This window comes from Heteronotia binoei, chromosome 18, assembly GCF_032191835.1.
Source record: "Heteronotia binoei isolate CCM8104 ecotype False Entrance Well chromosome 18, APGP_CSIRO_Hbin_v1, whole genome shotgun sequence".
Lineage (NCBI taxonomy): Eukaryota > Metazoa > Chordata > Lepidosauria > Squamata > Gekkonidae > Heteronotia > Heteronotia binoei.
Genome location: NC_083240.1, coordinates 26,343,178 through 26,487,356, shown reverse-complemented (window position 1 = coordinate 26,487,356; position 144,179 = coordinate 26,343,178).

Below are 144,179 nucleotides of genomic sequence, written 5' to 3'. Positions count from 1 at the left end.
GGAAGGTGTTTGTGAATTTCCTGCAGTGTGCAGGGGGTTGGACTAGATGACCCTGGAGGTCCCTTCCAACTCCATGATTCTATGATTCCAAGTCATAGTGGTGCTGCTATCTTGCAGAAGAAGGGGTGATCACAGAAGTGGAAGTGGGAATGCCCAAGGTGGAACCATCACTGTCCTCAGTCAAATACCTGGCAGAACATCTCTCACCTTACAGGCCCTGTGGAACAGTAATAAGTCCCGTGTGGCCTGGATGAGCAAGTGTTCTCTATTTTATTTCTGTTTTATTTGAGTCTAGTTGAGCATCAGAGGCCAACAAGATTTTCCTGGTGTAAGCTTTTGCTTCATCAGACACTACTAGTAGGAGAGTCTTTTCATCCTAACCAGGAGGTGGGAGATTTGGCTCTGGTTGGCCTTTAAGGTATTACTGGACTTGACTCTTCTGGTGCTACTGCAGACCAATTTGACTACCCTCTGAAACGAAGGGGTTTTTTTAATTGGCCGTTTTCCCACTGACCTTACTCTGGAGCGACGTCCCTCTTCACCGCGCAGCGTCTGCGCGGATTTCCCACCAACTGCTGCGCACAACCAGGAAGAGCCGCGTCTTTTGCATCGCAGATGTAAACTGGTTTTTAGCGGTTTACATCTGTGATGCAAAAGCCATGGCACTTCCTGGTTGTGCGCAGCGGTTGGTGGGAAATCTGCGCAGACGCTGCGCGGTGAAGAGGGACGTCGCTCCAAAGTAAGGTCAGTGGGAAAACGGCCATTGTTGTCCATGGCTTTAGATTTCTGGAGGGCTGTGTGTGCTGCTGGTTTAGGAGGTGATGCATGCCCACGTTGGATGTTTTTTATGTGCCATGAGGACCTCTACATACGATGCTTTCTATTTATGTATACACTGCTGAATAATTCATAGACCAACAACGTTAGATAAAGCACATATTTTTACAAGACAAATTAAGTGCTGGGAAACAGAAAACGGTGTGAAAATAAAGAATCACAGGTTTGATTTACACAAAAGGAAGGTGAAATTGAAGTTTTTTTCCCAGCTGGGATGAAATGCTGGATATGATCCCAACGCCAGCTAATTAAAATTTTTAGACACCCCTTTGAGATTTTACCAAGCATTGACCCACATTTTCGAGCGTATCTTTGCACACATAAAGTGTGGAACTGCGGAAGGGTTGGGCAGGGTGGGGTGGGGGAATGATGAGAGCCTTAATAGTGCTGAAAACAATCTTTGCAGTTCCCAGGTGTGAAATAAAATTTGTCGAGTTTGATTTGCTCGGTTGTATTATGAATTGAGCATCGTTTCCAGCAGTTGATCTCCAAACAAAAATATAAAATGGGACTCAACACATTTGTGGGCAGTATTTGGAATGCTGGAGCTTTTTTGGTCCATACACAGAAATTCTTTGATGGTAAGCTCTTGTTCTCATTGGAACTCTAACTGAACACTCTGATCTCGATAATGACACTATTCATCCAACCTAGCATTTTCACCCTTTAGGTCAAATCTCTCACCTTGTTTTCTTGCAATCATTTTTATGTACTGGATCCGATCTAAAAACCTTCTGTTTTTCCAGGAGATATTGGCTTTTTGGTGGTGGTGGGAGTGGAGCTCTTAATTTTAAACCAGTTCCCTCTCTACCATATTGGAAACCTGTCCCCATATGAATCTACCCATCCATCAATATCTTCTGCAATGACAGTATGGCATAGCAGTTAAAGTACCAAACTAGGGTCTGGGAAGCCCAGGTTTGAATTCCCACCCTGCCATAGAAGAAGAAGACTGCAGATTTATACCCCGCCCTTCTCTCTGAATCAGAGACTCGGAGCAGCTTACAATCTCCTATATCTTCCTCCCCCACAACAGACACCCCATGAGGTGGGGGGGGGGCTGAGAGAGCTCTCACAGCAGCTGCTGTCAAGTCTGCTGTATTTTGGTCAAGCTGCATCCTAACATTGGTTCGGAAGTAGAGGGTTCTGGGTAAACCACACTGAACACCGAATGCTGCTAGCTAACTTTCCTCACCCCCTCACCGCCCCTTTGTTGTGTTGCCTGCTTTGAAATGGTGATATGGGAACAAGATAGTGGAGCCTTCTCAGGCCGGGTGTCTGTGGGAGTGTGAAGGCGCCAAGGCCTCAGCTTGGGAAGGAAGTAGTAACATCCTGATGTGAATATACACTGCATAGAATGCCCCTCCCTCAGGAATCCTTTTGATCTATACCTTAAATGCTTGGTTAATGTCTATGTACCCCAGTCCTTCAGTCTCTATCATGGTCTATAGTTCTGTCTTCAATAAACTAGTAACTTTGTTTCAACCGAAGTCTCATTATTGAATTCAGCCAACTTGACAGCTGCCCTTTCAAGGACAACCTCTGCCAGAGCTATGGCTGACCCGAGGCCATTCCAGCAGCTGAAGTGGAGGAGTGGGGAATCAAACCCGGTTCTCTCAGATAAGAGTCCATGCACTTAACCGCTACACCAGACTGGCTCTCTAGAAGTTTGCTGGGTGACACTGGGCCAGTCACACTCCCAAACTAATCTATTTCCCAGGTAGATTCAGGTTCTGAAGCAACAGAACAAAGTTTGAGTCCAGTGGCACCTGTAAGACCAACAAAGCTTAATTCTAAGTATAAGCTTTTGTGTGCATGCCCACTTCTTCAGTCTGTCTTTAGATATCTTACAGCTTGTCCCCAGAATTAAAACTTTGTTCTATTTCAAAGGGGTTATTATGAGGGTAAAATGCTTGGAGTCCCCATTGGAGAAAAAGGTGGGGTATAATTTTTTCAAATTTTATTTGTTATTTATAGTCCTCCTTTCTCACTTGAACTCAAGGCAGGTTACACAGAGCGAGTCAATACAATGGACAGGATGGAATATTCAATAACTAGTACAATAGGATTAGGGTTGTAGAACCCAACAGAGGCCTAAAAACAGAACTGAAGCAAAGCATAAGACTTACTATGGCACATTAGATTATACGATTATACAAAAAGTATGCAATTATACAGAAATGGCACAGTATCAGCCTAATTTTAGTAAGCTAAATAAATGGTATAAAACCATATCCCGTAATAATTTCTGAGTAACTTTGCGAATCAATGACTACAGTGAAATTCTACTGCCTACCTAGAAAAGCACTCTTGAATAATTCAGTTCTGCATAGTTTGCTGAAAGCCAGCAAATAACAATAAAATAATAATAATAAAACAGTAAAACAATAAAATAAAGAGATTATGCTCAGTGTGCCTCCAGCTTTGGAAGGAACATGGGTGGTGCTCAAACAGGGCCTTTTCTGTAATGGCCTCTTTTAAATTCCCTTTCCATGCTGGTTCTCCAGGTGCCCAGCTCATTTATGTGTATGGATGGATAGAGATAGCTACAGATATCCTTTGTTTAGATCCTACTGTATTTCTGATTTTTGATGCTACAGGATTCCACCCCTCCCCCTCCCCGCCTCTTAGTTCTTTCTGCTCTGTTTTTAGGATGTAAGGTTGTATTTTCCTCTCTGCAGCTGTCAACATTTGTTTTATCACCTTATGCTGGACCTTTATCTCTTTTACTGGTATATATTTTAATGATTGACTGTGAACCGCCTGGGGTGTTTTCTTAAGGAAGAGAACAGCAGACAGATGTTTCAAATAAACAAACCGCCTCCCATTCTCCGTGGATAATGAGCCCCCGGCTCCATCAGCATGCAAGTTGGGAACATTATGAACTGGGAGAAAACTGTCACACACACCCAAACACATACACACAAATGCTCACCGAGAACTCATAATTACTGAGCCAATTCCGAATTGAGCCAAGGGGGAATTCACCCATCACCAGTTCCGAAGAAGTGTCTGCCTCTTTTCTCGGCTTGTGTGGAATTGTGGCAAGCAGACAAGCCCGATCATATCAGTACATGGCTTTCCTTTGGCAGTGCTCAGGCTTTGGAAGGCACATAGGTAATTTACGATGCTCTTAGTGGCTTAATTATGCTGTCAGATCCATCTGTCACTTTACTGATATGAGGAACGATGGCAGGCCATTAGCCGGCTAATAGTTGCTGTAAAATGTATTGTTTTACACCATTAAATAGCAAGAGCGTAAACAGATTTTCTTCCTCGATAATGCTGCTTGCTCAGAGAATGACTTTTTCATAGGTTGGGTATGGACATCTGTCCTTGCGTGCGAAAGTTTGCGACAGGCCAGAAAGCAACAAATAAAGCATCAAAACTCCCCACTATTTACTAACAGGCGGACACCCCCTTCCATTGTTGCCCCTTGATGTCTTTGTCTTTTCTTTTTTTATATTTTTGTATTTTGTGTGTGTGTCTGTCTGTCTGGAAGTCATGGATTGACCCCTACTGGGGGCCTGGAGGATATTCAGAGAGATGGCTGAATAAAGCCTGCCCCTGTCCTCCCAACTTGGTATTTCAAGGAGGTCTCCCATCCAAGTACTTGCTGGAGCTGGCCCTGCTTAGCTTCCAAGATCTGATAAGATCAGGCCTGCCTGGGCTATCCAGGTCAGGACAATGACTTTTTCTTGATTAATTAAGTAGGATTTCAAGGTTCACATTTTAATGGACGCCATTGATTGTGTTCAATGTTCTGCAATAAGTAAGTAAATAAGTAGGTAAACAAACATGCATATAATTGACCCTACATCTATAGAGTGAACAACCTCCAGGATGGGCCTGGAGATGTCCTGCTTTTAATCTCCGGATGACAGAGATCAGTTCCCCTGGAGAACTTTAGAGGGTGGCTGCTTTAGAGGGTGGGATCCATGGCATTGTACCATGTTGAAGTCCCACCCTTCCTCAAACCCCACCTTCTCCAGGTATTTCCCATGCTAGACCTGGCAACCCTATCCATATCATCCATTGTCCTGTGACACAATAGTTATCCTGACTCCCCTGGAAGGGATGGAGCCGGTAGGCTGACCAGGAGTGGACTGGGAAGAAATGAAAACAGCTATGGAGCAGGTCAAGTTGAGCCTGCTGTGCTACAAGCCAGAACTGCAGGACCGCTCAGCTCAGTGGGGCCAGCAATGGGCATTAGCTCACCCACTGCATCATCCTCTAAACTAGTTTGGGGTACTGGTTAACTGTGCAGACTCTTATCTGGGAGAACTGGGTTTGATTCCCCACTCCTCCTCCACATACAGCTGCTGGTGTGACTGTCAGTCACAAGTTCTCTCAGAGCTGTTCTCTCACGAGCAGTTTCTGTCAGAGCTCTGTCAGCCCCACCTACCTCACAGAGTGTCTGTTGTGGGGAGATGAAGGGAAGGAGATTGTAAACTGCTCCGCAACTCAGTGAAGGGCGGGGTAGAAATCCAGTCTCTTCTCTTCTTCTAAAATGGAATCAGTGCAGGAGATACTTGGTGAGCTGACACAAACCCTACCGCTGCTGTGGAGTCTGGGGCTTGCAGTGCTGGAGGCTTGAGTAAAGTTGATGGGGCTCGGCTCTGCCTGCTTCTGGCTACTGCTCATCTTCCAGGACAGCAGCCCACCAGGAAATTTTCCTGTAAGTTAAACAGCCAATCCACCTAGGGTTGCCAAGTCCAATTCAAGAAATATCTGGGGACTTTGGGGGTGGAGCCCAGAGACATTTGGGGTGGAGCCAAGATCAAGGCTGTGACAAGCATAATTGAACTCCAAAGAGAGTTCTGGCCCTCACATTGAAAGGGACGGCACACCTTTTCAATGCCTTCCTTCCATAGGAAATAATGAAGGATAGGGGCACCTTCTTTTGGGGATCATAGAATTGGACCCCCTGGTCCAATCTTTTTGAAACTTGGGGGGAATTTTGGGGAGAGGCACTAGATGCTTACTGAAAATTTGGTGCCCCTATCCCAAAAAACAGCCCTCCCAAAGTCCCAGATACCTGCGGATCAATTCTTCATTATTTCCTATAGGAATAAGTCTCTATAGGGAATAATAGAGTTCCCAGCAGACATTTCCCTCCCCTCTCCCTGCTTTTTGACGACCCTGAAGCGGGGGGAGGGTCTCCAAACTGGGGGATCCCCTGCCCCCACCTGGGGATTGGCAACCCTAAATCCACCCTTGAGGCCAAGGCCTGCCCTAGAGTTGATTCCTAAGGAATGGTCACAATTGTAAAACACAGTAAGTTCCCACCATCCCTAGTTCTCACTTTGGAACCAAACCAGGTAATTGGAAACTCCAAAATCCAGGGAAAGAGTTGGATGAGGAGTATTTCAGAACCATTCCTTACATCCATTGCTCCCAAGAGAATCTCTCTCTCTCTAGAGCTTTAAGCATATAAATGCCTGCCTGTTTTGGAAATATATAGTTTAATGGCTGTATATTTTTTTAAAAGAGAGAACTGAGATTTTCTGCCTGCCCCTTGAGCCTCATAGATGGATGAATTGCTCAACATGGATTTATTTTCACATACATTTTTATTTTATGCCACCGAGAGTAAGATTAGCAAACCGAAATGCATCCACAGCAAAGGATGTTTCTTGTTTGGGTACCATACTGTTGGAAAACATTAAGAACATAATAGAATGTTAAAAACATTAAGAACATAATAGAAGTCAGCTCCCCCACCCCGTATAACTCTTGTAAAATGATAAAACCTAAGTTCATTCTGCATCAACAGAGCACTCTAAATTGGTAATCTTAATTCATTGCAGATATTAAGAAAATACAACAATGTACAACATCGTATCTGAGCTGTTTAAAAGAATGCTAATCTAACTTTGCAGTACAATTGTTCTCTCTAATTGTGTTTCTTTCCCCTCAGTGATTGTTTTGGGTCTGAAACAAAACATCTGTGTGATTCTCCTTCAAGAGGGGGTTATAAAGTTTACCTCAAATTGGTTAAAAGATCTCCACGACAGCCAGAAAGCTGGAATTTGGCACATATATAGTGCCCCTCCCCCGAAGACCAGTGAGCACAGAAATCAATTAAAACTGGGATTGTGATGAACTCCCCAATAATTGTCACACTAGGTAGGAGGAGACTGGGATGCCATTCACCTATAGCCCAAGTTGTCTGGATTGCCAGAAAAGTCCCATAGTCTCCTGGTTGGGATGAAGACTTGGGAAATCCAGGTTTGAATTCCCGTTCTGCTTTTGGAAGCTCTCTGGATAATTTTGGGCCAGGCAACCCTTTGCCAGCCTCACATGGTTATTGTTGTGGGGATAAAAAGAAGGAAGGGAGAATGGTTTTGTCGACTACTTAAGGCCCTCATTGGGGGGAGACCCAGGGTTTAAATCAGTAACTAAAATGTCTTCCTTTGCTCTCCTTAGAAAGTATGCACCAGCCAGTACATTGAAGTGGGTCATAGCACTAAAGCTTGGGCTCCTTTGGCTATTTTCATTGCACCCCAACTCTGAACTTTTTGGAACAGTGGAATAAAAATATTTAAAGTCAATTAATGTACGCATACTTTGGTGTAAAGAGACTTCTTTTGTGGGGGAGGGGGCTCCCAGGATTCATGGGCACATCATTAAAACACCACCAAAAAATCTCTATGCGTATTAGGGTTGCCAGCTCCACACTGGGAAATACCTGAAGATTTGGAATGTAGAGTCTGAAGAGGGCAGGGTTTGGGAGGGGGGGAGACTTCAATGGGGTATAGTGCCATAGAGTATACTTTCCAAAGTGGCCATTTTTCTTCAGGTGAACTGACTTTTGTCATCTGGAGATGAGTTGTAATCCCAAGAGATCTCCAGGCACCACCTGGAGACTGGCAAATCTAATGCACATATTGGTATCACATCAAGATCGCTTGTGTATAGTGTTTTGCCAGTGGATCGTGCACTGTTTACAATGACATATATCAATGATGTGTGTGTGTTTGGGGGAGGGATGATGCCAGTGTGTTGAGTGAATGGAAAACCTTGCCAGAATTCACAAGCCCAGAGATGCGCACAAAATTCAGAAATGCAAAATGGAACAGTGGAGGACTCTTGCTGTATGAGTTCTGCTTCTGACACAAGACCACTTGATTTGGACTTCTAAAACCCACGGATAAATGGGGATAGATCCCCAGCTCTTAGTTCTCCATTTTGGAATGTTTTGGGAGACCAGGCCCTCACCTGGATGGCTCAGGCTAGTCTGATCTCATTGGATCTCAGAAGCTAAGCAGGATCGGCCCTGGCTAGTATTTGGATGGGAGACCACCAGGGTTGTGATATAGAGGCAGGCAATGGCAAACCACCTTTGAATATCCCTTATTTTGAAAACCCTTTTGGGATCACCATGTCAGCTGTTAAAAAGGTAAAGGTAGTCCCCTGTGCAAGCACTAAGTCATTACTGACCCATGGGGTGATATCACATCACAGTGTTTTCATGGCAGACTTTTTGTTATGGGGGTGGTTTGCCATTGCCTTCCCCAGTCATCTGCACTTTACCCCCAGCAAGCTGGGTACTCATTTTGCCAATCTCGGAAGGATGGAAGGCTGAGTCAACCAGGAGTCGGCTATCTGGACCCAGCTTTCACTGGGATCGAATTCAGGTCGTGAGCGGAGCTTGGACTGCAGTACTGCAGCTTTACCACTCTGCGCCATGGGGCTCTTGCAAGTCAGCTGTTACTTGAGAGCAAAAAAGGTCAGAACAAGACAGTGAACCTGGGTTGGCTGCAGTTCTTCAGTTTGGGGATTTTCTTCCTTCCTCTCATCTGCTTTTGATTTGACTTGTATCTTCAAGACCACATTCTGTCGCCCTGCAGACAGATATTAGCCACATCATCAAGAGAATATTTCTTTTCCCCCTGAAGACATTAATTGTCTTATGAAATATTTTCGCTTTGCATTCAATCTACTCAACGGAGTGTGCTGATCTTGAATATTCTACATAATAGGAGAAATTAGGAGGACCTCACGACTTTCGTAGGAGAAATTGGTTTCTTCTGAATATATCAACTTAATTTCATTATGGAAATTAACCCATACGCGCTGGTCCTGATCAAGCCAAAGTTAGTTGCATCCCAGTGGGAGCAACAAGACTTGCACAAGTCGCAGCAGCCTTGGCATCTGTGGAACATGCACTTGTCTGGACCATTCTTAGCTATAAATCCATCCAGGCTGTGATCACACACACTACATGATGCACTTTCAATCCACTTTCAATGCGCTTTCCAATTGGATTTTACTGTGTGTGAACTGGCAAAATCCAGCTGGAAAGTGCATTGAAAGTGGACTGAAAGTGCATTATTTAGTGAGTGCAATCGCAGCCCCAGAGATGTTTCCTTATTCAAATTTCTCTCTGGATTACAGGCTTTCAAATTACCAGGTCTTCTGCTGAAATTAGTCCAATGCGCTTGGAACCCCTCATTCTTCCACACTTTTTTTTTTAATTTCACACAGCACATAAGAGCCCTGTTGGATCAGACCAGTGGTCCATCTAGTCCAGAATTCTGTTTCAGACAATGGTCAACCACTTACACGAGTGGGTCAACAAACAGAGCACAGAGGTCAAGGCCTTCCCGATGTTATCTCTGTACACTGGTAGACAGGGCTACTTTTTTTTTTGTAGAAGAAACTCCTTTACATATTGGACCACACACCAATGATGTAGCCAATCCTCCTGGAGCTTACAGTAGGCCCTATATTAAGAGCCCTGTAAGCTGTTGGAGGATTGGCCATATCAGGAATGTGTGGCGTAATATGCAAAGGCGTTCCTGCTACAAAAAAAGCCATGAGCTTACTCATGGTCAGATCTTTTGCCCCACATCCCTTTGAGCATGAGCAATATCTGGACAAGTGGGTGCTCTAGGCATCCCACCCACAGAGTGAAGAAACAGTCATTAAAAATGCCCAAATCTGGGGTGGCTGTTGGTTAGACCAGTGGTCCCCAACCTTTTTGTGCCAGGGACCGGTTTTGTGGAAGACCATTTTTCCACAGACCTGGTGGGGAGGGGGCATGGTTTTGGGATGATACAATTGTGCACTTTATTTTGGTGTGGTGGTTAAGTGTGTGGTTAAATGTGCGGTCTCTTATCTGAGAGAACCGGGTTTGATTCCCCACTCCTCCACTTGCACCTGCTGGAATGGCCTTGGGTCAGCCATAGCTCGCGCAGAGTTGTCCTTGAAAGGGCAGCTTCTGTGAGAGCTCTCTCAGCCCCACCCACCTCACAGGGTGTCTGATGTGCAGGAGGAAGATAAAGGAGATTGTGAGCCACTCAGATTTGGAGTGGAGGGCAGGATATAAATCCAATGTTGTCATCTTCTTCTTATTATTACTACATTATAATATATAATGAAATAATTATACAACTCACGGCCCGGTTGCTAACAGGCCACGGACCGGGACCAGTCCACAGCCCGGAGGTTGGGGCTCCCTGGGTTAGATGGTCCTACGGTCACCATGTGCAGCAGCTGGGAGCTGAGCCTTCATATTTCATAAAATCTCATCTTCAGGCCTTAAACCAATGGGCAATAAAACAGAATGTCAATTTTCTTCTGGAATGTCTTTGGCTGTAATGCGGCGTAGTAGATTGATGGTCTCTGAGAATGCAGCTTCCGCTTATTCCCTGGTGGCTTTGTTAAATCTTAAAGTGGGAGAAGTGGCTGGCATACAGATGGGAAACTCTTTTGTGGACAGGAGAGCTTCTGTGCAAATCGGTTCCCATCTGTCAGTAGCTCCTAAATGTCTCAGCCCTGGCTGTTAGGAACACGGGAAGAGGCCTTATACCGAACTGAGCTGGTCTAAGCTCAGTGACATTGACAGCTGTCTGTGGCATCCATGAAAAAGGCAATCTCTGTGCTCGGGGCTATTAGGACAGGCTGAAAAGAAGGCAGCCCTTGTGCAGTGCTAATACATGGCTACATCTAGAATCTTGTGTACAAGTTGGGTGCTGGAAAATGCCCCCCCCCTCTTCATTTACCATCACAGTACACATATGTGCAATGTGGGTGAAGGGACTGCTGTATTCGGTATGAGTGTATTGTCTCACATTCCCTTGCGTGAGGCTAGGGAGATCAGTAGCCATCTGCGAGGCTCCCTCAGAGTTGTTTTGAGCCACAGGAATAGTTTTGGAATGCACCCACATGACTTTAAAAGGTTAACAGCGATACAGATTCCTTCATATAGGGCATGGGTGATCTTAAATTGGGACCACTGAAAAAGGCCTTTTGGCCAAAACACACTTGGTCCAATTTCTTTAATTTATTGTATCCAATCAGCATCACTAATAGTATACTGCACTCAAATTGTTGTCAGGGTCGGCCTTGCCACTAGGCAAACTAGGTAACTGCCTAGGGTGCCAGTCTTCTGGGGATGATGATTGGGCACCCCTCATGTGGTTATCAGTACGGGGGGGGGCACCAGAAGTTAGCCTTGCCTAGGGTGCCAGATAGTTTAGGGCCGGCTCTGGTTGCTGTGTTGGTCTGAAGCGGCAAAACAAAGTATGACCCGGATAGCCTAGGCCAGTCTGATCTTGTCAGATCTTGGAGGTTAAGCAGGGTTGACTTTGGCTAGTATTTGGAAGGGTGACCTCAAATGAATACCAGGGTCACTCATGATGCAGAGGTAGGCCATGGCAAACCACCTTTGAAATGTTTCTTGCCGTTAAAACAAGTCTAGTTCACTGCCTAGTGGTGCATAATGCTAAAAGAGCTAGAACTTCTGGCTGCCAGACAATCTTAGGATCTCCTGGCTATACTACAAATAATGCATATGATAACAACAATAAAAATACAAAGTGTGAGTCCAGTGGCACCTTTGAGATTTGAAGAAATGTGAGTGCACAAACATCCTATACCCAGAATAAAATTTTGCTGGTGTTAAAAGAACCACTGGGCTCAAACTATGCTCAGTATATGGCATTGTTTGTAATATGTACCACATAGTGCATGACCTGTATTTTGTTTTTAATAAACTATTTAAGTGCACTGTACAATTAAAGATATATTTTGTTCAGTCCTTTTTATATGTGCTGGAAATGGTGCAGAATACAGCAATCAAAACGACAGTGTACAAACCAAGGTTGTATCCTGGTCCCTCTTCTTTGTGTCACGTTCAGGTTTTCAGAACTGAAAACTGACTATGATTTTTCAAAAGGGTTTCATGTTTGATTGGTTGGGTCAATATGTGTTCTGGTTGAGAGAAAGAGATTGAGTTTCTAGACGGTCTCAATGACTGTACTATGGAGCAGATGGTCACAGAACCTACCAGGGGTGGGGCAATCCTGGATTTGGTCCTAAGTAATGCCCAAGACTTGGTGACAGATGTAAAAGTGATTGCACCGCTTGGGAGCAGTGACCATAACGTTATTGAGTTGCCCCAAAAAACCAGCACAACCATGTTTAACTTTAAAAGGGGTAAATTCTCTGAGATGAGGAGGCATGTGAGGAGGAAACTGAAAGGAAAGGTAAATACAGTCAAAACCCTTGGGGAAGCTTGGAGGCTATTTAAAACTACAGTTCTAGAAGCTCAGATAAAATATATACCACAAGTTAGGAAAGGCACAAACAGGTATAAGAAAAGGCCTGCACGGTTAACAAACAAAGTAATGGAAGCTGTAAAAGGTAAGAATGATTCCTTTAAGCGGTGGAAAGCTAGTCCAAGTGAGATTAATAAAAGGGAACACAGGCTGTGGCAAATCAAATGCAAGACTGTGATCAGGCAGGCAAAAAGGGACTATGAGGAACATATTGCAAAAAACATAAAGACCAATAATAAAAATTTCCTCAAATATATTAGAAGCAGGAAACCAGCCAGGGAGGCAGTGGGACCCTTGGATGACCAAGGGGTAAAAGGATTACTGAAGGAAGATAGGGAAATGGCTGAGAAGCTGAATGCATTTTTTGCCTCCACCTTTACTGTGGAAGACAAGAAGTGTTTGCCTGCTCCAGAACCACTAATTTTGGAAGGAGTGTTTAAAGACCTGAGTCAGATTGAGGTCCTACAACTGATTGACGAATTAAAAACTGATAAGTCACCAGGTCCGGATGGCATACATCCAAGCGTTCTGAAAGAATTCAAAGTTGACCTTGTGGATCTCCTGACAAAAATATGTAATCTTTCATTGAAATCTGCCTTACTGGAAGGTAGCAAATGTCACCCCCATCTTTAAAAAGGGTTCCAGAGGAGATCCGGGAAATTACAGGCCAGTCAGTCTGACTTCAATACCGGGAAAGTTGGTAGAAACCATTATCAAGGACAGAATGAGTAGGCACATTGATGAACACAAGTTATTGAGGAAGACTCAGCATGGGTTCCGTAAGGGAAGATCTTGCCTCACTAACCTGTTACATTTCTTTGAGGGGGTGAACAAACATGTGGACAAAGGGGACCCAATAGATGTTGTTTATCTTGACTTCCAGAAAGCTTTTGATAAAGTTCCTCATCAAAGGCTCCTTGGTAAGCTCGAGAGTCATGGAGTAAAAGGACAGGTCCTCTTGTGGATCAAAAACTGGCTGAGTAATAGGAAGCAGAGAGTGAGTATAAATGGGCAGTCTTCACAGTGGATGGTAAGCACTGGGGTGCCGCAGGGTTCAGTACTGGGTCCCATGCTCTTTAACTTGTTCATAAATTATTTGGAGTTGGCTGTAAGCAGTGAAGTGGCCAAGTTTGCAGATGACACTAAATTGTTCAGGGTGGTGAGAACCAGAGAGGATTGTGAGGCACTCCAAAGGGATCTGTTGAGGCTGGGTGAGTGGGCATCAACGTGGCAGATGAGGTTCAATGTGGCCAAGTGCAAAGTAATGCACAATGGGGCCAAAAATCCCAGCTACAAGTACAAATTGATGGGGTGTGAACTGGCAGAGACTGACCAAGAGAGAGATCTTGGGGTCATGGTAGATAACTCCTTGAAAACGTCAAGACAGTGTGGGGTTGCAATAAAAAAGGCCAACACCATGCTGGGAATTATTAGGAAGGGAATTGAAAACAAATCAGCCAGTATCATAATGCCCCTGTATAAATCGATGGTGCGGTCTCGTTTGGAATACTGTGTACAATTTTGGTCACCATATCTCAAAAAGGATATTATGGCACTGGAAAAAGTCCAGAAAAGGGCACTAGAATGATTAAAGGTTTGGAACACTTTTTCTGTGAAGAAAGGTTACAATGCTTGGGGCTCTTTAGCTTGGAGAAACATCGACCGCAGGGTGACATGATAGAAGTTTACAAGATTATGCATGGGATGGAGAAAGTAGAGAAAGAAGTACTTTTCTTCCTTTCTCATAATATAAGAACTCGTGGGCATTCAGTGAAATTGCTGAGCAGTCGGGTTAGAATGGATAAAGGGAAGTACTTCTTTACCCAAAGCGTGATTAACATGTGGAATTCACTGCCACAGGAGGTGGCGGCGGCTACAAGCATAGGCAGCTTCAAGAGGGGATTGGATAATAATATGGAGCAGAGGTCCATCAGTGGCTATTAGCCACAGTATATTATTGGAACTGTTTGGGGCAGTGATGCTTTGTATTCTTGGTGTTTGGGGGGGGGGGCAAAGTGGAAGGACTTCTGATGGCACTTGGGGGGGGGGGGGTTGGCCACTGTGTGACACAGAGTGTTGGACTGGATGGGCCATTGGCCTGATCCAACATGGCTTCTCTTAGGTTCTTATGTTGCCCTTCTTTGCAGAGACACAGATCGCTGGAAGTGAATGCTGTATGAAAAGAAAACCAGTTATCTAGACTGTATCTGCTTGAATGTCAAAAGCAGACTGGGAACCATTCTATTTTGAGTGCTTGCTCCTGTGTGACAAAGTTGAGATCCAAGACAGGCATGCATAAATTATGTATTTTCAAAAGATGCGAGCCTATATGTTCAGTGTTTGAATGTTAGCCTCTCATATGGCTGGTTTAGATGATATCACCATCCTAGGGAGATTTCCATTTTCATGTGACATATTTGGTGAAGAGTTACTATGTGCATTGTTCTGAGGAAGCCAGTTTGGTGCAGTTGTTAAGAGCAGTGGACTCTAATCTGGAGAATCAGATCTGATTCCCCACAATTCCACATGCAGCCAGCTGGGTGACACTGGGTGGTTTTACTCAGGAGATTTGGCCCGACCTAGCCCCGACCACAGGAGCACATCTGCCCTCTGAGCTGCACCTGTTCTCACCCCATCTCCAGACGCCTCCTATCCATATAAAAAAGCTACCTGGATTTTCCTGGTAGCATCCCCCTGAATTAGATGTAGGTTGCATAATCCACTGTTGTCTGAATGCCCTGGGGTGGCTCATAAGTGGAAGAGCTGTGTGATTGAGCCAAGCCGTTTCCGGCAAGGTCAGGTTCCTATCCCTCCCCCAGCCCCTCTCTGAGGTGCATTTGTGTACTTCTCCGATTGAGTGCGCACACAGGAGCCTTTTTAAAAAGACAACCCTTTCTGCAGCGGGTCCATGGTTGAGCTGGGCTAGCAGTGTGAATGCGCAACCACTGACCGCTGCCAGGATCCTGCCACTTCAGCAGCGGCTGTCTGATAGCCCAGAAATGGTTCAAACTGAACCATCTTCCTTATCTTCACACCCCTTCCAACCCTCCCAGCAATTAACAGAGAACAATGGTCACATTCAACAGCCAGTTTCCTTATCACTACCCTTCCAGGAAGCCCCACCAAACAATGGGCACATCCACAAACCAATTGCCCTTTCACCACACCCCCTCCAGCCTAGAAATAGCAGCTCTCCAGCAGCCCTGGCCCCACTCAATGCACAGCAGCCAAGAAGGTCTGAGCGCCTGCTCCGGCTGCAACACCACTGAAGATGTTCTCCGCAGCTGAGAACGAAACGTCTGGAAGGAAAACTTTCTCCAGTAGAACATGGCACTTGAGCCCGAAAGATTCTACAAATCCTAATGATGTTACCAGCTGTGAAAACCTGAAATCTTTGAATGTCCTTCTGTCCTTGATAATGGTTTCTACCAACTTTCCCGGTATTGAAGTCAGACTGACTGGCTTGTAGTTACCCTGATCTCCTCTGGAACCCTTTGTAAAGATGGGGTGACATTTGCTACCTTCCAGTCCTCAGGAATGGAGGCAGATGTCAATGAAACCACTACACCAGACTGGCTCTTAGAGCTCTTGGAGGATTGGCTACATCAGAAGGATGTGGCCTAATATGCAAAGGAGTTCCTGCTATTAAAAAAAGCCCTGCACATGTGTTTTTTTTTTTCCACACAGCCAAAGTGAGTTCTACTACCCCTTCCATCCTTGCTGCATAGCTGCTCTGCTCAGCTGGCTATTGTTTAAATATACAGCTAGATTGCTCAGAAATCATATACACTAGTCATCAATAAATGGCTGTATTTCAATAAAATTGTGGCTTTTGGTGTTTGCCTAAGTAGTCAGTGATGCTGATGGATGGTGATCAGTTTTCCATTGGCAGTATCTGCATATGGACTGTCTTGGGAAAACCTGATGTCAGCAGGTTGGCTGGTGCTCACAGTGGTCTGCTCACGTTCAATGGTCACCTTCAAATACAGGAAGCTCAACACCAGAATGTTTGTGTTGAAAAATCGCAGCATCCCTTCTTGGAGTGTGAAAAATGTATCATCTAGACCAGCCCTCAGCCAGAATGGAGATTGTACGCTCACCCTCTGACTCCTGATCTTCCAATTCCATGGCTCATCTTTTGGACCCCAACACAGCATATAAGAAAAGAGCTTTAATCACTCAACAAGGAAAGAGAACAATCCAGGAGGCTTCCATTTCTCACAAGGCTGAAAGCAAAAGGTCAAAGGTCACCCGATTGCCATGTGCCCATCACAAAAGAGGGTGTCATCGGATGATAGCTCAGTGATGAGACTGGGTACGATAGCTTGGTAAAGCCAAGATTCAATCCCTGCCTCTCTAACTAAGAGGACCAGAGGTTAACAGAGCTGAGAACAGAACTGATTCTATCGCGATGTGTTTTACCTGTTGCAACTGCCCTGGGCCCACTTGTGGGAAGGGTGGGATACCTAGAAATTTAATCCAATAAATAAATAATCTGCTACGTGACACCTTAGAGAGTCATAGCATAGAAAATAAGACTGGGCTAAATGGACCAGGCAGCTGCCTGTGAACGGATGCATAGCTATATTGGGGGAGGAAGCATGAGACTTCAGACAGTACCCTGTAAGAAAGGTGCCAAGGAAACAATAATTGCATACTTATGTGCTGTCAAGTCACAAGTAATTTATGGTAACCCAGCAAGGGGCTTTCAAGGCAAGTGAGAAGCAGAGGTGGCTGGCCATTGCTTTCCTCTGAAAATCCTTTCTCTGTCCCCTCCCATCCTAATACTGACCCTGCTTAGCACCCAAGATCTGAGGAAACTGGGCTGTACCATGCCGTCTTCCTTACAAATAATAAGTACCAAGAATTGGAAATGGCCGCGATAGAATGGCCTTCACGGAGGTGGACTGGATGGCCTCTAAGGCCCCTGCACGACTCTATGACTTTCTGCATGCAAAGTGTGTTCTCTGTCATCGACAGGGCTTTTTTTGTAGAAAAAGCCCAGCAGGAATTCATTTGCATATTAGGCCACACCCCTGGTGTCACTATTGTTTCTAGTGGGGTTTCAGCAGGGACTCATTTGCATATTAGGCCATGCCCCCCCCCACACCAAGTCAGCTGGAACGGTGTCCCTATGCATTCCTGCTCAAAAAAAAGCCCTGGTCATAGAGCTACCCATCACCGGAACCTTTCTTTGTAAGGAACCCCTCTCCTGTTTTGATCGAGTACTGTTGCAGAAGTCATTGTCGCTGTTTACCTTTGCTGAGTAGCCAGAAAGAGACTGAAACATATTCCTGCTGACTTGGTGCTTCTGTCCTTTTATCCAAAGGATCTTCCATCTGATGGCAAAGTGGCATTAGCGGGTGTGTTTGGGCCGGGGGTTGCACAGTCTGTCTCTTGCTGGCAGGAGGGAGATTAGCATAACAAAGCCAATATTTCTCTCTTTATTCTTAGAGAGGAAAGATGCTTAGGAAAGCAGATCTGGTCGGAACAAAAAAAGATGCTCAGCAATCACCAGGACTTCCTTCATTGACCTTTCTCCCCCTCTATCAGTCAACGTCCCTCTTCCCTTGCATTAGCCTCAACGTTCTGATCGAAACAAAAACAAGGACATCTGTGAGAATGACAACTGCGTGACTTCAAGAGATAGAGACAAGTAATGTTTCTTCAGGCGGTGGCATGCTGCCGTACTGAGGGGCATCAGGGAGCCATGCATGCTTGCTAGCCTCCACATGGCACCTGGAGATCGCCCGCTATTACAATGGATCTCCAGACAACCAAGATCAGTTCCTCTGGACAGGGCTGGATTAACAATTAGGCAAAGTAGGCACCAGCCTATGGGCCCCCATGCCTTTAGGGGCCCCAGGCTGGCTTTCCCCTCATTTCCCCCCTGCTTACAGCCCTCCCAGCCTGCAGGCATAGCCAGTAACTGAGCTGCTCGTTGCCTGACTTCTCTGGTGTGCCTGCTGGCATTGTCTCCAAGTTAGCCTCTCTCTGCTTCTCCCCCACAGCTCTGTTAAAGGGGCTTTTGAGAAAGTACCTTCAAGCTGCAGTGGGGGGAGGGGGGCAGCTGGGCACTCGAACTCTGAGATAATTTGCAAGCCCCCCCCCCCCAGATTTTGACTGCCTAGGGGCCTCCACAGGGTTTAATCCAGCACTGCATCTGGAGCAAAAGTCTGCTTTGGAGGGTGGACTCTGTGGCATTATACCTTGCTGAGATCTCCAGGTCCCACCTGGAGGCTGCCAACTCTATCTGGTGATGATGAAGAAGATGATAATATTGGATTTGTATCCCGCCCTTCACTCTGAGTCTCAGAGCAGCTACAATCCCCTATATCTTCCTCCCCCCACAACAGACACCCTGTGAGGTAGGTAGGGCTGAGAGAGCTCTCCCAGAAGCTTCCCTTTCAAGGACAACTCTGGGAGAGCTATGGCTGACCCAAGGCCATTCTAGCAGCTGCAAGTGGAGGAGTGGGGAATCAAACCTGGTTCTCCCAGATAAGAGTCTGCACACTTAACCACTACGTCAAACTGGCTCTCTGGAGAAAATGACCACTTTGGAAGGTGGACTTTAGACTATGGCATTATACCCACTGAAGTCCCTCCCCTCCTCAGGCTCAACCCCCAAAATCTCCAGGTATTTCCCAACCTGAAGTTGGCAACCCTACTACTGACCTAGTAACCCCATGTAGGACTTTTGAGTCAGCCTGGATCCCCTTGAGGAACCCCCAAATCCCATCTTCTATGAAGGTCCTTTCTGTGCCAGGTTCAGCTGAGGACTGAGAGGGATCCAAGGTTTAGAAATGCTTGATTGTCTGTTTAATTCTGCAAGACGAGTTGCTTCATTTTGTCTGCATCATTTGTAGAATATATTGCACTGGTTTATTGCACTGTTTATTGTATATGCCGTACTATTTTTATTGCATTGTGTTCTCATTCTCAACAAGGCAGTCTTTCAATGAGGAAAGTAAACTAGTTAATAAACTATTCCATAACTGACTGGCAGTGTGGTGTGATGGTACCAGTGTTTGATCAGGAACCAGGAGACCTGGGTTCAAATCGTACCTTGCAGGAAGCTTACATGGGTGCCCTTGGGCAAGTCACCTTCCCTCAGCCTGTACAACCTTGCAAGGTTTCTTTTATATGTATGTATGAATTAAAATATTTATGCCCCACCTTTTTCATGGAGCTCAAGGCAACTTAAAATTCCAAATTAAAAGTAGTCTGTGTTAAATGGAGAAACTAGAAGGTGGTAATTAGAGGACTGCTATGGTGTGAAGAGAGAAGAAGACATTGGATTTATACCCTGCCCTTCACTCGGAGTCTCAGAGCAGTTTACAGTCTCCTTTCCTCTCCCCTCCTGTCTCCACAACAGACATCTTGTGAAGTGGATGGGGCTGAGAGAGGTCTTTCAAAAGCTGCTCTTGAGAGAACAGCTCTGAGAGAACGTGCGATGGGCCCAAGGTCACTCTGGCAGCTGCGTGTGGAAGAGGAGCAGAGAATCAAACCCGGTTCTCCAGATTAGAGTCCACTGCTCTTAAGCACAATAACAAATTGGCTAACTAACTTGGGGAGGGGGAGAGATTAAAGTGTATTAGAAAGATAGTGGCTGATCTGGGGTAGGGCACAGTGCAAAGGACAGCAAGAAAATCTGGATGAGACTCACTTTTTGAGAGCTGTTTTGAAAATCATGATACCCAAAGGTTGCCAGCTCCAGGTTGGGAAATTCCTGGATGTTCGGGGGTGGAGTCTGGGGAGGACAGAGACCTCAGTGGAGCACAGTGCCATAGAGTCCACCATTCAAAGCACCCAGGGGACGTGATCTTTGTGGTCTGCAGATGAGCTGTCATGCCAGGGACCTGGATGCTGGCATCCCAATATCCCCATTTCAGTGTTTTTTCTCCCTAAAAAGCAATATGAAATAAGAAGGGGAATTCAAAACCCCAGAACCTAGGGAGAAATGGATAAAAAATAGATAAAGGAAGTCCCCTGTGAAAGCACCAGTTATTTTCAACTCTGGGGTGACGTTGCTTTCACAATGTTTTCATGGCAGACTTTTTGCGGGGTGGTTTGCCATTGCCTTCCCCAGTCATCTATGGTTTCCCCCCAGCAAGCTGGGTACTCATTTTACCAACCTCGGAAGGATGGAAGGCTGAGTCAACCTCGAGCCGGCTACGTAAACCCAGCTTCCGCCGGGATTGAACTCAGGTCGTGAGCAGAGTTTAGGACTGCAGTACTGCAGCTTTACCACTCTGCGCCACGGGATAACTCAATGCAATTTTGCGTATTTGTAAAATGCTTTTTTTGTTTTGGATACCGATTTTTAGGGCTTTTTTTGTATCAGGAATTCCTTTGCATATTAGGCCACACCCCTCTTATGTAGCCAATCCTCCAAGAGCTTACAGGGCTCTTAGTACAGGGCCTACTGTAGGCTCTTGGAGGATTGGCTACATCAGGGGTGTGTGGCCTAATATGCAAAGGAGTTCCTGCTACAAATTCTTATTCGGTCTCTCTTCTCCATTACACAGAGATGAAGTCGAAGCCCTGGGTTCATGCAGGCTCACCTAATGTGGATTCCTGAAATAGGGATTTTTCCCTCTCTCTCTGAGCTTCCCCTGTGGCTCACTAAAAACAAATAAATCACGGGCAAGTGAAAAAGAGAATGACAACATCCATAGTGAGGAAAGAGAATTCCCAAAATACCCTATTCCTGGTTGGGTCTTTAATGGAGTACTTACAACATCCAAGAGAATGAGGTGCCTCCCACAGCCCTTGAAGAGCTATAATTAATTGCTGAGTAACTACAGGCTAATTGCTTTTCTGTCTGCACCCTGGAGAGCAAGGGAGCTACCTTGACAAAGGTGCAGGTACAAGGAGGAAAAAGGTTAATTAGCATTAAGAGAAGAAAGGATTGAATACTGGACAAGGCAGCAAATCTAGATTTGGGAGTGGGTGGGTGAGATTACAACCGTTTTTGCACACAGTTTACCTCACAGTCACAATCCTGTTTCCTCTGCAGCATCTGGTCGGATTTCCCACCATCTGCACTGGAGTTACAGGAAGTTCCGCAGCTTTTGCGTGGCAAACGTAAACTGGGTTTTAGCGGTTTACGTTTACTATGCAAAAGCCGCGGCACTTCCTGTAACTTTGGCACAGATGGTGGGAAATCCTACCAGACGCTGCAGAGGGAACAGAATTGTGACTGCGAGGTAAGCTGTGTGTGAAAACGGTCCGTTACTACCTTTCGGGTTTCTTCCTGGTAGGGTTGGAGCCCCATCTGGTAGCCCTGCTTCCCAGGGCTTTTTTTTTGTAGCGTGAACTTCTTTGCATATTAGACCGCACCCCCTGATGTAGCCAATCCGCCAAGAGCTTACAGAACACCCTGCAAGAAGAGCCCTGTAAGCTCTACAAAAAAGGTGACTGCTTCGTAAACCTGCACAATCTGATCCTAGCCTTGCAGCCACTTGAAACTAGGAAGAGTTGGTTTTTATACCCCATTTTTCTCTTCCCGGAGGCGTTTCAAAGCAGCTTACAATTGCCTTCCCTTCCTCTTAGGTTGCCAAGCTCCAGATGGTGGCTGGAGATCTCCCACTATTACACCAGATCTCCAGGTGACAGAGGAAGGAAGGAAGGAAGGAAGGAAGGAAGGAAGGAAGGAAGGAAGGAAGGAAGGAAGGAAGGAAGGAAGGAAGGAAGGAAGGAAGGAAGGAAGGCATTTTATGGGGATAATGAAGTGCCATGAAAATATAGATGCATGGGTTCAGATTGCACCAGGGGGAAGCAAACTCAAAGCAGGGATTTGGGGGTCATGCCAACAGGGGTAAAAAAATCATCTTTCCTTCCATGGTGCTTGTTGTGTCAAAAGTTCCCTTTGCAGCTGACTCTTGGCTGAGGATTAGGGAATACGACCCCAACTAATGTGCTTGACGAGGCTGTTTGAGGGTGGACTGAGAAGGCTTGTGCAGATCACTTTGCATGAGAATGGGTCCTCCGCTGCTAGACAGGAAGGAGACAAGAGCTTGTGCTCCCTCCACGCATTGTCAATTCTTCCCCAGTTGAACCCTCTTGTCAGAGCTCAAGCACAAGTCACCGGCAAACTTAATTTCGTCATTTCATCTCCCACCCCTTTAGTCTGTGTCTCAGACCTTGCTTTAGACCTCTGCTAGACGGGAGTGCTCTCTAGCCTCCATTGCAAGTTCTTCCATGCTGTAATTCAGTGACCCTTCGGCCTCCTTCTTGACAAAGGAAATGCTGTCCTGCTGTTAAAACTGGCAGGATTTCTCCCATCCCTATTCAAATGTTCAACACCCTTTCAGAAATGCATCCACCAGACCATAATAAGGCCTTGCATTAGGGTTGTGAGCTCTGTGTTGGAAAATACCTGGAGACTTTGGGAGTGGATTCGGGAGAGGGCGGGGAATGGGAGAGGGGAGGGGCTTCAGCAGGGTATACTGCCATAGAATCCACCCTTCAAAGCAGCCATTTTCTTCAGGGGAGCTGATTTCTGCATAAGCTGGAGATTGGTTGTTAAAGTGGGAAATCTCCAGGCCCCTCCTGGAGGCTGGCAGTCCTACCTTGCAGTAATATCTGATTGTTCCCATTATGACTGGAGGGGGGGGGGAGTCTTCTATTCTAGGACAGCTTTCTGTTTCCCTGTTCACCCATCCTGGGCTCAAGCATCCTGGGCTTTTGATCACAGCTTCTCTCTGCAGGCCATGGTTCAATATTTTTTCTGTAAGGGCTGGCAGCTCTGGGTTGGGAAATACCTGAAGATTTGGGGGTGGAGCCTGAAGATGGCAGGGTTTGGGGATGGTATAATGCTATAGAGTTATCTTCCAAAATGGCCATTTTCTCCAGGTGAACTGAGCTCTGTTACCTACAGATCAGTTGTAATTCCAGAAGCTCTCCAGTCACCATCTAGAGGTCGGCTATCTGTACCTGAGCACAGTTTCTAGCTCCGAAGACATCCCCTGATTTAAGGTTGGGGAGGTGCCAATTGATTGACATGAATAATAGCATTAATTGAACTATATTCTACAAAACTGAGAACATGAATGAGAAAGGCAAAATATTGGGGTTTTTTTTAAAAAAATTGGCTATTTTATTGATTAATTAATTTATATCCCACCTTTTTCCCAAATGGGGAAAAAGCTGATATCATTCTTCTCTCCTATGTGTGATCCTCACAACAACCCTAGGAGGTAGGTTAGGCTGAGAGAGTGAATGTGGTCTGATGTCACCTAGCAACCTTCCATGGGCAGAGTGAGGATTTGAACCTGGGTCTCCTTCCATGGGCAGAGTGAGGATTTGAACCTGGGTCTCCCAGATCCTAGGCTAGAGGTGGCCAAACTTACTTAACATAACAGCCACATATAATGAACATAAGATGTTTGAGAGCCACAAGACATGAATGTCAGATGTTTGAGGGAAGGAAGGAAGGAAGGAAGGAAGGAAGGAAGGAAGGAAGGAAGGAAGGAAGGAAGGAAGGAAGGAAGGAAGGAAGGAAGGAAGGGAGGGAGGGAGGAAGGAAGGAAGGGAGGGAGGGAGGGAGGGAGGGAGGGAGGAAAATAGATGAGGTGGGGGGAGGGAGCAGTGGAAATAAGGCAACTTTAACTTCAAATGCATCCTCCAAAACACCAGCTGACTTGGCTTGGAGAAGTGATTTAAAGAGAGAAATACCTTCTCCAAGCCGACTGTTGGGGAAATGGAGGCTTTGAGAGTTATACAATATGTGTGAAAGAGTCACATGTTGCTCCCATTTGGCCACCCCTGTTCTTGTCCAACACTTTAACCACTTTGCCACACGTTTATAGGAAGAAAACATTGGCTTATTATGATGGGAGTAGATGTAACATAGTGGAGAAGCAAATGATCTGGTTCAAATATGGCCTTTGCCACAAACTCTTGAGGTAACCTTAGGGAAATAACTTCCACTATTAGCCTCAGCATTCCCCCCACTCCAATCTGTGGACAATAATATTAGCCTATCTTGCAGGAGTGTTGTTAAGGTGACAGCCATATGGGAAGTGTTTTGACAGTACAGTCTACATGACAAATAGGATGGTATGCGTTTTGAGAAAAGAGGATTTTATTTTTTAAGCTAGGAAATGTGATAAACCAAAAATTTGCAGCGCTGTTGTAAGTGGAGATATCCTTCTAAAACGCCATTAAATTCGGTGAGTTTAGAAGGTTGTAACTCCATTTAGGACAAAGCTGTTTATAATGAGATCATATCAAGAACACTATCCTGGTAGGAAGCCCCATTGAACATAATGGGATTTCCCTCCGAGCTCTCATGGCCCTTTCTTATATGCCCAGGGTAAAGCCAATCACCACTTCAGGCAAGGAGTAATTTCCCCCCAGGTAAGATTGGCTCAGGGATCTTGGAGGTTTTCTACCTTCCTCTGGCCCTAGAGCAGGGGTCACTGGGAGTGGGGTAAGTAGCCGTGAATTTCCTACATTGTGAAGGGGGCTGAGCTAGATGGCCCTTGAGGTCCCTTCCAGTTCTATGTTTCTATATTTCCGAGTAGACATGCAGTGCATTGTGCTGTTAGTGTCGCTGACATTCTAGCATCTATGGAATTCATCGGGGGTATTTTTGTGGGGGAATCCCCCCACCCCTGATATGACACAATGACTGAATAAGAACACTTTAAAGACGTCATCAGAGCTTGTAATTTTTTAATGTAATTGATTTAATATATATGAATTTTTTTTACTGTCGTACATCGCCCTGAGCCTGGCACTGGCTGGGATAGGGCGATTCATTAAATGTAATAAATAATAATACTAACAACAACAATAATAATGGTGTCATGCGAAGCTTCTTCTTGCTCATGATTGGCCAGCTTGCCTTGATCTCTTTCCTGCCTCCTCCCCTCCAGCCATCTACAGGGCATGATTGAAAGCTGGTTTGGGAAGCCTTGAATCAAAACTCCAATTTGCCCTGACATCCAAATACAGGCAGCTGGACAAATTGGAATTGCTTTTCTCCCTATAAACTGGAATTCTAAACCAGGATGTAATTCATTTACGGGGAAGAAACAAACTCCAATTTGCCCAAGCACTTGCATTCGTATGTCACAGCAAATTGGGGCCAGATTGAAGGCTTGCAGAGATTTCAGTTTCTGTGTGCAACAGGAGGAAGGATGGAGCGCACTGGCAGCATGGAGAGTCACATGCATGCCTTTTGCCAACAAATGCAGGTTTGCCACGATGTCTGAATGTGGCCTTAGCTGAAACTTTTCAAAAAGTGTTTGGGCAGGGAGATCGTCCCAGAGACCTGTGCCTGTCGGAGTTAGGAATAGTTTAATATTGAGGTAAAGAAAGATTTGTTGGATTTTGTTTTAGGCATCATTTTATTTTGGGATCCATGATCTAGGGAAATTTTAATTGGTCAACATGATATAGAAAGTTTTTGGAACTCTTCTATTTAGGGAATAAAAAGATTACTGGGGGGGGGGGGATGACAGTGGTTTATAAAATATGCACAGGTTGAAAAAAGTGGATATAGAACACCCTGCCCCATAATACTAGAACAACAGCACTGATGAAATTGATGAGTAATGGATTCAAGGCAGATGAAAGGAAGTACTTCACTGAATGAGTAACTACATTGTGGAATTCACTGCCAATGGATGTAGCGATGGCCACCAGCACAGGTGGATTTTAAAGAGGATTAGATAGATTAATAGAGGAGAGGTTCATTGATGGCTAACAGCCAAGATGACTAAAGTGAACCTCCATCTCTAGAGGCAGTAAATCTCTGAATGCCAGTGCTGGGAGACAACATCAGGGGAAGGCCCTTGGTCTCTGTGCTCTGCTTGTAGGCCTTTTGGGTGATCCAAATGGTCATTGGGTGATGCATAATGCTGGACCAGATAGACCATTGGTGTGATCCAGCAGGGCACTACTTATGTTCTTATATGATCCAGCGTAGTGTTGTGATAGGGCTGTCAAGCTCTAGGTGGTGCGTGGAGATCTCTCAGAATTACCACATGATCTGTTCCCCTGGAGCACATGGGGGTGGACTCTGTGGCATTATAGCCTGCTGAGGTTCCCCCCTTCCCAAACTGTGCCCTCCTCAGGCTCTATCCCAAATCTTCAGGAATTGTTGAGATCAAGTTGGCAAGTCTATTAGAAGGTCAGATTAGGATCTGGGAGGTCCAGGTGAAAATCTCCATATAAATTTATTTGGCGACCTGAGCCACATTCTCAGCTAAACCTACTTGTCAGTAGGATTGCCAAGTCTTACCTTGGCTATGGCAGGTGAGTCTATGGACTACCACAGAGTCTATGGAGTACCATAGAGTTCCCCCCAAATGCTAGAGTGTTCCCTGCATGACATGCCCAGAGTGATGACTTCACTTCCAGGTGACATCATTGCTCTGAGCATGTAGTGTGATGATGGAACTCTTTGGGGCAGGGATACCCCTGGAGGCCTGCTCTGTGCCAGTGGGTTGGAGGCCCCCAAACGAGGGGATATCCCACCCCCCGCGGGAGCTTGGCAGCCCTACTTGTCAGGGTTGTTGTGAGGATAAAATGGGGGGGGGGAGAGGAGAATGATGTAATCTGCTTTGAGCTCCCATTGGAGAGAAAGGCAAGGTATATAACACATGAAGTAAATAAATGCAATGACTGAATTTTATTTGCTGCAACCCATATTTTATGCAATTCCACCCATTTGAAATCAAATTTGTTTGGCTCCTTTCTAGGATAAAAGCCAAGAATGGATCAATCCTTTGCATATCATGTGCAATAATTTTGCATTTGCCTAAAAGGATGAACAATAAATAATGATTGCAAAGAGTTTCTAGCTGAATATCATTTTTCACAGCAGTTAACCTAGGGGACTGTAATGCATTTCAAGGCTGGGGAAGACCTCTGTTTGGGACCCTGGAGAGCCATTTTCAGTTGAAACAGACAGTACTGAGCTAGAAGAAGAAGAAGACTGCGGATTTATATCCTGTGCTTCTCTCTGAATCAGAGACTCAGAGTGGCTTACAATCTCCTATATCTTCTCCCCCTGCAACAGACAGACTGTGAGATGGGTGGGGCTGAGAGGGCTTTCACAGCAGCTGCCCTTTCAAGGACAACTCCTGTGATAGCTTTGCCTAACCCAAGGCCATTCCAGCAGGTGCAAGTGGAGGAGTGGGGAATCAAACCCGGTTCTCCCAGATAAGAGTCCGCACACTTAACCACTACACCAAACTGGCTAGATGGACTGAATGTGTACAGCTATGTATAGAGGGTACAGCTAAAGGATTTCCCAATAGCAAATTCTGGGAATGGCCTTTGTCTGCCTCTGGGAGACATTGCTAGCAGTCAGAAGCAAAGCTTGCCAAATGTGGTTTCACTAGGCAAGAGACCTGTTGATATTTTTCTGCAACACTTGAGATCACTTCTGAGTTATCATCGCACCAAGTAATTTGGGTTATGTCCAAATTGCACTCATACACTGAATTTTTAGCTCATCGGTACATTAAAAAGCTGGCTGAATTTTTTTTTAAAGCATTATTCCCCCCCTCTGAAAAGCTCTAGCAAATTCAGTTTATTGAACTGGACTTTTCCCTGTGGAAGACAGCAGCCATGAAGAAAATGACCAACAGGACACTGTAGAACCCAGTGGTGAGGGTAGGAATGGTGTCAAGCAGGGCTTTTTTTGTAGCAGGAACCCTTACCCTTTGCATATTAGGCCACACTCCTTTTATGTAGCCAATCCTCCAAGAGCTTACAGGGCTCTTCTTACAGGGCCTACTGGAAGCTCCAGGATGATTGGCTCCATCAGGGGTGTGTGGCCTAATATGCAAAGGAGTTCCTGCTACAAAAAAAGAAAGCCCTGGAGTCAAGGGTGGAAAGTCCACCAAGCTGGACCCTGGCATGGGGCTGCCAACCTCAACATGTGTGTGTGTGTGGGGGGGCTAGATATCTCCTGGAATTAGAACTGATCTCCAGACTGCAGACCCTACTGAGTTTCTTCTCCTCCCAAAACCCCATTCTCCCAGGAACCACCCTCAAATTCCCAGGCATTTTCAAACCCAGAGGTAGCAACCCTACCCTTACAGCAAACAGGCAATATCCTCCTCTGGGCAGACTGGGAGAGGTGATGATCTAGAGGCAAGCAGGCAGTGAAGCACCCTATCGGCCCCTTGGGTCACCTGACTTGGGAAATGCAATACCACCATTTGGCCATCAACAGCAGTGGTGCTACAGGACAACAGAGAACAGGCCCAAAGCAAGCTGTGTCAGTGATGCAGAGAGGAGGCGTCTGGGCCCAGCTATTATAGTTTCTGAGCACATATGAACACACATGAAGTTGCTTTATACTGAATCAGGCTATCAGTCCATCAAAGTCAGTATTGACTGCTCAGAATGGCAGAGGCTCTCCAGGGTCTCAGGTGGAGGTTTTCTACATCACCTACTACCTGATCCTTGAATCAGAGATGCCAGGGACTACTGAACCTGCAACCTTCTGTATGCCAAGCAGATTCTGTACCATTGAGCCATAGCCCTTGAGACCCCTAACTCTCAAAGCGGGCAAGGGCCTCAGCTAACTTGTATGCTTGCTACTACAAAAATGAACCAACCCATTTTTGCAAAGATGTAGGCAGTGTTCCCTCTAAGCTAAGTCAGCGTGAGCTAGCTCACATTTTTTTTAGCCTCTGGCCCACACAGAGTTGTCTTAGCTCGGGAAAAACGGCACCGGAGCAAGCTAATTTATGCAGTAGCTCGCAACTTTAATGCCAGCAGCTCACAAAATAGAATTTTTCTCACGGGACTCCACAGCTTAGAGGGAGTATTGGTTGCAGGCGCGGACTCCAATTCAAGTCATAGTTAGAGTTTCTAGACATTTCCACTGCCTGGAGAAGGTTATGCAAACTTGCGAATCTGAGCGACAGGCCTCTGACAACAGGAACACAGCAGTTCCCCTAACTTCCCAGTGAACGTCTCCAGATTTGCCTGCATTGCCTCTGCGATGTAGGCAAACAAGCCAAAGCACTTAATGGGGGTCGCAGCCCTTGTCTCGTCAGCCTCTCGCCTTTTCCTTCAGTGCACAGTGGCTTTATCTCCTTGTACCTAAATGGCCCGATGACAGGCAGGAGAGAGCCACAGCTGACATGTGCCAAGCTGAGTCTCCATTGTCATGTCTGCTCGACAGAGTGCTCGGCTGCCTGCCTTACTTGTCAGGAGTACAAGGTGAGCCATGATCTCCCCGTGTTTGCATTCTGGCCTTGCAGGAGCCTGTCAATACAAGATTCCTTCCCCCTACGAAGAGACCCCCACAACCTTTCATGCACTTAGCATTCTTGGTACAGCTTTGGTGGTGGAAGGAAGTGCCGTCAAGTTGCAGCCAGCTTATAGGGACTGTGAAGGGTTTTCAAGCCAAGAGATGTTCAGTGTTGGTTTTTTTCCCCATTGCCTGCCTCTGCATAGCAACCTTGGACTTCCTTGGTAGTCTCCCATCCAAACACTAGCCAGGGTCAACCCTACTTAGCTTCTGATGTTGTATGTGATTGGGCTAGCTTGGGTCATCCAGGTCACGGCTGTGGTTGCTGTTGCCAACATTGCTGGGTCATTTTCCTCCCATCCTATCAATGCATCAAACATGTAACATGGAGGGCTTGACCTCAACATGTCAGGTATGTATCTGGCCAAGCATCTTGTCATTCAACAACCCTTAACTGCCTCACAGTCTCCCAGCTATATGCAGCCGCTTCTCTGTCTTCCTTCAAATTCCTCTCCATCTTTTCCACGAACCCCTGATAAATTTTGGAACAAGTTTTGGAACAAGTAAAGTGTGTTCATTTGGAAACGAATGAACGAGTAACATGGAAAAGCTTCCCCCGTTACATTTGTCATCATCATAACAAAAAACCTATGAAAATCAATAAACCAATGCCTGGCATTGGGTCCGTTCGTTTCAATGGCTCCTACAAGTTTGGTCCAGAGAATTTGAGGAGAACCTTGGAAAAGGGAGAGGCAGGGGACAGCAGGATATATGAAACTGACAATGAAGCTTTCCAATCAGCCAAGCAAACTGATTCTGTGACAGAAGAATTTAAGCCAGTCAGAAGAAGGCGGGAGGAGTCAGGAGTGATCAGGTGATATGAACCTGACAGGCCTGTGCATCTCTGGATGGGAAGTGTCTTCAAAGGTCTTCAGGGAGGCCCTTGCCCTCTCAAATATCAGACACAGAAACAAGGAGATTCTGTTAGTTTGACTATTGATAACAATTCATCCCTCATTCTAACATGCCAGGCAATGTTGGTTGTTTCCATTAATGCACGAATACCGCATTAGTCAAACTAACAGCCGTTCCAAATTCGAAGCATGTTGCAGATGACAATAATTGGAAACAATTGGATTTAGAAAAAACAACAAAACCTTAAACAGTTACAAATGAATGCATATGAAAGCAATAACTATAACTGTGTTTGTTTTTAATTTGTGAATTGGACGTGTTGTTTGCTCTGTTTACTGGTTCTGATTATGTATTATTGCATTTTTAATAAATAAATTAAAAAAAAGAAAACCAGGGAGATGCTTATAACATTTTTAATCTCCGCGCTTCCCCACCCTAGTCTTGCATGTTTCTGAAGGTTCTGTCTGCTGTTTGATATATTAATTTGCTGTACAGTACCTTCTCCCCCACCAGCTTAGAATGCAGGGGGGCATTTTCTCTTGTTAAAGGTATCCTGAATAATATAGTTGTCCTAAAACATGCCAGCAACTGCTCAAAATATTCATCAGCGGCTGTACGCTATGTGATGTCAGGCTATGTGGCGCCTTAGCATTCATGCACATGCGTCAGCGTGCATGCGTCTGAGGACAAGTGGCGCTTGCCACCTTGCAGAGACTGGGAAGGGATCTGAACCTAGAAGAATTACCAGGGCTTTTTTGTAGCAGGAACTCCTTTGCATATTAGGCCACACACCCCTGATGCAGCCAATCCTCCAAGAGCTTTCAGGGCTCTTAGTACAGGGCCTACTGTAAGCTCCAGGAGGATTGGCTAAATCAGGGGTGTGTGGCCTAATATGCAAAGGAGTTCCTGCTACAAAAAAAGCCCTGAGAATTACAGTTCTAGTAAGGCTTTTCACACAGCTGCCTCCAAAGGCAGAAACCATGGACTGTTGTTTTATCTCTACCCCAAACAAGTGCCACCCTTTAATTCATCCAATTCCACTCCATGGTCCGTAGGGCTGCCAGCTCTGGGTTGGGAAATAACTGGAAGTTTTGGGGTTGGAGCCTGAGGAAAGTGGGGTTTAGGGAGAGGGGGGAGTTCAATGTGGTATATTGCCATAGAGTCCACCTTCCAAAGCAGCCATTTTCTCCAGGTGAACTGATCTCTGTTGCCAGAGATCAATTGTAATAGCGGGAGATCTCCAGCCGCTACCTGGAGGTTGGCAACCCTAATTGATCTTCCAGACGCTGCTCCATAGCTTGCAAATTCTGTCTCCACAGATTCTGAGCCTCTGAAGACCAGTCAGCTGGGTTATCAGACTCAAGGTGGGGCCTGGAATTCTCCTGGGATTACGACTGAACAGACTGTGGAGGTCAGCTGGATAGATTTCATTGTGTCACATACCTTCCCTCTCCAAACTCCACCCTCCTGAGACTCTACTCCACTAATCTCTAGGAATTTCCATAGCTGGAGCTGCCAACCTTATTCTGAATGCTAACAAGAACCAAGAGGCGATGGGTCCATGAAGCTATGCTAGCACTTAGGAGGACATTAGAACGTGGGATTGTTATGGAGAGAGACTGCTGGCTAGCAGCCTCCATTTCTTGTTACCACGCAGTCACATCACCTCTGGGGAAAACCTGGAAGTGGCATTATGCCACTCTAGGAATTGCTGAAACTCTATGATTTTGCCCATAGAATTTCCAGTGATTTCTAAAGCAGCATGACATCACTTTCGAGTTTCTCATGAAAGTTACATAATGCCATCTTGCTGACAGTGCCCTCAGTCTTCTAATATTACCCTGTTCCTCTTGGCTCTGTGCCTTGAATAGTTCACCGTAAATGGAGGGCAGAGCTGGATGACTCCAAGTTGAAGCCCAAGTGGGAAAGACAGCTGAGAAGGGGAAGTGACGAGTCTTTGCCAATCATACCAGGCTGTCACTCAGCAAGCCCCTTCGTGGCATGACAAAGCCGACTTGTCAGCTTGTTTTCCCCTCCAGCTTTCAGTCATCACCGAAAAACATTTTAAGAGTTAAACATTTATTAGGAGTTAAACATTTATTAAGCACATTGGTGAAACCAGATGACACCAAACACGTTAAGGAATTTCATGGGAGCAGATGAAAGCGAGAGATGTGACAGGCGTCATCTCTTTTCTCTCAGATAATGCACTTTTGTCTGACAAGCCACTTAAAGGAATGGAACCTTCTTCTCCCAAGACTGGGATGACAGGAGAAAGATGGCCTCCTGGGTGCCAGGCAATGCTAGAACAGTGGGTCCTCACAAGCCAGAAGCTTTGCTGATACCAATTCAAATTCTCTTCATGGACTGAATTGTGCCATCTGCAACTTTATTTTCTGTTGAGTCCTCTTGATGCTTAATTTTAAATACAAAAAGAGAAGAGACTTAATCTGGCTCAGAAATGGCATACCCTCTCACCCAGAAGTCTCTGGAGTGAAGGCTGACTGTGGTTCTTCAGTGGTGAGAGGAAGGCCCAGATATCTATGGATTGATTCTCCATTATATCCTATGGGGATTGGTTTCCATAGGATATAATGGAATTAGGGTTGCCAAGTCCTATTCAAGAAATATCTGGGGACTTTGGAGGTGGAGCCAGGAAACATTGGGGGTGGAGCCAGGAGCAAGGGTGTGACTAGCATAATTGAACTCCAAAGGGAGTTCTGGTCATCACATTTAAAGGGACTGCATACCTTTTTAAATGCCTTCCTTCCATAGGAAATAATGAAGGACAGGGGCACCTTCTTTTGGAGCTCATAGAATTGAACCCCCTGGTCCAATCTTTTTGAAACTCGGGGGTATTTTGAGGAGAGGTACTGGATGCTATACTGAAAATTTGGTGCCTCTACCTCAACAACAGCGGCCCCCCCCCAAAGCCCCAGATACCCACGGATCAATTCTCCATTATTTCCTATGGGAATAAGTCTCTATAGGGAATAATGGAGTTCCCAACAGACATTTCCTTTCCCTCCACCAGCTTTCTGACTCCCTGAAGGGAGGGGAGGGCCTCCAAACCGGGGGATCCCCTGCCCCCACCTGGGGATTGAGCAACCAAAACAGCAATGTGGAAAAGTAAAGCAGGGGTAAAGCACAAAAGCATCCACGAACAACCAACAACTCTGGAAAACTTGTGCAATAATATATTAAATACAAAACTATTTATAGTCATAAATACAAGGTTACAAAGTAACAAAAAAAACACATTCCGCCAAGACACAGTCTTATCTTTCAGGTGCAAAGTTCATATATAGAGTGAATGTCCGGGGAAACTTTCTGGAGTCGCTGGAATGGAAGGCTGTCTTTGTTCTGCAGAAAATGTACTCAGCGATTGCTTTCTATGAATGTTTAAGGATTAGTGAAGCTTGTTAAAGCCTCTGGTGAAACAGGGTCATATGCGCTTCCCTATTGCTCAAATGCGCTCTGCTGCTTTTGCGAAATAGCGATTTATTGCTTTCTGTTTATATTCTGCCGCTTCAAAAATTACGAAGTTGTGCTGTGTCGCCTTAGCGGAATAATGTTATATATCCATTTTGATGGAAAAGATTACTCCCGGAATTCCTGCTCACGGCTCTTCCAGAAAGTTTCCCCAGACATTCACTCTATATATAAACTTTGCACCTGAAAGATAAGACTGTGTTGGGGAAATGTATTTGTTGTTACTTTGTAACCTTATATTTATGACTATAAATGGTTTTGTATTTAATATATTATTGCACAAGTTTTCCAGAGTTGTTGGTTGTTCATGGATGCTTTTGTGCTTTACCCCTGCCCAACCTGAGGATTGGCAAACCTAAATGGAATGCTCAACAGACATTCTCTTCCCACCTTCAGATAATCCTGAAGTGAGAGAGGGCCTCCAAACCAGGGGATCCTCTGCCCCCAACTGGGGATTGGTAACCCTAGGCCAAGTTGTTGGCATCACATAGGAAGTGGCATCATTACACCAGACTTCTGGGTGACAGTGGAATTTGAGCAAAACCTTTATAGTAGGTTTTATCATAGAGTTTTTGCCCAACTACCAGAGCATAGCCTGGCAGTCACTAGCATGATGACATCACTTCCTGTGCAACACCAATAACTTGATCTAGGCCTCTTTTCTACTGGTTAGTTCCCCCATCCCATCCCCCACTGGTTGCCAGAACAAAGAATGTTATGAGGGAAAACATACCTCATGTGTGTCTGGTGAGGGGAATATGAAGGAGTTTTTAGGCTTGTCTAGTTCTCCACATGGTTGTAATGAGATAGAAGCTTTCTGCTCGATGTGGTCTGTATAAAATACTACATCCCACCTTTCCATCCATCTCAGTGTGGATGAACACAGAGGTTAAAGCAGACAAAGTCTATGCATGATTTTAAAAGTACACAAATTCTCTTGCAGTCATGCCTTTAGAATATTATTTGAACAGCCCCTTCAGTGAACCTGTGAGAGAAACTTTGATATCTACATATCCCCAGTAACATCATGCCAGCATGGGGCAGTGGTCAGTCTAGGATCTGGAAGGCACACGTTTGAATCCCCACTCTGCCATGGAAGCTTGCTGGGCACCTTTGGACCAATCATTCTCTCAGCCTATCCAGAGACTTATTGTTGTTAGGATAAAATGGAGGATAGGGAAATTAGGTTGTAAACTGCTTTGGGTTCCTATTGGGGAGAAAATCAAGAGTATAACAATAAATATATATTACTAATAAAATTCTTTCTTTCTTTCTTTCCCTAAGAAATGATGACGAAGGTTTTCCGAAAGAAGAGCTGAGCTCAGAGGGCAACCAATCTAAAAGGATGGCGATGTGCCCAAACTCATTTCAGCTTCCCCATGCCAGCTTTGCTAATTTCCTCCAAACTATTAAGAGAGATGAAAGATACATCCTTGATACAGATCTTGCATCTCGGTTTCATTTTCCTGAGTTTTGAAGATCAGCAAATGCATGACCTACATAATGCTACGCGTGCCTCAAACCTGTTGGTGACCACTAGACTTGTCATTCAAAATTAGTCCTTTGATGGAAGGTCGAACCACGAGGAGATAAAGGGATATGAAATGGAATAAGCAAATGTGTCCAAAGTCAGCACAATGCCCCCTTCCATCCTTTTCATCACAGGGGAAAAAAAATCACCCCTGAGGGAATAACCATTCTTGATTTGCTATGGAATCCCCTTTGTGTTTTCCCCTTTAAATACTTGTGCATGGAGGTTTGGCAAATATCTTTCAAAGTGCTACCCAGATCTTGTAGAACAATAATGTAATGAGGGAATAGGAAAGTGCAAGAGCCCTGACCTGGATAGTCCAGGCTGGGCCAGTCTCATCAGATCTCAGAAGCTCCATAGGATCAGCTCTAGTCAGTATTTTGATGGGAGACCCCCAGGGAATACCAGGGTTGTGACATAGAGGCAGGCAATGGCCAACCGCTTCTGAACATCTCTTGCCCTTGAAAACCCTATGGGGGTCACCATAAGTCAGCTGTGACTAGACAGCAAAAAAACAAGTACAAGAATTTAACCAAGCTAACTTATGTTAAGAACATAAGAGGCGTCCTGCTGGATCAGACCAGTGGTTCACATAGTCCACCGTCTTGGCTCACACAGTGGCCAACCTTGTAGGGCCAAAACGTAAAGCATAGAGGTCGAGGTCTTCCCTTGATGTTGTCTCCTGGCATTGGTATTCAGAGGTCTATTGCCACGTAAGGTGACCAGATGTCCTCTATCTTATCTCCATCCTGTTTTGGGTTCTTTTTAAAAAAAATGATGAAAATTTCCTCTTTTTCGGTTGAGAGGCTGAGCCTATTTTGCCCCACAGTCCCCAAGTGGAGAGAAGCTTCAGTTTTGCCACCAGCACTACTTCCTAGTATGTGTTTTGAAAGATCCTATTTCATTGTTGTGTGTTGAGATTTTCTTAGGCCTGTGGGCTGCTTTGCTCCACGTCCTTGACTCCTCCCCTCCCCATAGCAATGCGAGGAAGTGCACGGATCCTGGACATTCCTGGTGTTGCTCTTGTTAGCTGTGCAATAGCAGGGTGGATCATGACTGGAAATAGTTAGCATGTTTTTAGTGGCCCAGCAGAAGATGAGTTGTTTGGCAGCCAAGTCTGATACAATGTTTGGTTTTCTCTCCTAAAAGTTTCTGCCTATGTGTGTGAGAAAAGGCCTTGTATTCTGTTTTGAATGCTTGGTGTTTGTGTGCTCTTTAAGATTTAATTATCTTGAATCTCAGATCAAAGTAAAGTAAAAGAGTAAGGGTAGTCCCCTGTGCAAGCACCAAGTCGTTACCAACCCATGAGCTGATGTCACATCATGACATTTTCTTGGTAGACTTTTGTTACGGGGCAGTTTGTCATTCCCTTCCCCAGTCATCCACACTTTCCCCCCCAGCAAGCTGGGTACTCATTTTATCGACTTTGGATGGAAGGCTGAGTCAATGTTGAGCCTGCTACCTGAACCCAGCTTCCACTGGGATTGAACTCAGGTCATGAGCAGAACTTGGACTACAGTACCGCAACTTACCACTCTGTGCCATGGAACTCCTACAAAGTAAAATACCTTCTTTATTATTCTAAGACTTGGTCACTTTGGGACACTTTGGTAAGACCTTTTCCTCTGGAATTTGCACAGGAGGCTTTCCATTGCATTTGCTTCCTTGCTGATAAGGAACCTCATGTGCTGGAGAGAAGCCCTTTGGAATATCCAGACCATCCAGAATATCCAAGACGGGAGGTGAAGTAGCTTGTATTTTTTTTCTTTGTGACCTGAAATATGCCCAAGAGAAAGTATAAATTTAACCATGAACATGAAATAAAATTTCCTTGCTTCAGTACTGGCAGAAATAAAAAAAGAGAGCAGAATGCACTACATGCAAGAGTTCTTGGTGGGGCAAACAAAGGAAGCCACGATTTGGAAGAACATGTCAGAAGCGACAAGCGGCAGAAGAAAAGTCCAGAGCTTTTTTTAATAACTCCAAAAGTCAGTTACTTCTGTATCAAACCAAGTTCAAAAACAGAAGACCAAGTTATAGCAACTGAAGGGGCATTGTCATTTCATGCTGTAAAACATCACCTATCATTTAGGTTTATGGATTGCATGTCAAAATTACATCAAGTGATATACTCTGATTAAGACATAGTGGGAAAGGCTTCCTGTTGGAAGAACAAAAGCAGAGGCTATTGTCAATAGAGTGCTTGCTCCACATTCTGTTGCTGTGGCAATTCAGGATTTAAATGAAAGAGTCTGCTTAGGGGTTTCCACAGATGGCAGCAACCATATGCCACAAAGCATATAGAGCAGAGGTCCATCAGTGGCTATTAGCCACAGCTTATTGTTGGAACTCTCTGTCTGGGGCAAGTGATGCTCTGTATTCTTGGTGCTTGAGGAGGCACAGTGGAAGGGCTTCTAGTGTCCTGGTCCCACTGATGGACCTCCTGATGGCACTTGGGGTTTTTTGGCCACTGTGTAACATGGAGTGTTGAACTGGATGGGCCATTGGCCTGATCCAACATGACATCTCTTATGTTCTTATGTAACCTATTCCCTATTGTGATATCATATTTTCACAGAGTCCCTGCTATTGAATCAAAATGGATACAGCTGAATAGCACGCCAAATAGGATTGTCAAGTCCCCCAATGGGGGACAGTCGTGTGCGCGCCACACGATGAAATGACATCACCCGAAAGTGATGTCATCAAAATAGCAGCACCCGTGTGGGGCTGCTCTAAGCGTTTCCGGGAAAACTCTATTGTTTTCCCGGATGCTCTAGCCATTTGGAAGGGAAAAACTCTATGGCACCTATTGTACCATAGAGTTTTACCTCCCAAAAGACTAGAGCATCCAGGAAAACCATAGAGTTTCCCTAGAAACACCTAGAGCGGCCCCGCATGGGGCCCCCCACCATTTTGATGACATCATTTTCAGGTGACATCATTGCGCCAGCAACTCGAGGGGGGGTTCTCCCCACCGGCCGGGAGATTTCCCGCCCCGATCGGGGGGTTGGCAGCCCTAACGTCAAATGAAAAATCAGAAATGACAGTGACCTGTGTTACACAAGCATTAAAATACCATGGCTTCCTTACAAAGTGTGTTGCATTCTCTGGTGAGAACACAAATACTAATTTTGGAAGAATCAATTGCTCTGGAAGTAAAAATGTCTTCCATGTCTTGAAGCATGAATTAAAAAGAGTTGGTGTTAGTTGTCCAGCACATATCCCTCACAACAGCATGATGGGGCAGACACATTGTCAGTAGACATAGAAGGTATCACAATGAAGATTTGCAATTATTTCTTCATATATGTGGTATGAACACAAACTATCAAGAGTTTCTGTGAATTCATTGATAAAAATTTCAAATTATTGTCACAGAGCAGAACAAGATTGCTATCACTTTTTTCCTGCTGTAGAACAGTTACTGCAGATGTTTCCTGGTGTGAAATCTTATTTTCTGTCACAATCTAAGCCACCATTCATATTGAAGAAATTCATTGAACGTGACTTAGCAGAAGTGTATCTGTAGCACTTACATTCCTTTATGTCAGTGTTCCATACAAAAATCCAGGAAATAGAAAGGGGAGGAATTCAATTTTGAAGCTTTTCACTGTATTGTAGCCAGTTTGTCAAATGTTTCAACATAGAATTGAAACAGCCTTCCTTTGGCAGAAAACAAAAGAGATCCTAAGCAAAGGCAAGAAAGATGGTCCAGACTCCAGAGCAAGGGTGGCCAAACTGTGACTCAGGAACTCTTTCAAACATATTATGTGACTCTTGAAGCCCCCACTGCCCCATTCAGCAGCTTAGAGAAGGCATTTCTCTCTTTAAATCACTTCTCCAACCCAACCCAGCAAGCGGCTTGGAGAATGCATTTAAAGTTGCTTTCTTTCTACCTCTACCTCCCCTCCTCCCCATCTCCTTCCTTCCTTCCTTCCTTCCTTCCTTCCTTCCTTCCTTCCTTCCTTCCTTCCTTCCTTCCTTCCTTCCTTCCTTCCTTCCTTCCATCCATCCATCCATCCATGCAAACTTGCCATTTCAGTAAAAATAAGCAGTTATGTATAGAAATGTATAATAATTTTCCATGAATGTGTGTGTGTAAGCCCATCCCATCCACAATGGCTGACTGATTTCTTCAGCCCTGTTTCATTTGCCAGCAAATAAATTCTTACTTGTGTGGGCAACTGAGAAAAAACAATTCTTGTTGGTGAACCTCTTTTTTTACTCACAAAATATTCCACCCCACTGCCACTAAATGTGGAGGCTCCTGTAGGTCCCAATGAAGAGGCAACAAGACAATCTGGTCCACTTGGGTTCTTATTTTACTATTGGCTCAGCTGGATCAGACCAACATCTTGTTCTTCACTGTTGCCAGCAAGGTGCTTCCAGGATGCTCACAAGTAGGACATGTCCTCTCCCAAGGATTATGCCCAGGTATATGACTTTCAGAGATATACAGCCTGTGAACATGGAGGTTCCATTTATCCACCACAGGTAATAGATACTAGTAGGCCATCAGGACTTTTAGGCCACATATCCAGCTCCTTTACATATTAGGCCACACACCCCTGATGTAGCCAATCCTTCTGGAGCTTACAGTCAGCCCTGTAAGCTCTTAGAAGATTGGCTACATCAGGGGCGTGTGGTCTAATATGCAAAGGAATTCCTGCTACAAAAAAAAGCCCTGCAGGCTATCATCCATCAATTTTTCTAATGCTCCTTTCAAACCAGAGGCCATGAAGTCTACAAATTCACTGTGTTGGGAGGCTCAGTTGGGCTCCAGGAATGATATTTCATAAACAAAGAAACAGAACCCTAAATTCATTTGTCAGACTTGCAGAAAGGAAAGAAATGGAAGCATAGCATTATGGCCAATGCCACACCAGTAGGGCTGCCAAGCCCCCAGTCCGGGCGAAGGTTCCCCTGACCGGGAGGTTCCCAACCCACCAGCCTACATTGGGTCAGTGGGGGGAACCTCCCCCTACGTCGCTAGCATGATGACATCACCTGGAAGTTATGTCATCATGCCAACGATGCCGTGCGGTGGCCACTCTAGCCATTTTGGAGGGAAAACTCTATGGTACAATAGAATGCAGCCCTACATGCCAGAAGTTCTATGGTTTTGATCGACCAGAGCATAGGCATCTTCTGATTTATTCTGTTGAATGGACAGCTGTCTGTGATCCACATATCCAGCTTTTCACAAAGCACTTGACCGATCTACTCTGCTTATAATCCACCATGTCAAATACAACCTGGCAGGCATTTTGCAACCTGCCTGTTTTGACATTGCCCTGAAGCCAAACAGAAAGCATTATTGATCTGTAAAGGGCCACCTGACATGAGTTAGTGGGCTGCAAAGGGGACTAGGGTTGCCAACCCCCAGGTGGGGTCCACTGTCCAAAGAAGCCATTTTCTCCAGGGGAATCAACGAGCAGAATCAAATCAGTGAGGCTGTGGTTCTGCCCATAAGCAATCCAAATTCTTAGGTAGAAAATGAAAAATTCTGCCATTGGCATAGATTGGCACCATTTCTCCAGTGTTGCATAACCTATTCCACGTTATTTAAATAATTTTTCTAGTTTTGCTAGCCATGAAGTCAGGGGAGAACACTTACAATGCAGTCCTAAAGGGAGTTATATCTGACTAAGCCCACTGAAGGCAATGGGATTAGAAGGGTATTACTCTGTTTAGGATTGCAGAGTTAAGCCTCTGAAAATCTCTGCATTCTCTCTGGCGCCTGACATTTTAGCAGAATTGCCTTCTTGCTTTCAAGCATATCTTTGCAGCCACAAGAAACCGGCCTTTTTTTTTTTTAAAGTAAAAGATGGGATTCTCAGAAAATTGACTTCAGCTCATAAAAAGATCCCTGTTGGATCAGAGTAAAGGTCTATCTAGATCAGTTCCAACCATACAAAGAGAAGGGAAATCAAAATTGGGATGTGGGCAGTTGCAATGCCAGGAATGACATTTGAAACTATCCCTGCTCTGAAGCTGTATGGCGACTGATTGCCTTCCATTCCAGCACAGATTGTTGTTGTTGTTGACTGTTAATGAATTTAAATGCTGGGCATTTTCTCTGCCACACTTCATTGTGCATGTACCTCACACATAGCTGCTAATTAAAAGCAACACATCCGTCCAATCCCCAAGCAGCACATGGGTATTGAAGGCAGCCGATTGGGAGTCCATAGTGATTGGGTTGGGCTGGTGGTATTCTCTCCTGACTTTTATCAGGGGTTTGATAAACGATATGCTGAAGGGAGTTAAATAGACTCGTTCCCAGGGTGGCTGAAGACTCATCACAGCAGCTTCATGCTGGAATCTAATTACCTATCTGACTTCTGGACATAAGTTTTAAATTGGTTTTAAGGATTCCTTTTTAAAATCCACTCGAGGACATGGGGCCATTCCGTGTTCTTGCCCTTCCTGTTGGTGTTGATTTTGTACTGACTTCTTGGGGCTTGGTTGGGAAGATGGTTTGTTAGTGTCCAAATTAGGTTGGGAGTGTTATGGACCCCATGAATAGATTCTAGGCCTGAACAGCTTTTGATGTGTGATTTTTCTGGTCAAGCCAGCCATGGCAGTCTGCCAGAATGGACCTGCAGTTCCTGTTTCTTCTTGACCATGCAAGCCACCAAGAGTGGAGTGGAAGAATAAGAAGCTGCTAGAAAGTGGCCATCTAAGTCTGCCAGTTAGGGTTACCCGGGCTTTTTTTTTGTAGCAGGAATTCCTTTGCATATTAGACCACACACCCCTGATGTAGCCAATCCTCCAAGAGCTTACAGGGCTCTTAGTACAGGGCTGACTGTAAGCTCCAGGAGGATTGGCTACATCAGGGGTGTGTGGCCTAATATGCAAAGGAGTTCCTGCTACAAAAGAGTCCTGATGGTTACCAACTCTAGGTTCAGAAATACCTGAAGATTTGAGGGTAGGGCCTGGTAAGGTGGGGTTTAGGGAGGGGAGAGATCTCAGTAGGGTATAATGCCTTGCAGTCCACCTTCCAAAGCAACCATTTTCTCCAGAAGAAGTGGAATAAAGGTCTAAACTAAATAATAACCAAGTACATAAGTGATCTATGTAGTCTGAACATCAGTTGTAATTCCAGGAGATCTCCAGCCCCCACCTGGACATTGGCAACCTTACTGCCAGACTAGGTTTATTTTGGTGAACCAGAAGATCATCTGACCTATATTACCCAAGTGAGGATCTCCCTTCCACAGTATTCAGATGAATGTCTGGGTTTTCATATAATCTGTGACCATAAACATTACCCAGTTTACAGTGGGCACCATCAATCAAGGATGGTCTCACATAACATATTGTACCACCTTCTGCTGCTGGGAGTAAGCTTGGCCTTGCCCAACAGGCAAACTAGAAAGAGACTGATGGATTTTCCAAATCAAATGGGAAACCAAAAGGCATGAGTCACTCTAGTACTCTGATCCCCAACACTGTGCCTATGGGCACCATGGTGCTCCCCAATGCATCCACTTGATTCTGACCCAATGCATCCACTTGATTCTGACCCAAAACACCATTTCCCAAGCACAAAAACCAGTCTGTGCTTTGCTCTACTTCATTGGAGCATGAGGTGCTTCAGGCAACACCAGGAGGTATCTTTTGGTCTGCAACTGTCTGTTGTAGAGAACATTTGGATTGAGACCTCCTCAGTATTTTAAGGTTGACCCCTGTGGCAGCCATTTTGTGATGGTATTGCCCACTTCTCTTTCTCGGAATTTCACTAGTGTCCACTGGTTCAACAGGACTGAGGACCTCTGTATTTAGCTGCAATCACACACACCCCAAATAACGCACTCCCAGTCCACTTTCAGTGCACTTTCCAACTGGATTTTGCAAGTTCACACAGGAAAATCCAGTTGGAAAGTGCATTACTTAGTGTGTGTGATTGCAGCCTCTGTCTCTATATTGATTCCCTCGTTCTAGATACTAACTCTGCCACGAACCTCAAAGCAGTCTCTAACTGGTTGTTTCCCAGTAAGTAGACATGGACACTGCCTGGCTTGGCCTCCTTAACAACTGCACACCCCATTGTTTTGTTTTGCTTTGGATCCACAATGAAGCAGAAAGTTTCCTGCAGTAATGACCAACTGAAACAGTTCCATTACATTGATGTCTGTGGCACAATAGGCCTGCTCTATTTTTTTAATTTTAATTTAATTTTTGGATTTATATCCCACTCTATCCCACAAGCGGGCTCAGGGCGGCTTACAGCAGTAAAATCAAACATATCAAAATTAAAATAATATACTAAAACAGGTACTAGCATGCAGGCCCTATTCTGCCCTGCCCTCCTAGGTTTTTCTCAACACCTGGAGAGGCTTTTCTTCCACTCTCAGGTAGCTCTCTGCCACCACCTGAACTTTGTGTGAATTGCCCATTGAGAGGGTCAGAACTTCCAGCTTCCCTTCCAAGTTCTGAGGGTTTGCCTCTGTGTCTTTCCCTGCCCAGAACCTCGTCATCGGGGGGACAGTTTATTGCTTTGTGTACCTTTGGAGGAATAGCCACTTGCCAGCTGCCTGCCTTCCCGCTGGTGCCTCTTTTTAAAATAGCATGTCCAAGAGGAGGTCTATGTGGTACACAAAACCACTGCCAGCATCTTATGTTATAAAGTATTAAAAAGAAAATGATCATATACTTCTAGCACAGCACCAGATTGAGCAAGGGATTCCAAAAGAAGGCTAAAATGCAAATCTTTCCCCCCTCTCTCTGTACATACCCTATCACATGTTAAAATAGGACAGCCTCCTGAAGCTTAGGAAGTTACATATCTCTATTGAGCGACCATTATCTTAGAGCACAACTCTCCAGGCAAGCACATGGTGAATGGCTGCCTTCCCGGTGGTGAGGTCTGTGTGCTTTTATGGACTCTGCACCCAAGGAAAAAAGTCCTCTTTCCTGCTGAAAGAAGTTTTATCTCTACCCACTGACCAGGTCACACCAGGTCAAAGAGGCTTTTCCTGGAGATCACCAGGAATCTCTTTCCTGAAGACACTCTAGCATTTAACACCTCCAAATCTCTGTTCCCTGCTCAGGGAAGAGTGAGATCTTGACCCATGTATTATCTCTCCTGCCACATCTCTTAACATTTGTATGAAGGTGAGCTGAAGTACATCTGGGAAACAACTGAAATGACTTCTCTTCCCCTCCTGCCTGTTCTCAGCCCTGAGGGAAAAAAACTTTTAAAATGTACAGTGGACAATTTGTTCAAACCTCCCAGAGGCGGAAAATAAGAATTTCTTCACAATGTCTGTTATGGGTAATCACACTCCAACCTGGGTACTGTCTCTCCCTGTTTCTCTTTAGAAGTTGGTTTCTGTGACTTTTTATGCTTGGACTTTGGAGGAGCTTAAGGATGTTCAGGCAAAGTTATAAGAGGGAAACTGCTGACTGCTGGCTGAGAAATAGATGGAATTGATGAAATAGATAATTATGATTTAATGCCATTTTAGCAAGCAAGTAATTCCCTTTAAAAAAACAGAGAGAGAAGCTCTCTAGTAGTCAGGAAAGAAATGGTAACTATAAAGGACCAAGACAAGAAAAGTGTGGGAAAAATTGTTGTGTAGTGTGTCGGAAATTGCAAATGCCTCTGCATTTACAGCAGCTATGAGAACTGCACACACACACACACACACACAAAATCTATCGTCCTGTGGAAGCATTGATACTGTCCACTTAATAGTCTGCTTGATACACATCAAGATGTTTGTAGGCTGGCACCAACAGAGCTGTTATTTGTGGCCTGATCACATTTGCTTTGGGCTGAGCCAGCTGCAATGCTGAACTCTCTGAGGGCTCTGAATGGCACAATCACAGAGATCCTGATCCCTTCCTGCCAGGTTTGTCCCTCTTCCCTCAGAAATGTTGTGATTTTACCCATCATCAGCGAGTGGATTCCCGCCTGCACTGAAGCTGACGGAGAAAATCTTCCCTTCCTAAACCCCTGGCTCGAGCCCAGAAGGCCTTCTGTTACTTCATGATGTCATGGCGTTGGTTTACAAATCACAAAAACCTATTACTCTAATCCTAAAACAAATTTACAAGTTCTCAAAAGGCTTTGTGGAGATGAGTGGGGAGAGCCGGTAAATGGGAAGGGGGGAAATGAAGAATGGATCTGGCCAATTCAGCCAATTATTCCTGACTGAAGAGGCTTTTTTTTTTTGCACCAGCAAAAGAATGAGGACTCTCAGCCAGAAAGATTCCAACGTCAGGATGTGTGTGGCTTCTCATAGTGGCACTGATAGGAAATGCTAATTTGCAGATTGATGTGCCATGCTCTGTTTTTGAAAATGTAATCAGACAGTCCCTAGGGATTCTTTCCCTTTGTGTGCAACCATCCCTTTTGAGTGGACTGTCATTACTTGGGGAGGGATGGTGGCTCAGTGGTAGAGCATGTGCTTGGTAAGCAGAAGGTCCCAGGTTCAATCCCTGGCTTCTCCAACTAAAAAGAGTTCAGGCAAGTAGGTGTGAAAAACCTCAGCTTGAGACCTTGGAGAGCTACTGAGTAGACAATACTGACTTTGATGGACCAAGGGTCTGATTCAGTATAAGGCAGCTTCATATGTTCATACGTACTTTTGGTTATTTTGGCAAGACAGCAGATAAATATGGTTGCCAGCCTTCAGGTGGTGGCATAAATCAAAAACCAAGGTTCTCGTGATAAACCAGCCTCCAATAAATACTAAATACTTGTAATGATTTTACCAATACCTAATACAGAATGAAAATGCTGAAAATTGGACAACTACCCATACATAACTCCATCATACAAATCAATGTGACAGATCTTGGCATGACGAGGTGGTACTCAAATCTCCTTGTTTCACTTTCAAATTATGGTTTGAAATTTGCAAGACTTGTTGCTTCTGCACTTGAGAGAGAGTTGTGTTTGAAAGTGTTCTTGCCAGAGCTTTTTTTGTAGCAGGAACTCCTTTGCATATTAGGTCACACCCACCTGATGCAGCCAATCCTCCAAGAGCTTACAGGGCCTACTGTAAACTCCAGGAGGATTGGCTACGTCAGGAGTGTGTGGCCTAACATGCAAAGGAGTTCCTGCTTCAAAAAGCCCTGTTTCTTGCCATCTCTTAATTGTGAAAATGAAAAGCTGGATAAAGTGAAAGCGATAATTCTTTTGTATTGATTTTGTATTGCTAAGTGATTTTGTAATGTTTAATAAGATGTGGTGAATTCATTACAGGTATTTAGTATTTATTGGAAGTTGGTTTATCACGAGAACCTTGGGTTTCGATTTATGCCACTTACATTTGTGATTCTCTTGTGTGTTGTTTATTCCATTGTTGGAGAACCTTCAGGTGGTGGCTGGAAATCTCTTGCTATTACCACTGGTCTCCAGGCAACAGAAACCAGTTCAACTGGAGAAAATGGCTGCTTTGGAAGGTGGACTCTATGGCATTATATCCCATTGAAGTCCTTCCTTTCCCCCAAACTTCACCCAGAGGCATAGACTTTTCAATTTCATGGGGGGAGGGGGCTGGGGCCCAGCAAGAGTCATTTGATCCAGTGACATCATAGGAAGGGGCCTCCATTATCACTACCTATGAATTTATAGAGAAGCTCCCTCCCCGTAAATTTAGGGAGCACTCCGCCAACAATGCCCATGGACTGGTGCCAAACCCAGGAAAAGGTGGGAGTTTGCCAGTGGTTATAGTGGTATCTCAGAAGTCTCTTGCTGTGTCCTGTTTTTGAAATTCACTTTTAGAATAGTCACTTTAAGATCTGCAAATATACCTACATATCATGTGCATAGGACAAACCAATGGTCACAAATTTGGCAGTAACAGGCATAAGAACATAAGAACATAAGAGAAGCCATGTTAGATCAGGCCAATGGCCCATCCAGTCCAACATTCTGTGTCACACAGCGGCCAAATATATATATATATATATATATATACACACACACACACACACTGTGGCTAATAGCCACTGATGGACCTCTGCTCCATATTTTTATCTAACCCCTTCTTGAAGGTGGCTATGCTTGTGGACGCCACCACCTCCTGTGGCAGTGAATTCCACCTGTTAATCACCCTTTGGGTGAAGAAGTACTTCCTTTTATCCGTTTTAACCTGTCTGCTCAGCAATTTCATCAAATGCCCACGAGTTCTTGTATTGTGAGAAAGGAAGAAAAGTACTTCTTTCTCTACTTTCTCCATCCCATGCATTATCTTGTAAACTTCTATCATGTCACCCCTCAGTCGACGTTTCTCCAAGCTAAAGAGCCCTAAGCGTTTCAACCTTTCTTCATAGGGAAGGTGTTCCAGCCCTTTAATCATTTTAGTTGCCCTTTTCTGAACTTTCTCCAATGCTATAGTATCCTTTTTGAGGTGCGGCGACCAGAACTGCACACAGTACTCCAAATGAGACCGCACCATCGATTTATACAGAGGCATTATGATACTGGCTGATTTGTTTTCAATTCCCTTCCTAATAATTCCCAGCATGGCGTTGGCCTTTTTTATTGCAAACGCACACTGTCTTGACATTTTCAGTGAATTATCTACCATGACCCCAAGATCTATCTCTTGGTCTGTCTCTGCCAGTTCACACCCCATCAACTTGTATTTGTAGCTGGGATTCTTGGCCCCAATGTGCATTACTTTGCACTTGGCCACATTGAACCGCATCTGCCACGTTGACGCCCACTCACCCAGCCTCAACAGATCCCTTTGGAGTTCCTCACAATCCTCTCTGGTTCTCACCACCCTGAACAATTTAGTGTCATCCGCAAATTTGGCCACTTCACTGCTCACTCCCAACTCTAAATCATTTATGAACAAGTTAAAGAGGATGGGACCCAGTACCGAGCCCTGCGGCACCCCACTGCTTACCGTCCTCCACTGCGAAGACTGCCCATTTATACTCACTCTCTGCTTCCTATTACTCAGCCAGTTTTTGATCCACAAGAGGACCTGTCCTTTTACTCCATGACTCTCAAGCTTTCTAAGGAGCCTTTGATGAGGAACTTTATCAAAAGCTTTCTGGAAGTCAAGGTAAACAACATCTATCGGGTCTCCTTTGTCCACATGTTTGTTCATCCCCTCAAAGAAATGTAACAGGTTAGTGAGGCAAGATCTTCCCTTGCAGAACCCATGCTGAGTCTTCCTCAATAACCCGTGTTCATCAATGTGCCTACTCATTCTGTCCTTGATAATGGTTTCTACCAACTTTCCCGGTATTGAAGTCAGACTGACTGGCCTGTAATTTCCCGGATCTCCTCTGGAACCCTTTTTAAAGATGGGGGTGACATTTGCTACCTTCCAGTCCTCAGGAACGGAGGCAGATTTCAATGAAAGATTACAGATTTTTGTTAGAAGATCCACAAGTTCAACTTTGAGTTCTTTCAGAACTCTCGGATGTATGCCATCCGGACCCGGTGACTTATTAGTTTTTAATTTGTCTATTAGTTGTAGGACCTCCTCTTTTGTCACCTCAATCTGACTCAGGTCTTTCAACACCCCTTCCAATATTAGTGGTTTTGGGGCGGGCAAACACTTCTCATCTTCCACGGTGAAGACGGAGGCAAAAAATGCATTCAGCTTCTCAGCCATTTCCCCATCCTCCTTCAGTAATCCTTTTACCCCATGGTCATCCAAGGGCCCCACTGCTTCCCTGGCTGGTTTCCTACTTCTAATATATTTGAAGAAATTTTTATTGTTGGTCTTTATGTTTTTTGCAATATGCTCCTCATAGTCCCTTTTTGCCTGCCTGATCACAGTCTTGCATTTGATTTGCCACTGCCTGTGTTCCCTTTTATTAATCTCACTTGGACTGGTTTTCCACCGCTTAAAGGAGTCCTTCTTACCTTTTACAGCTTCCATTACTTTGTTTGTTAACCATGCTGGCCTCTTCTTATACCTGTTTGTGCCTTTCCTAACTTGTGGTATGTATTTTATCTGAGCTTCTAGGATTATAGTTTTAAATAGTCTCCAAGCTTCCCCAAGGGTTTTGACCGTATTTACCTTTCTTTTCAGTTTCCTCCTCACATGCCTCCTCATCTCAGAGAATTTACCCCTTTTAAAGTTAAATGTGGTTGTGGCGGTACAGGCAATACAGAAAAGCTTTAGGGGAATATTTTATAAGTTTCCCTGGACGTTCACTTACAGGTGTCTTGTTTCTGCCTCATTAATAAAGTACAATTGTACTGAAATTTACAAAACTATGGCATCACAGATACCGTTGATAAATTCATGGGTCTCTGACCCAGGGCAGAATACAAAACAGTTTCTGGGTGCTCAATTTCTGAGCAATGTACAAAGTTCAGAGTTAGTTAATACTATAGCAATATGTATGCAACATAGCAATACAGAGGACATGCAAGTTAGGGCTCCAGAGTGGGATCTGCCAGACCTAGGGTCTTGCTGTGGAAGCCGACTGGGTGATTTTGGACCAGGCATAGACTTCCAGCCTAGCCTGCCTCTCAGGGTTGTTGTTCAGATCACATGGGGGGAGAGGAGAATGATGCAAACTGCTTTGGCTCCCCCACTGTAGTAGCTGCAGGGAGGGGGAAGGCAATGGAAAGCGGAAGTCAGAGGGGTAGATAAAGGAAAGGTTAGGGGTGGGGCCTGAAGACGGTGGGGTTTGAGAAGGGATAGGACCTCAGAAAGGTACAATGCCATTTCCCTCTAGGGATGCACTGGAGATCACTCAGATTTACAACTGTTCTCTAGATGGCAGACATTAGCTTCCCTTGAGGTGGGGGGGGGGGGTCTTCACTTGGGTGGGTGGGAAGACAGCAACGGTGGCAGGCACTCGCCCAGAGCCTCCTTCTACAGCCGGTTGTATTTTTCTTCACAACAGGCCTTACTCCTAGTACAGATAATAAAGCAGTCAACAAATGTGAGAACTGAGTTGGAGCCCAGTAGCACCTTTAACTATTCAAGGTCCTAAAAGATGATGCTGTTAAAGTGATGTACACATTATGTCAACAAATTTGAAAAACAACAGTGGCCACAGGATTGGAAAAGATCAGTTTATATTCCAGTCCCAAAGAAGGGTAATGCCAAGGAATGTTCAAACTATCGCACCATTGCACTCATTTCACATGCCAGCAAGGTCATCTTAAAGATCCTACAAGCTAGGCTTCAGCAGTATGTCGATCGGGAACCACCAGAAGTTCAAGCTGGGTTTCGGAGAGGTAGAGGAATTAGAGATCAAATTGCCAACATTTGCTGGATTTTGAAGAAAGCACGGGAGTATCAGAAAAATGTCTATTTCTGCTTCATTGACTATGCTAAAGCCTTTGATTGTGTGGATCACAACAAACTGTGGCAAGTCCTTAAAGAGATAGGAGTACCAGACCACCTCACATGTCTCCTGAGAAACCCGCATCTAACGTTAAAAAGGAAACCCTACCTTTTTACAAATGTTGTCAGTTGAGCTCACAGTATCCAAAGATATTGTGCACATGCAGGAGGTTTATTTTTAGCCTTAGTCACACGTACTCACTGCAGAGCTCACCCAGAGCTAAGCAAACACCCTCAAAGGGTTTTGGTTTTGAAACTTCTAAATTTCTCCTCATTTCAGTTGTCTCCTGCCTTTTGGAGTTCTGAATTCCCTGTCCTAATTTCTAAAAATGGGTCAAATCAATTGAGAATCCTCCATTGTTCCATTTCTTTTTATTTCTGAATTGTGCACAGAGCATCACTGTGGGCTTGGAACTTATCAAAACTTTCTGTTTCTATGGTGCAATAGCTTTTCTCCAGTATAATATTGATGTGCATATTGATAAAATAATGGGGGGGACACACCCTCAAAACTGATTTTGATGTACCTTGTATGTAAAATGGCATCAAGATTCTTTTTTTATATGGAGATTTACCTATATGCAAGAGCTCATGCACCCATCCAAACAATGTCAAAATACAACATATTGGTATATAGGATCACATAAAGATTGCCTTTTTTGTGATGTTTTATCAATAGATGCGTGTGCTTTGCTGATGTGTAAAGGGGAGAAAGATGGAAATTAACCGATGGGTGTAGTTTGGTGTAGTAGTTAAGTGTGTTATCTGGGAGAACCGGGTTTGATTCCCCACTCCTCCACTTGCAGCTGCCTTGGGTCAGCCATAGCTCTTGTAGGAGTTGTCTTTGAAAGGGCAGCTGCTGTGAGAGCCCTCTCAGCCTCATCTCACAGGGTGTCTGTTGTGGTGGGATGACAATAAAGGAGATTGCAAGCCACTCTTCAACTCTGTCTCAGAGAGAAGGGTGGGGTATAAATCTACGATCTTCTTCTTGATGAAATACACACATGCCACTTCTGGAATGAATTTTAGAACTTCTTATTCATCCAGAATTAAGGAGGAACAAAGTGAAGCAAAGAGCACCATGCAGCATTACATATTCATTCATCAGAACTGGTACAAAACTTTCTGCAATCTTTTGTCTCACCGGAGAGCTGGGATGTCCTGAGGTCCTTTTGTGCCTCATGGGCCCAATCTCCCTACCAGTACTGGTATGTTCTTATTAATAAAGGTTTTTCAGTTACTTCTCTCCTTTCAGGATCTATCCGTGTGTTCCTTACTTGGGCTGGGGAAACACAACGGCCTACAGGTTTCTGTGGAACAGAACTAAAGCAACAAATCTGTTTATCTGTAGTTTTAAGTTTCTATAAACTTCAGGGCAACCTAGGGACGCTCCAAAGTTTGGGAGGCAAGAAGCCGTTTGATGCCTTGTGCTTGTCTGAATGAACTCTGAGAAGCTTCTTCATTCAATTAGCCATGCCATGGTGTTTCACAAATTCCCCGTTAGCTGCTTTTGCTTACCCTTATTTTGTTGTTCTTTTTTCTTTTTAAAGCTATGTTGAGGTTGTGTCTCAAAGCATCAGTGTGAAAGGCAATTGCAAGCACAGTAGTCTGGGAAAAACCAATTGTGTTCAGTTGGTGTCTCCTGACACAATCAAAAGATATGCTTTTTAAGGGGAAAGTATGATAGTCCACCATAATTGCAATTTTCAAACTGCAAATTGAAACTGGAGGCCCCTCTGGAGGAGTGCAAACACATCCATAATAGCAGCAAACCATCAGGGTCTTCTGTTGTCCCAGGGGATGTTAATTCTTCTTCCAGCAGGCTTTGTGCACTTACTAAAGTGGGGAGAAACCTTCACCACTGGTGTTGTGTACAGTGAGTTGTTCCAGTATCTTTCTGGTCAGCTGCTCTTGGCACCTGAAATTCAGTGCTAATGAACTGGCATTGGAGCACTCCCTGGCCCCCAGGCCGGGAGAATTGACACCCTCCTTTGTAATATCGAGCGGAAATTGATCAGCTGTCTCTGTCCATATTAGGGATAATACAGTAATGCAGTTGATGTAAATAGCTGGTTTGGTGGCATGTGCTGCCTCACCATCTATGCTATCATTTCCATATGAGGATTTTAAAAAGGAATCGGATCGGAAGAGCAGATGTTCCTCCAGGCTGTTCCAAGATCCCTTGTAAGAGATTTCTCTACGGAAAATGAATGCTCTATGCTACGTTCTTACAAAGTTTTCTGAAATTGTCCTGTCTCGAATTCCCCCCCAGATTTTAGTGATCTGAATTACCCATTTCTGAATCAATGCCTTGGGAATTCTCCGTAGTTTATTTTTATTCATGCATATTAGGCTATGCCCCCTGACACCAAGCCAGCTGGAACTGCGTTCCTGCTTTAAACCCCCCCCCCCTATTAATGGCTATTTATGAGAGCTGAAATAGAACCTCCAGGTTTAGAGGAAGAAGGAGAAGACTGCAGATTTATACCCTGCCCTTCTCTCTGAATCAGAGACTCAGAGCAGCTTACAATCTCCTATGTCTTCTCCCCCCACAACAGACACCCTGTGAGGTAGGTGGGGCTGAGAGGGCACTCACAGCAACTGCCCTTTCAAGAACAACCTCTGTGAGAGCTATGGCTAACCCAAAGCCATTCCAGCAGGTGCATGTGGAGGAGTGGGGAATCAAATCCGGTTCTCCCACATAAGAGTCCCAGATAAGCTTACCTCCAAATTTCTGTTGCTGAGAGACAAGGCTGTGGCTTTCATGTTCTTCTGGGTGGTCACTCATGATAGATGCAGGATACTGGGGCTAGGCTAAGTGAATCATCTCTTTCTGTCTGACTTAGCATAAACATGGATGACCTACCGTCAGTTGGTATGGTCACGACAGTTCACGAGCTGTGATCAACACAGCCCAACACATTACAATGTTTGCTTGTGTTTTCCTATGCTCAATCATAGGATAGGAAAGGCAGAGAATAATCTGTGCATGCACAATCATCTATCCAGGGGTGGAATTCTAGCAGGAACTCGTTCGCATATTAGGCCAAACCACCCTGATGTAGCCAATCCTCTAAGAGGTTACAAGGCTCTTTTTTGTAAGCTCTTGGAGGATTGGCTATGGCTACATCAGGGGTGTGTGGCCTATTATGCAAAGGAGCTCCTGCTAGAATTCCACCCCTGCATATATCACTGTTTTCCCACAACTTTTGCCATCTATTCACATCAGCCGTGGCTGCTGCCTCCCAATCTGCTGTTTGCCATGTTCTTTAAAAGGAAAAAAAACCCCACTAACACTTCACGCTTAATTACTTACATCTGTGAGATGTCTCCCTGTGTCCCTTAGTGCTGCCAGTCACAATGATCATTAATGGTAAAGGCAGGCGAATGGCCCAATCCATCTGCACATGTACATTCTCACCTGGCCTTATGGGAATTATAGTTTTCTTCTGGCCTCACACCAGCCATACCCTTGATACTGAAATTTGTTTGACTAACAAAAAAAGATGCATTCAAAATGGGTAGTTCACATTTTCACTACAGTCTTGGTCCAACCTGCCTTCATGATTTATGTTTGTGGGTAGGAAAGGCAGAGAATAATCTGTGCATTTGCACCCTGATACCATGTCAAAGGACTCGGTTATTCTCTGGAGGGAACACAAGTCTATAAGAACATAAGAGAAGCCATGTTGGATCAGGCCAATGGCCCATCCAGTCCATCACTCTGTGGCACAGAGTGTCCAAAAAACCCAAATGCCATCAAGAGGACCATCAGTGGGGCTAGAAGCCCTTCCACTGTGCCCCCCCCCCCCGCAAGCACAAGAATACAGAGCATCAGTGCCCCAGACAGAGAGTTCCTACAATAAGCTCTGGCTAATAGCCACTGATGGACCTCTGCTCTGTATGCTTATCCATTCCCCTCTTGAAGCTGTTTATGCTTGTAGCCGCCACCACCTCCTGTGGCAGTGAATTCCACATGTTAATCACCCTTTGGGTGAAGAAGTACTTCCTTTTACCATTCTAACCTGACTGCTCAGCAATTTCATTGAATGCCCACGAGTTCTTGTATTGTGAGAAAGGGAGAAAAGGACTTCGTTCTCTACCTTCTCTATCTTCCTCCCCATCCAAATGGAATTCAGTTCAAACAAATGGCTATACTGAGAATAAACTCTGCCTGCATATATTAGGGAGACCTACCATCCCCTAGGCGACCTCACTGCTCCCTTCCTGCATCAGCACAAAGAGCTCCTCTGATTGGCTGCCTTTATGAGCTCATGATCCTGTGGCAGGTGAAGGCGCTTAAGCTGGACAGGAGCAAAGCTGTTCGACACGGTATCTGATTTGAAGCAAAATATTCAGGCAACCAGGTAACTCGCTTGTTAATGAACAATTCAATCATGACGAGTCCGAAGGTCAATCCTGTTAGCTGTGAAGTTCACTGCCTCTCTGAGTGAGCATGAGGCAGGCAGCTCTCTCTCTCTCTCTTTCTCTACTGCAACTACTCAGCCTGTTTTGGGTTTCTACACTGTGCTAAGCAGGGCTGGCATTCAGTATGATGATCCTCAGCTCAAAAGGCATCTGGCTGTCCAGGAAGTATATTGTATACTAGGGGTGGCCAAACTGAGGCTCAGGAGCCACCTGTGGCTCTGTCACACATATTGGGTGGCTCTCATCCTGTCAGTTGGCTAGGAGAAGGAATTTCTCTCTTTAAATCACTTATCCGAGCCAGGCCAGCCAGCAGCTTAGTGAATGTATTTAAAGTTAAAGTTGCTTTCTTTCAATCTCTCCCTCCCTTTTCCCTCCCCATCTTTCTCCCTCCCCTCCTTCCTTCCTTCTTGCCTGCCTGCCTGCCTTCCCTCAAACACCTAATGTTCATGTCTTGTGGCTGTCAAACATCTGACATTTATCCTGTGTGGCTCTTACGTTAAGCATGTTTGGCCACCCCTGTTGTATACCATCAATGGAGAAAAATGCTTACAAAGACTATATGGTGCCCATGAGTAAGACTGCTTTTTGATCCAAGTGGGATTGAGTTCAAATAAATTGCTGTACTTAGAATGAACTCTGCCTGTGTATATTAAGATACATTTTAAGCAGACTCACTGAAGAAGGTGACTGAAACGAGAACAGTCATTGCCCGGGACGTCTCATGTGATTGATTACTCTGGTTGATTCTTCTTGATGATTTTTGATATCATTTTACACTAATTAGGTCTGTGTGGACCTGTAAAGATTTTTTGTATTTACCTGTATGATGAAGATTGTATAGATTCAGATATTTTTGTGTGGTTGAATTCTTTACTCATTGCCACTTTTATTTGTATTTATAATACTGAATAACTGCACACAAAATTGCTTGCATACTTGGATCTTTATTAACTTGAAAGTGTCTTATTACAGTATGTATATTTATTTGTGTTGCCTTTTGAATACTGTAATCCTTCTTATAGTGTCCATGCCCTGCAGGGCCTGATGCAGATCCGCAGGGCAGTAAGGCAGAATTGTTCCACCAGGCATTTGGTTGAGGACAATGAGGGGAACCATCTTGTCTGACATCCCCCACCGCCACCACTTGGCATGCTTTTTCCCTACCTCCCCCTTGAGGTGATGATGACGCAGTCTGCTATCCAATGTAGTCATGTCATTTGTAAAATGGTTTTACAAATGCTTTTTATGGCATGTATATGACATGTATTACAAGTTCTCTCAAAGCTGCTGCGCTCAAGAGCAGTTCTGAGAGAGCTATCTCAGCCCCACCTGCCTCACAGGCAGTGTTCCCTCTAAGCTGAGTTAGTGTGAGCTAACTTCACAGATTTTTAGCCTCCAGCTCACACGTTTTTGTCTTCGCTCAGGAAGGATGACCCCAGAGCACAATAATTTATGCGGTAGCTCACAACTTTAATGCCAGTAGCTCACAACTTTAATGCCAGTAGGTCACAAAGTAGAATTTTTGCTCACAAGACTCTGTAGCTTAGAAGGAACGTTGCTCACAGGGTGTCTGTTGTGGGGAGCGGAAGAGAAAGGAGATTGTAAGCCGCTTGAAGACTCCTTTCAGTAGTGAAGGGTGGGAAATCAAGCTCCTCCTCCTCTTCTTCCTTCTTCTTCAGTAGTGGGGGAAGAAGATAAAGGAGATTGTAGGCTGCTCTGAGACTCTGATTCAGAAAGCAGGATGGGTATCAATCTACAGTCTTCTCCTCCTCCTCCTCCTCTCAGAGCCCTCTCAGGGACTGGGCAATTTATAAATCCAAATGATAAATGAATAATAAATGCATATACCCTGAGGTGCCAAGGTAGGTGCCAGGGTCCAGTATTTCTAGTGAGTCCCACTGCTGCTGACCCCACCCATGTACCTCTGCTGCCACCCATCTGTACCCATGCTCCCAAATGCTCAGAGGCATCGAGGATGAACATGTGAGTGATGTCCAGTGGTGGCACCCTGTGACAACGGCAGCAGCACTGCCAGCTGCATTATGGCCTGTACTGTTGGGAAAGGGGCATGCAGGTGGTGGTGAGGTCAACTGAGCCTGGGTGGTGGTAGGGCTTGTGAGCAGAAGGATGCATGAGGACATGGGGAGGGTCTGGTGTAGGGCAGATGGGGGCACTGTGTGCCCAGGGTTCCCCAAAAACCAGAACCACTCCGGTGCCAATTTTTAGCTTCTCTGCACTGGTTGATCTTGGCTTCCATGGGAAACCCTTGCTTGGCAGCCACTGGGTGTCACTAGCAACCCACAGCCTGGCTGAAGACCTGACAGCTCTCCGTTGCAAGACTGAGAGTCTGAATGTCGAGAAATGGCAAGCCGGAGCCCTTTTAGCGCTCAGCTGTGATTGCGGAGTGGCCGTCCTCGACCCAGCAGGCTGCCTTGCTGCAAGCGCGGAGAAGAACAATACTTGGGAGGGGGGAAAGCAGATTCCACACAGCCTCCCCGAGCAACATGTGAGAATGCTGTTTCCACCGGCTGTGTGTAGCAGCTCAGCCTAGAGAGAAGGAGTAATGAGAAAGGGTGTGTGATTACAGCGCTCTGCTGTGAAGGTCCCCGGGGCTCTCTCTTTGACAATGCGTTTCTGGATTAAGAGGAAAATGGCTGGTGCCTCTGAATGCAGAAACCACAGAGCTTTTCAGCAGGGGAGCTGCCAGAGGTGGTCCTCCCCCAGTTTGAAGGAGGAGCTTCCACAGAGTGAAGAACTCTCACAGCAAAGCAATACATTGATGAGAAGTGCTGTCAAGTCCCAGCTGATTTATGGTGACCCTGTAGGGTTTTCAAGGCAGGAGATGTTCAGAGGTGGTTTGCCATCGCCTGCCTCTGCGTATCAACCCTGGGCTTCTTTGGTAGTCTCCCATTCAAGGATTAACTCGGGCCGACCCTGCTTAGTTTCCAAGATCTGATGAGAACGGCCTAGCCTGGGCCATCCAGGTCAAGGCAGGCAAACGTTGTTGTTCAGTCGCACAGTTGAGTCCAACTCTTTGCGACCCCATGGACAAAGCCACGCCAGACCCTCCTGTCTTCCATCATCCTCCGAAGTCTGCTCAAATTTATGTCAGTTACATCAGTAATACTGTCCAGCCATCTCATCTTTTACCATCCCTCCATCTGGGCCAGTGCAGGGAAAGAATGAATTGGGATGATTTTTGTGCTGGTGGGTGGGGTGAGATCTGGGTTAAAATTCTGTTCCTCCTCCGTTGTTGGTACTTAAAAGAAGAAGAATTGCAGATTTATACCCCGCCCTTCTCTCTGAATCAGAGACTCAGTGGCTTACAATCTCCTATATCTTCTCCCCCCACAACAGACACCCTGTGAGATGGGTGAGGCTGAGAAGGCTCTCACAGCAGCTGTCCTTTCAAGGACAACTCCTGTGAGAGCTATGGTTAACCCAAGGCCATTCAAACCGGTTGTCCCAGATAAGAGTCCATGCACTCAACCACTACACCAAAGTGGCTCTCTAGGGGCATCAAGTTTTACCATGAGCTGGATAGCCCAGACTCATGGGGCAGAACCAGGTTTTTAAAAAGAAGACTGAGAAACCACCAGGACAAAAGATAGTTTTAAACTAACCCCTTCCTTCTCATTGCACCCCTTTTCAATGTCATTGTTTTCTGAGGGCGTTTTCGCACTGACCTTAATCAGCAGCGATGCCCCTCTTCAGTGCGCAGGATCTGCCCAGATTTCGCACCAATTGCTGCGGAGCACCTGGAAGAGCTGGAAAGTCCCGCGGCTTTTGCGGCGCAAAGATCCGGCCCCTTCCCAGCCGAGCCAGCTCGCTGGCAATAGGCTGGGGGCCGCTTTTGCCTCCCCGGAAGGAGGGAGTGGCAGCAGGATCACCCGACATACGGGTGTTTCCCAGGGCGCGGAGTTGGGGCTATATAAGCCCCGGCTCCCGCCTTGCCTACGCAGTTGGTTTTCGGCTCTCTGTGGAGAGCCACGTGCGTCGGAGCTGCGGCAGGGTCTGGGCCTGGCAGCTCGAGGGCGTGTGGGCGCCTGCGGCTGAGACGCGGGCGCGGCTGTAGTCTCTTCGGATCAGCTGATCGGCGGCCTGGGATTCGGCGCTGCGAGGCGCGCTTGCGGCGGCTGAGACGGGCGGCGAGGCTGTTGTTTACAGGATCAGCTGTTCGGCGGCGTGGTGTTCGCGCGGCGAGACGCGCTTGCGGCGGCAGCGAGGCTCAGGCTGTATTGTTGAGGGCTCGGGGGGCGGCAGGGACGGAAGGGAGGCGTGGACGCTTCCTCTGTGGGCCCCCCCCCTTGATCCCAGGCGGCAACTGGTGGGCATTCCCACTTCTCTTGAGTTGGCCCGATTCAGGGCTGCGCGAAGCAGCCCCTGTGTTCTCAGAGCGCAAGCGGCTGGCCATTGACAGGGGTTGCCTTTCCCTGTGGGGCTCCAGGCCATCTCAATATCCAGTTTTCTTTCTGGTGGGGTGAGTCGGGCTCCGGTTTTGCTGGGGTGGGGTGGTGAACTTCCCCCCCCCTCCCTGAGTTCTACCTCCTGGAGGATAGTTTCTGGCCCCCTGCTTCAACTCCCTGGTGCTGGGGCTCGTTCTTTAGCCCCCCCTCCCCCCCCCACCCTCTCTTCATCCCCCTTTCTCTCTTTGGGGGTTGGAGTTTGAGGTGTGGCGCCTGCCCTGGGGTTTGCTGCTTGGGGCTTGTGCCTTTAGCAACCCCCCCCCATCATCATTATCTGGTGGCAGTTTGGGGGACACCCCTTTAACAAAGGAGCATACATCTCCTCTTATCTTCCTTGCCCGTGGGTGGGAATTCCAGGTGTACGCCCGTCCTGGGTGGCTACTGGTTGCCTGGTTTACCCCGCTAACAAGGGAGTATATTTTTCCCAAGTTTAGGTGGGTGAGGACGAGGCGGTGCCGTTGGGTTATTTTAAGTACCTTGCCGGTTTTGTCACTAGTAAGGATGGCACCTACAAAGGGGCAAGGCAAGTCTAAGGGCAAGCAGCCCGCTCGCCCACCCCGGGGGCGGGGTCAGCAAGGAGCCCCGGCTGAGGAACAGGGCCAGAGTGAGCGGGTTCGTCTCGCCATTATTAGTCATTTAGAGGCCCTTGAACAGGAACGGGTGGCCAGGGGTGCACCCATTTGGGAGGGCCGTCGCCGTGCCACCGGTCGGTCGGCACGGCTGACTTTCGAATCAGAATTGCTTGCTAGGCTGTCTGCTTTACAGGGTGGGCAGCTGGAGCCCGAAGCGCCGCTGGAACCTGACCAAGAGGAGGATCCAGGTGAAGGCCCATCGGGCGCGCCATCGGGTGACGGGGCGTCTGGAAGTGGGGGGACGCAGCCCCCTGGAGGTTCGGGCGTCTTTCCGGGTGTCGGTGGTAAGCCCCTTACTCTGCCTGTTGAAGGTTGGCCTTGGGGTCCTGCTCAGCCCCATCTGCTGGGGCCAAGCGGGGTTGGATGGGGGCCCGGGTGGTTTGGTGCCAGTGAACAGTTGGGCCCCGCTCAGCCATGGGCTTGGGGTTTGCATGCACCCAGTTGGCTGTCCAGTGTAGTTCCCACCCCTATTGGTCAGCAGGTGGGCGCTGGGGCGCCCCCTGCGGCCCCTCCCTCACTGCCCACACCGGGCATTTTGCCATGGGGAGGTCAACAGGGGGCACAGCCGCAGGGGGCATGGCCTGCAGCTCAAGTGGGTGGGTGGTTCTATCCACCAAACCCCTATGCAAGTATCCCCTTTCATGCTCTCCCTTATGGCGACACTTCTTTGCCTTTGGGGGAGCATCTGACGGCGGCCACGCGCGAAAAAATCCTCCGTGGGGAGTACGTCGATGTGTTTGGTCTCTTGTTTAGGGAGCTCGAGAAGAAAAGTAAGGAGGAGCTCGACGATAGGGACAAGGAAAAGATAAAGCGGAGGAAGGTTGACAGGGCCTGGTCAAATTGGTTGCCCGGCTTCCTGATCTATGCTGGGGTCATCGCAAGGGCACAGCCGGCTAGGGCGGCCGCCCTCTTTCAATATATAGATATAGTCTATAGAGCTTACACGGACTTCGTCGGGGCAGCGTGGCTGCAATACGACGAAGCCTTCCGGATGCAGGCCGCCGTCAATCCCGGAATGCCGTGGGACCAAATAAATCAGCAGCTGTGGCTGCAGCTGATGGCCCCGGCAAAACCGAACCCCGGGGATAGGTCCGATAGTGGCCATCTGGTGCAGAGAGCACAGCAACAGGAGCCTACCCCAGGTGCCCGGGGTTCCGCGGGCCAGCCGGACCAGTCCCGGTTGTTGTGCTGGGAGTTTGCCTCCAAGGGGGTCTGTCCCAGGGAGCCTTGTAAATTCCGCCATGAATGTCCGCTGTGCAGTGGGCCCCACGCGCTGTCGGCCTGCAGTAGATCAAAGCCTGGAGCGGGCGGTAAGCGCCCCGGAGGCGGCGGCGGCGGTTCGCAGCCACCTGGAAAAGGGGCCCCGCCCCATCCGCCTGCCGGCTCTCAGTAGGTTATGGGCTTCATGCTCGTTAGGGCCGACGCTAGCTATGTATGGATCCACAGCTGTGCTGGGGGCTACGCGCCCTCTGCCATCCAGCATATCAGCCGAGGGCGGTCGGCGGCTTATAAGCTTATTGGGCCCCTTGGTCACCTAGCGGGCTGTTGGGCGGTTGGTTAAGTTTGTGCATGTTGCTGACTATGTTTGTTTTTCAGGTGCTGTGGCTCGGGGTGAGAGAAGGCGGGTTCTCATCTGCGGGCACAGCACGGTTTTGTGGGCTGCCCATTACGCCAGACGGTCTCCTGGGGGTACCCAGCTCGGGCTCAGTGATAGGGCCATTCTGAAGGCCATGGAGGGCGGACTAGGAATTTTCCTCCCTCATCCGGCCATACGGGTCAACCAAGTTGGCCTGTATCGGCCGGATGGCGTTCAATTATCCATTTGGGCAACCGGGCCTTTTTAGTTGAAGTTCGTCAGGGGGTGCGGCTGGCTCTGGGCCACCCGTTGGGGCGCTAATGCCTAAGCAGAGGCTTGGCATTGGCGGTGGCTGGATGAGGTTTGGCCACTGGGTTTTCCAGGGGAGCACCTATGGCCTTGCACCTTGGTGCGGTGGTCTGCAGGAACCGTAGATGGGCTAAACGGCTCAGTACGGTGATGCAGATCACAGGAAGCCTCACCTGGTCGGATCTTTCCATGGGGATTGATGCCAGCCCGGTTGGTGATGGCTGGAGGCCTGGCCGCTCAGTTACAACCCGATTACGGCGGGTTTGTGCTGGGGGCAGGGTGGCTCGCCCTTTGGACAAGGCGGGGTCCAGGTGTTGACCCCAGGGCTTGTCTGGTCTGGTTTCCCCCCCCCCTGGCAGTTATATTTGTTAATCCTAATAAAGCGGCCCGGTTTTAAACCCAACAATTGTGTCTGCCTCTTCATTCCGACTGGGGGGGCAATGGAAACCGCCAAAACCCAGTTTCCATTTGCGCCGCAAAAGCCGCGGGACTTTCCGGCTCTTCCGGGTGCTCCGCGGCAATTGGTGCAAAATCTGGGCAGATCCTGCGTGCTGAAGAGGGGCGTCGCTGCCGATTAAGGTCAGTGCGAAAACGCCCTGAGTATTTGGGTCTCATATCATGGGATTGTGATTTGAGTGAAAGAGTCTAGGACCTGGGTTTGAATCCTTACTCTGTCCTGGAAGCTTGCTGGGCAACCTTGGCCCTGTCACTCTTTCTCAACCTAACCTACTTCACAGGGTGGTTATTATGGGAATCAAATGGGAGAGGGGAGAGCTTTGTTGTAAGCTGTTTTGGGTTCCAGATTTCCCTCCAATAAAACCCATCGGTATTGGTCACCAGAATTTAACAGGGGAAAAATAATATTGACTTTACTTGCAAATTGCACCGCTCCTTCAACATATGGCAATTTCCCATTGTTTAGTGGTTTGGGGTCCAATTCTATAAGCCCCCAAAGAAGGTACCCTCATCTACCCATCATTTCCAATGAAGAGAAGGCATTTAAAAGAAGTGCGCTCTCTTTAAATGTGACGGCCAGAACTCCCTTAGTTCAATGGTGCTTGTCATGACCTTGCTCCTGGCTCCACCCCCAAAAGCCCCAGATATTCCCTGAGTTGGACCTGGCAACCCTATCCTGTTGGGGGGAGGGTGGAGACCCAGAACCAGCAGGGAGGGGAGGAAACCAAGTCAGTGCAAGAGGGGGGCTGGTGCAGAAATACCCATGCCACTATACGCATTCTGCGTGTCAATTCATTTTTTGTGCTAGATTAACCTGTCATTCATGATACCCATATTTATTTGAAACCAACTACAGAATGGTAACCAGAGGTCCTTATTTCTTTGGCTATCACCTCCACGCAATACGGTTGAAAGAACGTCCATTTCTGCTACTTCAAAGATTTCCTCAAATAATTCTTCTTTTGGGGGTATTTCAGCATTTCCCCATAATTTCGCCATTTTCTTACCCTTCCTTGATGTTGTCATCAGTGCTAGCTGGAAGCTAGAAGCAGGGGTGGGGGGGAGGCTCCCCTCTGAGCTGGGTCCAGACGTGATGGAGAGAGGCCCGTCTGCTATCTCTTCCTCTCATGGCTTCATCTTTCTATGAAATTAAACCGTTCAAACCCATTAGCACGGTGATGCTAAGCCCCACAACAACTAAAGCGGTAGCAGCAGCAGGTAGTCAGAATCACCAAGGAGGAGCAGAAAAGCCTCGCAAACAAGAGGTGTTCTTCAACAGAGGAGAAAATATTTGCAAAAAAAAACCCACTGAGAAGTTTCAGATCGATGTTAGTAATTGTAATTAAAAATGGAGTGCATTAGACTCGTTGATCTCCGCAGAGTGTTCAGATGTCAGAAGCTTTTAGCTCTAGCACTGTTGCATGCTGCGAATCAATAGGGTTGCCATCTCTGCTTTGGGAAATACCTGGAGATTTGGCAGGTGGGGCCTGGGGAGGGTGAGGTTTGGGGAGAGGAGCTCAGTGGGGTACAATGCCATAGGCCACCCTCTAAAGTAGCCATTTTCTCCAGGAGAACTGATCTCTATTGTCTGAAGATCAGTTGCAGTAGTGGGAGATCTCCAGCCCCCCCCCGCCCCCGGAAGCTGGCAACCCTGCAATATCAAATCAAGTCAAATGGATGTGGTGACACATAAGCCCTAATAGGTGCCAGTGTTCAAATGCATCACATGATTACATGGCTACTATTTAAAACAGTGGCAAGTATCAGTGGTCAGATATCAAACTGCACAAGGCTGGGTTCAAATCTCTGCTCGGCCATGAAACCTGCTGGCTGACTCGGGTCATTAAATCTGTCTCAGCCTAGTCTAACACACAAGGTGGCTGTGAGGATGAAAGAGACAAAAGAAACCCCTTGAACGGGATCCAGCCACACACTCATCCAATTTCCCTCCTTGCGATCGCTCTTGTTCCTCATGACTGTTGTTCACGTATAGCCCCCGCGGTGCTAAAAGGGAACGATGTCTTCCCTTTTTTAGAGGGGGGAGGATGAACTGGGTGAAAAGTGTGGAAGGCAAGTATGTTGATTTTGCCCTGGATGGCCCAGGCTAGTCTGATCTCATCGGATCTGAAGCTAAGCAGCGTTGGGAACTGGTTGGGAGACCACTAAGGAAGTCCAGGGCTCTTATGCAGAGGCAGGCGTGGCAAACCACGTGTGAAGATCTCTTACCTTGAAAACCCCATGAGGAGGTCCCTGTAAAGTCCCGCTGCAACTTGATAGCACTTTCCACCACCACCAAGTAGGTTGCATTATATTTGGTTATCTATCTACTTCTGTCAGCTACAGATATCTGAGGGATTTTCAAAATTAACAGTAGGAGGTGATGTTAAGGCCTGGTCTCATTGGTGGATCTGTATAATATGGGATGTAAAAGGAAGATACAAATGATCCTAAGGGACCCTTCACATCTGGGCCATTTGCTATTTGAGATCTTACCGTCAGGTAGACGATATAGAGTGTTGAAGGCTAGGACAAACAGATTTAAGGACAGTTTCTATCCAAGTGCTGTGGTTAGGTTAAATGCAGGGTTATGAATGACTATTTGTTTTAGATGTATTTAAATGGTTTATATGGTTTTAAAGGTTTTATGAATGATTATCTGTTTTAGATGGATTTAAATGGTTTAAATGGTTTTAGATGTATTTAAATAGTTTATGAATATGTGTGTTTGATGTGTTGGTATGTTTGTGGAAGAGCACCTCATTTCGTTGCTCTCTTTTGTTGAGAACAATGACAATAAATCTATCTATCTATCTATCTATCTATCTATCTATCTATCTATCTATCTATCTATCTATCTATCTATCTATCTATCTATCTATCTATCTATCATCATCTATCTATCTCTTCACAGACAAAGAATTCATCTCATGTGTTTTGCCCACAGATGTGGGAGTTGCCTGTCCCAAAAGGGGAAGCACCCCAAATCCTTCCAAATTTAAATTTCTCTCTGAATTTTGGAGCTCCCAGTTACTGGAACTTGTTTCCAGCATGGAACTGGCACATTAGAAATCCCCCAGTGTTCCATTATATGGGTTGAAGTAATTTTTGATGATAGTGGACCAAGACTTTCCAGCTTTCCCCCATCCCATTGGAAGTCTGAAATGCTTCCCAAAATGCTACTCCTGGGGGAAAAGACTCTCAGGAACAGCAGGAGGCAAAAGAACTGGTAGTTTGTAACATGAAGAATTTTCCCCTCCATAGCAGCCATTTTCTCTAGGTGACAAGAAGACAAAGAAGAAGAAGACAACGACGACAACTGTGGATTTATATCTCACCCTTCTCTCTGAATCAGAGACTCAGAGCAGCTTACAATCTGCTATATCCCCCAACAACAGACACCCTGTGAGGTAGGTGGGGCTGAGAGGGCTCTCCCAGAAGCTGCCCTTTCAAGGACAACTCTTGCGATAGCTATGGCTGACCCAAGGCCGTCCAGCGGCTGCAAGTGGAGGAGTGGGGAATGAAACCCGGTTCTCCCAGATAAGAGTCCACTATACCAAATTAGTGTGAGAGAGCGCCAGGTGTCACCTAGGTATGGTTGCCAACCTCCAGGTGACACCGGGAGATCTCCCACTATTACAATTGATCTCCAGATGACCAAGATCAGTTCCCCTGAAAAGAAACGACTGCTTTAATGGGATGGTGGTGAGGGGTGGATTCTATGATATTATACCCTGCTGAGATCATTCTCCTCCCCACCCTCCCCAGGCGCCAATCCTCAAATCTCCAGGTATTTCTTAACCCAGACCTGGCAACCATACCTAGAGGCTGGCAGGGGTGAAATTCTAGAAGGAGCTCCTTTGCATATTAGGCCACGCACCCCTGATGTAGCCAATCCTCCAAGAGCTTACAAGGCCTTTTCTTTTTTTGTAAGCTCTTGGAGGATAGGCTACGTCAAAGGTGTGTGGCCTAATATGCAAACGAGCTCCTGTTAGAATTCCACCCCTGGAGGCTGGCAGCTCTACTATTCGACGGTGAATGAATTTCTCCCCTCCAGTCGAGACATATGTCTTTTCCCCGCTTCCACCGACCTGTGGCTCTTTGCCGCATACCCTACTAGGCATCATTGATGAACAAGAAGGACAACAGGAGGGAGGGAAGCCAGAAATCTCACATCATTGAATAGTTCCTGCTCCCCGTTGACCTGTTTGATTTTGCCTTTCAGTGCTCATTTGTTCCTGGGCATCTTAGTGACTCACATACCATTTTGGAGCCAAAGGGCAAGCTACTCGATGGAAGCACCATGCGCAAAGCAAGACAACACAGCCACACAACACCCACCTCCATTTCTAGCCTCCCCGCCATGGCGCAGTGAATGGAAGAAAGTTAACCCCACAACCTTTAATCAAAGGCTTGTGTTCCCTGAATTGGATTGATGGTGCTTGTCTCCCACATGGCCTTATGCTGCCATGGACAATTACACCATTAACTCCCCACACAAGAATCACGGCTGCTGGATAATGGAGGCAAAAAATAGAACAAAAGGTGTGCACATCTGGAAGTGTTGTTGGGCACCTTCCCTTCCCCCATGTCTAGGAGGAAACCAGTTTGTAGAATCGTTCACGCCTGTGGTTGGATTGTTTTGCCTTTGTTTGATATCTTTTTTATTTTTTTTGTTTATGTGTGTGTGTCTGCACCTGGAAGTCACATTGACCTGTGGATGACTGACTTTTACTGGGGGACTGGAGGATATTCAGCGAGGTGGCTGAATAACCCTGCCCCTGTCTCCCGACTGGGTATTTCAAGGACAGTATTGATATCTTTTGTTGCATGATTTTCAGTCCCCCCACATGCCAAGGATCACACCGGGCCCATTTTCCCAGAGCTAAGAGAAAAACGTGTGAGCCGGAGGCTAAAAAACTGTGAGCTAGCTCACACTAGCTCAGCATAGAGGGAACACTGCACGTGAGTGCTTTGCCACACTTTTATGTCGCTTCTGTTCATATGCAAATCTTCTCCTCTCTACATTAATGAGACATACAGATGCTTTGGCATTATGCATCCAAGTGCCCTCAAGTTGCAACTGACCTCTTAGCCAAGGAGTTTTCAAGGCAAGTGAAAAGTAGAGGGGATTTGCCATTGCCTTCCTTGGTGGTCTCCCACCCATGAACCAACCCTACTTAGCTCCTGAGCAGGGCTGGCCCTAGACTGTCTGGCACCCTAGGCAAGGCTAACTTCTGGCCCCCGCCCCCGCACTGATGATGTCACTGATTCACATGGGGAGGCACCCAATTTGGCACCAATTTGGATATTGTTAGCCGCCCTGAGCCTGCTTTGGCGGAGGAGGGCGGGATATAAATAAAATTTTACTTACTTACTTACTTACCCCTAGAAGGCCGGCGCCCTAGGCAATCACCTACTTTGCCTAGTGGGAGGGCCAGCACTGCTCCTGAGATTTTATGAGATCAAACTATACTGTGCCACCATCTGTCTTGACAGAACACACATACACACACATCTCAGTTCAATAGCAGGCATGCTTGCATCAAGATGTTTTTGGTATTTCACTGATGTGTACATGCAGGTGTCATTTTGTAGAAAAACAGACGGTGGAGCTCATTAGCATAACTCATTCGCATATGCCCCCCCACCAACCTAAAGCAACCTGATGCGAGAAAGGAGAGCCCTAGGTGAGCGAGGCCTGCTTGGGCTGGCTAGAGATCCAGTCAGTCCAAGCAGGCCACGCTTGCCTGGGGCTCTCCTGGGCTGCCCCCCCCCAGTCAAAAGACCAGCAAGCCACCCACTTCCCAGATCACATAAGAAGTGGAGAAAGGGTGGCATGGGCTTCTCCAGGGATTAATGAAGGCTGCTGGGGGCATGGCAAAGCTCCTGGTGGCTGGCTGGCTGGCTGGCTGCTCTCCTAAGCCAGGGATTGTTATGGAGCCGCACCTCCTATTCAATGGACAAGGTAGGTGGGGCAGAGGAGGAGGAGGCATCAGAAAGGTTCCGGAGCTGCGCTTCTATGAGCTCCTGCTGAATTCAAGGCCTGTGTACTTGTATTTCTGTACACTGGTAATGCATAGCTAAAAAAAAAACAACGTGTATCAGCAGCGTGAGTGTGCGAAAGAGAGGGAGAGAGAGGAAAGGCACATATAAACAGAAGGGACTTAAAACAATGGAAAACTGTCCACGAATTAGATTATTCATAATTCATTGGTTCCACTTCAGAAACTAGAGCAGGTAATTTGGAAAATTAGGGAAGAAAATTGGATGAGGAGAATTTCAAAAGCCTCTCTAATAAATCCCGATAGAAACCCCCAATCCATTAATCCATTTCATACTTATTCATCGGAATTAGAGAGGCAGGAAACACGTTTCGACGTGTGGCCTCTCGGTTTATAAATCAATGACAGCTGCCCTGGCATTATGGTTATTCTTTTTTTTAAAAAAAAAATGGCGTCCTCCCTGTTATTAAAGGGGCTATCGGTTCCAACAACAATAACAAAGCATCAACGAATGGACTGGACTGCCTCCTTTCTAGATGACACATGAGCCCCTAGAGAGAATGCTCAGCCTCTACTCCTGGGACAGCCAGAACGAATGAGCGCTTCATTGTGCAGATAGCAGAGTGATTTACCGTGACTGGACCCTGATTTGTAACTGCCTGGCGCATTTATCAATGATGAGGCCTGCTGCTCTTAGCCGGAAGGAGGGGGAGGGTTATAGCTGAAAAGTCTGCTCATGGTCATAAGCTTTTGATTTATGGTGGGGGGTGCTTCTGGGCCATGCAATGACAACACACTAGCCAAACAGGTTGGTGAGGGCTAGGAAGAAGAAAAAGAAGAAATTGGATTTGTACCCCACCCTTCACTTTGAATCTCAGAGCAGCTTGCAATCTCCTTTACCTTCCTCCCCCACAACAGCCACCCTATGAGGTGGGTGGGGCTGGAGAGGGCTGTCACAGCAGCTGCCCTTTCAAGGACAACCTCTGCCAGAGCTATGGCTGATCCAAGGCCATTCCAGCAGCTGCAAGTGGAGGAGTGGGGAATCAAACCCGGTTCTCCCAGATAAGAGTCTGCACAATTAACCACTACACCAAACTGGCTCTCTTCCAGGAGAGCTGGGCTTGGAAGGAACTGATGTGCCAAATGTGTGGGAGGGCTAGAGAAGAGAACGTGTCCCTGTGTTGGTCTTTTGGCTGCAGAAAGTGCTTTCAAGTCGCAGCTGACTTATGGCAACCCCATGGGGTTTTCAAGGCAAGCAGTGGCGGTTTGTCATTGCCTGCCTCCTGTTACAGACAGGGTTTCCAAGTTTGTCTGGACAGCCAACAACAGGGCATACAGGCAAGGCCTTCCCCTGATGTTGCTTGCTGCCTCTGGGTTTCAGAGGTTCAGTGGCTAGTAGCCATGATAGACCTATCCTCAGGTGGTTAATCAACTAAAGCTGTCCAAGTAATTTATACAGGGCTTTCTTTGAGCAGGAACACACAGGAATGCAGTTCTGGCTGGCCTGGCATCATGAAGTGTGACCTCGCTTGCCCAGGGCTCTCCTTTCTTGCATCAGATTGCTTTTGGCTGGTGGGGGTGGCATATACTAATGAGTTACGCTAATGAGCTCCACCACCTATTTTTCTAGTAAACAACCCCTGTGCCTACCACAGCTAGAGAATGCGAATGTTGCCCTGTTCACACAAAATGCTGGCCACTCTCAGGGCTTTTCTTGTAACAGGAACTCCTTCGCATATTGGGCCACACACCCCTGATGTGGCCAATCCTCCAAGAGCTTACAGTAGGCCCTGCAAGAAGAGCCCTGTAAGCTCTTGGAGGATCGGCTACATCAGGGGGTGTGGCCCAATATGCAAAGGAGTTCCTGCTATGAAAAAAAGCCCTGGCCACTCTTATCAAGAAGATCACACGTGCAATCTCTGACATTCCACTGGAGCGCCGGCATCCTAATCACTGAACAGGGCTACACTGAAAAAGACACATCCTCTGGTCTATCTATATATTTTTAAAACATAACTTAAGTCAACAGTCTCTCGCCTTCACAAATGACCGAACGGCAAATAGTTTAATCCGGCAATAATACTCTCTCTGGTGGTACTTTGAGCACAGCGGTTTTGTTGTTTCAACATGATTGCCGCCACCTCTGAAATCAAACAATCATGCCGAGAAGGGCTGCTAGGCAAAGGATTTTGTTTTCTCACTATAGGGTTTAGAAGAGGCAAAAGACTCCAGGTGGAAGGGAAAGGGTCTTGTTTATACCACAAAAGCAAAAAAAAGGGGGGGAAAAAGACAAGGGGATGATCAGTTGTGAACGTTGAGGAGATGGACAGAGGAGGTTTGTGGGGGAAGGAGGAAATATGGGGACCTCCAGGGAAAGGAGGCTTGCGGAAAGGGAAATGCAAGTGAGAAGGGAAAACAGCAGGTGAGCTGAGTGAGAATAAAAAGCATGTTCGAGCTGAAGGCACTGAATGAATGAAGCTGGCCCAGGAAGTCCCCTGTTCAAATCACTAGGTGGTCTCGAGAATATCAGAATAATGCAATATTTCTGGGCTTAATTTAAAAGCGAGAGATTATCCTTTGTGCAATTACTGAATGCCTAGTAGATTCCTTAAACTGGATTTATCGAATGCAAATAGGTTTTGGAGATGGAAGCAGCCAAGGGTGAGTCTGACGCGTATGTTATGGGTACGTTTGATTATCACGTCAGTTTGGTTCGAAATTAATAGACAAATTGATTTTACACTTGGAATGCTCACTGGTTCTTAATCCACTTGCCTCGATACTGGGGCAGAGTCCTTCTTCTGGGACCCTCTCTAAAGGACAAAGACTCTGTATCTTAACCAGCCTTGGTTAATAGTTAAATGGATCATTCTTTGGAAGCGGAAAGCAGCGGTTGTGTCACACATTGAAATATGGATGGGAAGAAGATTAGACCTGGTGGGCAAAGGAAGAGTCACCTTTAATAGGAAAGAAATAAATGTGGTTTCAGGACATATGGCCTGAATACAATTTATTAAAAATAGAATATCAGCCTTGCCATGTCAGACCCAGGATCCACCAAGTCTAGCATTCTGTTCCTTGCAGTGGACACACGAAGAGAGCCAATTTGGTGTAGTGGTTAAGTGCACAAACTCTTATCTGGAAGAACTGGGTTCAATTCCCCGCTCCTCCACTTGCAGTTGCTGGAATTGAGAGTTGTCCTTGAAAGGGCAGCTTCTGGGAGAGCTCTCTCAGACCCACCTACCTCACAGGGTGTCTGTTGTGGGTGAGGAAGATAAATATTGTGAGCCACTCTGAGATTCAGAGTGAAGGGCAGGATATAAATCCAATATCCTCTTATTGTTATACTGAATCAGACCCAGGGTGTGGTCACACACACTAAATAATGCACTTTTACGCCATGGGAAGCCCCCTTAGCCCTGTCATCGCTAACTTTTACATGGAAACCTTCGAAGATACAGCACTAAGATCTGCCCTCCTAAAACCATGTTGCTGGCTCCGATATGTGGATGATGTTTTTGCCATCTGGAGTCATGGAGAGGCTGCTTTGAATAACTTTCTCCTTCATCTGAATTCAGTCCATCCTCGTATCCAGTTCACCGTGGAGAAAGAAAACAATGGTCAACTTGCCTTTCTTGACGTTCTCATTACCAGGAAAGATGACGGAAAACTCGGCCGCACTGTATTCAGGAAACCCACACACACCGATCGCTATCTAAATAAGAATTCCAATCATCATCCTCGCCATAAACGTACAGTTGTTAAAACCCTCATTCACCGTGCATCACGCATCTGTGAACCAAGCCAACTCCAACAGGAACTACACCACCTCAAACAGTCACTGCAGGCCAATGGATACTCCCAACAAGAAATTAGAAGAGCCCTCCATCCCAGGAGACCATCCACACCGAATCCTGAGCCACACACAAATGTGGGTACAGCCTTCCTGCCCTACATAAAATCTGTCACCGACCGCATTGGCAAAATTCTCAAACGCCATAATGTTGACACAGTCTTCAAGCCCACACAACAGATCCGCCACATGCTGCGCTCGGCCAAAGATATGAGAGATCCACTTTCCGCCCCTGGAGTCTACAAAATACCCTGCTCCTGTGGTGCAGTCTACATTGGCACTACCCAACGCAGTATCAACACCCTACTCACCGAACACAAGAGACACTGTCGCTTGTTTCAGCCAGAAAAATCAGCTGTAGCTGAACATGCACTTCAAGAAGGAGACCACGTCATCCACTTTGAAAGAACTGAAGTCCTTTCTATGGTCTCACATTATCATACCCGCCTGAACAGAGAAGCTATTGAGATTTACAAACACCAGCACAATTTTAACAGAAAGGAAGAAGGCATTTTCATCCACCAATCTTGGTACCCAGCTCTGCAAAACACCCTGCAGACTATAAATTGCAGAAAGTCTCAGAACAACCAGCAAATTCCACAGAACAATCAGCACAGTCAACAACCATCTTCCTTATCTTCAAACCCCTTCCAACCCTCCCAGCAATTAACACGGAACAATGGTCACATTCAACAGCCAGTTTCCTTATCACTACCCTTCCAGGAAGCCCCACCAAACAATGGGCACATCCACAAACCAATTGCCCTTTCATCACACCCCCTCCATCCTAGAAATAGCAGCTCTCCAGCAGCCCTGGCCCCACTCGATGCACAGCAGCCAAGAAGGTCTGAGCGCCTGCTCCGGCTGCAACGCCACTGAGGATGTTCTCTGCAGCTGAGAACGAAACGTCTGGAAGGAAAACTTTCTCCAGTAGAACACGACACTTGATCCCAAAAGACTCTACAAACCCTAATGATGTTAGCAGCTGTGAAAACCTGAAATCTTTGATAACACTTTTACTCTACTTTCAAGGCACTTTCCAACTGGATTTTGCTTTGTGAAATGGCAAAATCCACTTTCAAATAGTTTCTGAAGTGGATTGAAATGGCATTATTTAGAATTGGCTGCAAACACACACGTTAAAAAATGCTCTATCAATCTACTTTCCAACTGGATTTTGCCAGTTCACACAGTAAAATCCAATAGAAAAGAGCATTGAATGTGGATTGAAACAGTATGATCGCAGCCTGGCAGAGCTCTCTGGGGTCTCAGGCAGAGGTCTTACACTGGTTGCCAGGGCTACTGAGCATTAGTAGAAGACCACACTGGATTTCATTTAACTGGAGATGCTGGGAACTGAACCTGGGACCTTCTGCATGCCAAGCAGATGTTCCTCCACTAAGCCACAGTCCCTTCAGTGGCCATCCAGATGCTTCTAGAAAGCACACAAACGGGGCATTTCCACAAGGCGTCTTCCATTGTTTTCTCCACAACAATTATTGTTCTGAGGCATACTGCCTCTGGATCTGGAGGTTCTGAGTGGAAGTCCAAGCTAATAAAGACATCTCGTGAACTGTCCAGCATGAATGTCTTTTCAACCATTTGAGAAACCAATTAATTTATTTTATTTCATGCCTGTTTTCATATCTGCAATGGAACGAAGACTATCACGCGCAATTAAGCACAGCAAAGCCTTAGGCCTTACGATATTAAAATAAAAATGTGGGAGGGACAACGGTGCTCGTGGGGAGGGCTTTTAGCACCATCCCCCCATGCGATCAGCTGTTTCCCACCCTAAGAAGCAACAGCCTTGAACAAGTGTTGCCCTTTTAACTGCCCAGGTGAGGGAAACTTGGTCCCATTCTGTTGCATGTCTGAGCTGTTGCTTGGCAACACTAAGGGAGAATTATTTCCTCTGTGACTTCTGTAGACCTCCTGGAGCTCTGAACAGCAGGCACACCAGAAGAGCTGGGAGGGCAGGCTTTATACCACCAACCGTTCTCTCTGTTAGCTTTGCCACCAAGCACCGGAACAGGCTGCTGCAATCCCAGCTGTGTGTGGTCCAGCAGATGAAGGGAATTAGGAGATGGTTTTGATGCTGTGGGTTTCTCTCAAACAACAAGAAGTGCAGCTACCAGGCTCATCAGTCTTGTTCACAAATTAAACTGGATGTATGTACAATCAAGGGTGCCCAACCTTTTTTCAGCTCAGAGGCACCTTTGGAATTCTGACACGTGATGGTAGGGGCAGCAACAAAATGGATACCACAAAATGGCTGCCACAGGAGGCAGAGCCAGCCACAATATGGCCGCAGCAGCTTCCTTTCACTCACACAGTGAAGATCCTTGTGTTGTAGCAGCAGCTGCTGCCAAAACAACATTTTAAAAAATCTGCAGAGGCAATCGAATCTCCAGGGGATGATTAGAAGCCCTGCTTGGCAAAAGCCCACATAACTATGCCCGCTTTCTAAAAACCTTTGTTGGCTGCCATGAATGGTATCGGTAGGTGACCTGGTGTTCAGGGCGGGGGGGGGGGTGTTGAAAAAGCCCAGCAGGAACACATTTGTATATTAAGCAACACCCCCTGATGTCACCATTGTTTAACATAGGGCTTTTTTGTAGAAATAGCCCAGTAGGAATTCATTTGTATATTAGGCCATACCTCCTGGTGCCAAGCCAGCCAGAACTGCGTCCCTGTGCGTTCCTGCTCAAAAAAAAAAAAGCTCTGGTTCAGGGTAATGACATTGGGGACTTATGAGAAGAAGAAGAAGAAGAAGAAGAAGAAGAAGAAGAAGAAGAAGAAGAAGAAGAAGAAGAAGAAGAAGAAGTTATTGGATTTATATCCCGCCCTCCACTCCGAATAGTCTCAGAGCGGCTCACAATCTCCTTTACCTTCCTCCCCCACAACAGACACCCTGTGAGGTGGGTGGGGCTGGAGAGGGCTCTCACAACCTCTGCCAGAGCTATGGCTGACCCAAGGCCACTCCAGCAGGTGCAAGTGGAGGAGTGGGGAATCAAACCCGGTTCTCCCAGATAAGAGTCCGCACACTTAACCACTACACCAAACTTGCTCTCCAGATATGCAGAGTAGCAGAGACAAAGAATACAGAGTGACAAACATGTATTAGCTTTAAAAAGAAACTTTGCTTACTAATGAGGAAGGCATTTACTGGGAGATTCAGGAAAGGAAACGGAGAATAAACTACAGCTTTACACTAACATTTCTAACACTTGTATGAGGATGAAACTAGTGGAGAAGAACAAAGGGCTATAAACTGAAATTCAGCCCTTACTCTCCTGTCCATCCTCAATGGATTGATGACCCAATTAGAGAACCCTGGCACTAATTATACATTTTGTCACTTTGCTCTGGTGACAAATACATGCAGCCCTAAACTGATTCAAATTGCCCAAACTGTCCAATTAAACTGTTGGCTCAAACCGTTCATGGAGCAGGGTGTTTGTAGAAAAAGCCCAGCAGGAGCCAGTTTGGTGTAGTGGTTAAGTGTGCAGACTCTTATCTGGGAGAACTGGGTTTGATTCCCCACTCCTCCACTTGCAGCTGCTGGAATGGTCTTGGGTCAGCCATAGCTATTGCAGAGCTGTCCTTGAAAGGGCAGCTGCTGTGAGACCCCTCCAGCCCTACCCATCTCACAGGGTGTCTGTTGTTGGGGAGGAAGATAAAGGAGATTGTGAGCCGCTCTGAGACTCTGAAATTCGGAGTGGAGGGTGGGATATAAATCCAATATCATCATCATCATCATCATCATCATCATCATCATCATCATATTAGGCCACACTGCCTGGCCTGGGAGCATGTGGCTGCCACTGGTGGGTCAGTCCAGGCAAAGCTCTGCTCCTGTGTGCTCCGGCAGAATAAGAGCCCTGGGTATGAGACACCTGATCAAACCCCAGAATCAATGCCTGCCAACTTTGTTATTTTAAAATAGATGTGATTTTAGATCGTTAATGATCTTATTATATTGTCGACTATTGTATGGTTCTATGTTGTAACCCGCTCTCAGCCCTCTTCGGCAGGAAGAGTAGGATAGAAATCCCAACCATAAAACAAATGAACAAACCACTGGGCCCTTAGACTTTAACTAGCTAAGACCTCAGCATGCCTAAACAAACAGTTAATTCTTTCATGCCTTCAGGCAGGAAAATTGCAAATCCTAACAGGATCCCCACTGTACAGTGTACACTTGATTGTTCTTTCTACATGCATTGAGGAGTTCTCATGCTATATTCAAAGCATGTGCAGCTGAACATGTATTTGAGACTACACATTGATCCAGGTATTGGTTCCTGGAGTCATTTGTGAAGTGAACACACATTGGCTGTTTCTTACAAGCAGATGTGCATATGTAGAAGCAGGATTTCTATGCATTTGCTTGTCAGCGAAGGTTCATTGAAGTTCCCCCAAATGGGCAGACTTAGTTATTTGAAACAAAGTTGCATTTATTGTATTCTCCAAAGTTACTTCAGCATGAAAGACATTGGAACTGATGGCTAGCAGTTTGAGTCATTGGTATTTAACATTATACATCAAAGCATTCACATCTACCCCTAATTCCCAAAACAAAGGCTGTCTTTGCATGTGATACATTTCACACAGCTCCCCCTTATCTCCTACAGTTTGTGGTTACATTTCCCGTAAGCAATGTCCTTGCTGCCTCTAGGGGGGACGGTGGGAATCGGCCCATGAACTTTCTACTTCAAAGACCAGCTAACAAGCTTTGATATTCCTGGGAAGCTACTCTTGGGCTAGCCTCTACTTGGCCCCCCTCCTACTACTAATGCGAGTTAGTAAGCATATATCTTTTATTAATCAGTATGGTTAGTGATTAGTATTCAAGAAGAGTATCAATGAACAGAGTCTGACATTGCTGAACATGTGAACATGGCTAAAGAAGGAAGAGTCACACGGAAAGGCTATCCAAAGAGGATACACTAGACTGGTTCCAATCTAAGAGCAAACACGTGGAAAATGTGCAGGTACCTGCATACGCCTATTTATAAGAAAATGCCAAGATGAGTTCACTTCACAAATGAGACTGGGGACCAGTTGTGGATGAATGTGTGGTTTGAGTCATCTGTTCAGCAGCACACACATTAAATGCAACATCAGAATGACTCCACAGATGTGGAAAAGAAAAATTCAACTGTACACTGTACACAGATTGTATCCATATTGACAGTAAGTTGGGAACAGGGTGACTGAGCATTAGTAGAAGACAATGGATTTCTGTTCATTTGCCACAGAAGTCGTTTCTTGGTATAATTTATAGTAGGCTGCATGAAGGCTTTTGAGGAATGCAGGGTTATCAAAAGGGGTCCAAGTGAAAAAAAAAGGAAGTCTAACCATGCATGCAAAGTGATTCTTTGTTATCATGTACACCTAATTTTTCTCCCCAGTCTGGAATCCAAAGCTACCACACTATTGTCCTTTCCTCCAATTTATCCTCACAACAACCCTGAGAGGGTTGAGGCTGAGAGAAAGCCACTAGCATGCTGCATAAATTGCAATTAATAAGACACCAGCAATGCTCCAAGCCAGGGGTGACCGAACTTGCTTAATGTAAGAGCCACATAGGATAAATGTCAGATGTTTGAGAGCCGCAACACATAAAAATAAGATGTTTGAGAGAAGGCAGGCAGGAAGGAAGGAAAAGAGATGGGAGATGGGGAAGGAGGGAGAGGGGGAAAGAAAGCAATTTTAAATGCATTCTCCAAGGCACCAATTGGCTTGGCTTAGAGAAGTGATTTAAAGAGACAAATGCCTTCTCCAAGCTGGCCAACGGGGCAGCGGGGGCTTTTGAGAGCGGCACAATATGTGTGAAAGAACCAAAGTTTGGCCACCCTGCTCCAAGCGATGATCTGGACCCTGTCATTTGCAAAAATGCCCAGCTGCATTAGTGGCCTATCTCAAACAGGAGACACCAGCAGCCTGCGATGGCAAGGAGGGGGAAAAAACCCCTCACAAATCCAGGCTCTGCTTTCACCGTTGCTGTCTTTTCTCTCCGCTTCAGCCTCCTGCTGTTGTATTTTCAGGCCTCGGCTTCATGCCATAATTAACCTTGCCGGGAGGGAGGGCAGGGGGGGATGTTTGGTGGGCACCAATAAGGTGCTCACTTCATTAAGAGATAAGGAGGGGGGGGGGGTTGTCAGAGCTCTGACAGATGTGCTGGCCATGGCAGGGAAGGGGGGGCAGGTGGGGTTGTAAGCTGTGGCAAGAGGAAGGAAAGGAACGGCTGTATCCTCTGGAAAGTTAACATTTTCATGTAAATTGTTGAAAGATTTAAATGGTTTCCATTAGGAAAGGTCACCAGGTCCATTTGGAGGCCGATATTAGCCCTCTTTGCACCAAAGCATAATATTGTCAGTAAAAAAAGGAAATGGATCAAGAGCCTCCGTAATTGCTTTTCATCTTTCTCCTCTCGCGCTTCCCCCTCCCCTTCTCTTCCAGAGCCCCTGGACCCACCTTGGCTGCGACCCAACTCGCATTGCGTAAGAACTGGAGCTGATTCTTGCCGACCAGCCGGGTTGCATTTATGATATCAGACGCTGCTCTTGATGCAGGCCCTTCAGGGCACAGGGAAATATGGAGAAGGCAACTGCAGTTAATTAGTTAATGAGGAGCAGGCCCTGAGGTTCCAGAGGCAACATGGCTTTGAATTTTAAAAAATTTGCTTAGAGGGTGAGCTGTGAGTGGATTGAAGTGGGTTGTCATCTTTGAGGGTTCTCGGGTAATCTCCCGGTGCTGTCCTGGGCTTGCCCCAAGATCAGACCCACACCCGTTGTGACCTACACTCAGGCCAGCAGCTATAGAAGCTGGCAAACCAGGAGCACAATCAAACGCCGGGTTTGTGTATGCAAATGGCGCAATCAGGCACTAACTGTGCAGCACCAGAGGGGGAGGGTGGCGTAGCAAAAGAACATTAGTGCAGGTCGAAAAGTCTTCTGCATTAGCGTCATTGAATTCACAGCTCTGAGGATTTTCGCCCACTTGGTCAAGGCTTTAAAATGTCATGAAAGGAGATTCTAAGCAACAATGTATGTGCGGGTATGCAAGGAGAAGGTGTGGGCAAGGGAAAGCTAGTTTTGCCATAGAGGTTTTGCCCAAATACCAGAATGTCACAGCAACATCCCAGTGTGATGGCATCACTTCCTGAGCAACGTTGGCAATGAGGCCTGGGCCTTTCTCTGTTTCCTGGTGGTCCCCCCATCTGCTGCTGGTTGCTAGGAAGGACCTGGCAACCCTAACCCATGGCCTGGGCATCCCCACCTTCTGGGCCTCATCCTCTGTTTCTCACAAGATGACACATCCCCAAACACCACCTCAACCCCACTCCCATTCAGGGCAGGAAGCAGTATTATATACAATGTAGATGATAATTATATGCACAATGTACGTTATACGTATAAGTAGGGCTGCCAGGAAAGGTCTGTGGCAAATCTTGGAACGTTTAGGATGTCCCCCAAGGTTCCTCAGCATGATCATCCAGCTACATGAAGACCAGCGAGGCTAGGGTGACCATAATGTCTGAAGGCCAGCCAGGGACACTGGTGGGTGGGTGGGCGGGCGGGTAGGGGTGCGCGCGCGCGAAGCGCGCGAGCCGCCGGAAACAGGAAGTGACGTCACTTCCGGTGACGTCACTTCCGGTAACATCATGCCACCACCGGAAACAGGAAGTGGCATCACTTCCTGTGACATCATTTCCCCCGCGTCACCTGCCGGAAACGGGAAGTGACATCACTTCCTGTGACATCATTTCCCCCAAATGACATCATTTCCCCCAAATGCCACTGCCGGAAACAGGAAGTGACTTCACAGCACTTCCTGTGACGTCCCCAAAAATCCCCCAAATATCACCGCCGGAAACAATTTTGTTCTCAAATCCTGTATATACTTCATCAGTATATGGGATAAGGCACTTTCTCAACTGTGCTGCATAATGCAGCCTATTTATTTTGTCCTGTTGGCTCTGTTGGCTCTATCTGCGCCACCTTCATCACTTTCGGGGTGTGGATCCCCCAGTGGGGTGGTCTCCCGACTCCCTCCGCCGACTGTTTCTGATAGCCCTGCGCCCCCTCTTTCATTTGATATGTGTCCCGTGCGGGTGCCACCCTCCCGCCGGGAGATGCCGCAAAATGAGCCCCCTTGAGGCTTATGGCGGCAGGGCTCGGGGGAAGCGAGCTAGACTGCTGTTCTTTTGAGGGGTTATAGAGTGTTTCGAGCCCGTCCCTGTGGCATCGGTCCCATCGTTGTGGGACCCAGGGGGCCGGCGCAGCGGCACGCCGAAGCAGCCTGTCACTAATAACACCGGTCGAGATGCAGGACAGGAACCTGGAAGTGACCGACAGGCTGCTTCAGCGTGCCGCTGCGCCGGCCCCCTGGGCCCCACAATGATGGGACCGATGCCACAGGGACGGGCTCGAAACACTCTATAACCCCTCAAAAGAACAGCAGTCTAGCTCGCTTCCCCCGAGCCCTGCCGCCATAAGCCTCAAGGGGGCTCATTTTGCGGCATCTCCTGGCGGGAGGGTGGCACCCGCACGGGACACATATCAAATGAAAGAGGGGGCGCAGGGCTATCAGAAACAGCTGGCGGAGGGAGTCGGGAGACCACTCCACTGGGGGATCCACACCCCGAAAGTGATGAAGGTGGCACAGATAGAGCCAACAGGACAAAATAAATAGGCTGCATTATGCAGCACAGTTGAGAAAGTGCCTTATCCCATATACTGATGAAGTAAATACAGGATCTGAGAACAAAATTGCACTAGAAGACACAAACACAAAGCTCCCTTACACTGAATCAGTGCTTGGGTCCACCAAAGTCAGTATTGTCTACTCCAGTCACAAACACAAAGCTCCCTTACACTGAATCAGTGCTTGGGTCCACCAAAGTCAGTATTGTCACATAAGAGAAGCCCTGTTGGATCAGGCCAGTGGCCCATCCAGTCCAACACTCTGCGTCACATAAGAACATAAGAGAAGCCCTGTTGGATCAGGCCAGTGGCCCATCCAGTCCAACACTCTGGGTCACATAAGAACATAAGAGAAGCCCTGTTGGATCAGGCCAGTGGCCCATCCAGTCCAACACTCTGGGTCACATAAGAACATAAGAGAAGCCCTGTTGGATCAGGACAGTGGCCCATCCAGTCCAACACTCTGCGTCACATAAGAACATAAGAGAAGCCCTGTTGGATCAGGCCAGTGGCCCATCCAGTCCAACACTCTGGGTCACATAAGAACATAAGAGAAGCCCTGTTGGATCAGGCCAGTGGCCCATCCAGTCCAACACTCTGGGTCACATAAGAACATAAGAGAAGCCCTGTTGGATCAGGCCAGTGGCCCATCCAGTCCAACACTCTGCGTCACATAAGAACATAAGAGAAGCCCTGTTGGATCAGGCCAGTGGCCCATCCAGTCCAACACTCTGGGTCACATAAGAACATAAGAGAAGCCCTGTTGGATCAGGCCAGTGGCCCATCCAGTCCAACACTCTGGGTCACATAAGAACATAAGAGAAGCCCTGTTGGATCAGGCCAGTGGCCCATCCAGTCCAACACTCTGGGTCACATAAGAACATAAGAGAAGCCCTGTTGGATCAGGCCAGTGGCCCCTCCAGTCCAACACTCTGCGTCACATAAGAACATAAGGAGGGAGGGAGAGAGGGAGGGAGGGAAGGAAGGAAGGAAGGAAGGAAGGAAGGAAGGAAGGAAGGAAGGAAGGAAGGAAGGAAGGAAGGAAGGAAGGAAGGAAGGAAGGAAGGAAGGGAGGGAGGGAGGGAGGGAGGGAGGGAGGAAGGAAGGAGGGAAGGAAGGAAGAAAGGAAGAAAGGAGGGAAGGAAGGAAGGAAGAAAGGAAGAAAGGAAGGAGGGAAGGAAGAAAGGAGGGAGGGAAGGAAGGAAGGAAGGAAGGAAGGAAGGAAGGAAGGAAGGAAGGAAGGAAGGAAGGAAGGAAGGAAGGAAGGAAGAAGGAAGAAAGGAGGGAGGGAAGGAAGGAAGGCCACCCCCTTCCGCCAGCCCCCCCCCCGGCCCCCTTACCTGCGGCTAGTCCGGCGGCGGCGGCGAGTCCGGCAGCGGCGGCGGCGGAGAGGCCTTTCCGACGCCCCCCCCCCCCGGGCGGAGGAGAACGGGGGGGGGGGGAATGCTAGAGGCCCGGGAGGGCATCGGGAAGGCCCGCGGTGGTCGCTGGAGGGCCTCCAGCGACCACCGCGGGCCTTTCCGACGCCCCCCCGGGCGGAGGAGAAGGGGGGGGAATGCTAGAGGTCCGGGAGGGCATCAGAAAGGCCCGCGGGGGTCGCTGGAGGGCCTCCAGCGACCCCCGCGGGCCTTTCCGACGCCCTCCCGGGCGGGGAAGGACGGGGGGTGGGGGTTGCGAGGCCTGGGAAGCCTCGGAAAGGCCCGCGGGGGTCGCTGGAGGGCCTCCAGCGACCCCCGCGTGCCTTTCCGACGCCCTCCCGGGCGGGGAAGGACGGGGGGTGGGCGTTCCAAGGCCCGGGAAGCCTCGGAAAGGCCCGCGGGGGTCGCTGGAGGGCCTCCAGCGACCCCCGCGGGCCTTTCCGATGCCCTCCCGGGCGGGGAAGAACGGGGGGTGGGGGTTGCGAGGCCGGGGAAGCCTCGGGAAGGCCCGCGGGGGTCGCTGGAGGGCCTCCAGCGACCCCCGCGGGCCTTTCCGACGTCCTCCCGGGCGGGGAAGGACGGGGGGTGGGCGTTCCAAGGCCCGGGAAGCCTCGGAAAGGCCCGCGGGGGTCGCTGGAGGGCCTCCAGCGACCCCCGCGGGCCTTTCCGATGCCCTCCCGGGCGGGGAAGGACGGGGGGTGGGGGTTGCGAGGCCGGGGAAGCCTCGGGAAGGCCCGCGGGGGTCGCTGGAGGGCCTCCAGCGACCCCCGCGGGCCTTTCCGAAGCCCTCCCGGGCGGGGAAGGACGGGGGGTGGGGGTTACGAGGCCGGGGAAGCCTCGGAAAGGCCCGCGGGGGTCGCTGGAGGCCCTCCAGCGACCCCCGCGGGCCTTTCCGACGCCCTCCCGGGCGGGGAAGGACGGGGGGTGGGCGTTCCAAGGCCCGGGAAGCCTCGGAAAGGCCCGCGGGGGTCGCTGGAGGGCCTCCAGCGACCCCCGCGGGCCTTTCCGATGCCCTCCCGGGCGGGGAAGGACGGGGGTGGGGGTTGCGAGGCCGGGGAAGCCTCGGAAAGGCCCGCGGGGGTCGCTGGAGGGCCTCCAGCGACCCCCGCGGGCCTTTCCGATGCCCTCCCGGGCCTTTCCGACGCCCTCCCGGGCGGGGAAGGACGGCGGTGGGCGTTCCAAGGCCCGGGAAGCCTCGGGAAGGCCCGCGGGGGTCGCTGGAGGGCCTCCAGCGACCCCCGCGGGCCTTTCCGACGCCCTCCCGGGCGGGGAAGGACGGGGGGTGGGCGTTCCAAGGCCCGGGAAGCCTCGGAAAGGCCCGCGGGGGCCTCCAGCGACCCCCGCGGGCCTTTCCGACGCCCTCCCGGGCGGGGAAGGACGGGGGGTGGGCGTTCCAAGGCCCGGGAAGCCTCGGAAAGGCCCGCGGGGGTCGCTGGAGGGCCTCCAGCGACCCCCGCGGGCCTTTCCGACGCCCTCCCGGGCGGGGAAGGACGGGGGGTGGGCGTTCCAAGGCCCGGGAAGCCTCGGGAAGGCCCGCGGGGGTCGCTGGAGGGCCTCCAGCGACCCCCGCGGGCCTTTCCGACGCCCTCCCGGGCGGGGAAGGACGGGGGTGGGCGTTCCAAGGCCCGGGAAGCCTCGGGAAGGCCCGCGGGGGTCGCTGGAGGGCCTCCAGCGACCCCCGCGGGCCTTTCCGACGCCCTCCCGGGCGGGGAAGGACGGGGGGTGGGCGTTCCAAGGCCCGGGAAGCCTCGGAAAGGCCCGCGGGGGTCGCTGGAGGGCCTCCAGCGACCCCCGCGGGCCTTTCCGACGCCCTCCCGGGCGGGGAAGGACGGGGGGTGGGCGTTCCAAGGCCCGGGAAGCCTCGGGAAGGCCCGCGGGGGTCGCTGGAGGGCCTCCAGCGACCCCCGCGGGCCTTTCCGACGCCCTCCCGGGCGGGGAAGGACAGGGGGTGGGCGTTCCAAGGCCCGGGAAGCCTCGGAAAGGCCCGCGGGGGTCGCTGGAGGGCCTCCAGCGACCCCCGCGGGCCTTTCCGACGCCCTCCCGGGCGGGGAAGGACGGGGGGTGGGCGTTCCAAGGCCCGGGAAGCCTCGGGAAGGCCCGCGGGGGTCGCTGGAGGGCCTCCAGCGACCCCCGCGGGCCTTTCCGACGCCCTCCCGGGCGGGGAAGGACGGGGGGGTGGGGGTTGCGAGGCCCGGAAAGCCTCGGAAAGGCCCGCGGGGGTTGCTGGAGGCCCTCCAGCGACCCCCGCGGGCCTTTCCGACGCCCTCCCGGGCCTCTGCCGCCACCGCCGGGCCCCGTGCGCGGGCGGGGAAAGCGGCGAGGGAGGGAGGGAGCGTCCCTGCGCGTGCGCAGAGCGATCTGCGCACGCGCAGGGTCGCTCCCTCCCTCACTCGCCGCCTTCCCCGCCCGGGCGCGCGGCCCCCGGCTCTCTGGCTGGCTAAACCGGGACCTCTTAATGGTCCCGGTATACCCAGCCCGGGAGCCGGGAATTGGGGGCCAGAACCGGGAAAGTCCCGGGAGACCGGGACGGTCTGGCCACCCTAAGCGAGGCCAAGTCAGACACTGCAACGACCTCTCGGAGCCCTTCCCAATAGGCACCGGTGTAAAGCAAGGCTGCGTTCTCGTGCCAACTCTCTTTACGACCTTCTTTAGCATGATGCTTCAAAGAGCCGCAGTAGATCTAGATGATGACGATGGTGTCTACATCCGCTATCGCACTGATGGCAGCCTGTTCAACCTGAGACGACTAAAGGCTCACTCCAAGACAATGGAAAAACTCATCCGAGAGCTACTATTTGCTGATGATGCTGCACTCGTCTCCCACTCGGTATCAGCTCTGCAGCATATGACATCCTGCTTTGCAGAGGCTGCCAAGCTATTCGGCCTAGAAGTTAGTCTGAAGAAGACAGAAGTTCTCCACCAGCCTGCACCCCAGGAAGATTATCACCCTCCCTGCATCACTGTGGGTGAATCAGTTCTGAAGACAGTCCAGCAGTTCAGCTACCTGGGGTGCATCATCTCCTCAGATGCCAAGATCGACAAGGAGATTGACAACAGGCTGGCAAAGACAAACCGTGCATTTGGCCGACTGCACAAAAGAGTGTGGAGCAACAAGCATCTGAAAGAAGGCACAAAGATCAATGTTTACAAAGCTGTTGTGATGACAACCCTCATCTACGGCTCCGAATCGTGGGTTTTATACCGTCATCACCTGCGACTCCTTGAGCGCTTTCATCAGCGCTGCCTTCGCACCATCCTCAACATCCACTAGAGTGACTTTGTGACCAACACTGAAGTCCTCAAGAGGGCGGAGGTTACAAGCATTGAAGCACTGCTGTTGAAGACGCAGCTGCGCTGGGCAGGGCATATTTCTAGGATGGAAAACCACCGCCTTCCCAAGATTGCTCTGTATGGCGAACTTTCCACCGGCCATCGAAATAGAGGGGCACCAAAGAAGAGGTACAAGGACTCATTGAAGAAATCCCTTGGCAACTGTCGCATCAACCATCACCAGTGGTCTGACCTAGCCTCAGATCGCAAAGCATGGAGGCACACCATCCACCAGGCTGTCTCTTCCTTTGAGAACGCACGCATAGCTGGTCTTGAGGACAAAAGGAGATTGAGGAAGAATCGCACTGCTACAGCACCAACCCCAAATCAGACTTTTCCCTGCAGCCACTGTGGCCAGATCTGCCTGTCCCGCATTGGTCTTGTTAGCCACCAGCGAGCCTGCAGCAGACGTGGACTACTGCACCCTTCTTAAATCTTCGTTCGCGAAGTCAAGCCGAGAGAGAGAGAGAGAGGGCTGCCAGGTCCAAATCACAAAATATCTGGGGACTTTGGAGGTGGAGCCAGAAGCAAAGTTATTACAATCACAAATGAAGTCCAAAGGGAGTTCTGGCCATCACATTTAAAGGAATCACATTCCTTTTAAATGCCTTCCTTCAATTGGAGGTACTGGGTGATGGGGCACCTTCTTTTAGGGCTTGTAAAATTGGACTCCCTGGTCCAATATTTTTGAAACTTGGGGAGGGTTTTGAGAAGAGGCATCAGATGATATGCTGGAAATTTGGTGCCTCTACCTCAACAAACAGCCCCCTCAAGAGCCCCAGATACCCATGGATTGATTCTCCATTATACCCTATGGATAACCCTGAAGTGGGAGGAGGGCCTCCAAACTGGGGCGGGGGGACCCCCTGGCTACAGCTGAGGATTGGCAACCTGTGTATAAGTTATGTGTATGACTGATTTATTGATCCACAGAAAATGTATATATTTTATGGGGAAGAACTTCTGCTTAAGGAAATGGAAAATGGCACAAAATAATTTTAGGTATGTATGCATTTTTTAAAACATTTCTGAGCCGCCTTTCTTCCTTATGGAGCACAAGATGACTTACGACATTGATGAAGTACATAAAAGAAAATACATGAATTACATAAAACTCAAAAATATAAAATCACAGGACTGCTAGCAAATTTAACCAAAGGCAGTCCTAAATAAAACCATCTTCCTGTGACTTCCAAAGATTGAAAGTGAGGGGGCTAGGTGCACCTCCTTAGGGAAAATTGTGGGGCTGCTACTGAAAAGGCCCTGTCTTGGGTACCCATCAAATGGGCTTCTTTAATCGATGAGACAGTAAGGAAGGTCGGTTCCTGTGATCTTAATTTCCTGATAAGAATGTACTGGAGAAGACAGTCCCTCAGATACCCTGATCCCAAACCACGTAGGGCTTTAAAGGTCAGAACCAACACCATGAATAGACTGGCAGTCAGTGTGATTGTCGTAATATCAGAGTCACATACTCCCAATAGCTGGCTCCAACCAGCACTCTAGCCACAGCATTCTGCACTAGCTGCAGCCTCCAAACACTCTTCAAGGGTAGCCCCAAGTACAGCACATTGCAGTAGTCCAGTCTGGATGCAATTAAGGCACAGATCAATGTTCTCTCTAAGCTGCAGAGTCTTGTGAACAAAAATTCTACTTTGTGAGCTACTGGTATTAAAGTTGTGAGCTACTGCATAAATTATTGTACTCTGGGTCGAGGTCATCCTTCCTGAGCTAAGACAAAAATGTGAGAGCTGGAGGCTGGGTTCAGGTAGCCAACTTGAGGTTGACTCAGCCTTCCATCCTTTCAAAGTCGGTAAAATGAGTACCCATCTTGCTGTGGGGGGAGTGTAGATGACTGGGGAAGGCAATGGCAAACCACCCTGTAAAAAGTCTGCCGTGAAAACGTTGTGAAAGCAACCTCACCCCAGAGTCGGAAACGACTGGTGCTTGCACAGGGGACTACCTTTACCTTTAACTCACGCTAACTCAGCTTAGAGGGAACACCGGCAGAGATCACTGTGGCTTGATCTGACTCACCTAGGAATAGATGCAACCAATGAACCAGCCAAAGTTGTGTGAAAACAGCTACAAATAGCAACAGAGAGAAATGTGGAAAACATCCTTACAATGAAGGCATGTGCTGTGGTGGTTTTCAAAACAGGTGGGGAAGCCTCACTGCTAGCTTTCTGAACCATGAAGGACACTATTGCACACCACTTCCATTTGAGGGAAAGAAGCAAGGACTTTTGGCATCACACATTTTATTGTGAATGTGGAAAAAGCGCCCCTAGGGCTTCACTTCCCTTTCCCTGAGAGTAATCGGAGGCTCACAGCTGCTAACCTCCTCTTCACCATCCGCTTCCTCCTTCACCTCTCTCTCCATCTGTTTGTCTAGTCCCTGCTCATTGTCCTTTCCTAGTTCACCATCTAGGATTCTGGGACTTTCCACATCCTCGGAACCCCGGGGGTATGACATCGCCACTTCGCCACACAATTGCCGGAAAACAGGCAGCCGATCCTGGGAGACAAGGGGCTGCCCCCAGCCACCGTTGGCTTTCTCCTGGCTCTTGGAGAGGGTGACAAAGATGGGGAGGCGCTCAGGGTCAGGGGTCCAGAAGGAGCCGGCCAAGCTGTGATCAGGAATGACCATGGGGTAGTAGTAACCCTTGGAAGGCTCCAGGTAGCCACCGTGGGACTCAAAACCAGCAGAAGCGTGTGACGGAACAATGTTCTGGCTCCCATCCAAGAAGACGTACTTGATTATCCGCGTGGTGTGGAAGAGGGTGTACTCAGACTTGTACCCAGATGGGCAATAGAAACCTTCCTGCCTTTGTCTCTGGGGGATAGACACTGGTGCGGATGCTGTTTTCCCCTGCAGAAGAGACAGCACGATTTAATGTAGCTCTAAAGTCACGCAGGCTGCGTTTCGTAGGGCTGCCGGCCCTGTGCCTGGGCATGTATTGCAGGACTGTCTAAACCAGGGGTTCTCGACCTTTTCGAGTCTGCTAGAGTTGCCAGTCTCCAGTGGAGCCTGGAGATCTCCCACTTTTACAACTGATCTCCAGTCAGCAGAGATCAGCTCCCCTGGAGAAAATGGCTGCTTTGAAGGGTGCATTTTATGGCACTGTACCATTCTGAGGCCCCTTCCATCCCCCAAACCCACACTCTTCTGTATCCACCCCCAAAGTCTCCAGGTATTTTCCAACACACACCTGGCAAACCTAGCAGGCACCTTTGCAATCCAGGCACTGAGTTCCATAAGTTAACTGAGCTTTGATTGTGGAAGTCTTGCCATAGCACTATTCTTGCCTTCCATGCTTTTGCACCGGTAGGAGAACTGAAGCGGTGCTAATTTTGAATGCCCACAATCTCTGCCCACTTAAAAGGCATCCCTTTTAGAAAGCCTGAATTGGCCAGAACAGAGAATTGGCTGCTTATCTTCCCCGGCAGATCTTAAAAAGAGCTATTCACCCGCATCAAAAATTTAAGTGAGATGTTTGAAGGCTGCATTTTTAAAGACACTCTCCATCCAATTCCCCCTGCGAGGTAATGAACATTCTCCATTCTGGGCTCATTTTGTCTCTGTGGGGTACTGGCAGCACTCACCCACTCCCCCACCTCTCTGCCCCCACATAATCATCTCCCAACTATCAGCGCAATTCCAGCTGCCAAGGAAACTGAGACTATTTACTGCTTCCCTTCAAACCAGATAGACAAAAAGGAGGTGGGGGGAGAAAGAATCCCAAGAGCCTCCCTGGTTCCTGAAGAGAACACCGTGACAAAAGTAGCAGTCTAAGCCACACCAGCTGTGATAAGATGAAATGGCGGGAGAGGAGAGGTCAAGCACAGCTCCTTCGTGGCTTGACATATGGACGTAGGGACATGGGGGCATATGGGCTGACCCCAGCAAAAGGCTTTCAAGGCAAGTGAGATGCAGCCGTGGTTTGCCATGGCTGTCCTCTGCCCAGCTGTCCTTGGTGGTCTCCCATTCAAATGCTGACTTTGCTTAGCTTCTGAGATCTGACAAGGGGGGGGGGGCGCTATCCTGTGCTGCCTTCCCTTCCCTTGGAGAAACAAAGATGGAATAAACAAATTAACTTTTTCATGAGGAGAAAAGAAGAAGAAGAGGAGGAGGGTTGAATTTATACCCTGCCCTCCACTCAGTGTCTCAGAGTGGCTTACAATCTCCTTCCCTTCCTCTCCCCACAACAGATATCCTGTGAGGTAAGTCAGGCTGAGAGAGCTCTGAGACAACTGTTCTTGAGGGAACAGCTCTGAGAGAATTAGGACAGACCCAGCATGCTATCCCATGCTGCCATCCCTCCCATTGGAGAAACAAAGATATGGAATAAACAAATTAACTTTTTCATGAGGAGGAGAGAAGAAGAAGAGGAGGAGGAGGAGAACTGGTACCTCAGCTTGTTTTCTTGTTTTTACTGTCAAGTCCCAGCTGACATGGCAACCCTGTAGGGTTTTCAAGGCAGGAGATGTCTGCCTCTGCGTCATGATGACCCTGATATTTGCAGTCTCCCATCCAAATACTAGCCAGGGCTGACCCTTCATAGCTTGTGAGATCTGATAAGATTGGGCTAGCCTGGGCCATTCAAGTCAGGGTTTACTTCAGATCACCTCAGATTTTTTTCCAGGAATTCACTTGGCGCATCAAATCATGTCATGGTGTGTGTATGTGTGTGTGAGTGAAGTTTTCCCCATTGCTTGCAGAGCACATCTCATCCCAAAGCCAGGTTCCCTCCTTTGACAGGCTTTTACTGAAAAGATGTGCTACAAATTGCCTTTATTTTTAGGGGACACAGCAGGGCTATACAGGAAACAATCAATGTGTGGCCTGTATGGAAGTAGGGGAGGTCTTACCTCAGCATGGTGTAATGGTTAAGAGCAGTGGACTCCAATCTGAAGAATGGGGTTGATACCCCACTCCTCCAAATGCAGTGAGCTGCGTGACCTTGGGTCAATCTCAGAACTTTCTTGGCCCTACCTACCTCACAACATGCCATTTATGGGGAAAAGAAGGGAAGGCGATGATGAGCTGCTTTGGCACTCCTTAAGGCAGAAAAAAGTGGGTATAAAAACCAACTCTTCTCTTCATTTAGGGGTTAGCTGGGGCAATTGCCCAGGGTCTCATGTCGGGTGGGTCTCTGTGACCCATGGGAGCGATAGAAAATGGTCGTGGAAAACAGAGTGATATCAAAATGTCAACCACAGCATACTATCGACAAGATGTGTGGTGTGACAACTGGGCAGTTTGTTCATGCTCAGAATACTCTGGGTGGGAATAAAGGGGGCATGTGAGAGGCAGTTGCCCTGATGTTTCCCCAGGCCCCTAAAATCCCTAAGACCGACCATATCTTGGAAGCACTCAATGTCTACAGCACAGCAGCCTTTTGTGCAGATTTCAAATCTGAAAGGCCTCTTCCTAATCAGCACAAAAACTTCCAAGGCAAATCCATTGGTGGTTGCATCATTGTAAGAATCTGAACAGTGGGGAGAAACTTTTGGTAAAAAGGTCTCCTGCCTTTTTTTTAAAAAGCTGATTTTATTTCTCCTTTTTAATGCTGAGCAGCAGCCTGGAGTCCAGCACATAATCTTCATTCATCTTTTATGGATTTTGCTCTGCATGTTAAACAAGATTGTGGTGATAATGTACGTCACTGTGGTTGTACTACTGTTTATAAGAGCGGCCTGTCTTTGATATAAATAAGCAAAGAGGTCGGGGGAACTGCCGTGCAGTCCTAGGAAGTTGCTTTCTGCAGAGTCAGACCTTGGTCCATCTAGTTAGTTTTAGTTGGTACATAAGTGGGCTTTGCTTTGAGTGTCCATGCTTGCAGGTTTTGTGTGACAAACAGCATCAGGCTGGGATGGGGGAGTCAGGTCTAAGGCTGCAATGATGGTTTGGTATAAGACAGGGTGGCCTTGAAGCCACCATCCACCCCATCAGCTGGTTTGGAGAAGGCATTTCCCTCTTCAAATCACTTCTCCAAGCGAAGCCCGCTTGTGGCTTGTAAAATGCATTTAAAGTTGCTTTCTTTCCACCTCCCTCCCCCCTTCCTTCCCTTGAGACTCCAAGTGAAGGGCAGGGTATATATAATATCTCCCCCTCCCTCCCTCCCTCCCTCCCTCCCTCCCTTCCTTCCTTCCTTCCTTCCTTCCTTCCTTCCTTCCTTCCTTCCTTCCTTCCTTCCTTCCTTCCTTCCTTCCTTCTTACCTACCTACATCTGATGTTCATGTCTTACAGCTCTCAAACATCTGATGTTTATTCTATATAGCTCTTACATTAAGGTAGTTTGGCCACCCTTGATTTAGAAGGTATTTGAATTACACATATGGCTTCAATTGATGGTTTTAATGCTCTTATAGATGCTGACCCGGATAGCCCAGACTAGCTGGATCTCATCAGATTGCAGAAGCTCTGATATTGTCCTTTTTTTTATGAGACAAGGTGACCAGAACTGTTCAAGCCGTTCCAAAAGTGGCTGCACCTTCGATCTCAATAACAGCACAGATGCTGGCAATTTTCATCTCAATCACATCCCTAATCATTCATTCCCAATGCCAAATATTCCTCTTTTTTTTCCCGTGGCCCTAGCAAACGTCTCTGTTCCCATGAGCCCAAATAGCTTTGCTTGATTATTACGGCCAATTTAGAACTCATGAGCGTATATATGAAGCTAGGATGATGATGATGATGATTTCTTTTTGGTCCAAATGTGCCTAACTTTGCATTTTCTTATGTTAGGTTCCATTTGTTGTTCTATTGAATCATCCCCAAGTTGGAACTGGGAAGGCATGAAGATAGAGATTTCCCTCCCCCACCCCCTATTTCTTTTCATTCTCATGCATGATCAGGGAAACTATTTTTAGTCTTACCTATTTTCTGTTGGCATCTGTGCTGCACGGGCCCAGCAAGCTGCAGACTTCAGTTATTTCCATCCCTTTGCCTCTCCTCCCCACACCCGCATCCCACTACTGATGGACACAAGACAAAGTTGTTGCTTTGCATGCAGAAGGTTCCAAGCAAAGCTTTTTTTGTAGCAGGAACTCCTTTGCATATTAGGCCGCACCCCCCGATGTAGCCAATCCCCCTGGAGCTTACAGTAGACCCTGTACTAAGACCCCTGTAAGCTCTTGGAGGATTGGCTACATAAGAGGGGTGTGGCCTAATATGCAAAGGAGTTCCTGCTACCAAAAAAGCCCTAGTTCCAACTTCAATTCCTGCCACCTCTAGCTGAAAGAATCCAGTAGCAGGTGATGCGAAAAACATCCATATGAGACCCCAGAAAACTGTTGCCAGACAAAGCAGACTCTAGTGGCCAGGATAGGCTCAGAGTATAGCCTGGATAGGTCTGGCTTAATGTTAAGGCTGGTTTATGTGCTAGCATGAATACAAGTACAACATTAAGATCGTGTTGTGGCAGTATTTTTTTTTTTTTAAAAGCACTGTTCTATTTGTTTGTTTTTGTAACTTTCTTAGAACACCAAAGGTGAGTATGCTTAAAAAAACATCACCCTATCCATCTGCCCCTGTGGAGTACTGATAGTATATAAGTCTGCTTGTGACTCCTATTACCATCTGTTCCAGCTTATGGGGTTATATAGTAACGCTATTCATGTTTCGCCATCTTTAAATTCTTTCAGTTGTTTTTAAGAGCTTACTCTGCTAACTGGGTTTTAGTGCTTATTAATGTCTATTAATGAGCTCGCTTGCAGGAAAGGCTGAATACACTTCTAACAAATAAAAAGGAAAAAAAAGAGATAAAGGCAATAAAAAGGATTTGAAAACCAAATCCTAAGAGCAGCAGTTATGCTGTCAAGTCACAATCAGCTCATGGTGCAGCAAGGGGCTTTCAAGACAGTTTGGTGTAGTAGTTAAGTGTGCAGACTCTTATCTATCATAGCTATCACAGGAGTTGTCCTTGAAAGGGCAGCTGCTGTGAGAGCCCTCTCGGCCCCACCCACCTCACAGGGTGTCTGTTGTGGGGGGAGAAGATATAGGAGATTGTAAACCGCTCTGAGTCTCTGATTCAGAGAGAGGGATGGGTTATAAATCTGTGATCTTCTTCTTCAAAGCAAATGAGAAGCAGAGGGGGTGGGGTGACATTGCTTTCCTCTGCAGAGCCTTCCCTGGTGGTCTCCCATCCGATCACCAACCCTACTCAGCTTTCAAGATCTGATGTGATCAGGCTATACCAGGCTGCCTTCTCTTTTTTGCCTGAGCTGTGGGTGACTTACTGCCAGCCAGAGAAGATAGGGCTGAGGTAGATGAGCCAAGAGTCTCTTACAATAAGACAGCTTTGGATGTAATGAGTTCAAATCAATTTTGGCTTATTGGGGAATTTGGCTCAAGACTTATCTAACAATGGTCTATACTCTATGGGATGATACAGTTTTTCTGACACCTGCCTGATATAGCCCCTCTCTGCTCCTAGCATGGGAGGCAGATGAGTGAAGGGACCAGTAGAGATAATCCTCTCCTATTGGCATTTAGAATAGGAGATAATCCTTTCCTATTGGCATTTAGCAATGTTCTCCTATTGGCATTTCCTGGTTAGAGCTTGGTGGGGAAAGTGGCGTCAAGTCTCAGCTCACTTATGGCTTCCCCACAGGGTGAGATGTTCAGAGATGATTGCCATTTGCTGCCTCTGTGTAGTGCCCCTGGACTTCCTTGGTGGTCTCCCAACCAAATACTAACCAGAGACAACCCTGCTTAGCTTCTTAGATTTGACAAAATTGGGCTAGCCTGAGCTATCCAGGTCAGGGCAGTAAGGATCAATAGCCTGTATATTATTATGTTATTTAAAAATTATATTTTTAGGTCACCTCTTCCTCCAAACAGCTCTTGGAACTGTACATGAACCCAATTTTATCTTCCCTATGAATAGGTTACACTGAGTGGGGATTCAAACCCAGATCTCTGCAGCCTACCTACTAAACCCAGATCGTGTGGTAAGCTCCATGGCTGAGTAGGGATTTCCACACAAATCCCCTGGCCTGAGTATCTCCCAAACCAAACTTCTGCCATCCCCAGCATCTTCTGATAACCCCAAGTGTTACAGAGTACCTTAGGTAAACATATGGAGCAGAGGTCCACCAGTGGCCATAAGGTACAGATGGAACACTATGTCTGAGGCAGTCATGGTGCTTGAGGTGCAACAGTGGGAGTTCTGTCCCTGTTGGTGAACCTCCTGATAGCGCCTGGGTTTTGGCTACTGTGTGACACAGAGTGTTGGACTGGATGGGCCATTGGCCTGATCCAACATGGCTTCTCTTATGTTCTTTTGGTACCTTAGCATTATGAACTACCCTGACCTTAAAGCTACCTGAGCAGAAGCAACAGGGAGAGTAATATAGTGGTTGGTATGTGAGACTAGGACCTGAGGGACCCAGGTTGACATCTCCAGCCTGCCATGGAAGCTCACTGGATGATCTTGCTGTGGCCACTCATTGCCAGCCTAACCTACTTTACAGGGTTATTGTGAGGATAAAACAAGAGGGAGGATAAAACAAGAGAGACGATAGTTAAATGCATGCTGCCCTGGGCTCCTCAGAGGAAGGTCAGGATAGAAACTGTAGCAGATTAGAAACTGAAGATGGTTCTTTGAGATGACCCAACAACTAGAGACTAAGAGATTGGGAAAGGAAGGAAGCCCCCTAAGGAGTCCAGAGTAGGTGGGTCAGTTTGGGAACCTTACCAACATCGTGGCTCGCTTTTTGCTCGGTCCAGTGCAGGAGATGCTTCTTTGAAGGCCAGTGTGCCAACTGCTCTGGGCTGCAGAGGGGTGGGGTCTTTGGCAGAGGCTAGCTGAGGGCTCTATTGTGAAGTCAGTGCTACTAGGCTGGGCACTGTTCTGGTGTACCAATCACAGAGGGCCAGCCCGAGTGCAAGGAAACAGAGGGTAACCGGGTAGGAGAAGAGACATTAGCATCTCCATGGCTTAGAAACTGGAATTGACCAAATTGGCAGGAGATACAGGGCAGGCAAAACTGAGTGCTAATTCATAGGGTGCAGAGGGCTTTGCCAAATGATCAAAAAGAGACTTGCTCCTGCCCTGTGGAGCTTACAGTTTGCAGTGGGAAAGGAGAGGTGTGATGTGAATGTCAAGGAGAGCTTGGGATGGCTAGAACTCCATTTAATTAGGTCTACATTAGATTCCCATCTGTGTAAAGAGTCACTCCCTTTCTCTAGCGGAGCCTGGGAACCTTCATTCTTTGAAGGAGTTTCACATGAGCACATGAAACTTTTTGACCCGTCATGCAGCCAATCATAGCATCAGATCAACATGGTAGTGGAGACTGCTATGTTTTATCAATGTGTGTGTATGTGCATCTGTAATGGGGGAGAGGCCAGATAAAGAGGAACTGAGAACTATGGGAAACTATGCTTCTATACAATACCTTCTATACAATATCCAGATTAAAAAAAAACAATAATAGAGGCTCACGGGGGTGGAATTCTAGCAGGAGCTCCTTTGCATATTAGGCCATACCCCCTGATGTAGCCAATCCTCCAAGAGCTTATAAAAAAAGAGCCTTGTAAGCTCTTGGAGGATTGGCTATATCAGGGGGTGTGGTCTAATATTCAAAGGAGCTCCTGCTAGAATTCCACCCCTGGAGGCTCAGCTTTGGAAAGAAGCCCTGGTAATTAGTTCAGAAGCACCCCTGGGACTCAGAGGGTGCATTCACACTACTCTAAATAATGTGTTTTGCAACTCTAAATAATGTGTTTTGCAATGGATGCTTACTGGGCAAGAACAGCAAAAATCCAGTTGCAGAATTTAGTATTAGAACGTGCCCAGAGATCCGCAGGTTAAAGGGAGGGCCATGGCTCAGTGGCAGAGCATGTGCTTTGCATGCAGAAGGTCCCAGGTTCAATCCCTGGCATCTCCATTTGAAAGGATCAGGTAGTAAGTGATGGGAAAGACCTCATAAACCTGGAGAGCTGCTGCCAATCTGAGTAGACAATGCTGCTCTTGATGGACTAATGATCTACCTCAGTATAAGGCAGGTTCATGTGTTCCTCCAGAGCAGGGGTGGCCAAACTGTGGCTCAGGAGCCACATGTGGCTTTTTCTAACATATTGTGGGGCTCTTGAAGCCCCCACTGCCTCATTGGCTGGCTTGGTGAGGCATTTCTCTGTTTAAATTTGTTTTCTAAGCCAAGCCTGATGGGGGTTTGGAGAATATCTTTAAAGTTTGCTTTCTTTCTACCTCTCTCTCCCATCTATTTTCCTTCCTTCCTTCCTTCCTTCCTTCCTTCCTTCCTTCCTTCCTTCCTTCCTTCCTTCCTTCCTTCCTTCCTTCCTTCCTTCCTTCCTTCCTTCCTTATCTTGTGGCTCTCAAACATCTGCCATTTATTCTATATAGCCCCTACATTAAACCAGTTTGGCCACCCCTGCTCCAGAGGATATACTAATCAGCTCCTTCACCATATTGTGGTTCTTCCTGGGAAGAGATGATAGTTAAATTTGGTATAAAACAGATGTCAATATTGTAGTGCTGGAAAGCCCTCAGACTTGTTGACTGTTACATATTTAAGGGTTATTGTACCACAATGTGCTTCCTTCACCACATCTCTTTTGTTTCATGGTTGTCTGTGTTACCCTATTGTTTTATACAATAAAATGTTAATTTGCAAAAGAAAAAAGAAAAGCCCTCAGAGATCTTTGCAGCCGAGGGATGAGTAAATCTATGCAAGTGGGCCAATGGTTTGTGGTAGGGATTTGCAAGGGAAAGAGAGTGCTGGTATCACTAGAGTGTTTGGGGAGGGGAAGTCTGCATTTCAGGATCGAGGGGGCGCCAAGGGAGAACAGGCAGAGCCGCTTAATGCAGGCAAAATCAACACAGTCCATGCAAATCAGACCTTTTTGCCTTCATTTGCCAAATTTTCCTGCTTTATTCTGAAGTCTGCTGTCACTAAAGCTTTGCATTTGCTTGGATTTTTATTTTATTTTATTGGCACAGGATAGCACAGAGGGGAAAGTGGAGGTTTTGAAGATACCGTCCCGATCCATGCAGCCTTGGCCTCCAGAAAGGACTGTTTCTTTTGCTTTGAGTCTCATCCTTATCAGATATATGCCGAGGGATTTTTTTTAAAACAACCTTTTCTCTTCAAGGCTGATGGCAGAGAGATTCCCCCCCCCCTCCTTCTTTTTGCAATGTTACATTTTCTGGCTGACCAACTCTCTGATTGTGTTCTGGAGAAGGTTAGGCTGGGTTTAGAGCTTATTGGGGGACATGCAGTGAGACTAGCTGTCATGGCAGTTGAATTGCCCCCAGAGATGCTCTCCAACCACTAGGTGTCGCTGCAGGGAAGAGACTGGGGGAGCAAACTGACCAGATGAAAACTTATCCTGACTGCTCTTTTAAGCCTCAAGGCTGGTCGCAAAGTTTTATTGATGTGCGAAACCCAGAATTTTAGGCTGATTTGCCAGTGTATTTGGAATGGAGAAAGTGGGATTTGGTGAGGGAAACTCAGCAGTAGGAATGAGCACGTTTCTAGAACTCAGAGGATCTTAGGGGCCACATAAGTCATCTAGTCCAACCCTTTGCTCAATGCAGGATCAGCCTAGAGCATCCCTGACAAGTGTTTGACCAGGTGCTGCTTGAAGACTGCCAGTGAGGGGGAGCTCACCACCTCCCTAGTAGGCAGCTGAGTCCACTGCTGAACTACTCTTGCTATTAAAAGAAAGTTTTCCTAATATCCAGCCAATACCTTTCCACCCATTATTGCGTGCCCTCTCCTCTGCTGCTGACAGGAAGAGTTCCCTGCCCTCCTCTAAGTGACAGCCCTTCAAAGACTTCAAGAGAGCAGTCATGTCCCCCTCCCCTTCCTTTTCTCCAGACTTTTCTCCAAGTCCCTCAGCCTTTTCTCGCAGGGCTTGGTCTCCAGGCCCCTAATCATCCTCGTTGCTCTCCTCTGCACCCGCTCCATAAGAATGTAAGAGAAGCCATGTTGGATCAAGCCAATGGCCCATCCAGTCCAATACACACACTGTGGCTAATAGCCACTGATGGACCTCTGCTCCATATGCTTATCCAATCCCCTTTTGAAGCTGGCTATGCTTGTAGCTGCGCCACCTCCTGTGGCAGTGAATTCCACATGTTAATCATCCTCGTTGCTCTCCTCTGCACCCGCTCCATAAGAATGTAAGAGAAGCCATGTTGGATCAAGCCAATGGCCCATCCAGTCCAATACACACACTGTGGCTAATAGCCATTGATGGACCTCTGCTCCATATGCTTATCCAATCCCCTCTTGAAGCTGGCTATGCTTGTAGCCGCCGCCACCTCCTGTGGCAGTGAATTCCACATGTTAATCACCCTTTGGGTGAAGAAGTACTTCCTTTTATCCGTTTTAACCTGACTGCTCAGCAATTTCATTGAATGCCCATGAGTTCTTGCATTGTATTCTGCTCACATCCTTTGTGGACTGAGGCCTCCAAAAGTGCACACAGTACTCTTTTGCCCCCCCCAGTTGGAATAAAGAGGCAAACGCATTGTTTGGGGAAACAAACAGGGCCACTTTATTGAACATAGTTAACCGGCAAGGGGCCTAAACTAACCCAGACAAGCCTAAGGATTAAGATACCCTACCTTGCCTGGTATGTGGGCGAGCCACCCCGCCCCAGGTGTGAGCCATCAAATACGGCTCACACCTGGCCAGCTGGTTCATAAACGCCCTCCCCACGAGGTCTCGCTTACCGAGAAGGAGCCATTTCAAGGGAGGGCTACCAGTGGACAGGACCTCCCAGCAGAGCGCCATAAAGCACAGCTGCCAGCCAAGCCCGCCCCCAACCCCCCAAAATGGGGGTGGACCCTGGATGCTCACCAATATTCAGAATATCCCCAATAACTCCTTCCAACACCAGTGCCAAGCCTCCGCTTAGGCACTAGCGCCCACCGGGTAGCCTAGAGCCGCCCAGAGCCCCAGCCGGAGTTCTTCTAGAAAGGCCCCAACCCCCCACAGACAGGTGGACACCATCGGCTCTGTACAGCTCTGCCTGCCCGACCCGTATCTCAGGATGCAGCAGGTAGGTGCCCAACCCATCCTCCGTGGCCTTTTGCATGGCCCTGTTGGCCTTCCACCTGGCCCTCTCAATTCCCGCCGGGTCCCAGGTGGCCCGCCAGACCCGGCATGGCAGAATGGCAAACCATATAATCCACACTCCTGGCCACCTGTCGTGAACCACCCTCAGGAGATGAACAGCCTGCAGCGAGAGGGCCTTGCCGTATTAGGCCCAGGTCATTCCCCCTGAGGTGTATCAACACAACTTGCGGCAGAGGGCCATCCCTCCCCTGAAAAAGGAGTGGTAGCAGTCCGGCCCAACGCAGGCCCCGCCGACCCTGCCACTCCACCACAGCCCATTTGCTGAGCCTGAGCTGTGACCCGACCGGCATCCGCCATACCTGATGGGCCACCCAAAAAATCATGCTGTGCCCGGTGATGAGGATGTGTCATCTCTCCCGCCGAGTCACAGTGTCTGAAAAGGAGAAAACAGTCAGAACAGGTAAAACAAACAAGCCCAACGGGGCAACTATGCTGAAAGACAACTAAGAGTCGTGGTCACCCAAAGGCCGCACACAGGACCAGTAGACTGAGGAGCGCTAACACCCAACCCGTTGAATAGCTGGGCCTAGGTCTCCCAATGCTGTCGCCGTGGAAGCGGTGCCAATACGGAAAGAGTGAGTGCCAAATTTGACACCACCCAGTCCCAGCCTCAGGAGAGCCCTTGTAGTGACAGCCCAAAATTGGTATTTGGTCAGGGGGCAGCCATCATTATGACAGAATAACGCCCCAGGCGCTTCCCCGCTAACTACCACATACTGCCTAAGGGCCCAAATAGGACATAACTCCTCTTGGACACATGGGCCCAAGGCAACCATGGCGCCCGAGCCCATTTGGTCAATCTTGGAACAGCATAGCCTCAATGTGACCTGCCTCCCTGTAAACTTAATGTCTTTCTGCACTGTGCTCCACACGGCCTTCTTCTTGGAGGGGTGGATCACCTGCTCCAGTATAATTAGGAAGAATTTCTACAATTATTTCCAGAACATGATCTTACATGGTTTGTTACAGTTTTCATTTTCTTCCAGTCTTTTCTGTCACTTAGCATTAGTGATGTGTTTATGCACATTGCTAAAACAGGACAATAAAGCAAGCAGTCGTCAGGTGATGGTTCATATGAACGCCTCAAGATCTTTTCTGTGTGGTACCTTCACAATGAGCGCGTGCACACTTGCGCATTTTTAAAATACCACACAAAAATGGTATAATCATGAGATTCACAGCTTTTTGGGGGGAGCGTTTTGCCAGTGCAGTACCGGAAAAAAAAATCAGTAGCAAATGATGTATGCACATCACTCTGTTGAAAATTCAGGGGGGAAATAGAGAATCACTAATATATTAGTTCCAGTTCATAAAGGGGAATTTGGAACTTCCTAATGTGGAGTGAACAGAGCCCCGTGGTGCAGAGTGGTAAGCTGTAGTACTGAAGTCCAAGCTCTGCTCATGACCTGAGTTTGAGCCCGGCGGAAGCTGGGTTCAGATAGCCGACTCAAGGTTGTCTCAGCCTTCTATCCTTTTGAGGTCGGTAAAATGAGGCCCCTGATACTAAACAGACTGCTGAATTTTTGCACCAGTGAACGTTCTCCAAAATGTCTTCAAGGGCTCCCCCATGTAAATCATAGTGCAGAAATCTAGCCCCAAGGTTACTGTAGCGTGGATCAGAGTAGCCAGATGAGATGACTCCAAAGATGTGGGAAACAGCTGGCAAAAATGAACTTGGAAAGTGAGGAGACTAATCTTTTGTGGACTCCGAGGAAGCATTCGGCTACCACAACTTTGTCATTTCTCTCCCATTTCATTTTTGTGGTTTCCTCCAGCCTTCTCGCTTCCCTCCTGACGCCATTATCAGCTGGCTTTTCTTACTGATGATCTTGTTGCTATGACAAGATGTATATTATCAGGACTACATTCTTGCGGAAGCATGATTTGGTATATGTCAGGAAATAAACGAGATGGATGTGGGGAAGGAAAGGTGGGGGTGGGGGGTTGCCAGCCAATTGAAAATAACCTGAATAGCAAGTTTCCATTCCAAGGATGGTTATTTGACTTAAAAAAAAAAATTGCACTCAGTGGCTATGGTCCCTTCCTGGAAGTAAGATCCAATGAATACAATTTGACTTGCTTCCGAGTAGACCTACTTAGGGTGGCTTTTAGTTTTTGGAGCTGCATTACAAGTATATCATCAGCTGATTCCAGTTTTATTAACTGGAATTATTTTGTTCTCTTTCCCAGAGGTTAACAAGAAGGGCTATTGTTTTTTAGCAGAAAATGCACAGGAATGCAGTTTTGGCTGGCTTGGTGTCAGGGGGTGTGACCTAATATGCAAATGAGTCCCTGCTGGCCTTCTTCTACAAAAAAAGCCCTGCTAACAATAATAATCATTTTAAAAAATCAAGCAATACTATTCCATTAAGGGAACACAAGGAACAGAGAAATCGGAGCAGATCAAAGTTAAACAAACATAGGGCATAATGAGAAACCAAAAACACATCATTGAAATAAAGAAGTATTTGCCTGGCCTCGCAATACCCCTAAGCAGGTCCACAGGTGACTATTTGTGGGGAAGCATATTCCAGAGATGTGGCACCACAACGGAGAAGGCCCTGTCCCTGGGCATGACCAAGAATAATGCAAATTATCTCCTATAGTTGACTGCACTCAGTTAAATAACTATTCTCCATGCATGGAATGATCGCAATATTGGGGCTAAGGAAGGAATAGAAATTGTCACAGGCTTGGCTTTCTGCCCTTTTGTTCCCATTGACCCGCCAGAGTTTGCCTAAAGCTTTTCTGCAGCAGATCACCTGTCTCTCGCCAACCTGAACTGTTCTGGTGTGCACTGGACTGATGAAGAAACTCTCTGTGCAGGGGGCAGTGACCCAAGCTGGGCTGGACCTGCCATGACATTTAATCGAAAGCAAGATAAGCCATGTCATACTAAATTGGAGAGGATCACCAGCAGCATAGAGAATGCCAAGGAAACAGCAGGGAAAGGAGAAGGCTAAGTGCATGGTCCCTGATATTGTCAAGCCTGTGTAGGGCTGCTCTTAAAGGCTCTCCAGAAAGCATAGGCAGTCCAGAATGCAGCAGCAAGACTGCTGATGGCTTCTCCTCGGCAGGGCTTTTTTTGTAGCAGGAACTCCTTTGCATATTAGGCCACACACCTGTGATGTAGCCAATCCTCCTGGAGCTTACAGTAGGCCCTTTAAGAAGAGCCCTGTGAGCTCTTGGAGGATTGGCTATATCAGGGGTGTGTGGCCTAATATGCAAAGGAGTTCCTGCTACAAAAAAAGCCCTGCTCCTAGGAGAGATTATATCTCCCCTGTCTTGCAATGGCTGTACTGGCTGCCAGTTGAGTTCTATATCTAAATTTAGATATAGAACTCAATTGGCAGCCAGTACAGCCATTGCAAGACAGGGGAGATATATCACGTTCAAGGTGCTGGTGATTACTTTTAAGGTCCTAAATGGTCTGGGACCTCTGTACCTTAAAGACTGCCTCTTCTGACATGTTCACCTCTGAAACTTGTGTTCTTCAACTCCCAACCTGCTTGTAGTGTCTGGCCCCAGAACATATGCCTGGCATCCACCAGGACAAGGGCCTTCTTTGTGGTGGCCCCGTCCTGGTAGAACCAGCTGTCAGATAATATACAGGTCCTGCAGGACTTATCTAAGTTCCACATGGCCTGCAAAGCAGAGCTCTTCCACTTGACTTTTAATTACTTTGGTTTGGTTTATGTGGGCTGCTTTGTAGTTTTCTTTGGATCATGGTTTTAACCTGAGACTTGTTAATGTTTTGACTGTTGCTAGCTGCCTTGAGACTAGGATTGCCAATCCCCAGGTGGGGGCAGGGATCCCCCGGTTTGGAGGCCCTCCCCCCCACTTCAGGGTCATCAGAAAGCATGGGGAGGGGAAGGAAATGTCTGCTGTGCACTCCATTATACCCTATGGAGACTGATTCCCATAGTGTATAATGGAGGACTGATCTGCAGGTATCTGGGACTCTGGAGGGACTGTTTTTGAGGTAGAGGTACCAAATTTGTAGCATAGCATCCAGTGCCTCTCTCCAAAATACCTTCCACGTTTCAAAAGGATTGGACCAGGGAGTCCAATTCTATGAGCCCCAAAAGAAGGTGCCCCTATCCTTCATTATTTCCAAAGAGGGGGGAAGGCATTTGAAAGGTGTGTGGTTCCTTTACATGTGAAGGCCAGAACTGCCTTTGGAGTTAATTTATGCTTCTCACAACCTTGCTTCTGGCTCCACCCCAATGTCTCCTGGCTCCACCCCCAAAGTCTTCTAGCTCCATCCCCAAAGTCCCCAGATATTTATTGAATTGGATTTGAGACCACCTGGTGGAGAGAGGCGGCATATAAATTTAAATAAATAAATAAAACTCATCTGATTTTGGATTTTGTTTCTGATGTTCTTCTAGCTCTCCTTAGTGCCCAGCAAATGCCTCATGCTCTGTCTCTCCCTCCCTCCCACCTTCTCTCCTGCACTGTGCATTCTGGAACATCTGGTTCCATGTACCTTTATCCAATATTAATGTTCTGGCTGAATCTAGGACTTTCTAGTTCATTAAGTGGAGCAAGAGGGAGAGGAAGGCAGCCAAAATCAAAGACCTCAAATGATCAGAGTTTGTCTATAAGCTGTTGAGGCTGGTCTTACAACTGAGCTTGGAGGGGGATACCAGTGGGGTGAGGATAGAGATGGTGTCTCCAGCTGGGGTGCCCCAGATACCACCACATTTCACTGAGTGGTCTCTAACGCCACCCTCTGCTTTGAGACTGGAACCTTCTCTGCCTTTTAGAAAGGCATGTGAAAGAGGCTTGAAATAAACAAACATGTTCTGTCATTGAACAAAGCTGGCGTCCAGTAGCACCTTCAAGACCAACAAAGTTTTATTCACAATGTAAGCCTTTGTGTGCTATAAATCATGGGAATAAAATCTCCCACCCCTCTGCTGCTCTTGCCTTCCTGGGTTGCAGACTGGGAAATTGAGAGCAGCGGGACTGCATGCCAGTGTGCGTTCTCCTCCGAACCTGACTTCCTCTGCAAGGGGAAACAGCCTCTGAGTGAGGCACAGCCGCCCCGCAGCCCCTTTCATCTGCCTAGCACCCGGGCAGATGAAAGAGGCAGTGCAGCCTTGCTCTGGCCCCCATAAGGGGTGCAAGTGTGGTGGGGGGGGCTGAGGTGGCAAAAACCCCAGTGCCACCCCTGTACATGCCAACACAAGAAAGTGCCTTATACTGAATCAAAAGCCTAGTCTATCAAGGTCCATATTGTCTACTCTGGCTGGCTCCAGGGTCTTTCCATATTGTCTACTCTGGCTAGCTCCGCATGTCTTTCACATCCCCTAGTACCAGGCCTCATTTTGGGCAGGAGCTCACAGGAGTGGAGCTCTGGAACCTCTAAGTTGTATTGTGCTCTTTCTTACCCTGCCCCTCTAAAAAAATACTTGCTTCTGGGCTCTGTTGTTCAACCCCCCCCCCCCGTGAGAATTTTGCTGAATAAGATTTGACAAACTGTAATATTCCCCCCCCTCAAAAAATGGGGAAATAACCAAAACATATAAAGCAGACAGATGGAAATCTTGGTTATGCCGCTGTGGCCACATAGGGGAAAGCCATTTAAAAAGTATGATGGGAGTAAGGTTTGATGATGACAATTATAATTCAAGAAGCATTTTATGGTAGATGCTGAGCTGATATAATTTAGAACACCTTCTGGTGATATCAGGGGTGTGTGACATATGCAAATGAGTTGTGCTAATGAGCTCCGGCACCTCTTTTCCTACAAAATGACCCCTGCCTAGTACCTATCCAGTCCTGGAGATGATCGGGACTGACCCTGGGCCTTCTGCAGGCAAAGCAGATGCTCTGTCACTTCGCCATAGCCCTTTCCCAAATCTCTTTCAAAGCCCTTGAAGAGCAACTGCCAGCTCCAAAAGATGATGCTTGTCTAGATGCACCAATGCTCCAATTCAGAAGAATACGGTTGATTCCTACATTCATCTCCTGAAATGGAACCTTTACTTGGCATCCCATCCCACCTTCCTTTGCTGAGACCTCCGGGAAGAGTCATCAGTTAGTGTGAGTTCAATTGCATCCATCTGAGTGGTGGACACCTGTCCATGAGGAACTGGCTGGAGACACCCCCATGGCCCATCAACCAGCTGCTATGGGGCAATGACTGTCCATCACGGCCGAGGCAGGCCCGGATTCCGACCACTAACCTCCTAGTGGAAGACGGCATCCTCATCACCAGTCTGCCTCACCAGCTGTCACTACCCATTCTTCTCAGTCATTTGGAAACCGTGGAGGCAGAGATGGAGCTGTTGCAGATACATTCCATCCATAGACAGAAGAGAGGGAAAGGGCGGAAGACATTAGACCAGCTGCCGGTCCACAGATAACAAAAGCTGTTCTGCTCCAGTTGGCAAGAAAGAGGTTGGGGGAGGCAGGAGGGCAGGTTTCTATTCTGATTGAATGGGATTCTATTTTTAAGTGCCCGTCATCTCAGCCCAAAGGGAAAGATACACGAGAGAATCCTAAAGATGGTGAGATGTTAGCACGGCTAACATGCCTGAGAAATCAAATTAGAGACACCCAATTGCCCCCGTGTTATTTCAGCGGCTTTGATGTGGCTTTTTGAGCTGGAACTGATTTAAAGAAAAAAGCTCCAGTTCTGGAGAGACTATCCCAACCTACAATCATGTTGATCAGAGAGGTTTTTGAGAGAAGAAAATCAATGCAAAGCCAACTTGGGGCTCAGCAAATTGTGAGACATTTTATTCAAACTTTTATTCATTTTCTTCTCAGAGGAGAGGTCTTTTTTACTCATTTTATTCAAACTTTTTTTTTTTTTAAACCCTTCTCTCGGAATCCCTTCCATGTTCTTTTATTGCAGAGACTTTCAAATGGCCCATACGTTGCTGCTTTTTGTCAAATCGGCATCTGGGAGAACAAGGTTCAGATCCGTGGAAGCTTGCTGGGTGACCTTGGGCCAGTCACCCTTTGTCTGCCTGATTGACCTCACAAGGTTGTTGTGAGTCACATGGAGGGCTCCCAGTTTGGTGCCCCCAGAATGCTGGCACCCTAAGCAATTGCTTAATTTGCCTAGTGGCAGGGCCTGGCCCTGATTGTGAGGATACAATCGGCAAGGGATACTATAGATGTCTATTCCTGCTTTGAGAAGTCAGTTGGATGACGCTGATAGTGGCACAGCATGCATTCAAGCAACCATGATCACCACAGTTGTCATTTTTCCTGCTGTCAAGTTGCAGCTGACTTATGGTGATCCCAAAGGGTTTTCAAGGCAAGAGACATTCAGAGGTGGTTTGCCATTGTTTGCCTCACGTAGCAACCTTGGTATTGCTTGGAGGTCTCCCAACCGAGAACTTGCCAGAGTTGACCCTGCTTAGCATCCAAGATCTGATGAGGTTGGGCTAGACTAGGCTATCAGAGCTGACCACAGTTAGTTCAACTACATCAGGGGTGGCCAACAGTAGCTCTCTAGATGTTTTTTGCCTACAACTCCCATCAGCCCCAGCCAGCATGGCCAATGGCTGGGGCTGATGGGAGTTGTAGGCAAAAAAAAACATGTGGCCACCCCCGAACTAAATCATAGTTTCATGCCATGTCTGAACTGAGCCAAAGTTAGAAATCCTCCTTTCAATTTGAATTAAGGAGGAATGGAATGCAACGCTTGAGAGAACTTCCAAAACAATCCAGGACTCTGAGGCCATGCACTTGTCCCTCTTCAAAAGACCAAAGGACAATATAACGATCCCTCTCCACAAAACAATGAGGTCTTCTTTCACCAAACCAACCCGATCCCGAGAACGATGACCCCCCCCCACATGCTTCAACCACATATGTATCATGAACAGTGTTCCCTCTAAGCTGAGTTAGTGTGAGCTAGCTCACAGTTTTTTAACCTCTGACTCGTGCATTTTTGTCTGAGCTCAGGAAAAAATGGCCCCGGAGCAAACTGCTTTATGCAGCAGCTCACAACTTTAATGCCAGTAGCTCACAAAGTAGAATTTTCACTCACAGGACTCCACAGCTCAGAGGGAGCATTGATCGTGAACCTCTTCAGGACAGACAAAAGGGAATACTTCTTTATGCAAAGAGGAATTAAAATGTGGAATTCACTGCCAGGGGATGTCATAATAGCCATAGAAATAGATAGCTTCAAAGGGGGATTAGGTGGATTCATGGAGGATAGGTCTATCAGCGGCTATGAGCCATGGCGACTGAGGGGAACCTCCACATTCAGAGGCACAAATCCTCTGAATCCCAGAGCCAGGAGGCAGCATCAGGGGAAGGCCCTATTGTGGGCCCTCCAGAGGAACTCTTTGGCTACCGTGTGAGACAGGATGGAAGACTAGATGGACCACTGGTCTGATCCAGCAGAGCTCTTCTTATGTTCTTATATTCTCCTGGGTGTTTCATGGAAGAAGAAGATGATGATATTGGATTTATATCTTGCCCTCCAGTCTGAATCTCAGAGTCTCAGAGCAGCTCACAATCTCCTTTATCTTCCTCCCCCACAACAGACACGCTGTGAGGTGGGTGGGGCTGAGAGGGCTCTCACAGCAGCTGCCCTTTCAAGGACAATTCTGCCAGAGCTATGGCTGACCCAAGACCATTCCAGCAGGTGCAAGTGGAGGAGTGGGGAATCAAACCCGGTTCTCCCAGATAAGAGTCTGCACACTGAACCACTGTCACCAAACTGGCTCTCAGCTTCTGAGGCAGCTCCTGTTGGCCGTGGTGGAAAGCAAGCCTCTGAGTTGTAGCTTGTCAAAGTCGGAGAGGTTCGTTTCCTCCAGGAGGTATGAGTCAGGCACCTTAAGTGCTTGCGAGAACTGTCTGTGTAACCTACACGAGGGCTTATTAGGTTAGCTGTCCTCCTTGCAAAGCAATTACTTTCGCTCTGCTAAATTGCAGACTGCACACTAAAGGTGAGCATCGCATGGCGCTGTCCATGGTACTTTGATACGGCTCACAGGGACTTAAGCGATTTGTCAAAGACTACTTTCTCATTTGTTGTAATTATTAGTAGGAGGGCATGTTTCTGGGGCTTGCGAGTGAGCAGGCTTGAGCCTGATATGGAAATCTATGCAATAAAAGGAAAAGAAAAAACGTGGGACCTGATTCAGATGGAGGCAAAATCTCCCTTCCAATCTAGGCCTCTGCCTTGATAAATCGCTACCTGAACCCCAATAACTCAGCCTGGGCTATTGCTGGAAGCCTCATTGGCACGGCAGGAAGAGGAAGGAGATCAGACAGATCCTCGTTTATTAATTGCTTGCCGTGGTTTACAGCCCCAAAGAACGCAGCGGGCAATGATAGTGATGTATCGAGAGCCGAGTAATTCACGAGGGCTGCAGCAAATGGGATTTAATTCTGCCCGCCGATGTCAAGTGAGTCAACAGCCTCCCCTGAAAACAAAGACAGCGGGATTCGAAGGGAGGCGATTGAATCACAAAACAAGGTCACCAAGAAGGACACTGGGGAAGACCAGAGGGAGGGTCCCTTGCAGTGTTGGGGATTCTGTGGAGTATCACAAACCAGATTGCAATATCCTTATATGGATATTATGCATATAAATTGCAAGATGTCCCAGTTCCACTGTACACTGCATTGGACAGGCTGCACATGGAGTATTGTGTGCAGTTTTGGAGACTTCAAAAAGGATGCGGGCAGTATGGAGTGGGTGCAGAGGAGAGCCTGGTTCATGATCAGGGGCCTGGAGACCAAGCCCTAGGGGGAAAGGCTGGGGGGCTTGGGAATGTTCAGTCTGGAGAAGAGGAGGTTGAGGGGGAAGGAACATGAAGACTCTCTTGAAATATTTGAAGGGCTGTCGTTTAGAAGAGGGCAGGGAGCTGTTCCCGTTGGCAGAAGAGGAGAGGACTAATGGGTTTAAGTTAAGGATGGGAAGGTACCAGCTGGGTATTACAAAAAACCTTTTTACAGTCAGAGTTGTTCAACAGTGCAATCAGCTGCCTAGGGAGGTGGTGAGCTCCCCATCGCTGGCAGTCTTTAAGCAGTGGCTGGACAAACACTTGTCAGGGGTGCTGTAGGCTGATCCTGCATTGAGCAGGGGGTTGGACGAGATGGCCTGTATGGCCCCTTCCAACTCTATGGTTCTATATGGTGCTCAAGGTGAAACATGACACTTTGGGACAGGCTGCGAAAAAGCAGAAGCCATCACATTTTGCAAGCTGTCGAGCTCCATTCCATTTCCCCTGTTTGTTTGTTTGTTTTTTTGCTTTCCTTTTGTTTGAACCAAACCTGCCAATCATTATTTGGGGGACATTCTTTATTTCTTCATGCCAGCCCCCTGCCCAATAAAATAGATACATTTTCCAACTTTCTTTGTGCATCACGAAACCTGGTCTTACCTCATACGGATAATATGCATATAAATGATATTTATACAGGCCCCTCAGTACTTGCAATGAAAACGGCCAGACCAAAGCCATTTACCGCAGACCCAGAAATGGCATATTTGCCCATCCTTGCTAGGAATTCTAATTATTATCACGATTATTTTTTTATTTAAAAGGTAAAGGTAGTCCCCTGTGCAAGCACCAGTCATTTCTGACTCTGTCTGGCATCACATCACAACGTTTTCACAGCAGACTTTTTAGGGGGTGGTTTGCCAATGCCTTCCCCAGTCATCTACACTTCCCACCTAGCAAGCTGGGTACTCATTTTACTGACCTCAGAAGGATGGAAGGCTGAGTCAACCTTGTGCCGGCTACCTGAACCCAGCTTCTGCCAGGATTGAACTCAGGTTGTGAGCAGAGCTTGGACTGCAGCTTACCACTCTGCGCCACGGGGCTGTGTTTTTTATTAGTGTCATTATAAGGCAATACTGTCCTGGATGGCCCAGGCTATCATCAGATCTGGGAAGCTAAGGAGGGCCGTCCCTGGTTAGTACTTGGGTAAGAGGCCACAAAGGAAGTCCAGAGTTGCTACACAGGGGCAGGCAGTGACAAACCACATCTAAACAACTCTTGCCTTGAAAACTCTATGGGATTGTGACTGAGGGCATTTCCCACCATAATGCAATGCTATGCAGAGTCACTCCAGTCTAAGCTTACTGATTTCACTGGAAACGTTGCACAGAAATTGTGCTGCGCGTGTACAAAATAACGGGAAAGAGAGAGGTCACTACGAATGATGCCTCTGAGCAAATTAAGCCTGCTTAAATTTCATTTCACTTGGGTCACCAGATGATTTTGTTTCTGCATTCGGCAACAACCTGCATTTCATGTTTTAACACGATGAAATCTACGCAGTCAATAATATTTAAGCGGTAATGCTTGCAACCGATCCCATTGGAGAAAAGAGTGCAAAATAGATCGACAGCCTCATGTCGCATTTATGATTCCAAACACAAATTTATAACGATTCATTTTTTCATTTAAAAATATTGCTGTTTGCTCCCCTTGTGGAAGAGAACATAATTAGAAAGTTCAGGCATCCGCCGTAAGTTTGACAGCCAAGTCTATCTGCTTGGCTGAGAAAAGCCATGAAAATATGCAATAGAAGACAAATCCCAGGTCTGCCTGCCAAACCTTTTAAGGTGGCTTAATGGCATTATCATAAGGAATACTGTAGCAAAGAAGCATTATGCACAAGCTAAGGCAATTAGCTGGATGTCAGGTGGCGCAGAGTGGTAAAGCAGCAGTACTGCAGTACTGTGGTCTGAATTCTCTGCTCACAACCTGAGTTCGATTCTGGTGGAAGCTGGATTCAGGTAGCCGGCCCAAGGTTGACTCAGCCTTCCATCCTTCCGAGGTTGGTAAAATGAGTACCCAGCTTGCTGGGGGGGAAGTGTAGATGACTGGGGAAGGCAATGGCAAACCACCCCATAAAAAATCTGCCGTGAAAATGTTGTGAAAGCAATGTCACCCCAGAGTCGGGAACGACTGGTGCTTGCACAGGGGACCTTTCCTTTTTCCAGCTGGTATCTGTAGATCAGACCCTGGATCTCGTGAGTAGAAGAAGAAATGGCCATTCAGGTGCTAAGATATTTCTGCAGATATTCAGAGTCACTCTGGCCCAGGAAACCAGGAGGCACAAGGGCAGTGAACTGGTACAAAGCCCCCTGCCATTCATCTTTTCCAGATCTGCTGATACCTGAACTATCTATTACTAAAGGAATCCACAAATTTATCTCTCCACGTTGCTAGGCTTCTGATGGAATGGCTACCAAGAGTATTATCTGACACTGGTTCAAATGTTGCAGGCCACGGCTGGGATTCACTGGAAGATTTCTGCATGTGTTAAATACTTTGCACAAGAGGAAATGTGGGTGTGTGGGGGGGGGGAGAATTTATTCTATGTGGGCTGCTTGTGCTAAGTTAATCCGGTTCATGGTAACATGAAGTCAGGGCTTTTTTTGTAGAAGAAGCCCAGCACTAACTCATTTGCATATTAGACCACACACCCCTGATGGCACTATTGTTTCACACGGATCTTTTTTGTAGAACAATCCCAGCAGGAACTCATTAGGCCACACCCCCTGACACCGAGCCAGCTGGAACTGCGCTCCTGCTCAAAAAAAAGCCCTGCATGAAGTATCATAAACCAGATTAATTAGCACTTCTGCTTGGGCAAGATGGCATACAAGCTATTTCTGGGAGCTATAAGATATAGGGAAGAATGTGCTTGATAAAGCATGAGATCTTGTGCAAAGGTAACTGTAGTCAGCGCACTCGCTTTAGACTTGAGCTTTGCTAGATCTAAGCTAACATGCAGGTGTTCGACAGCCTTACATGGTGGTCAAGAGAATCATTGCAATAACTGTCTGAAGGTCTGAAGCTGTTGTCTGGAGTCTGATCCGGGGTCCACCTGGCTCAGTATTGTCAGCTGAGCTCTAACTGGTAGCATTTCTCCAGGGTCTCCAATAGAGTAACATCCATTCCAGTGCCCACAACTTGAGACCCTTTGACTGAAGACATAACTCAGGAATATGCATAAAAAGCATGTGGCCAATTTGGCATAGTGGTTAAGAGTGGCAGACTCTAATCTGGAGCATCAGGTTTGATTTTGTCTTCCTCCAGATGAAGCCAGCTGGGTGACCTTGAGTCCGTCACAAGTCTACTCGGAGCTGTTCTCATGAGAGCCGTTCTCAAAGAGCTCTCTGAGCCTCACCTACCTTCCAAGGTGTCTGCTATAAGGAGAGGAAGGGAAGGAAATTGTAAACTGTCTTGAGACTCATAGTGAAGGGCAGGGTATAAATCTGATCTCCTCCTCCTCTTTTACTTCTATAGGAGTTGCTTCAGTCATATGAAGTCAAACCCAAGGTCCATTTAGTTTAGCATTTACTGTATAATCTCAAGGTCTTCTCCCAGGATCTTCTGCCTGAGACCCTTTAGCAGGAGGTGACTAACTTAAGGATGTCTGACATGCAAAGCACAAGCCCTGCCACTGAGACATGGTTCCTGACAATCAGAAGCTGTCTTAGAAGAGCCCTGTAATAAGAGCCTGTAAGCTCTTGGAGGATTGGCTACATCAAGGGAATGTGGCCTAATACGCAAAGGAGATCCTGCTACAGAAAAAGCCCTGTTTAGGAGTCAGACCATTGGTCCCTGTAGCTCAGTATTGCTTGCTATGACTGGCAGAGACTTTCCAGACTCAGGAAACCCAACACCTGGTCTTATCCAACACTTGGTAACAGACATCGTTAAGTAGAGACGTCAAGGGCTGAACTTTGGAACTCTTCTGTGCAAATTAGTTCATTTAGTTATTCTGTTATATTGATGGTGGTGGAAAGAGCAGTCAAGTTGCAGCTGACTTAAGGAGACCCCATAGGGTTTTCAAGGCAAGAGACATTCAGAGGTGGTTTGCCATTGCTGCCCCTGTGCTGCAACCCTGGGCTTCCTTTGGTGGTCTCCCATCCAGGTGCTACTAGGAACAACCCTGCTTAACTTCTGATACTGGATGAGATTAGGCCAGCCTGGGCCATTCAGGTCAGGACTTTTGATTTATACCCCTCTTTGATCCCCTATGGAAGTGCAATATAACTTAACAGTATCTTTCTCCCCTTTTCCATAGCATCCTGGCAACAACAACCTTGTGGGTTAGGCTAACATTAGAGGGATTGACTGATCCAAGGTCAACCCTGGCAGAGTAGGGATTCAAACCTGGTATGAACACAACCATTTTTCGCAAGAGTTTCTGGCAGTAGTCGAAAGGGGAGTATAATGCCAGATGGTCCAACATCCAATTACGGTTGAATCCCGGTATCTAGTTTTGGGGCCCAGCAAAGTAGAAATAGAATAAGAATAGAATAATAGAATAAGTAGAAATGAAGAGAAGAAAAGAGATTGGATTTATACCCCACCCTTCACTACCTGAAGAAGTCTCAGAGTGGCTCACCATCTTCTTTTCCTTCCCCTCCCCACAACAGACACCCTGTGAAGAAGACTGTAGATTTATACCCCACCCTTCTCTCTAAATCAGAGTCTCAAAGCATCTTACACTTCACCACTACACCAAACTGAGGTAGATGGGGCTGAGAGCTTTGACAGAAACTGCTCTTTCCAGAACAGATTTATGACTGACCCAAAGTCATTCCAGCAGGTGCTTGTGGAGCAGTGTGGAATCAAACCCGTTTCTCCCAGATAAGAGTCCGTGCACTTAACCACTACACCAAACTGGCTTTGACTTGTCACAGTAGAGAACAGCTTTCAGCCAGATGTCGGCAACTGCTTAACAGTAGGCTGGATCAGCAATTTTTTTAAAAAACAAAATGAATAGTTTTTGACCCTCTTCCACCCTTCGACAAACCATTTTGTTCTGCAACATCAGGACCGTTTTAGGACAGATGAAAAATGTATTTTCTTTTTCCGCATGCACGCTCATTGAAGGCACATGTATTTCTACAGAGATCCAAAATTAGCCCAATTGGCCTTGAAGGATGCAAACTCAAAGAGACCTGAATAAAGATTAATGGAGTTTTGCTAGTGCAAACGATTCTGCAGTAATTGCTTTAATAATCCACAATTATTTTCACTTGTGCCCCCATGATTAATGAAGGAGGCAGAGCCTTTGGATCGTTCATATTTATTTATTTAATCTGAAACTTGAAATTATAAGGGGACCAGCTGAATGGCTGGACAATGACGGGCAGTGCTCCCAAACAGTTGTGCGTGTTAATTGAGCATGTTAAGAGTTTAATGCCTTTGCATCACTGACTATTAGTCATGCTGTGATCTTTTCCCAAAAAAGGCATTAAAAATCAAACTAACCTTTCTAGCAATGCCCTTTGCTCTCAAGCTGCACAACCTACGTGTTTGCACCAATGATCTCTTTGCAATTAAATTTCACGTGGACTTGTGGCTGCACAGTTGGTGGCCTTTGGCATGTCAGGGGTTGTGGTGGTGGTGGTGGTGGTGGAAGTGCCCTGAAGCCACAGCTGACTTATGGCAACCCCAGAGGGTTTCCAAGGCAAGAAATGTTCAGAGGTGATCTGCCATTGCCTGTCTCCACTGAGTGACCCTGGACTTCTTTGGTGGTCTCCCATCCAGATACAGAGAGCCAGTGTGATATAGTGGCTAAGTGTGCTGACTCTAATCTGGGAGAACTGGGTTTGATTCCCCACTCCTCCACATGCACCTGCTGAGTGACCTTGGGTCTGTCACAGTTCCTGAAAGAGCTGCTTTCTCAAAAACAGTTTCTGTCAGAGCTCTCTCAGCCCCACCTATCTCAGAAGGTGTTTGTTGTGGGGAGGGGAAGGGAAGGGAAGGGAAAGGAGATTGTAAGCCGCTCTGGGGTTCTGAGTGAAGGACAAGGTATAAATCCAATCTCTTCTCTTTGTCATGAGTGCTGGGGACCCTGCAGAAGAAGCTGAGCCTGCAGAAGAAACTGTGCCCCTGCCACCTGCACCAGTGCCCCTGCCTCCTGCTGGAGAAGATCCAAGCCCCCCTGCCTCGCCCTCTCGGGCGGCTCGTGTGCGTGACCGCCTTTGTCAGGACCTCAGGGATCGGAGGAGGACGGCATGCTCACAAGCAAGACGCTCCCTGAGCCCTGAGTTTTAAAAGGATTCTGGCCCTTCTAGGAGTGAGGGTGCTTGAGTCTCAGCAGGATCCTGGCCGCCCTCTGAGTCAGCAATTAGCCCAAATGGGCAACAGACAGCAGAGGGCTATATAGCTGTGGGCGTTGGGAGTAGGCTTTGTGGAAGCAACTAGTCACTCACCTGACGTTCTAGCATCCACTTTGGCTTCTGGACCCCCTGACTTTGGCTTCGACTTCTGGACTCCCTGACTTTGGCTTCTGAACCTCTGACCTGTGATACCTGGACTGTGATTGGGTTTTGGCGCTTTGGACCCTCTTTGTTCACCAGCTACAGACCTTGGACTGCCCCTGGACTTCGCCTGACCTGGCCCCAGCCTGTGACACTCTTCTTCTTCTACTAGCCAGGGCTGACTGTGCTTACCTTCCAAGATCTGACAAGATCAGGCTAGCCTGGGCTACCCAGGTTGGGGTGGCAGAGGTTGCAGATGATGGCTGCTGGCACACTCTCAGAAGTAATTAGCTGGCCACAATTATGTATGGCTCAGGGGTGTCATCACGCTTAGGCCATTCATCAGTTTCCAATGTGTTACAAGCTCCAATAGGAGGTCACATCTCACTTTTGCACATGCACAGTTAAGAGCATCCTTCAGTCAGAAGCATGAATCATGGCAGTGCATGCTCACAGCTTATTGTATTGAACCACAGCTTCCAGGCACTCCCAGAGTGCTCTGATTAAGAGCATTAAATTAACTGGAACACCCCCAAACTGGGGAGTTAGCCAGAGGAAATGGGCAATGCTAGAGAAACAAGCCACGTAGCCTTCCTTCCTTTAAAGATACAGACAGCCCGGGCTTTTTTTGAGCAGGAACACACAGGAAAGCAGTTCCAGCTGGCTTGGTGTCAGGGGGTGTGGTGTAATAGGCAAATGAGTTCCTGCTGAGCTTTTTCTACAAAAAGAAGCCCTGGGGACAACAAATGAAAGTTTTCAGATAGCACTATTTTTTTTCACCACCAGACATTGCAGCTGGAGCAGAGTGAAGTTGTGTGAGCAAGAGACCCCTAATTTCAGTTATATACGGACATCGTAATCACCCGTTTGGTTGCCAGGGTGCCTGGAGATTCAACTTACACACATCTGTGAAATGTGGGTTTTAGCTACCATTTTATAATAGACTTATGTGAGTACTAACAGCCTCAGCATTACAACAGCACTCTATATCTCCAGAAGAGTGCTAGCCAGAAGTACAGATGGGTTTCCAGCCGCTCCTTGAGTGCACCATCTTGGCCGTTGCAGTGGAAGAAGTTGCGCTGCCAGGAACTGTCCAGGCAAACAGTTTTCAGCCACGACTACGAAAGCCATGTGGGTAGGCTAACACCATCAGCGACCATCTTCCTGCAGTGCCAGACTCCATGACAGCGAGGTGAGAGGCTCACGTATTCAACAGCTGTTACTTTTGCATAAGGCAACCAAGCGTATCTTAAGCATGGATCCTGCCAGACTGCCTAAGCTTTTGTCCAACGGAACCAAAGACAAAAGATGGTGCCAGTATAGAAGTAAAGAAGAGGAAGAACATCTTCACCTAGAGCCAGAGTTCTTTGTATAGATTGGGTGTCACCTTAGGTAACAATTTGGCCCTCTATTGTTACCTTTAGATAAGTTTGGATAGCTTGTTAATCACTTCCACTCCAATACCCTCACCCATGCCTTGCCCTAATTGTCACCCTGGAGCCTCCTCCTTGCCCATTGTTACCTGAAAACCCCATCAGGTAGCTAGGGCCAGGTCCGCTCATTGGCCGGATATGAGTAGCCAATCAGATGCCCTGAATAGACTGGCCACTGCCCACCACACAAGTCAAGCCCCTATGGTCACTGCTTTTGAAAAATGAAGATGAACTTATAGAGTTAACTTTTCTTATTTTTTGTTTGTATTTCTTCCGTACTGCTATACGGCTCTAAAATGGAGATTCTTGATTTGTTAAGTTACCTTGTTTTCTTTGAATTTTAAGTACACTGGCGGGGGTCAAGAAAAAGGGAGGTAGGAGAAGGGGGGGGGGAAGCGCTGTATTGTTTTTATTTTATATTATTTCTAAATTTTCTTAAAGATTTCTATAACAATATATTGCAAATTAATAAAATTGTTTTTAACAAAAAAAAGCCTCCATGGTCACTGCGGAGCCTCCCCTTTTTCTGAGGTCATGTACCAGCTGACCACCTGTCATAGGCCCTTGCACCTCTTACCCCTTAAGGGTTCAAGGTAGTCCTTATAACCTCTGACCCAACTCCCCATATGTGTGCATCTGACAGTACCACATACCTCACTGTTAGAGGCACCCCCGATACCCGATCAGTTGAGGGTCAATCCCCCATCTCCTTTTTTGTCACCATTGGAGTCTTCCTCAAAGGCTACGATAGGTAATTATTACCCTGTTTGTCAATCCTTGTGCTTACCCCTGTCTATTTCTATCTTATTTTTAATAGGACTGTATGTGCGTTGTGCGACTTTATACTCTTGTATGTTTGTCTTTATTTCATAATAAGCCTTTGTTTTTATTATATTATATTGTCTCATTGGGTAACTTCGAAAGCAGACACCTTCTGTATACAGAGGTTTTTGATCTCGCTAAAAGGCAGATTGCCCTCCACTCTAAATTCCTCACAATCCTATTTTTGGGGCAATTTGCTTAACAGTTGGTGTACTGCAGAAGGCTCTTTTTTATACACAGAGCAGGCAGACCAGAAGGAACACTTTCCTTCTAAGGTCCACCAGCCTGGGCAACTTCAGGACCCACCCAGCCAGCCCCTGATTGGCTGACCATGCAGAGAGGCCCTGAAGCTGGAGGCTGTAGAAGGTCAGCATGCCATAGAAGTGAGTCCTGCTCCCCAGCTCTCCATGCCACCCCTAGGAAGACCTCTGGGTAAGTCCAGGGGGCCGCATCCTGTTGCACTGCATACACACTTTGAATAGCTTTTATACACAACTCAGGGAATCTAATTATATGGTGGATCTGCTGGAGGATTCCTGTGGACAGAAGGGGAGATGATTTCTGCTCATTCTCCACTGCAGACACCTCTCTCAATATTGTTCTTTGGGTAGGGTTGCCAGCCTCCAGGTGGGACCTGGAGATATCCCAGTTTTACAACTGATCTCCGGCTGGCAGAGATCAGCTCCCCTGGAGAAAATGGGTGATTTGAAGGGTGGATTCTATGGCATTGTACCTTGCTGGGCCCCTCCCCTTCCCAAACTCTGCCCTCTCCTGGCTGCAGCCCCCAAAGTCTCCAGATATTTTCCAACACAGACCAGGCAACCCTATCCTGGGGGCATTTGGGGCTGCAGCAGAACAGGGAAAGTGGAGAAGTCATGTTTTGCAGATGGGAAGAACTTCCACCTACAGAGATTACCAGTGAATCCAACCTATCTTGTACAATGCTGATTTAAGCGATGTGCTTGCATTTATTTATTTAGAGCAGGGGTGGCCAACGGTAGCTCTCCAGATGTTTTTTTACTTACAACTCCCATCAGCCCCAGCCATTGGCCATGCTGGCTGGGGCTGATGGGAGTTGTAGGCAAAAAACATCTGGAGAGCTACTGTTGGCCGCCATTGATTTAGAGAATTCATGTAGGACCAGAACCAATGGGTTGAAATTAAATCAAAAGAGTTTCTGACGCAACATTAGGAAGAACTTCCTGACCGTTAGAGCGATTCTTCAGTGGAATTGGCTTCCTCAGGCGGTGGTGGGCTCTCTTTACTTGGAGGTTTTTAAACAGAGGCTAGATGGCCATCTGACAGCAATAAGGATCCTGTGAATTTAGGGGGCGGTATTTGTGAATTTTCTGTATTGTGCAGGAGGATGGACTAGATGACCCTGAAAGTCCCTTCCAACTCTATGATTTTATGTGCCACCTCTCCAGAGATCTGCACCAGTTGGCTCATAAAGTTAAAAAAGGGCCATAAAATTCTTAAAATATCAAAAAGTATTGATATTAAAACAAGTCAGGGGCATAAAAACAGCAGAAAACAACAATCAGCAGCCTAAGGCGATGTCCATAAAACAGTGCTCAGGCTATAAGAAGACCATATAAACAGTTTTTTTTAAAAAAAAAAAAATAGAACATCTCTGTTATTTTTTTTGTCATCAAATCACAGCTGAATAATGGCAACCCCTAGTAAGTTATCAAGGCAGCAAACACTCAGAAGTGGGTTGCCATCGCTGGCCTCCATATTACTATCTGATATTCCTTGATGGTCTCCCATCTAAATACTGACCAAGGATGACCCAGTTTAGATTTTGAGATCCAGCGAGACCAGGCAAACCTGGAGTATTCAGGTCAGGACATTAAAAGCTTATATGCAGTAAAATGTTTTGACCTGGTGACTAAGCAAGGTAGGTGGCAAGGGAAGTCTTAGGGGAGAGGTGCCACCACTGCAAAAGTCCTGCTTCTAGACACCAGCTGATTCAGTTCTGCAAATGGCAGGGCTTGGGGAAAAGTTATGGGACAGATTTACTGTAAAGAAACAGAATTTAGGCCAAAAAATAAGAACTTGTGGGTGTGAGCTGCACAAGACAAAAGTGCAATTGAATCAGCTCTTTTGGGGTCCAAAAAGCAGAGATAAACAATTCAAAATCACCCTCAGCTAGGGTTGCCAACTCTGGGTTGGGAAATGCCTGGAGATCTGTGGGGAGTGTGTGTTGAAGTCTAGGGATGGGAACATTAAGAGATCTAGCAGGGTTTAATGCCATCGAGTCCAGTCTCCAAAATAGCCATTTTCTCCTGGGGAACTGATCTTGGTTGTCTGGAGGTCAATGAGATCAAGATGGGCAGACAATGTTAGTCTGTCTGTAGCAGTAGAAAAGAACAAGAGTCCAGTAGCACCTTCAAGACTAACACAGTTTGTGGCAGGGTAGGAGGTTTTGTGAATCACTGCTCAGATATCTGAAGAACTGAGCAGTGACTCATGAAATCTCGTCCCCTGCCACAAATTTTGTTCAAGCTGCTACTGAACTCCTGGAGTTCACTTGTAATAATGGGAGATCTCCTGGTGCCCCCTGGAGGTTGGCAACTCGTCTGCAGTCCAGGGACCACATGGATCCCTCCTGTTTATGTTCCCCCCCCTTTCTTCACACTCTGTTCTTTACATGGGAGAAAATCCTAGGGGGCATTCAGCGATGTATGTCTTCATTTTATCTGTAGCCATTTGTCTAGTTTTTACTCCAGTCCCTGATGAGGTTTCCGGCAAATAGTTTTCAAACACAAGAGAGAGGGGAAAGATTCAGTACCATCTGCAATTATCAAACAACCAGCTTAAATTGATTAAAACCAATTTAACGAGGTCAGAGGGGTTAAGGTTTGTTTGCATTTTAATTTTCCTGAGATTGATTACGGTGATGAAAAGCCTTCCTTCTTCTCCTGGAGAAGACACAAGCAAACTCGGTTTGCGTTGATCCGGATTTCTGAACTCATCTGAGCTCATCGTTCAATGTAGCAGCACGTCGGAGAGAAATAAAAAATTAAGCTAAAAGAATCAATGAGAATTCTATCAATCATCCCGAATATCAGCCAACATACAACTCCTACGCAGACAACTCGAAACCAATCAGCATCCTCAGTGCTTTGTAAACACCATTCATCTCCCTCTGGCTAGGGATGATTTTGAATTTCTTGCGCCTGTTGTTTTGACCCCCCAGATTCCTATTCCTGTTTTGTTTCTCTCTGGACCATAGAGAACGGCTTTCTTTCAGCACAGTTTCCTGTTTTGGTGTATGGACTGGAGTTGGCCCTGCGAAATATTCGCCCACCCCCAAATTGCACATAAGCATTTCCCATTATATGGAAATTAGATGTCTAACGGATGTACCCTGGATGCTGAAATGATGGATGAGTTGCATCTTTTAAAAAAGAAACACACATGATGTGTGTGTAATTACCAACATATCTGTAAAACCAAAGGCGAGAAGCAGGGAATTAAAAAAGGTCCGTTGCCAGTGTATGAACATTTATAAGAAGAAACACAGTCAAGAATATTCACTCACCCTTGCCTCAAGCACAGCCAAATAGAAAGGTCTGGCCTGTCCTGCTGAAGGTGATGGGTAAGCAATACAGGCTAACTTCCCTAAATCCTGCTTTAGCCATGTGTGGGGCTCACATGCATGCAGGGCTTTCTTGGCAGAAAAAGCCCAGCAGAAACTTATTTGCATATTAGGCCACACCCCTGGTGGCACTATTGTTTTGCGCAGCGGGTTTTTTGGTAGGAAAAGCCCAGCCGGAACTTATTTGCATATTAGGCCACACCCCCTGCACCAAGACAGCCAGAACTGCATTCCTGTGTGTTCCTGCTAAAAAAAAAGCCCTGCATGCATGTAGAAGAAGAAGAAGAAGATATTGGATTTATATCCCGCCCTCCACTCCGAAGAGTCTCAGAGCGGCTCACAATCTCCTTTACCTTCCTCCCCCACAACAGACACCCTGTGAGGTGGGTGGGGCTGGAGAGGGCTCTCACAGCAGCTGCCCTTTCAAGGACAACCTATGCCAGAGCTATGGCTGACCCAAGGCCATTCCAGCAGGTGCAAGTGGAGGAGTGGGGAATCAAACCCGGTTCTCCCAGATAAGAGTCCGCACACTTAACCACTACACCAAACTGGCTCTCTTGTAACAGTACAACACCCACAGGCAGGGCTTTTTTTTGGCAGCAGGAACTCTGTTGCATGTTAGGCCACACACCCCTGAAGTAGCCAATCCTCCAAGAGCTTACAGGGCCTACTGTAAGCTCCAGGAAGATTGGTAACATCAGGGATGTGTGGCCTAATATGCAAAGGAGTTCCTGCTACAAAAAAAAGCCCTGCCTACATGAAAAAAAAAATCTTTATGCACTGCACAGTTCTATGCAGTTACTCCAGCCTAAATTCATTGAAATTAATGAGCAGGCTGGAGTAACTCTTATTACCCTGGTAATCTTATTGTAATCATTGCATCATTCAGAGCCAATCTGGTGTAGTGATTAAGTGCATGAACTCTAATCTGGAAGAACTGGTTTTGATTCCTCACACACCCTCATGCATCAACTGCGTCAGCCACAGTTCTCAAGAGCAGTTCTCTCAGAGCTCTCTCAGCCCCACCTATCTCACATGGTGTCTGTTGTGGGGAGAGGAAGGGAAGGAGATTGTAAGCCTTTGAGACTCCAAGTGAAGGGCAGGGTATAAATCATATCTCCTCCCTCCCTCCCTCCCTCCCTCTCTCCCTCTGTGTTTGGTCAATGCACACATGTAGATTGGTATTTTTTTAAAGTTAAAGTAATGGAAAATGCAAGATCCCACACATATGATAGTGACAGAATTAGTTTTAGACATCCTCTTTGTTAAACTGGCACAGAGATCAGAATGCAGAGCAGAACATAAGAGAAGCCATGTTGGATCAGGCCATGTTGGATCCAGTCCAATACTCTGTGCCACACAGTGGCCATAAAAACCAAGTACCATCAGAAGGTCCACCAGGGGGGCCAGAAGCTCTCCCACTGTGCTCCGCCCCCCAAGCACCAAGAATACAGAGCATCACTGCCCCAGACAGAGAGTTCCAACAATACACTGTGACTAATAGCCACTGATGGACCTCTGCTCCATATGCTTATCCAATCCCCTCTTGAAGCTGTCTATGCTTGTAGCTGCCACCACCTCCTGTGGGAGTGAATTCCATGCGTTAATCACCCTTTGGGTGAAGAAGTACTTCCTTTTATCAATTCTAACCCGACTGCTCAGCAATTTTATTGAATGTCCACGAGTTCTCGTATTGTGAAAAAGGGAGAAAAGTACTTCTTTCTCTACTTTCTCTATCCCATGCATAATCTTGTAAACCTCTATCATGTCATCCCACAGTCGACATTTCTCCAAGCTAAAGAGCCCCAACCATTTTAACCTTTCTTCATAGAGAAAGGGTTCCCAGAGCTGAATCAGTGCTGACTGAAAAATGCAAAGAGAACAGGGAAAGTTGGATCCTCCTCCATCAAAACAATGATGGTGTGGCCTTCCAATTCCCAACTTTGGCTTTTGTGACCCAAAATCCGTGTGTTACTGGGTACCTTTTTCATTCTCCATCAGCTAGTATTCCCCCCCTCTGTCTCTCTTATTCCAATGGGTGACTAGGTTTCCTCTTTGCTGCACTGGCTCACTCACTCTCTGCCATCCAAGATGGGTTTGGGCCAGGTCCCCTGACAGAATGGGAAGGAGAAGGGGTTCAGGCTCCCTGGTCCTCTTCCTTCCCTCCAAGTGATAGGGTTGCCAGCCTCCAGGTGGGGCCTGGAGACCTCTCGCTTTTTCAACTGATCTCCAGCTGGCAGAAGTCAGCTCCCCTGAAAAAAATGGCTGCTTTGAAGGGTGGATTCTATGGCATTGTACCATGCTGAGGTCTGTCCCCTCCCCTAACCCCACCCGCTCCTGGCTCCACCCCCAAAGTCTCCAGGTATTTCCCAATACAGACCTGGCAACCCTACTGAGTGAGCACACCCTTGCTCACTCTCTCACTGCCTGGCCATGTTCACTCCACCCAGATTGTTCTTGTTGCCCAGGTCCTTCCCAGCTGCCAGTCCTCACAGTCCAGGTCTCCAACTTCCTCTCTAGCAGCAGTGAGGACTACTACCAGGCTAAGGCCTGTCACTGCTTACCCCACTGAGTTGGCCCCTGCTCCTGGCTTCCCTGCTGTCTCCCTCTTTGGCAAGAACTCTCAGGGCACTGGATTGTACGTGGTTTGCCCTTTGAGAGGGAGGCTATGTCAGGGGTGGGAGCTGGACTTGGACACAATGGCTCCCTCATCAGCAGACACCTTTTCAAACACTCTGCAGGGAAGAGAAAGCCTTCCTGTCTCTCTCTCTCTCACACGCGCTCCATTGCCCCTGAAGCTGCCAGCCTCTTTCTCAGTCTAGCATTCCAGGTCAGTAATTTCTGCTACGGACAGTTTCACAATCAATAAGTGTAAATAGACCAGGGAATCATCTTCCCAGTGTGAGATATTTTCAGTACAAGGGCAACATTATATGTGCCTTTGCCACGAGCTGGAATCGTTAGCTTAGCTGCCAGAGCATCCAAGTTCTGTTCCCATGGGGGTCACTTGGTCCTCAAAACCGACTGGGTTTCAGTGTTCCTTGTGGAAACTTGACACTGAATTATTCATGTCAAAGGCTACACTGGAGTGCAGAGAGAGAATGTGGAATTTGGAGAACACCAACCTCTTTCCTTCTTTCCTTCAGGTTAGTTCCTCATCCGGCGCTGGTCTAGTAGGGTTGCAATTCAAGAAATATCTGGGGACTTTGGGGGTGGAGCCAGGAGACTTTGGGGGTAGAGCCAGAAGCAAGGTTGTGACAAGCATAATGGAGGCACTGGATGCTATGCAGCAAATGTGGTGTCTCTACCTCAAAAAAACAACCTCCCCAGGGCCCCAGATACCAGCAGATAAATTCTCCATTATACCCTAAGGGAATTGGTTTTCATAGGGAAGAATGGAGTGCCCAGCAGACATTTCCCTCCCCTCCCCCCGCTTACTGATAACCCTGAAGTGGGGGGAGGGCCTCCAAACCAGGGGATCCCCTGCCCCCACCTGGGGATTGGCAACCCTGTGGTCTAGATATCTTCTCCAGATGGCTTACCCAAAAGAATATAAACACAGGTTGAAAATGGTGAACAAATAAAGCCATGTAAAAATAATACACAAACTAAATTGATTAGCACTCAATAAAACCCACCCAATATATGTTTACAAAAGTCTACGAAATCAGCTTCAGAAAACAATCATAACCATGTAAAAAAATCACCAGGTCCTGAAAAATAAGATTCATACAAGGAGACGACGGGATAAAGATCTAGTGAAAAGTCTGGGTGACCATGAATATTTTAACTTATCTAAATGCTAGTAAAATAGCTTCCAGCCACACTTCAAGGATGTTTCATAGATGGAGTGCCACCACCATGAAAGTTGTGTCTCTGGTTGCCACTGGTCTCAGTTCCTTGGGTGGAGAGATGGTCAGAGGAGCTTGAGATGAATTCTGTTAATCCAGTACCTTTTCAGCTCTGAATTGGCCTAGGTACAGCCTCCATCACTGACCAAAATGGTTTTCAGATCCTGACTCTGTGAAGTTTGCCATTATAAATTGTTGCATTAGACCACAACAACACAGCACTGGGTGGTGGTTGTGCATTCTGTGAGGAACATCTAACTGCAAGTAGCTGTAAGAAAGAACCTCTCTTTTTTTGTATTTTTGTATTTTTTATATCTTCATGTATGTGTGTGTGTATGCACACCTGGAAGTCATGGTGACCTCTGGTGACTTGACTACTGCTGGGGCCCTGGAGGGTATTCAGAGAGGTGGCTGAATAAAGCCTGCCCATGCCTCCAGCTCTGGTATTCCAAGTAGGTCTCCCATCCAAGTACTTGCCACAGTTGACCCTGCTTAGGTTTTGAGATCTGATGAGATCAGGCTTGCCTGGGCTATCCAGGTCAGGGCTGAAAAGCACCTCTTGCTATTGAGAGAAAGCTTTCATTAAGTGGGAGCAGTTTGCCCAAAACTTGCCTAAATCTTGTCCAAATGTTCTTTTACAAGAGAAGACATCTCCCACGAAAGGACCTCAATGATGTTTTACCCTACATGGTACTATGGGGTGAAGAAAATCATAGATTGCTAGATTTTTTTATCCTATTTTGTGAGATTATGCCCAAAACCTGAACTGGTGGGCTAGGCAGCATCCTCCGCATGCTTCCCTGGAGAGCTGGAATGTGCTTTGCGAAATGATTTGTCAAGCAATCTGATGCCAGCCTAAGGATGTGATAAATTCCTTGGTGTGAAATTGAGTTTGGCTGTTTTGTTGTTTTCTTCCAAGTTATTTGGGGAAGAACTTCCAGATTTTCTTGAAACTCATTTTAGGCAAAAATCTGGTAACAGCTCTAGGAAGTATGGTACCCCCTCCTGTGGAATCTCAGTAGTCCTGTCAGAACCGGCCTTGAAATGTTCTGTATGTTTAGCTGATGGAGGGACATTTAATATTTGTCTGGAAACATACTTCTTTGAAATGTTGAGGGCAGCTTCTTGAGATACTTTGGAATATTAAGCCAACAGAGATATAGGCAGGTGTGGAATTCAAGCAGGCACTCCTTTGCATATTAGGCCACACACTCCTGATGCAGCCAATCCTCCAAGAGCTTACAAAGAAGAGCCTTGTAAGCTCTTAGAGGATTGGCTACATCAGGGGGTGTGGCCTAATATGCAAAGAAGTTCCTGCTAGAATTCCACCCCTGGATATAGGGATAATTTCAAGATATCTCTCAGGGATGCGGGGCCAGCAGACCCACCAGCACCCCACCAGACTGTTTTGGACTGAGAAAATGGAACCAGGGAAGGCTGTTTCCACATGCAACATGTCTTTAACCCTAGTTGGGCACCTCACTTTCTGGAATTGAGAACTCACAACTCACGTGCAATTGTCTTACATCTGACACAAAGTGGGGACCAAGACCCAACCTATGAATTCTGTAATGTCAGAAGAAGCCTCCAGAATCCTGGAAGCTTGGTTGATAAATCTAAGTTTTACCCAAGTTACTTAACCTTTGGTTGTATCATTTTATTTTTTAAAAAAGAACTTTCATACTGAAAAAACGGGTGACTTGTGAATAGAAATAAACAATACTTCTGTAGCCAATTTGGTGTAGTGGTTAAGAATGGCGGACTCTAATCTGGAGAACCAGGTTTTTATTTATTTATATTTGTTATTAGATTTTATTTCCCACTCCTCCTCCACATGCAGCCAGCTGGGTGACCCTGGGTCAGTCGTAATTCTCTCAGAGCTGTTCCCTCGAGAACAGTTCTCTCTTATAATTAAGGAGCCTTTAGAATTAGACTTAATTAATTTTTAGCTAATTATTTATTGGGAAGATTGGGTGGGGCTTTTAACTAAATAACTATTAGGGTGATTGGCAGATTGGTTCATAAATAGATCGGTTGAGAGGAGGAGGGTTGGAGGAGGGGGCAGTTCAGCCTCAATTATTTCATCAGTGGAGCGGACACAACTAGGAGATGACTGGCCTGGGGATCCCAGTACTCCTGGGGAGGGGAAGGTATGACGGTGGGACTAGGCAGAATTATAAGGGAAGGGGGTTGAGACACAACAGGGCTCGACCCCCTTCCAGCCTACGTCCCATCCCGACGGTGGCAAGTAGTAGGGCCAGAGTAAATTACCCGCCTCCGTCACTGGTGTTATGTAATGCCAGGTCCATCAATAATAAGATCTCTACCCTTCGGGAGTTCCTGTTCGAACAGGATATGGACCTGGCATGCGTGACCGAGACCTGGGTGCACGAAGGGGAGACTGTAGCTCTCTCCCAGTTGGTTCCCCCAGGATTCTCGGTCGTTCACCAGTCCCGGACTAGCGGGCGGGGGGGAGGGGTGGCTATACTCATACGAGAGGCTTACTCCTTTCGGGCCCTCCCGCCTCCGGAGATCGGGGGCATTGAATGTGCCGGTTTGGCGTGGGACGTTGGGGAGGGGTTGGCGGTTTGGCTGGTGTACCGACCGCCTAACGCACCAGCCGGCGCCTTACCATCCCTGATGGAGGCCGTAGCAGGCTGGGCATTGGAGTACCCAAGGCTTTTGATCCTGGGTGACTTCAATGTCCATGCCGATGACATGTCCTCTAGTCAGGCGATGGACCTAGTGTCATCCATGGCGACGCTAGGACTCTCCCAGTTTGTTACAACGCCTACCCACCAGGCGGGGCATATGCTAGACCTGATCTTCGCGGCGGGAATTTTAGTGGACGATATTACTGCTCAGACAGTGCCATGGTCGGACCACTATGCCCTTAAGGCTCGTATGAATATCCCACCCCAAGCCCGTTTAGGCGGCGAGCCTATTTTAGCTCGCCCGCGGAGCCAGATGGACCCCGAACGGTTCCAGATGGCTCTACGGGATCCCTGGCCCTCTGGCAACTCTCTCGATGACCTGGTGGAGTCCTGGAATGATAGGCTCTCCAGGGCCATCGATGAGATTGCACCTAGACGTCCTCTGCGCCCTCGCCTAAAGCTAGCACCCTGGTATAACCAGGAGTTGCGGCAACTAAAGCGAGGACTCAGACGACTAGAGAGGCAATGGCGGTGTACTCGAGACGAAGCGACTAGAACATCTTATAGAGAGTGTATGAAGTCCTATGAGATGGCAGTCAAAGCCGCAAAGAAAACATACTTTGCGGCTAAGATTGCATCTGCAACTTCGCGCCCGGCACAATTGTTCAACATAATTCGGACTCTTATAACACTGCCACAGGGCAGCCCAAACGTTAGTCAATTGGAAATAGGCTGTGAGGCTTTTGCGAAATTTTTTGCAGATAAAGTCGCGTCGCTCCGCCGCGACACCCCCGCCATATTGGAGACAGTATCCGAACCCGAGGCTCCTTGCCTGTCTTCAGATTGTATTCTGGATGGTTTCGGCGCTCTCAGCTTGGAGGAAGTTGACAGGATCCTCTTGTCTGCACGCCCTACAACTTGCAATTCGGACCCTTGCCCCTCCTGGCTTATTAAATCTTGCCAGAGGGAGCTTAGGTATCCTATACGGGATATCATAAATAGATCCCTGATGGAAGGGCAATTTCCAACGCCTCTTAAGGAGGCAGTGGTCCGTCCCCTCTTAAAAAAACCAACACTGGATCCGGCCGAATTGGCACACTATCGGCCGGTCTCGAATTTACCCTTTTTGGGTAAACTCATTGAGAGGGCAGTGGCGTTGCAACTACAGAGTTTCCTGGAGGATGCTTCCGTCCTTGACTCCCATCAGTCGGGCTTCCGCCCAGGTCATGGGACGGAGACAGTGCTGGTTGCCCTGGTGGATGATCTCCAGCGGCATCTGGACCGAGGCGGCTCGGCGGTACTGATGCTGTTAGACCTGTCGGCAGCGTTCGACACGGTCGACCATCGGTTGCTGACTTGCCGTCTTGCCGACGTGGGGATTCAGGGGTTGGCTTTACAATGGCTTACCTCTTTCCTCAAAGGTCGGGGACAAAGAGTGGCGATTGGGGGTGAATTGTCCCAAAGATACCCGCTGGATTGCGGGGTCCCTCAGGGAGCAGTTCTATCCCCGATGTTGTTTAACATCTATATGCGCCCTCTTACCCAGATTGCCCGGAGATATGGGCTGGGTTGCCACCAGTACGCTGATGACACCCAGCTCTATCTACTTATGGACGGCCGGCCTGCCTGTGTCCCAGAAAACCTGGACCTGGCATTGCAGGCCGTGTCTAGATGGCTCAGGCTGAGCGGGCTGAAGCTAAATCCGACGAAGACAGAGGTCCTTTGCCTGGGTCGCCGTGGTCCAGGGAGGGAGATTCCCTTACCGGCCCTCGATGGTGTGCCTCTGTCAGCGGCACACAGGGTTAGGAGCCTGGGGGTGCTACTGGAGCCTACCCTAACTATGGAGGCCCAGATAGCAGCCACTGCCAAGTCCGCATTTTTTCATCTTAGGCGGGCAAGGCAGTTGGCCCCTTTCCTGGAGGGCGACGACCTGGCAACAGTGATCCATGCAACGGTCACCTCGAGGCTGGATTACTGCAATGCCCTCTACATGGGGCTGCCCTTGTGCCGAACCCGGAAGTTGCAGCTAGTGCAGAATGCCGCTGCCCGGCTGTTGTTAGGGCTCCCTAGACGGGAGCACATCCAGCCGGGGCTTCGAGGACTGCACTGGCTGCCGATAACATACCGAGTTCGGTACAAGGTGCTGGTTATGACCTTTAAAGCCCTTTATGGTCTGGGACCTGCCTACCTTAGGGACCGTCTCTCCCCACATGTCCCCCAGAGAGTGCTGAGGTCGGGGTCTCAGAACCTCCTTATAATCCCTGGGCCAAAGGAGGCCCGTCTGAAAGCGACCAGGGACAGGGCCTTCTCGATTGCAGCTCCCTGTTGGTGGAATCAGCTCCCGGAGGAGGTGAGGGCCCTGCGGAACCTTGAACAGTTCCGCAGGGCCTGTAAAACAACCCTCTTCCGGTTGGCATATAATTAACTGTGAGCAGAATGCCTGATTATTAAATCTTAAACATCAGATTACCGAATATTGGAAATTTGAAGGACTGATTTAAGTAATAGTAGCATAGTGTATATCGATGTGAGTTTTATGTATTTTTAGGCTTTTATGTATTTTATTGTATAATTTTAATTGTATTTAAATCGACCTTTGTTAGCTTTTATTGTTGTAAGCCGCCCTGAGCCCACCTCGGTGGGGTAGGGCGGGATATAAATCGAATAAAGTAAAGTAAAGTAAAGTAAAAGAGCTCTCTCAGCCCGATTTACCTTACTTTTTGTGGGGAGTGGAAGGGAAGGAGATTGTAAGCCACTCTGAGACTGAGTGAAGGGCAGGGTATAAATTCAGCCCCTCCCTCTCCTCTTCCTCCTCCTCCTCCTCCTTCTGGTATAATGGCCAAGGTGTTGGAATAGGACCTGAGATAAACATGTTTGTATCTCCTCTTGGCTATGAAGCTCATCGGCTAATGTAGGACCATTAATTTCTCTCAGCCTTATCTACCTCCTGTGTTGCTATGGGGGCAAAATAGAGGAGGAAGGAGCATAGACCCAACCCTGAGCTTCTCAGAGGAAGGCTGGGATAAAGATGTGATAGAGAGGCCACCTGCCCTTGACTGGCAAGAGGGTCCCCCACCAGATGAAGGAAGTTCTCAAGGCCTTCTTCTTACACCTTTCCTCTACTTAATTCATTCTCCATTTCTCCACATGTCCCTTCTTGATTCAGGCAACCCATAGCATATGTATATCTCCATAGCAACGCAGACAATAATCCAGGCCTCCCCTACCCTTTCGTGGGATGTTAATGAAGTGCTTAATCATGCGTTTCCAGTAAGAATCAGAGAAACACTCTCATGTATGAGGGGAAAAAGTAGCCCTGTTGGATGGCGATGTTTGTTATTCGCCCCCATGATGGTGAATTAATTGCCTTTTGATTAATGAGCCCTTCAGAACTGATGCTGCAGCAGCCAGCGCATGGGAGAAGCAGGGCGGTGATGAACTTTTCCACGCTTGCCTTGATGGTTTCTAACAAATAATGTGTCAGGTTGAAGGTAAAAGCGGACTACCGGCTGTTGGCAGAAAAAGGAACAGTAGACCGGCCAGGCCATGGTGAAGGGAAGGAACCGTGGCAGAGCATCTGCTTGGCATGCAGAAATTTCCAGGTTCAATCTCCGGTTAAAAGGATCTGGCAGTCCATGATGTGAAAAGCTCAGAAGATTTGGGAACCCTTGGTTTGGAGCCTTGGGGTTGACTGGCACTGATATGCAGATAATGACACCCTATCGAGGTGGAATTCTAGCAGGAGCTCCTTTGCATATTAGGTCACACACCCCTGATGTAGCCAATCCTCCAAGAGCTTACAAAAAAGAGCCTTGTAAGCTCTTGGAGGATTGGCTGCATCAGGGGTGTGTGGCCTAATATGCAAAGGAGCTCCTGCTAGAATTCCACCCCTGTTCCCAATCATACCTCTCTTTATCCCAGCCACCAGGTGCGCTGGTCTCTGGAAGCCGTGGTCAAGGGGTTATTTTATTTAATTAAAAATTATATCCTGCCTTTCCTCAAGGTTCAAGGTGTCCAAGACAGAACAAGATAAAACTTAAACAAAGGAAGGTAGAGGTGATGCTGCTAGGGAAGACTGACAGAACATTGTTGCCACCAGTACAAATGGATGGTGTGAGGGCCCTCTTCTCTGGCTCAATGAAAAACCTGGGGGTAGTACTAGATCCAGTGCTGCCCTTAGAAAAGCCAGCTGGGGAATTTCTAGGAGCACTTTCTATTATTTATAGTGAGTGAGCCAGCTGGCTCCCCAAGCTGATTGTGGTGATTTTGCCATGCTGCTCCATGCCATTGTATCCTTAAGGCTAGATGACTGTGATGTGCTGTATGCAAGGCTGCCCCTGAAAACTGTTCAGAAACTTCAACTGGTACAGAATGCCACTGCTGGATTACTGGCCAGATTGCACTAGTATTGTTTGTTTGTATGTATGTATGTGCTAAATTCCTTGAGCTCACACATTTTTATCTTAGCTCAGGAAGGATGACCCCAGAGGACAATAATTTATGCAGCAGCTCACAACTTTCATGCCAGTAGCTCACAAAGTAGAATTTTTGCTTACAAGACTTTGCAGCTTAGAGGGAACATCGGTATGTAGGTATGTATAGTCCACCTTTCTCACAGGGACAACAAGACAGATTACACAGAGTGAGTCAGGACGATCAACAAGTGGGACATTCGATAACCTGGGCATTAGGATGTTAGAAGTCTGGAACCACCGGAAAGAACTGAAGCATAAAATAAGGATTCACAGGACACATTAGGCAGTACAGAGATTGCATAATATGATCCTAATACAATAAACTATACACACCACAATCCCTAATCATTTATCAAAACAAGTTCACGTCACTCCCTGGGAACACATGCCATGAAGCTAAAAAGGCTTTCTTGCAAAAATTCAAGAGAAAGGTTTTTTTTTAAAAAAAAAATCCAGAACATATTACTTCAGTGGAAATCTTAATGCACAGGGAAAAAAATAACAAAACTAATCTAGTTGACTACTTATTCAACATTGGTTCTTATAGCTAAAATATAGTGTTCCAGAGCATACAAGGAAGAAGGGTAGGACCAGAGGCGTCACTAGGGTGGGTTGCACCCTGGGGCCAAGTGCGCCCTGCTGGCTGCGCAAAAGCGTGGGAAGGCAGGAAGCCCCTCTCCCTCCCCGCCCGTGTTTTGGAGGGAGCTGCGCCCTTTCTGCCTTGCACAAGTGTCGACGGCCGCCTCTAGTTGCTGCCCACCCGGAGCCCGCGCCTGGGGCAGAGCGGGCGGATGTGCCCCGGTCGGTAGACGCCGCGAAGCCCCCTTCCCTTCACAGGCCCGCCAGCACCCGGGAGGAGCCGCCCGCCAGCCAACCACCATGCGTCAGGCCTTGACTCAGCCGCGTCCCAGTGCCATCCCCCTCTCCTCCGACTCCATGGGTGACTCACTGCTCCAGGCGCGGGCTCCGGGCGGGCAGCAACTAGAGGCGGCCGTCGACGCTTGCGCAAGGCGGAGAGGGGGGCCAATGAGAATGCTCTGGGGGAGGGCTGATGGCCCCCTTGGCCCCGCCCCAGTGACGCCGCTGGGTAGGGCAAGTGGAGGAAAAAGGAAAAAGAGGATATTTATACTTTATATGAACTGCTGGTCATAACCTTCTTACCTTCCCCAAACCATCACAGAGCCATTTCCAAGGAATAGTCTGGACAGGAGCAAGCTTTCCCTCACTTACCAGATTCAAAGCTGAACTGTGTGAGCAGGAATACACAGGAATGCTGCTCCAGCTGAATTGGTGTCAGGGGCTGTGGCCTAATGTGCAAATGAGTTCCTGCTGGCCTTTTTCTTCTTTGCGTTTCAAAGTTTTATTTGATTTTCAAAAATAAAGGGAAAGGGGGAAATGTGAACAGAGAAATAAAGTTGATAATACAGTTATAGTTAATTCGGCATGATAATAGTCCTCAGCATAAAAAGCATTAAAATATTATTATCCATTTTGCATTGTATCTTCACGGTCGATATAAATTCTTATACAGATTGTAAGTCGATACTCAAGCTATCTATTTACTTATACAGCATTACTTTTTTACATTAATATTTGTCTAAAAGCTCAGATGTTAATAAAAGTTCACATTGCAATGTCTTAAGTATCTAACAACTCATACAGCTTTTCCCAGTACTTCCTTGCATCTTCCTTAGATTTCCCAGCAATCAGCTGGGATAGTCTGATTCCTCCGCCTCCAAGATTTTCCCCAACATCCAGTCTAGTGGGAATTTCTTGGAGTTTCCATTTCTGTGCCAATAGAATTCTAGCTACTGTATTGAAATGGGCTATTAAGTGTCTCATCTCTTTTGTATAAGTATTGGGATAAATGTTCAATAAAAAAAAGTTCTGGCTTAAATTGGATCTGTGTCTTCATAACTTCTGTAGTAATTCATGGACCATTTTCCAATATTTCACAACCTCACAGGTCCACCACATATGATAGAATGACCCCACATGCTTTGTACATTTCCAACACTTATTGGACATATTAGAATACATCTTGGATAGTTTCTAAGGGGTAACATACCACCTATAAAACATCTTATATAAATTTTCATTAAAAGCTACCGATCTGGTCAATTTAATATTGGATTTCCATAACAACTCCCACTCATCTAACATAATGTTACGGCCTACATTTTTGGCCCATTGGACCATACAATCTTTTACCGCCTCATCTTGCATTTTCATCTGTAATAGGTATAAATACAGCTTCGAGATTAATTTCTCCTGAGAGCCCAACAAAATTTTATCGAATGCATTTTGCTCTGTATTGAAACCCATTGTATTGTCTTTAGCATACATGGATTCCAGTTGCATTCTCATCCACCAACTCATTGAAATACCCATATCTTCTAGTTTTCGGCTGATTACCCTTTTTCAGCAATTCTTCATATTTATAAATCTGATTTAATTTGATAAGATTTGGTGGTACAAACGCTTCAATAGGTGAGACCCATTTTGGAATTTTCTGATATATTCTAGGTTTTGCCCATCACCAAGTATGATACAAAGATTTCCTGAACCTGTGGTTTTTAAAGTAGGAATGCCCTCATTCAATAATGCCCATTCTCTTAGCCAAGATAGCACTGAGGCTTTATAATATAGTTGCCAATCTGGGAGACCCAGTCCCGCTCTTGTTTTAGCGACTTGCAGTGTTTTCACCTTAATTCTTGGTTTTTTCTTTTTCCAAATGAATTTAGAGGTCATTTTATTAAGTTCTTGGAAGAATGCATTTGTTTAAGGCACTGGTATAGTTTGAAATAAGAACAGTAGTCTTGGCAAAATATTCATTTTTATCGAGGCTATTCTTCCCATTAGAGAGATGTTCAAGTCTTGCCATTTGTCTAAGTCTTTTTTAGTTTCTTTAAGAAGTTTGTCATAATTAATTTACTGCATTTATTTGCAATATGAATACCCAAATATTTCACCTTTTTCTCATAAGAAAAGCCAGGCTTTTGTTGAAGAAGCTGAATTTGTTCTATTGTCATATTTTGGGCCAAAAAATTTGTTTTAGCATAGTTTATCTTCAAGCCGGCCCAAGTTCCAAATTGATTAATTTTGTCCATCCAATGCTCAATTGAGTCTAGAGGCTGCTCTAATATAAAAACCAAATAATCCGTGAATGCTCTCAGTTTATACTGTTCCCCTTTGATCAATGCACCCTTAATATTTGAGTCTTCTCTTATCTGATTATTCAGTATCTCCAAACATAGAATAAAAAGTAATGATGATAATGGGCAACCTTGTCGTGTACCTTTCTGAATGGGAATTGGATCCAATAGTTCACCATTAACCCTGATCTTCGCAGTCTGAGAGGAGTATATTGATTGTATTGTCCTTAAAAAGTTGTTGCCACATTCCATTCCCTTCAATTGCTTTATCATAAATTGCCAACAGACATTATCGAAGGCCTTCTCTGCATCCAAGCATATCAATGCCACTTGTTTCTCTGGATGGGTCTCATAGTATTCCATTAAGTTACATATTGTTCTGATATTGTCTTTCTCTTGTCTTCTAGGAAGAAATCCTGCTTAGTCTTGGTGTATGATAACCAACAGAACTTTCATAAGACATTGTGCAAAAATTGAAGCAAAGATTTTATAATCCACATTTAAAAGTGAAATTGGTCTAAAGTTTTTTATATCTTTCAAAGCCGCTCCTTCTTTTGGAATTAAAGATATTATTGCTTCCTGCCATGAGTTTGGGACTTGCGCTTCTTTTTGAGTCACTTCTGTAAGATGTTTGAATGGTACTAATAAGCAGTCTTCAAACGCCTTGTAAAACTCTGCAGGGAGACCATTCGGTCCAGGTGCTTTTGCATTCTTTTGCTCCGCTATTGCCTCTCCCAATTCTCTTATTGTTAGTGGTTCATTCAAAATTTTCCATTGCTCCTCTGTAAATTTATTCAAGTTGTTCTTTTAAAGATATTCTTCTATGTTCTGTTCTCGAAATTGTTCGGTTTCATATAGTTTTTATAAAATTGTTTCACAATTTGACCTATCTCCTGTCTTTAGAATTTCTCTTTATTATTTTCATCCCTCAACACTGTTATTGTCCTTTTGGCACCTTCTTTTTTCAGTTTATATGCCAGCACCTTTCAGGTTTGTTAGCAAATTCAAAATAGCTTTGTTTGGCAAATCTTAGTTTTTTCTCCACTTCCTCCACAAGTACTAGGTTAAATTGATGTTGTATTTTCTTAATCTTCTCTTGGAGCTCCTGCTTTGTAGGGTGTACCTTTAAATGTTTTTAAGCCTTTTCTGCTTGAGAAATCAATTTTCAGAAGCTTTCAACTTTCTCTTTCATTTTCTTAGCATTAAATCTAATAGCTAGCCCTCTAAAATGTGCTTTAGCAGTATCCCATACCACTCTATCTTCACATCTTGAGTTGTATTCTGTTTGAAAAAGGATTTCGTTTTCACTTTAGTATCTTGAAGAATATTTCTGTCCTTCAATATTTGTATATTTAGCCTCCAAGGACCTCTTACTTGGGGACCTTTTATTTTTATAGTTACTGGGTTATGATCTGATATTACTCTTGGATGAATTTCCACCTCCATTAGGTCTTTGATCAAATTTGTAGACAGCCAATACATATAGATTCTTGACCAAGATTGATGACTAGCCAAATAATACATAAAGTCTCTAGATTTTGGATATCTTGCTCGCCATGCATCTACTAAATCCAAATCTTCAGCTAATTTCAGAAAGCTTGTTGGAAGTTGTAGTCCTTTAGATTTAGTATGCTTTTGCATTTTCTTGTCTAGTTTTCTGTCAAAGACTGCATTAAAATCTCCTATTAAACAGCATTCAGAGTACCCCAAGTTTACCAGCTTGAGATGCAAATCTTTGAAAAAATTTTCTTGATGGTCATTTGGTGCATAAATATTTGCCAATACAATTTTTCTGCAGTCAATAGTAATTTCCACTAATAAAATCCTTCCGTCTTCTGCAGCAAATCTTAATTGCGGGTTAAATTTGTCCTTTACATATATTGCTACACCTCTTTTGCATATTGCTTATGCAAGTCCAAGAAGATAAGGAGATAGAGGGTTTGAAATTGAAAGGTTGTTCTTATAAGTACAGAGCCTTTGCAAATGATGTTATGTTTATGAATGAAAACCCGACTCAAGTTATACCGTTGCTGCTTCAAAAAATTAAGGAATATGGTGAACTGGCAGGCTTTTATGTGAACAAAGAAAAGTCAAAAATTCTGTGTAAAAATATGACAAAGAGCAAACAGGCAGAACTACAAAATTTAACAAATAGTATCATAAAATTTCTAATTTTTTCCAGCTGTTCCACCTTCTGGGTATTATCTGTCACCTGGACATCTAACGCCTTTTTGGCTTTGTTAGTCTCTTCTGCCTGTTTTCTACTTTCTTGTAGCTCTTGTTTCATTTCTGTCATTTTCTCACCTAAGTTATCCACCTTGTCAGTCAGTTGTGCTATGGCTGATAAGAGGCTGTTTTGCAATTCTTTCATATCTCCTTGCATAGTTGAAGTTGTAAGTCTTGCTGTACCACTTGAAAAGCTGGGCGACGGGGTTGTTGCCCTCCCATCTCGATTGTCTCTCCTTTTGAGTGCCTCCTTAAACCCAGAAGCCATTTTGATTATTTGCCACTTTTAATATATTTCCACCTTAACCAACAAGGCACACACTCAGACACACAAAAAAACTTTGAATGTTTACACTTCAGATGTTTACACTTCCCCAATTTGTTATGGAACCCAATGTCCCTGTTTCTGTCATCTAACCCAGCAACCAACAGTTACTATCAGTATTTTGACCAGATAATAATTTGTTTGGAGATAGTAGCCTCCCTCTTATTTCAACAGTTTAACACAGTCTAACTAACAATTAAAGTATATTCAACAATCTTATTTTGCAATAACAACCCCTTAGGTACTTCCTGACCATATCAAGACTAACAAAGTTTTATTCAAATAAGCAGTCTTTCCTGTTCTAAGTTTGCCTCCGCCACTGCTCTGGCTCTTTCCAGAGTCAGAAATCACATAAGGACTTGCAATCAGGAAGATAACTCACCACATTCGCGCACAGTCATTCAGATTCAGATTCAGATGATGCCGAATTAAAGTTGAAAAGAAGAAGAAAGAAAAGTCCGGTGTTCAACCCCGATGCGACTTTGAAAATGGCGATCGGGACAGCAAGGCTATCGGTGATGGAGGGTGTGGGATATAGCCACCACTGATCTTCCCACTCCACTCCTTCAAGCTGCTCACCTGCTCAGACCTCCCCGGGATCCAAGACTCAAGTCCTCCAAGCCTGGGGGGCTCCTCCGCTGCCCAATTAGAAAGCGATCCTCTGGAGCTATTCCGGGTCGCTTTCTATGTTGGGTCGCCGAAACCGGAAGTTCATCTGCTGGCCTTTTTCTACAAAAAAGCCCTGGAGATTGAACATGCATGCTAGATGAATGGTGAGGGAAGTCACACTTTTGCTAGCCCCTGACAAGCATGGGAGAGAGTTAGAAGAGGAATATCCTCCCAACTAGGCCGCTCTTTTGATCCAAAACAAGAGGTTTGTTTATTTATTTCATTTATATCCTGCCCTCTCTGCCAAAGGTAGGCTCAGGGCGGCTCACAAACTGTCGACACAAGCACATTAGTGAGACCAGTAAAATAAACAACAATAAAAACATTAAAAAAATTGGTTAAAACACTTTGCATGTACTACTATAACAGTTTCAGGCAGCAATTGAATTCTGGTGGTTAGCTATACTCAGATCCAGAACAGAGTTCCTCCCAATCTTGTTGAGCCTTTAGTCACGCTCAGAGTTTTCAGAAAGGGTAGTAGGCACCAGTGTTCCCTCTAAGCAGAGTTAGTGTAAGCTAGCTCACAGATTTTTACCTTCCAGCTCACACATTTTTGTCTTAGCTCAGGAAGGATGACCCTAGAGCACACTAATTTATGCAATAGCTCACACAACGTTAATGTCAGTAGCTCACAACTTTAATGCCAATTGCTTACAAAGTAGAATTTTTGCTCGCAAGACTCTGCAGCTTAGAGGGAACATTGGTGAGCACCACTGCAAAATGGGACTTGGGGCACAAAAATGGTTTCCAGGGGAGCAATTCCAAAGTATTACTGGGTGTTCCCAAACCAAGCCTCTCATTAGAATGGGGGTAGCTCTTTCTGAACAGGCCGTCTCTGCAGATGCAAAGCCCATCTTCTGAGTTGGAGGAGAGTCATGGTTGGGGTTTTTTTTGCTTTGGGGAGGAGATGCCTGTTTGAATAAGCAAGCAGGCCCCTAACCCAACTGAGGCTGTCCTACTTTGGTCACATCATGAGAAGACCAGAGTCACTGGAAAAGACAATCATGCTAGAATAAAATAGAATGCAACAGAAGAAGGGGTTTCAGTGTGAATGCAAGCAAACAAATACTGCTACAAACAGCACCACCGAAAACAACAACAACAATAATAATAATACATATGCTTAAATCCTTATATAATTTAAACCAGTATATACAATGTCATCATACCTTCCCTCCAAAGAAATAACAATTACAATTCATTACAAATCAAGTGCTCCCACAGTTTCCAATAGAGGGATTAATAGTCTTCAACAATTCCTTTCTTCAATAAATAAAGTTCATAATACAGTCCATGAAAAGTTCTGAAATTCTTTCTAGCAGGAAGGATCAGGAAATCCTTACAGCCTTCATAAACGTCTCCTCTAGATTTCAAAATGTTTCAATACTGGTCTTCTTCAGTTATCAGGCTGTCAAACTGAAACCTGATTTCAGTGACTTCTAACACAGACTCAAGGTTCATAGTTTACAGTAGTAGTAGAAGAAGAAGATATTGGATTTATATCCCACCCTCCACTCCGAAGAGTCTCAGAGCAGCTCACAATCTCTTTTACCTTCCTCCCCCACAACAGACACCCTGTGAGGTGGGTGGGGCTGGAGAGGGCTCTCACAGCAGCTGCCCTTTCAAGGACAACCTCTGCCAGAGCTATGGCTGACCCAAGCCCATGCTAGCAGGTGCAAGTGGAGGAGTGGGGAATCAAACCCGGTTCTCCCAGATAAGAGTCTGCACACTTAACCACTACACCAAACTGGCTCTCCAGTAGAATCAATAGGTTGATCAAAAGAGGAAGGCCCTTCGTGAGATGCATTGACTCGATCAATGAAACCATGGCCCTCAGTTTGCAAGACCTGAGCAAGGCTTTTAACAACAGAACATTTTGGAGGGCATTAATTCATAGTCACCATATGTCAGAAGCAATTTAATGGCACTTAACTGGACACACACAAGCAGGCTCCAAGAAACACATGGATGGACACTTTTGGCTCCCATTAGTATCTTTTCCCCAGAGGATCAGCAGCTGTTTGAGGAATTGCAGAAACTTGGAGAGGCAGGAGGAGAAAAGATGATGCATCCCCCCCCCCCCCCAAATGCTTAATATCCCACTGTTCTCTCTGTCTTTTCTGTCCTTTCCCCTCATTCCTTAGCTATTTGACTAGTCTAGGGTTACCAAGTCCAACTCAAGAAATATCTGGGGACTTTGGGGGTGGAGCCAGGAGACTTTGGGGTGGAGCTGGGAGCAAGGGGGTGACAAGCATGATTGAACTCCAAAGAGAGCTCTGGCAGTCACATTTAAAGAGACCACACTCCTTTTAAATGCCTTCCCTCCATTTAGAAATAATGTAGGATAGGGGGACTTTCTTTGGGGGCTCATAGTATTGGACCCCCTGGTCCAATCTTTTTGAAAACTGGAGGGTATTTTGAGGAGAGGCTCCAGATGCCAAGCTGAAAATATGGTGCCTCTATCTCAAAAAAACAGCCCACCCCAGAGCTCCAGATACCCACAGATCAATTTTCCATTATTCCCTATGGGAATCAGTCTTCATAGGATATTATGGGGTGCCCAGCAGACATTTCCTCCACCACCACCCTGCTTTCTGATGAGCCTGAAGTGGGGTAAGGGCCTCCAAACTGGGGGATCCCCTGCCCCCACCTGGGGATTTAGTAACCAAAAAGAGTAACATGGAAATTGGAGCAGGTGAGAAGCCCTAAGGCATCCACGTCAAACCAGCCTCAATTGTAGAAAATTCAAACATTTTATATAATAAAATTCACTTGTAAGATAATACGATGCTATGCAAAGTGCAAATATAAGCCACACCCGAACATAAAGTCCATCTACTTATAGTTGACAATCTATCCTTTGAAACTGGAACTCTGGGATGTGGTATGGTGAGCCGTGAGAATAGAGTCCAGTACTCCAGATCTTCTTTTAGCCAGTGTAAAAGTTGGAAGCAGCAAGGCACAAGATCGCAACAGGGATGCGCATAATGCCCTGTTTCACACAAGGCTTCTACAAGCTTCAAAAAACATTTAAATAATTCATATGGGAGACCAACGTTCCAACCATTTTGCCGACAAACAACGTTGCTTAGCATTGTATTATTTTGCAAGTGAATTTTGTTATATAAAATTTTTGAATGTTCTGCAGTTGAGGCTGGTTTGACGTGGTTTGACATGCCCCACCTGCGGATTGGCAACCCTAGGCCAGTCCTCTCTTCCTGTAATGGCTTATGGTTTGGGGGACCCAGGAGCACAAATCTTTGCACTGAGGCCCTGGGAGATACATGGTCCCCTTCCACAGATTGGCATTGTTTGGAACCAGTTATTTTCCTTTGGTGTGCGTGCGTGTGTGTGTGTGTGAATCAACAGGCTTTAAACAGAGGGCAGGGAATGATTCAATTGAAATTATATTTACTTGTAATGCAGCTGTCAATTCTCGTGCAGATTGCTAAAAAGGTTTTGAGTCATTAACTTATTAAAATTGGACGCCATTTCTCTCCTTTTGTGGGCTTGAATCACATTTGCTCGTTACTGAGGCTTCGCTGCCAGGATTATTATTACAGCTCTGTTGTTGGAAGGGGTGCTGCAGAATGTGAAGGTTCTCAGATGAGAGAATGGGAAGGAAACCCACATGCCTCTACGCTCAGTGCCATCTTGCCACTCTATAGTCTTGCCACCGATGATGGCCAGAGGGCAGTATTGCAATTATTGTTATATTAAACACTTTGTCGCTTTGAAGGGTAAGAAAAAAAGAGCACAGCAAAATTTAGAGGTTCTGGAGCTCCTGCCCAAAATGAGGCCTGTTCTTTGTACTGTCTTATGAAGCTGTGGGGGTCAATTTTGGGCTGAATAGAGCGGTCTAGAAACAAATAAGTTGACTTTTAAAAAAAAAATTATAGAAGCTGGTGGTAGCAGCTCAGCAGGCTGCTGAGCAAGCCTGATATTTGGCTGACAAGTGTACACAGAGAGCCAGTTTGGTGTAGTGGTTAAGTGCGTGAACTCTTATCTGGGAGAGCCAGGTCTGATTCCCCACTCCTCCACTTGCAGCTGCTGGAATGGCCTTGGGTCAGCCATAGCTCTCACAGTTGTTGTCCTTGAAAGGAGAGCTGCTGTGAAAGCCCTCTCAGCCTCACCCACCTCACAGGGTCTGTCTTTTCTGTTGTGGGGGGGCGGGGAAGGTAAAGGAGATTGTGAGCCACTCTGAGACTCTGAGATTCAGAGTGGAGGGCGGGATATAAATCCAATGGCTTCTTCTTCTACCTGTTTGTGTTCATATGGACAGGCGTGACATGGGACAATTGGTATAGACTTCTCAGTGAATTAGAATATACACCAAGTATTGAATAATGAAGATCCTGTGAATTTAGGGGGAGGTGTTTGTGAGTTTCCTGCATTGTGCAAGGGGTTGAACTAGATGACTTTGGAGGTCCCTTCCAACTCTATGATTCTATGCTTGCAAACCATCCCTAGATGTGGGGAGCAGATCCCCCAGTGGGAGCTTCAATGTACGCAATAATCTCTGCACAATTCTCATCCTTTGCTCCTGCACAGAGCCTTTCGTCCGTTGATCAGAACT